We start from the raw sequence: 144,179 nt of genomic DNA on the forward strand, positions 1-144,179 counted from the left end.
GAAGATAACCGTTACAAATATGAAGATAAATGTTGCAGAAGAGGATGAAGAAACTGTTACAATGAAGATAAATGTTCCAAACCAGTTAAGAAACTGTGACAAGCATTTGAAGAAACCGTTACGATGGATGAAGAAACCGTCGTTGTTTCCCTGTTCTTCACGAGCAGCAGCAACAGAGTTCTGAAAACTCTTGATTCACGCTTCCTGAGCTCTCCTCTCGACCCCAAACTATCCCCTCCCCTTCTATGTGATCCTACGAACCTATTTATACATCATTGCGACATTGAATCTCCCAAAATCTCTTTATTTAATCCCATTATTTCTTTTATTCTCGAAAATATATTGTTTCCAAAAATCATTTTCCTACGCGTCTGCAGCTGTATTTCCTTCCTTCTATACCTTCTTCACGCTCCAGAATATCGATCAACTCTTCCAAACACGTGCAGTACACGTTTAAATTCCTCACAACTCGTGCAAGCTCATGTTTTTCCTCCAACTCCCTGTTTGGATTAAACCAAGTTATCCAGCCAAATTTGATCGAAACAAACACCTATACTAGATCTGTTAGGACATATCACAACTACCCATGAAGTTTCAGCGATTGAATCACACAAAAACTCCTCCAAACATTCGATCGAAATTCTTCTAGTGAAGTGAAATGTTTTCCCGCCAAAATTGGTTTTGAATTTGAGAAGATGTCCTCCCCCTAATCCTGTACGGGTTTCCATTTAACACTTTCCTTATGGGGTGCAAATAGTAATTTTGGGCGTAAATAGTAATTTTTCTGGGGTGCCTTTAGTACTTTATCCCGGGGTGTAAAACACCACTTTTCGAGCCAATTTTTGTTGCAAGAGCTTATTTCTCTATAAATACCTACAAAGACATAAAATAACAAAATAAATACAAAATCGAGCACTAACAATACATACAATTGAGACATATTAGACACATAAATGCGTCTATCATGAATCGGTTTACGGATCGTAAAATATAAATCGTCACATGGGTTCCTGAAGCCGGGTCAGAAACATGCAGTATCATGATTTTACGATTTTTACCTTTGTCGAAAATCCACCATCAACATTAAGTCCCCTTCTTAGTGAGGGACAATCATGTTCCGCAATAAGCATTAGATGGTGATTTTCCAGTCGACGAGATAAGCAGTTGAACTCGGTCGTACAAAGGTATTCATAGAATCCCCGATTTGCTCCAACGGTGTCATGTATGAGCAAATGCCCAGGTAAGGACTCTGACATTGTGGTAGAGTGTCATCTCATGAGAATGAAGAGATGAAACACTGCTGATTTGGACGGTCGGACGTCCAGTTTTGGTCGGTTTAGCGTTTGCAGGCCTGAGCCCAAAAAGGAAATCCATGTTTTATTAGGTTTTGGAAATAAAATTGATATAAAATGGAAGAAGCCCTAAAAAAATTTCAATTTTTGATTGGCCGACCACCCTCCCCTCTTCACCACTTTTATGCAAGCAGCAGGAGGAGAAAGAAATTTTCACGCCGGAATTTCCAGTCGCCGGCGCCACCCACCAGGTACGTGATTTTTTTTTTTTTTGAAGTTCAGTTGCTCATGAGTTTTTCAAAATAAAAATTCCATGTGTGCATGTATGTGGAGGTTTTATGACAATTTGTTTTAGAAAACATGCGCTCGTTCGTTCTTTAGTTTAAGAAACGAGTAATAATCCCTAATATGAAAGAGATACATAAATTTTTGAATAGATATGGTCTAGTTGCAGTAGAGAAAATTTTGTTTATGAGGTTTCATGATAGTCACAAATTTATTTTCAAAGTGTGAACTTTCACAAATACTTTTAAGAACGTACGTTCGTTCGTAGTTAAAGTAATAAACAATAATTCCTAGAGTTAGAGAGAATTTTGAAAAGACCTGTACTTCATGATAAAATTTATTTATGAAATTTCAAAACTTTATTTGGAATATGTGGACTTTTATAAAAATAGAAAAGACCATGTGGTTTCGTAGATGAATGCTCGTTTGAGCAAAACAATTTTTTTTTTAATAACTCACGTAAATAAAGTTTTTTTTTTTTTTTTGTACGTGAGTTTAAGTAATAACTTTGTTAAGAAAAATCAAATTTTTATTTTTGAGTAATCATTTAAAGCAAATAATTTCTCATGAATTCATGATTTCATAGTATATGTACACATGGTAGAAAATCAGTGAATATTCACATGGGGGTTATGTGAATTATTCATAATTTCATGAAAGGTCAAGTACTGACTTTAAATAACGGTGTTGCTCGTCTTTGCAGATTTGAAGGAGCGAGCAAGGTTTTCGAAGTTTTATGTTATTATCACTAAGTTCGTGAAACCGTAAATAGCTAAGATTCGAGGATTACCATTTTGTTATGAATTTGAGATTGGCGCATCCATGACTCTGTGTTTTTGGTTCCAGGTAATGGCGATTTCCAGTGGCGACCATTCTTACAGCTCTTCTGAGAAGGATTCCAAGATTCCTAGGCCAGTGATGAGGATTTCTATAGCGGAAGCACGTGCCAAGATGGATCGGTCACTGAGGGATGCTAAGTAGATAATAAATGACATGCCTCTCGATCGTCTGAAGGTTGTTCGTGATGGAATTTTAAAGAGAGAAGTTGAGGATGAGAAAGTATCCTCTTATCAACAAAAAAGGCGTCGACTTCAGCAGAAAAGGCTAGCAGCTGAGGATGAAATTCGGTCTCGTGCTGATGGTGTAGCCCCGGATTCAGATGCGGAGGAAGTTGAGTCTGCTTGGGAGCCTGTCGAACACAAAGTTGAGCTACATACGCCTAGTATAAGGGCTAAGCGATTAGCTAGAGTTTATTTCCAAGATGAATGTGAAGAGGATGACTACTTGGATGCGATGTACGGCGACCCTGAAGATCTCCTAGAATAAGTTCCTGATTCTGAGAATAGCTCTGAAGATGAGTCCGATGAAGATCCTACAGAAGATGGTGATTGCAGAGACAGTGATGAGTCTGACACATCCGAATCAGATGATCAAGGTTGCTTTCGAATTTTCTTGAGACCATTTATTTTCGTTGAAGTAGATATTATTCTGATTATTTGAGTAATTTTGACGTTGCATCAGAGATTATTTTTCGAATAATAATCCTTTATTATATCTTATGCTCAATTTTTTCTCATGCTTTTAATTTAATGGGATGGACCCGCGTCCATGTGTGTGAAAGTTAATCACAATCCTCAGAAGTATGATTGCACGAGGAAGTGTGACTTGCACAGATGATCATTTCTTAGTCAAATTATTGACCGTCGAACCGTCAGTCACCAGTATTGTCGCTCCTCTTCCACATCACCAAGAAAATCTAATTTGAGATTTAGAGTCTCAGTAGGAATCACAACTGATTTGACCATCCGTAGAAGATAAGTATCCACCGACTTGTGTTTTGACTTTCAGAGATTAGGGTTTTCTATTTATATGACATATCTTCTTCTGCTTCGATATATTATTAGGAGAAATTTTGATCACGATCATACATCTCATCATCATGTCTGGTAGCAGTGCTTCTTCTCGAAACGAATCCCTGGCAAAGCATGGAGTTGGGACGTCCATCTCGGTAAGTTGTACGTTTTCCTTATTTTCACGTGATCAAAATGTCCAACCAAAGAAAGTAATTTGTTGAAGGAAAATCAGGGGAATCGAATTTCTTCTTTAAGACCTAAGCAGACTGTTAGGGCTCCCGCTCGTTATAGGTCTGCCCGTGTTGAAGATGAGACATCCATGAGTTCTTGACTGAAGATTTCCTTTGATCAAGCATTTATCCAATCTTACTGAAATTAAATATTTTGTCGTTGCAGGGTGATGTTCATGTTGTTGTTGAAGCTAGGAAGAGAAAGAATGGAAAGTCCGTGGTTGCATCTAATGATGATGGCGAAAAGCATGCCGACAAAAACTCAAACAACTCTTTAGATGCTGATTCCAGGGTTTCTGTTCGTGAGTACCCAATGGCTGGACTCACATTTGATACTCCCATGATCAATGTTTGCCCAAACAATCAACTAGTTGGTGGTTTCATTATCCCAAAGTGTTATGCATCCCTTTATACCAATATCTGGAAGAGGTATGGGCACCTTGCTACTACTGAAGTATGGAGAGGTTTTCTGCCGACTCTATTAACAACAATCGCTGGATTACTGACCTTTATTGATGAAATGAACAAGATAAACCTGTGAGATTTCAAAAAAAAAAAAAAGTTGCACAGATGGGATGATATGATCTCGAACTGTGAGATCTTTCGGTTCAATATAAGCTGGCTCCGTCGTCGATTCGAGATCATCAAGGTTAATAGGGAGGCTGCTGCTGCAAATATGATTTCTGCTACATCTGCCATCATATAAGACGAGAAGAAACTTGCTCTGGAGTCGGCAAGGGTCGAGAAATCTGTTCAGGACTTGAGAGTGAAGAACAAAAACTTTCAAAAAAGGCTTGACATGGTTTTCAGTAAGAATTATTCTTTGTTGGATAGTTTTCTCTGAATGAGCGTTTGAGAGATGTTTTTTTTTTGTAAGCTTGAGACTGGTTTTGAATAAAGTAGGATAATTGAAAGAATTTTTGTGAGATTCATGAAATATATTTCGAATTTTGAACGAATGAGCATAATGCATACTCTTTGGAGGAATATTAGAAATTATATTTGAAATTTAACACATAATTGTTCACTGATCGCTCAAGCATAGTATGCCTTGAGCCACTTTTCATTGATGATATTCCTTTCCACTCCTCCATTAACAACTAAGATTTTGTAATATCCGTTGGATACCACCTTGATTATTACATAAGGCCTTTCCCATTTCGTAGAGAACATATATTGTTGAATATGCTTTGCTGTTTTCAAAACCAAATCTCCTACTTGAAATGTTCGAGGTCTTACCATTTTGTTGTATGCCCTGGAAATCCTTTGTTTGTAAGTTTCTGCATATTTTTGTACTTTGGCTCTTCTTGACTCGAGCATGTCCAATTCATCGATCCTTAAATTAGACACTTCAGCTTCATCCCACTGCACTCCACTGGATGCTGCAATCCTTGCAGAAGGAATCTTGATTTCGGATGGGAGAATAACATCAGCACCATAGACGAGATAATGTGTCCAAGTCCCAATTGAACTTCTTGGTGCGATGCGGTAAGCCCATAAAACCATGGAAGTTCTTCATGCCATGTTCGTAGATTGTCATGAACTGTACGAATGAGAATCCAGATCAAAGTTTTGTTGGTGCTCTCCGATTGTCCGTTTCATTGTGGATAGTATGGTGTGGTGAGAACCTGTTTGATACCATATTCCTCGAGCAAAATTCTCCAACATGTTTATTGACGAAAAGAGTTCCATTATCTGTGATAATATGTTTAGGAACGCTGAATCTACATATGATGTACTCCTTGATGAAAGCTGCAATCGTGACTCCAGTGGTACTTCGAAGAGGAATAGCTTCAACCCACTTAGTGAAATACTCAGTTGTTGTGATGATGTATTCATGCTGATTCGAAGATGCTGGTTTGATTTTTCCGATGATATCCAGTCCCAGCTGTAGAAGGGCCATGGACTTCTCACATAATGTAATGGAAGACAAGGAGTGTGAATGACATTACCGTGTAAAAAAGTGGGGGTCTAACAACCACACCCGATATTTCGATTAGCAATCTGTATGGACTAACTCCAATATACTTTTTAAGAGAATCAACTAGACAGCCAGACTCAATCTTAATAAAAGTATATCAAAGAGTTATATCTCACTTTCTCGATTCAATATTTACTCAAGCAAATAGAAATCCGCGATTCTAATTGAATACAAGAGAAATCACTTGAACGGTACCAAAGACCAATGTTCAAGGATCAATCAATTTCAATCAACAACCAAAGGTTGGGCTTCCCAATTGATTGATTCAACGCACAACCTGTGATATTTCAATTATATAACAAAATATAATGCGGAAAACAAATAACACAGACACCAGAAATTTTGTTAACGAGGAAACCGCAAATGCATAAAAACCCTGGGACCCAGTCCAGATTGAACACACACTGTATTAAGCCGCTACAGACACTATCCCACTACAAAATAACTTCGGTCTGGACTGTAGTTGAACCCCAATCAATCTAACACTGATCCAAGGTACAATTGTTCTCCTTACGTCTCTGATCCCAACATGATGCTACGCACTTGATTCCCTTAGATGATCTTACCCACAACTAAGAGTTGCTACGACCCAAAGTCGAAGACTTTAATAAACAAATCTGTATCATACAGAAAAGTGTACGGTGATAGATAAATCTGTCTCCCACAGAAATACCTACAAGTTTTGTTCCGTCTTTTGATAAATCAAGGTGAACAGGAACCAATTGATAACCCGGACTTATATTCCCGAAGAACAACCTAGAATTATCAATCACCTCACAATAATCTTAATCGACTAGCGAAAGAAGATATTACGGAATCACAAACGATGAGACGAAGATGTTTGTGACTTCTTTTATATCTTTCCTATCGGAGAAATCAATCTCAAGCCAATATTACGATTGTGCTTCGTACGATAGAAACAATAAGATCAGATCACACAACTACAAGATAGTAGTATCGGCCTGGCTTTACAATCCCAATGAAACCTTCAAGTCGTTAACCTACATGGTCTCGGTAGAAACCTAAGGTTAAAGGAGAATTGACTCTAGCTAATAAAACTAGTATCACCACATGAGGTGTGGGGTTTCCCAATTGCTAGAGTTCTCCCTTATATAGTCTTTGCAATCAATGTTAGCTTAGTAACAAAGTATTCAATATTCAATATTCACCGTTAGATGAAAACCTGATTAGATTCAAGCTAATATCTTTCAGCCGTTAGATCAAAAATTAGCTTGTTACACACAAATGAAATGCACGTTTATTTAGGTTTGTGAAACCGTACCCAAAAATGTACATCTAGTTGGTTCAACAGTAGTTAACCAAATGGTTAGCCATATGATCACTTTCATATCAACCATATTCTTCTATACCATAACTAGTTCAAGTGACTCAAATGAACAAGTTAGAGAGTTGTTCAACTGCTTAGATCTTATAGAAGTATGCAAAACACAATCGAAGCAAAAACGATTTGATTCACTCGAAAAGATTCATGAACTTTATAGCCACAGTTTGCAAACTTGCATTCCTTAGTTTATATAAGTTTAAGTTCACGAATAATCGTTTTTAGAAAATAACCAACTTAAGTACGCGAAATTAAATACCCGGAATAATTTTTTTTCAGTTCACAAACTCCAGCAGAAATTCTCGGGATGAGAAACTCCAACAGAACGCGGATTTGGTACGCGGACTCTAGTTCCGCTTTTCCTGAGCAGCAAAGTACACATACTTTGGTTCAAGGAATAAGGACTTATACATGTATGAGTTACCTCACAATGCTTATGTCCAACAATGGTTATATAATCTAGACTTTCATTTCAATCATTGAAACATTCTTAGAAGACATTATATTGTTGTTGTTCACACACTATTTTTCGTCAAAGCAATTTTCAAGTAATTGAAACTTAATATGACTTTCGTCACTAGTAAAGATGAACTTAGCAAAAGCTAAAGATTACCAACACATATTTCGAGAAATAGTCAAGCAAGATAAACTCGGCTCGAAATGACAAATGTGTATAATCAAAGTCTATATAGCAAAACGACTTTTTTCTCAAGATAGGAGATAGAGTAGATAAACTTTTGAGTGATAGATAAGTTCAAGTCTCCACATACCTTTTAGTCGATGAAGTTCCACCAGTTCCTTGAGTAGTTCTCCGTCTTTGTATGATGATCGCCATGGAGTCTTGAGCTCAATTACACTTTCTATCCTAGTCTGAGATTTAGTTATAAGTAGACTAGAAATCACGACTTATAGTTTTGATCACTAATATTGACAAACATGCTTGAGATAGTAACACATGCGAGTTCGACCGAGCAGTTCTCTTACACTGTGAACTTGACATTGATGACATCTCTGAACGTAGGCAGTTGCATCGTCTTCCATGGTCGGCCAATAATATTTCTCATGGATCTGGAGAAATAATTTCTTATTTCCTTCGTGTTCTCCTTCGTGCATCTATTCTCATGCCCGGCCAAGCATCTCAGCAGGTTCCCACCAAAGATTTTGCGATACAAAATCCCTTCCAGGTAGACAAACCGCTTGGCTCTCTGGGTGAGTTTGATTGCTTCTTTCTTCTCTGATGGTAAATCATTGTCACGAAAATATTTGACGTAAGGTTCTCTCCAGTCCCCAGTATGGTGGACTGTTAGAAATTCCAGATGATGAGGTGGTGTCTGGAAATTGGGACATGATCCTTGTAACATTCTTGACTGAGCCTCCATAGAGGTCCATTAGTACCCGAGCCTTTGAAGCATTCTGTAAAGTGTGACCACTAGGGTTTGTCCACATATTTCCTCATGTATGCGTTTGAGTTGCTCGCTCGCTTCCTCATCTCCAAGGCATCGTGGCAAGGATCCATCAGGATTGCGATAATATAATGCTCCATGCAGCAGAAAAAAGTATTTCAACTCCTTGAGGTTGATTTTCCCTTCCGTAAGAGAACTGCTCAGTTCATGAATGATGGGTTCCCGCTAGTCACTCGATTGAGCGTCTTCAACCTAAGTAAGCCAGATAGATGATGCAGAACGTCTTTGCACAGTGACGAATTTTTATGACCCTTCAAACTGCAGTTTGGATGCAAGAGTCGCCAGACAATCAGCATATATATTGTTGGTACGGCCAGTATGAACGATGGTTGCATCAGAAAAATGGGCTAGTAGTCGTTGCGCCTAGGCCATGAGTGGAGAAATGTTACTTCCTTGAGAGAGTATACGCAATTTATTTGATTGACCAGCAGTTTTGAGTATCCTCTTATATCCATGTGCATCGCTCTTGCTTGCTTGGCCAAAGACAACCCTAGAAGGAAAGCTTCGTATTCTGCCGAATTATTGGTGCAGTGGAAATCCATCTTGAATGAATGTGAGAAGACCTCACCGGATGGAGATACTAGCACAACTCCTGCTCTACCAGTATCATTGCTCGGAGTGGTGGATCCATCAAAGTACAATAGTCATGTGTTCTTCATGAATGATTGAGATATCTGAAAACTCACCGGGAACTTCTTCGTGTAGCATTGTGATGTCTTCTCCAGGGAAAGCAACAAGTAAGTACGCAACTACTTGTCCTTTGATTTCTTTTGGCGGGACACACGCTATGTCAAACTCTGACATCTGAAGTAGACATTTTGCCGGTCTTCCAATCAAAGAAGGTTTCGACAGTAAGAATTTTATGGGATCAGCTTTGGCCACCAACAAAACTCTGTTTGATAGTGGATAATGCCTGAATTTTTGAATTGTGTGAACCAATGCTAGACACACTCTTTCAGCCTTTGGGTATCGGAGTTTGGGATCCCTCATTGTACGACTGAAGTAATAGATTGGGCGTTCGATGCCTTATTCATCTTCCTGAGCGAGGAGTGCTCCAATAGAAACATCACTGGAAGCTGTGTAAACTATTAGTAGCCTTCCTCGCACTGGAGATTTCATGACAGCAGGTGATAGAAATATCTGCTGTATTTTCTGGAATGATTCCTGTTGAACGGTTGTCCATGTAAAACTTGCTCATTTCTTCATAAGAGGAGTGAATGAAGCAATAAGTTGAGCTAATCCGGGAATGAAACGCCAAATATAGTTTACCTTTCCCATGAAACTCTGGAGCTCTTTCACATTTCGTGGAGGAGGCATGGTAGTAATGGCTTTTGTCTTGTCTGGATCCACCTTGATTCCTTCTGCAGTGACTAGGATTCCAAAAAACTTTCCGGAAGAAATACCAAAAGAAACTTCAGAGGATTCATCTTAATTTATATTCTCTGCATTTTTCAAATACTTGTCTTAGAATGTCCAGTTGGGATGCTCGAGTCTTCGATTTCACCACCACAGCATCAACGTAGTCTTCTACTTGGTTGTGCATAATGTCATGAAATATTGCGGTCATGGCTCTCTGATAAGTGGCTCCTGCATTCTTCAGAACGAAAGGCATCACAGTGTAGTGAAAGTTTCCAATGGGAGTTCGGAACGCAGTCTAGCATCATGTTCGTACATCTTGATTTGATTGTATCCACTGTAACCATCCATGAACGAGAACATGTCATGACCACTGATTGCATCGACGAGCATATCAATGTTGAGAAAGGGAAAGTCGTCATTCAGGAAACATTTGTTCAGGTTCCTGAAGTCCACACAACATTGGATTTGACCATTTTTCTTTTTGACTGAGACGATGTTCGCCAGCCATGTTGGATGTTGAATGGGCCTGGTGAATCCAACTGTTAGTAGTTTCTAGATCTCGACTTTGATTTGTTCATTAACCTCGTGTCTGAACTTCCTGGGCGTTTGCTTGACAGGTTTGGAGCCAGGAGTAATGTGCAGATGATGAGTGATCAGTTTGTCATCTAGGCCGGGCACCTCTTCGTACGTCCAGGCGAATATATCCTGATACTATTTCAACAGACTTATCAACCCTTCTCGTTCCTCTGATGAGAGAGAAGATCTGATTAGAGTTGTCTCGGGCTTTCATCTGCTCCGATGTTGATGGTCTTAAGATCGTCAGTGGTGGAATCCGTTCCATGTTGCAGCTGTCTTGGTGCGTCTTCAATTTCTTTATCAAGCAACTGCTCACTCTGACATGATTCTTCAGGGCGGGGAGATTTTTCATCGACCTCCCCTTCTAATTTCTAATCTTTGCGTCTGAGATAGATGACTCTTCTTTCCGCATCACAACTAGTTATAAAGTTGGATTTCTTATGAGCCATACCTTGGTCCTGTCAACACTTGAGATGCATGGTAGATGACTTGATCGATTTAGCATCTAAGGAAGATGATTTGTCAACATCTTTCTGGATAGATTTCCAACCTGGGAGCGGAGTGTTGTAGATCTTGCTTGGAGGATCGGGGATGCTTTTTGGTGTTTATAGGAACTCAGCATCACATATTGGAGCATAAGGAGAAACCGAGGCTGGAATGCGGACGATCTTGTTGTTGAGTAAAGCCTTCATGCATTGATGGTAAGTCGATGGAACGACCTTGTTATCATGGAGCCACGGTCTCCCGAGTATTATGTGATAGACAGGATCTTTCTCAATCACATGAAATTGAACTGTGGACTGAATGGGTCCCACTTTCAGATTCACGTAGGCGTATCCATATGTGTGACTCTGGCTTCCTTCAAAACCCGTCATCAGTATGGGATGATGGAGGATTTTGCTTTGTGTAACTTTGGCTGTCTTGAGGGTCTTCATAGTGATGAGATTTGTGGAGGCACCTGTATCGATGAGATCCCTTTTGAACTCAGAATCCTTGATAGAAGCAGTTACGAACATGGCTCGGTTATGTCCTTCTTCCGCCATTCGGTCTTCCTCGGTGAAGGTAATGTTGTTGATCGAATGTTCAGGTGCCATGGTCACTTCCTCAACTACTAGAGACGATGGAATAATTGGCAGGCCTCAAAGATGGGTATATAAAAATGAAGCGAAGTGAAACGCGGGCCTACAGTAATACCGCAAGTGCACGGTCGTCAGTTGTAGCTCGTGCAAGTACGGGTCGATCCACAGAGATCGGGTGTGTTTGGAGTGTTTCTAGCTATTTTGGGTTCTAGTTGCTATTGGGCTATGAAGCCTTTTGGCTTAAATTGGGCTTTGAGTACTAATGGGTTTGATAACAATAAAATGAACTGAGCTTGGGCTCAGTTGGTCTTTGAAGTGTAAATGGGCTTTGGGCCTTTGAATGATGAACTGAGCCTTGGACTCAGTTGGTTTGGTCTTAAACTTAGGCTTGGGCTCAGTGGACTATGGAATTACCAGTGAGTGGGCTTTGAACCTGGTCTTTTAGCCTTTGGTTTCAATGAACTGAACTTGGGGTTTGTAACTTATGAGCTTTGGGGCATCAGCAGACAGGGAAAAGGCAGCAGCAGTGGAGCAGCACAACAACAGCAACAGCAGCAGCACAAGGCAAAGAAAGCAATGCAGCAGTGCAAAAGGCAAGTGCACAGCAGCTGCACAAGCAGTGGAAGGGAGGCAGCAAGCCAAGGGGAAGAAAAGGCAGCAGAACAAGGCAAGGAAGAAAACATTGGGAAAACAAGGCAATAAAGCAAAGGCAATGCAGTAAATAAAACAAGACAATGAAGACAATGAAGAAAACAAGCAGAGAACAATGCAAATGAACCAAGGCCTAAGCCAAGGGCAGGGATGTGGAGAAGAAGTAACAAAGCAAAGCTAAGGCATTCATCTAGAGTGGGAAGAGAACTAGATTGCTCATTGTCACTAGTGAGCACTAGTTTCTCCCCACTACTCAATCAACACAATGCACCTAAGCATACAAAAATGGAATGGCAAGATAATCAGCTTGCTATGAGCACTGATTTCTTCCATTACTCAATCAATTCAGTGCTTCAAAGGTTTCTAGCCTAGCATTCCATTAAACTAACAGTAGTGAACTAAACATTAACATTACACAAACATCAACAGGAACATGCACATTTAACAGGAACATCAACAGAATATGAAAACAAGCACATTAACAGGAACATTAACATTACAACTAATGGAGAAATTGAACAATACACAGAACATGGAAAAACATGGATAGCAAACACATGAATTGAAAACATGATGAACTAAAACTGAATTTGGAATTAAAATTGCAAATTAAAATTAAGTCTACAAATACAGAACAGGGAAGAAAAATCTACCCAAGAGGAACTGGCTAGTCCAGCCCTCATGGGGATACACTGGCTAGTCCAGAAATAATCCATTACACCCACCACAGTCCCCTTTTTATACCCAATTACATGATTAGGGTTTACACCCTTTTCACCCAAAAATCCCCAAAACAGTAGACATTAGGGTTCTACCTAATGTGACAGAAAATCACAGTTAAATTCAATTACCTACCCTATATCACCCACTTTATCTTCTCCATGCTCTATCTCAACCTAATTAGGATTTATGTAAAAACCCCCAAATTGACAGAACTAGGGTTTGGTAATTTCTTACCCAAATTGATGTGATTTGACGAGTTTTTCTTCGACCCATTCTTCTCCTTGGTCCTCTGTTCCATTCCCATGCTTCAATTACGTCTTATAGCCTCACCTAGTTTATTGATTTATCACCTAGGGTTTCAGTGGTGAAAAATCAATAAGTTAGATGGCTATAGAGGTAGGGGAGGTAGCTACGGCGTGTAGGTGGTGTTTGGTGGTGATTTGGTGGAGGTTAGGTGGTAGAGATGGTGGTGACAGAGGTGGAGAAGGTGGTGGTGTACGGTGGCGGACATGGGTTTTCTGCAGAGGAATGGGGAGATGGTGAAGAAGGAGAGCTCGACTGTTTTGGGAGAAGGGTGCGTTTGGTTAGGTCATAGGGTTCGTGTGCTCCAGTGTGTGGCGGCTTCATCGATTTTTGATGTTCAGCGAGACTAAGCCGTGAGATGTGGAGCTGGTAGGTAGATCGGACGGTGATGCGGAGGCAAGCGAGGAGCGACCGTCGGATGAAGTTATACAACGAAACGAACGGTGCTAGATTAGGTTAGGTGCTGTAGTGTAAGGCGGAGATATCAAACTTTGATGAACAGCAAGGGAGCAACCGTTGGATTCAACTACCATCTAATCTGAAGGCTTGGAATTTCAGCGCTGTGGTGCTTGGCAGAAACTTCAGATTTTGATGCTCTATGAAGGAGCGACCGTCGGATGCTTCTGAGAACTGATCTGATGGCTGAGAACGGAGGCGTTTTTGTGTGTAGAAAATGAGGTTGTGCGCACCATTCTTCGCGGCTTCCTTGCGTGATTTCTCCCGGCTTTTCACTACTTTTCTGCTCTTTTTGCTCCGCAAGTCATCCAGACTTTATTTATTACCTAAAAATGCAAAATTAAGTAAGAAAAATATTTATTCTTGAAAACAATGAAAATACAGAATATGGGATAAAATGTAGAATTAATGCACAAAAGATGAGTTAAATGCCAACAAAAAGGGATAGATATATACAATATTTGGCACTCATCAATAATTCGTGCATCATATGATATTTAGTTGAGTGCAGCAAACATGTTCGTTTGTTGATCTCTGGAGAAGTGCAGGAGTTCACATAAATTCTGGATTAAATGCGTGACTTCCTGATCCACAGGCTTCTCATAAGTAGTGAAACTTTTGGTTTGAGGAGCATCAGTAGCAGAGTTTGGACGTTCCACCATTTCTGCTCCCAGAAGTCTTGTCAATTCCACCATACTGGTGAATAGGTTATCGATCGCTTCTTTCAATCGATTGATGTTTCCGACCAAAATTTCTTGCCTCCATGCCAATTCATCCAATGACGGGATTTCTTCGTCGAATGCATCAATAGAGAGAAAATGAGTAGTGAAGTAAGAATGATGAACGTTACCAGAGTCGTTCTAACGAGCATGAGGAGCGGCTCCATTAGGAAGACTCTGGCTAGAATCTGGAGTTTCTGAAGCATACCTAAGACCGACCATCTTTGTGAGAATTGGATTGCAACCGAGAGATTAATCTCCCACTGTGGTCACCAATCTATATATGGGAAAAAAATGATTTGCTGGTTTTTTAGGAAAGTGAAGAGACGACGGTTCGATCGAAACTCCTTAACCGAGCAAACTGCTTAACCTTTTACAGATGCATTGCACAGGAGTGCTTTAAGTTCGAGAGATCAATTTGTAGGACTCCGGCCTAAACCAAGTCAATGGTCGTTCCAGAGTCAATTTCGGTCATAAAAAGGGAGATGGGTTGATCTTTAGGAGGGAAGCTAAGAATTGTGGGACCAATGGTGATCAAGGATTGTGGATGTGTTGAAGATTTCTGCAAATATGTGTAAATAAGTTTGATCGAGAGGACTTGTGTGTAGACGATTGTTGTTTTTTGTCATCGATTTTTTGGACTAATTTATGTTGTCAGAATAGTAAACACATTGATCCTGTAAGTGTGACGGTTTATTGAGTGAAAGAGTGGGAAAGTGAGAGATCATGGTGAAACCGATTCCAGCCGTGTGGATACTTGGTTAATCGTCCACCTACTACTTTTCTAACTCCTTAAACCGCTTGCACGACTTATTCACATTTTTCATCGTGGATGGACACACGTGCTGTAGGCTGCCAGACTAAACCCTAATTGATATCCTCCATGTGACGTGATTGATGTCTCACGAACGTGGAGTTTGCAAAGCATACATGTATTTGATTAGTCAATCGTTGACTTGATTAGACAATGAGTCTTAGTTTTGTTGAATTGAGCATGAGTGACGAATGCTCAGTGATTCATGGATTGAACATACATATAGTTATTATGTTGATATTGCTCGTCCGAGCAAATATTGTAAATTCGAGCAACTGAGCAAGTATTGCTCGATTCGACGAATTACTGAATATTGATAGTTGGATCAATATTCGAGAAACTAAGCAAGTATTTCTCAATTCGACGAATTACTGAATATTGGTAGTTGGATGAATATTCGAGCAACTGAGCAAGTATTGCTCGATTCGACGAATTACTGAATATTGATAGTTGGATCAATATTCGAGCAACTGAGAAAGTATTGCTCAATTAGACGAATTACTAAATATCGATAAATTACTGAATATTGATAGTTGGACCAATATTCGAGCAACTGAGCAAGTATTGCTCAATTCGATGAATTATTTATTGGTAACGTGACCCAATAAAATATTAATTAAAATATTGGTAGTTTACCAAATATTATATGATTAATACAGATGTTGATTGCTGGATCAACATAAATTTATTAGTGCTTGAACTTGCTCAGAATGATGATTTGTGGAGCGTTTGTTCGAAACCCTAATTTTTGATCAATTGTTCGTTAATTGGTGAATTGCTGAAAATAGGTCATAAGTGAAGGAGGGACCGACCACATGGGATGATGGACGTCCATGTGGTTCCAAAGTACTCGAGTGAATGTGCACCAGGATCCTTAGTTGGTGAAAGAATGATCAAATGCTGGTATTGGTCATTTATTAGAATAATGCTCGTGCGAGCGTTAGGTGATAAAACCTAATTGTGGAGAAGTGAGGGACCGACCAAGAGGGCATATAGAACCGTCCCTTGGTGGTGTGGGACCAGCTGATGGTCGATTGAGAAAATTCCAAGTTGGTTGGAAAGAGTTTGGACCCAATATGAGCAATTGAGCAAATTAGGTCAAAATTATAAGAATGTGTGGGACCGGCTCCTTGCAAGCCTTAGGGACGTCCTTGGTCAGTCAAGGAATCATGCCCGTGTCACCATGACGTTTGTGTCTCAATCCTGAAAGTTTTGGTATTTTCTGGTGTGCGTTTGAGCAATATCTTGAATTTTTAGAAAAGTTTGATCTTTGACTGAAATTCTTTATTTTGCTCGAACGATCAAGTATTTGAGAATATTAAAATAATAATATTTTCGTGAATAGCCTAGTCGGTCATGTGATCATTTGAATTTTTGGCTTTTTCATGGTTTGAGCAATATGTGAGAAAATGTGAAGAAACCATGATTTTTGTTCAAACGGAGAAGTTTCATGAAATTAAGAAAATAATAATTATGAAAACAAGGGATTGAAATGTGTGGGACCGGCCACGGCTAGGGAATGGACGTCCGGCTAGGTAGCCCGGTCCTTTCCCAATTTTATTATTTTTCATGAAACCGTGAAAATATGGAGAAACTGTGAGTTTTGCTCAAACAAGGAAAGTTGCTTGAATGAAGGAGTTTTCATGAGTTCATGAAAATAAATAAAATAAGAAAAACAAAGGAAGATGCATGAGGGACCAGCCCCGGTGGCATGGCCGGCCGGCCGGTAGGCCCGATCCCTAGACGCCTCTTTTCTATTTTTTATTATTATTTTCTCTCTCCTGTTTTGTGTACGATTCCTCGTTTGTACATATTTTTGAATGCTCGTTTGTGCATCATTGTTGAGTACACTTGCACCATTTTATTGGAGCTTACTCGGTGATAATCAAGATGTCCGATTGTTGAGTAATTATTACTAATTCATGAAATTCAGCGAAAATGATTCATCAAAATGGAGTAATAATTATAAATTGTGCATCTATTACTAATCCATGGAATCAACCGGGGATCAACCATGGAACGGAGTAATGAGATAAAATAGATTATTTTCTAGGAATTCAGTGGATGAATGTCATGGTAGAATTAATCTATTGCAGAATCGAGATATGAGATAGTTGAAGCATCATACTCGTTCTGAAAGGTGCATAGTCAGGGAACAACGTGTAGCGTTGTTGATGTACTGAAGGAGTTTATCCCCCTCAACAAACAATTATGTAGGAGAGCCGCCTGAATTTATACACAATCTCTCTACATAGTCAGGGAACATCGAGTGTCGCCGACGTCCTGAAGGAGTTAAGCCCTCTCAACAAACAATTATGTAGAGGACCGCCCAATTGTTCTTCTATGTATAGATGGGTCTCTCTATGTAGTCCGGGAACATCGAGCATCGCCGACGTCTTGAAGGCGTTAACCCCTCTCAGTAAACAATTATGTAGGAGGACCACCCAATCATGTTATTATGCATAGAGGGCATGATGAAATGCGTAACATCGAACGCTCATCTAGTGGGAGGCCTTTCAAGAAACATATTCATCATGGCTTTGAGAAGAACTCGATCAGAGATCGTGAAACGATTCACATATCGTAAAATATGAATCTTCACATGCGTTCCTGAAGCCGGGTCAGAAACATGAAGTATCATGATTTTACGATTTTGACTTTTGTCGAAAATCCACCATCAACAGTGTACGACAGAGTCAACTTGTCATTTCTTGAAGATATGCTTCATATGATAGGTATTGTTGGTTTATGTCACTCTCTCATTATGAATGGTATAATGACGACAAATTTTTCCATCAATGTAAATGGAGCTCCACGGGGTTTATTTAAAAGTGAAAGAGGTATTATACAGATTTGTCCCCCTTTCCAACATTGCATAACATATGCTTTCAAGGTCTCCACATCTTGATGCATCAACATGAAGAGCAAGGTATGTATCAAGGATACAAGATTAACGGAATGCCTCCTACAATAAGTCATTTGATGTTTGCAACTGATTTATTTCTCTTTGGAGAAAACTCAAGAACCAATGTCAACAACCTTAAAAGTATCCTGAACATCTATGCACAACTATCAGGTTATATCATCAACTACTCTAAATCTTCTAATTATTTGAGTAGAGGAATTTCTAATTTTAGAAAACAGATAGTAATGCAAGACTTTGGTGTTAGAGAAATGTGTTTACGTCAGAAGGTATTTAGGGATATATCCATTTAAATGAGATTACAGAAATTGCCAGGATGGAGACAACACTTTCTTAACCATGCATGAGGGACATTCCTATCTAAGTCATGTTTGGCTACAATTCCGGTGTACTACATGGATTTCTGTTTATTACCAAAAAAGGTATAACTAAAAAAATTGAACGTATCTAGAGAAGCTTTTAGTGGGTTCATTCTGAAGATGAAAGGAAACAACATTTTATCAACTGGAGGAAAATGGAGCTTCAAAAAAATAATGGAGGTTTGGGTATTTGAAATATTGAAATGATAAATGAATCTTTTATCTGCGAACTTGCTTGGAGATTCATGGAAAATAAATATGCAAAATGGGTTCAATTGTTGTCAACAAAGTACTTAAAAGGTCAATCATTCTAGACTGTGAATTCAAGCATAAAAAATTCAGCAAGAATGTAAGACCAACACTAGAAAATAAAGTGTTATGGGCCTTATCGCAGATATATAATGGTAATAAAGTGAGTATTTTGGATGATCCTTGGGTACCAAATCGGATACACCATCTGCTTCCAAAAACTGAAACTTAGCCTGATTAAGTTCACTTGGTTGCTGATCTTATCAACAGTAACTCTTGTTCTTGGAATGTGCAGTTATTAGAGCAACATTTTCCTTCAAATATTATTCAGGAAGTAACTTCAATTTTAATACTTAGATGATACTGAAGAAGATAAGCTTATCTGGATGTGCACAACTTCATGTTAATTTTCCACTAAATCATGCTATTTTGGTCTTTCAAAAGTGTATTACCAAAGATCCATTCTTTTAGGAGATTAATTAGTAATGGTATTGTTGTTAAAGGAAACATACATACATTCGTTAATTATTATGAGTCCTCATCATGTGATTTCTGTGGTCAAAGTGAAGAAACAGTTCTCCATCTTTTTTTTACTTGCTCATTCTCTAAAATGGTTCCAGATATTCTTTTCTAGATATCCTTCATGAGACTTTTTCTGGGAACTCAATGTACATTATAAGGCAGCGGATGGAGTACAATTCGATCAGCAGTTTCAAATGGAAGCTTGTATCTTATGGAATATCTGGAAGATGAGGAATGATATGATTTTTTTCAAATGAAAATTTCTCTACAAATTTAATTCTGAAAAAAGCTCAATCGGATTTGAACTTTATTAAGTCGCAGGATTTTCCTAGTAGTGCATAAGGATTAGGAAGTCATAGTGTCTTGCAATGGGATGCACCGGATTAACCTTTGAGAAAGTAAATGACGATGTTAGAGCATTGCTCGGTTGAACCTACCAAGCGTTGGTATGTCAAGTTTGATTGTCATATTTTAGTATCAAAACTAAATTAGGATCGCTCGATTAAATGTACTAGAGTCAACTTCATTTAGGTTAGTCTAGATTGTCTAGGAATGTTGAGACATACAAGTATTACCTTGAATACTTGAAGATCGTGAAGACGTATCGACTACAATGAAGACATCATCCTTCCACTTGAGGATAGTGATACTGACTTGACTTGTTTATATTCCTATTTGTTGCTTTCAAGTCATTTAAGATTGAAAACATAACATGTGAGGTTATATGTTAAACTCTAGTATTAGACTTGGTCATTTTATTATGATCAAAGTGTCAAGGAAGAATATTATTTGTTGATTACGAAGTATAACGTTTATCTTTTGAACTTCGTAAATGCTATATCGAGATAATCCATGTAAAATTGTTACTTGATTGTATATTGGATATATGTGTGATTTCATCCTAGGAAACTATGTTTGATTACATATATTTAAATAAAAGTACATATACGAAACTTTTTTTTAATCAAAAATAAATCAATAGGAGTTTTGGTCCGGTTTTCTTGAAGATATATTGGATGACCAATTCGAACCTGGCTAAGAACTTTGGTAGAACCGATATTAACTTACATTGAGAGTTATGGTAGAACCGATCTTTACCTAGTAAGGGATACACGGTAGAACCGATGTTGACTAATTATGTTGAGAGTCTTGGTGAAACCGATCCTTACCTATATTCGGATACATGGTAGAAGTAGAAACCGATCCTAGCTATTGTTAGGGACATCGTAGTTACGCTCCCTACCTATATTTGGAGACTTGGTAGTTACAACCTTAACCTATGTTAGGAGACATGGTAGAACCGGTCCTAAGAGCAAAACCGATCCTTTATATTCATATTACTTTACGGTTTTGTGTTAGCTTGGGTTTGTTAAATAAGAAAGTTTTAGATGTCGACATAACTTGGACATGGATATAATTCTTATTTTTTATTGTTCAAATATATTCCTTGATACTCAAGGTGATCCAAATCCAAAATATTGAGAATCTTTTAATTAACATTTTCGATTATATGTTTTTGATTTTCCAGCAAATCAAAACAAATATTTTAGAAAGTTATATTAGATAAGTGCTAAACTAATATTAGATATTTCTAATGAGGGATTTCATAATTATAGGTTGGATATTAGTTGAAAATATGAAAACCAAAATTAGGTACTTATTGCATATCTTGAGAATATTTTCGGTTTTGGAATTTCTTTGTTGTCCAAACAACCTTAATCTATAAATAGTTGAGTTTGCATTTCTTGCAAACTATCCTAAGATCCAGGCAAACTTCATTCGTGTTGTTCTGGTGGAGTTGTCTATCCGGAGAGGAAAGTATCCTAATTAGGCTAAATCTTTTACGACCACTCGTTTAAAGACTTCTGTGGGATCAAGAATCTCTAAGAGTGCCGTTGGTGGAAAACTAGAAAATTTTATGGTTATTTTAGTTGTTGATTATTGATTTGATTGACTAATGGTTGTTAAAACTTTGATTGCACCTAGTTTGATTATTCTTGAGAGTCTTCTCTTATGACATAAGAGTCACTCAAACTATATCAAAGTATTGACGGGATCTTTAGAACTGTTTTTAGATCTAAAGATAACTTGTGATCATCCATTGTTAACAGATTTCGTTCTGTGTGTGATCGATCATAAGTGGATTCAAGTTTGTGGCGTGCAGGTACACTAGAAGGCAATTGAAGATTTGAAGACAAGAAGATTTTTATTATTGGTTTTTTGTATATCGTGATTTGTGCACACATCTTGATCGATTGGGATCCGACTTAGATCCGGTTTATCTTTGATAGATATAATCATAAAGTCATTTTGATCGGCAACTATCGTTTGGTGGTATTCTTCGTTATCCAAATCTAATAGTTGTGAATCCGAATTTAAGTTACTGATTTGGATTGGTCTTACCCGACAAAGGAGTTTACTAGTTTAAACGGAAGACCCTTTGTCAAAACTCAACGAACCTTTTCATAAAAGATTATTGGAGTAGTTACCAAACAGCTTTGTTCCTTTACTGTTTGAAAGACGATCAAAAGGAGTTGAGTGCTTAAGAATTCATATCGGTAAAACAACTCAAGATAAATATTTTTGTCTTGGGATTCATGTGCACTACCAGACGGTCATAGACGCAGGAATACTGATGGAACTAAGTAACTAGGGGTATATTACTTGGTCTCAACTATACGAAGTTGGCTTTGTTATTTGTATATCAGCCTGATTCTGAGAGTATTCAAAACTGAATTAGGTCACGAGGTTTATACATTTGCGGTTAACAAAATCTTGGTGTGTGATTTACTTTTACTTTCCGCAATTATAATTATTTTATTATAACTAAAAGTAAATACACTAGTACATTTAATCATAATCACTTGATATTGATCCTAAAATAAATCGATTTTGGACCGTAACTATTATCAAGTGAATATCTTGTAGTTGTATTGTATCAACTTTGTCTATGGAAGATCACTTATGATATTAGACTTATAGGTTGAAATGAAAAACGTGGTGTATCTGGGTACCCTCGTAATTTCAGTAGACGCTGCTTTCACTCCGGACAATGGTGCCGGAGGAGCTGTTGCACAAGATCACAATGGTTATTATTTGGGTTGTGGTTCAATTACATTCGATAATACTTACCCTCTTCTTGCTGAAGATCTAGCGTGTAAGTTGGGTATGAAATTGGCTAAGATATTATCTTTAAGCAGGGTGACAATTAAAGGAGATGTTTTGAATGTAACAAAAGAAATATTAGGAGACGTAAGTGATACTCATTGGAGTATAAGACCAGTGATCTTAAAAATACGACAAGAATCTACTTATTTTATTGATATTAAATTAACTAGTGTTCCTTAAAAACTAAAATTCTTGGCTCACTCTTTATGCCAATATGCTTTCCTTGAAAATGTAAACAATTGGTGGAGTAAAGGTTCTCTACGATTCTGTATATCTTCAAACCTCAAGTTTAATGAGGTAGTTCAATAAATTTGTAGGGATGTTGATCCATTCTTTTGTTTTTTTAAAACATGATGTTATTATTTTTTTTGTTATACTTAACTATATCTTGTTACTAAATTTAGGATAAAATATATATTATTTCCATCTTTAGATTATTTTATTTTTTAAAAAAGAAACTTAACAGATACTTGACTGTTGGATTAACCCAACAAATATGATTAATTTATTTTGTGATCACTCTTTCAAGAAGTGTGTATAAAATCAGACTCTATTATGTGAGGGTAAAAGGGTGATGCAGTGTCAATATATGGAAGGGGATTCATACTCAAAGTATGAAATGAGGTTTCATTTTAAAAAAATTACTTATAATATATTGTGCAGTTCTTCTCGTATTGTATGGTTAGGTTGTTTAATGTGGTTATAATTAAGTAATAAACTTAACATAGGTTCTAAATCGGGGGATAACGTGCTAAAATAATACTTTCTCCGTCCTACAAAAACTAGTTTTTTCTTTGAATAAAAAAAGGAGACAGAAAAAAGAGAGAAGAAGAAAGGATAAATCTTATTAATGTGTGTGGATACAAAGGTTTAGGGTTATATTTATAGATTTTAGATACTTGGTCCCCAAGTAATATGGCCCCACTAAAGTGAGCATCTACATAATAAACTTATGTTTATAACACCCCTAGATGATCATTGTATCTAAGCTAATTGCCTCATGAAAACCTTGTCAGCGAAACCCAAAGAGGCAAAATTTGATCCAACGAACAATAGTACAATTGTGTGAAAACTTAGAACTTATCTGGACACGCATTTGTTGCCTCATTAAAATTTTGACAAGGGAAAACCCAGTGAGAAAAAACTTTGACGAAAAAAAAGAATACAACATGATACTCCAATAAAATATCCTATACTATGGTGCTTCCTCTGATAAGTACTTTAGTTAGATCTTGGCTTGTAAATCTTTCAGCCGAGACTTCCAAATTTCTTGATACAGAAGATTGTAGTTATTTATTAAAGAAAATTTCTAGTTGATGAAGTCATTAAGACACAAATGGTGTTGTCTTCGAATAATACTATTGTTATTTAAGTTATTCTTTAACACATTGAGACTCATACAATTGATTGTTAGCTTCTCGAGATAATTCGCATAAGTAATTGATGTAGTTTCTTCAAACAAGTGCTAAGATACGAATACATTGTACTACGTGAACAAAAACCGTATTTGTGATAAACCTTATGCGGATCATAAGGACATCCAAATTCCTACGGGACGGTAATGTTCATTTGGTCTAATCAAATATGGGCATCCACTAGACAACCAAAATTATAAATCTCCCCCTTGGATGACCACATGTTGAATAAATTGCCGCACTAAAACCTAGCCATTAAAATCCCAGTGGGAATAGAAAAATATGGATAAAGGAAAAAGAGTACAATGTCAACATTTTGAATAGAAATTTAACGCCATCAAGATTTTTCCTCGTTATAACCTTGTCAGGAAAACTGGTAGGCTCGAAAACCTACAATAATATTACTGCAAGTGCACAGTGTCTAACTAGCAGAACAATGGAAAGTACAGGTCGTTCCCACGAGGAGTGTGAAATACTCCTACTAATTAATTTCAAAACTAACTAATCGACAAGATGATGTTTGAACGATTTTCAGAAATTTGGAACAATATGAAATAATAATAATTCTAACAGAAAACAAAATGAGAGCGGGTTATTAGGATTTCGGTTTCCACCAATTAATTATGCAAATTCTACTAGTCATTAAAAATATATTCCATGCATTTTCAAATATTGTTTCTCCGCTGTAATTTTCTTCGCTTCATGGGTAGTGATTCTAAAGCATTATCTATCAATCCTAAAGCATATCACATCAAATAACTTAACCAAAGTACGTCATATCAATTGAAAAGCATAAATAATCAAGAAAATCACATGAAAAATAAAATACCAAGCCATATGAAGAAAAACTACTAGTCATTCAAATCATTATTGAGCATATAAATGTAGAGTTTACACAATTAAATTGGTTTCTACCTAAACCCTAACATGACTCTAACTAGACATGGCTTTCTCAAAATCCGTAAACATATTAAAATCAAACTCTAGATAATGAAAAATGAAGAATCGAAAACAAAACTTCAAAACCCTTCTCTACTTAGGGCCCTGTGGCCGGGTTCTCCTCTCAAATAGTCGACACCCCTTCTTATAACCTTCCCTTTCTTTTATTTCATTAATCAAAGAATCAAAATAAATTATTCTATGAAAATATCTTGCATGCAAGTTGATGTCGTCATCAGTATCTTTCACCAAATAGTATTGCCACCTCGTTCTTCCAATGAAATAATAATCTCTCCTTATTTCCAAAATCTCCCAAATGAAGAAAGAGTTACTTTATTTCCAAAATAATCTCACGTGTAAATATTCCTCAATTAATTCTTCACATGGAAAATAAATTATCTTTCCCGGTGGAATATATTTGTAATAAAGTAAGAAAGATAAAATACTCCCATTTTCAGTTTGCATGTGCCAACCCCACTTTGATTCAATTCATTTGCTGCGTTTGTGCCTCGCCTATGAAACAATTTTATGCTGCTGATGTATATGGAGATACCAGGCCAGCTACATTTTGTCATTTTTTTCATTGTGGTTGTTGATATATGGAAATACCAGGCCAACCCCATTTCATAATTGTGGTTGCTGATACATGGAAATACCATGCCAACCCGGCTGCTGATCCATGGAAATACCAGGCCAGCATAATAAGTGTTGTTGATATATAGAAATACCAGCCCAACATAATTGATTATTGTGGTTGCTGATACATGGAAATACCAGGCCAACCACATTTCATCATTGTGGTTGCTGATATATGGAAGTACCAGGCCAACCACATTTTTCCATTTTCGTCGCAAACACCATTAAGTCTCAGATTTTGCTGTTTATTCGCTGGATGATAGAATTCACTTGTACTTTCTACAAAATCACTAAAGTAGTATTAATAACTAAAATATTGCATCATAGCTAATATAAATATGGGTATAAAATGTAGCGTATACATGCTTATCAACACCCCCACACTTATATGTTGCTAGTCCTCGAGCAAAACAGAGATATTATGCAATTGATTTTTTTTTTTAATTCTAAGAAAAGTGAAAACCTGCAAAAATATGGATAATTACTCACTCCCCCACACTTAAACATTACATTGTCCTCAATGTAATTGAGTCATCCAACGTAGAAATTAAGATGGTAAATACAAAAATAAACAATAAAAATAAGAGATAGAGTAGAGGGACCAAATCTGATGGGTTGACTCCCATGAAGCGAAATGTATTTGTTTCCCAACTTGCCAATAGCATGTAGTCTAAAACAAGGTGAGGTTGATACCCCAAAGTAGACATCCAATCATATATATAGAGTCTAAAAAGTTGAGGATCATCCCAACTAATCCGGTCAGCTGAAAATATGCACCTGCAAATACTATAAACCTCCAGAAAGATGTTTAAATTCATTCCCACTACAAAATTGTAAGTGCAAATTACATCACTCCGGTAAGCAACAGGTTCAAATTGTTTGACAATTTCTATTCGCAGAGCACTCTCTAAATCAGGTTCTAAATCAGCTGAAATGATTTCCGCATCTAATATTGGTTCAAATTCATCCGCGGAACAATAAATTAATGGAGAAATAATATCACGACTCATAGACCCATTATCATTTAAAACGGTTTCATTATCAATATCATCAAGACAAAAAAATTCAGAACTTAATGACTTAAGGGTCAAGGTCGGAGCTTTCTCGTCTAATAGAACTAGTCGAGACTGACAAAATTAGAGGTTCTAGTTTGGGTTTCCATTTATAAGTGTCTGATGCGTGTCGTAACCACAAAAAATTAATTAATATTTTTCTCACTAATTAACAAGTAATATAGCGATAGTAAGAATCGTTCCCATGAGGAGCAAGAGGTTCTAGTTGTGTTATAATGTCACAAAAAAGGGGGGTTTTAGATTTTATAAAGTAAAAGAATAAACAAAACAATTAAAAAATAAAGGAAAATCAATAAGAGAGACAAGACTAAGGAATCCTTCTTCGTTTCAAAACAATGATTCAAGTTATGTTCTTTTCCATTTTGTATTAGTCACAGATTATCACCAACCGTAGGTAAAGCATCTAGCTCAGTGCTAAACCCCTAAATCCCTAGTATCACCGGATACAGAAGTTCTCGACTACCGGATTCTATTCACCAAACCACCTAGTAGTATCTCACTCAAGATGTAATTTAGTTAAACGCATTAAGATTTATGAATTTATTAGGTTGATATTAGTAGTTAGACTCTTAGATCAAGGTCTACTTACTAACGTTGTTTCCACACACAATTGTTCCACGGAATCCCTCCGCAAGATCTCGTGTTTTCTACTTGTGTAAAGAGTCAAGAAACGATTACTTATCCCCTAACTTTCACTAGCTTTAGATCAATTAACAAATCAATTTAGTATGCATCCTAAACGACCTATCAATCAACCATGAATGTATAAACATTCCTAATAGTAAAAACAAACGATAATCATGTGAAAACTTCAAAATAGAATAAAAACAAAACTCAAAACATGTCAAGAACTAGGAATTCATCCTCAATCAATAAAATTAGCTACTCATGCTAAGGAGTTCACACAAAGAATTAAGAAAAGAGAAGTGTTGTGTGTGTAGAAGGTGTGTCAAAGTTGTGTAGAGAACTTCTCTATTTATAGGCTTCAATTTCCTAGCAATCCTCTTAGGAATATAATCCTTATTCCATAATAACACCACTTTCCCAATTTGAGCCTAATTCCAATTTTAAGTCCAATTCTCCAAATCTTCCAAGTTTCCATCCAACTTCCAAATCTAAGTATTTACACTCATGAGAAGAATCCACACAAAAAGCTATAATTTTTTGGTCGCCGGAAAAGTCCTCGGGATCACCGAAAATCGGCATGGAAAGTCGTCGTCGGTCACTGGATATACTTCTCCGTCGACGGAATATTCCGTCACGGTACCGTTTAAGTTAACAGTCAAACTAACGGTCATCGTCAGTCAATCGGGTCAAAAGAAGGGATATCAGCCGAGTCAGTTATCGAGTCAGCTTGTAACTCGGCTGACTGGTCTGAGACAAGTGAGCTGGATCGGTCACTGAGTTGACTCATCAGAGGGAAAATTTAGACAGATTTTCCTCTGTTTCAGGTGTATTCCCAAGCCAAGTTTGGGCCATTCTTTCAGCTCCATACCTGCGACATTCCTAGCATACATCTAAAAATTATAGTCTTCATTCCTGCAGCAGAGATTCACTCATAAGCTCAACACCAATCTCCAAATCAAACCCATTTTCTCCTTAGCAGCAAGAACTCAATTTCTCGCTGTTCTTGACAGAGGCAACAAATCCCATCTTAGCAGTTCTCGGATTTACTCAACACAGATCAAACCCATCTTCTATCAGCCCCTGAATTCTCAACTCAGCCGCAACATCAGTTCCAGCTTTGTTCGATTTCTTGTTTGTTCAAAACTCACAGCAACATTAATTTCAGCCAACCCTGAAGCGTCACCAACAGCATCAGCATCTCTCAAATTCAGTTCCACCATAAACCCCATTGCAGCAAGAACCCATTTTCATTCTTCTCAACAATTGTAGCTGCAATTCCACGACATTTATCCATGAAAATCCTTGTTATTCTGTCAAATCCATCTCTTATCATCACCAGCTTCGAATCTTAATTCAAGGAACCCTAATTTCATAAATCTCTTCCTCAATGGCAACTCCATCTTCACATAATTCTTCGACCAACAGAACCCATACTTAATAATGAACCCAGGATCAGCAGCATCTTCAACTCTCGCAGATCGAACCCATTTTCAATTTCATCTCAGATTCAACCTCAATCAATTCTAATCCTTATATATAACCACAAACCCATTTCATTAACAACATCACGCTCATCTTCCATGATTCAATTTCAGTTGCAGACCATCATCAATCTTCAATGTCAGCAACCACAATTTCTTGATTTCATTCTCAGTTAAAAACCCTTAAATCTCCTTCTTGTCATCTCAATTCAGCAGAACTCAACAACCTCTTCTCACATTAACATCATCTCTGTCGATCTCATTAATTCAACAGCAGATCCCCTTTTTCGATCAATCAGATACACATCGGCTACTGTTTCTCTCCTCTCTGTTTCAGGAGTAAATAATGACTGAGAAAATGAGGAACGAGAGAATAAACTCTCGGTTTTAGGGTTAGGTGGTTTGGGGATGGATAACGGTACCCCACTGCAGGCTAGGAGGACACCCCAGTGGATATCCTATAACATGTGGCCACCCCTTAACATCAGCTGGCTGGGTTCCCAATAGTATTCGCCAATGAAATGACAAATTTATCCTTCTTTCTCAATTTTGGATGATTTCTTCTTCTTTTCTTCCGCATGACTCCAAAGTAGCTATAAAACTCAAAACACACGTAAAATACATAATTTACAAGAAAAATGGCAAAGAAAGCATAAACTCTAGATAATAAATACGGTGTATTCTACACCTATCAAATTCCCTCACACTTAGACTTTGCTAGTCCTCGAGCAAAACAAACTAAAACTTATAACTTCAAAGCTTTCCATCGTCCCAAGCATCCAAAGAGATATGAAGACATAGAGTTTCTGCATGCAAGTAATAAGAAGTTAGAAATACCAAAGAACATCTTCTCATTCTTAAATGTTGAGTGAGAAATAACCACACCATAATGAGAGAACACGTGTTTGAGAAGAGATCAATAAGCATTTCGCCTCGACTTCTGCCTCATCAAAAAGAGTTTTATGAAATTGCACTCAAAAGTCGTATTTTTATGGTTCTCACATGTGTGCAGGTAGGAATGAAGAGAGAATTCCTGCAACACGTTGAATGGTGGGAAGGACAACTTCCGAAATATTTTAAGGACCCACATCTTTTAACATTTTGAAAAACCATTTTTCTGACGATCTCTAAGAAAGGAAATCAACCACTATTATCGAGGATGAGATTACTTACTTACCTTCACATCCGATTGCAAATTATGATAACACCACTCTCACGGCATCCAATAGAAACGTCTTCGACTCCTCGTTTTCATCTTCTTGGTCTTCGTCTTCGGCTTCAACTATTGATCATAAACTTTTGAACTTCATAGATCCTTGACAATTTATAAATCTTTACCTTAAATCCTTGTCGCTTGAAACTTCCTTATAGATTTTTCTTCCCCACGACTTATTAAATAAAAGATAAAAACAAAAATTTCCCTTGCCATCATTTTTTTTTCTTTTTTCATTTTTTTTTTACTTTTTTTTAGAGACAAGAGAAATAAAATATAAAACAAACCATGGCCTAGGGAAAAATACTTTACCGCTTGATTCTTCACAACTTGTATCGTCTTGAAATCATAAACTTCAATAATTCTCACCTTTTGCTTTTCTTTGCTCTTGTAAATAAGTCTTCAACTTGGATATAAAATTACGCTCATTGTCTAGTTGCTTTACTTGGATATGAAATTTGCTCTTTTCTTGTTCCGTTGCTTGTAAACCTTGAACTTTTTCAACTTTCCTTGTAAATTTTGATTCGCTCCCTTGTTGATGATGATGGTGTTTCTATGGATCCGTTGTTGTCGAGAGAGAGAATGGTGCTAACTACAAATCGAACTACAAGAAGGAGGCTTTCATCTATAGACGTCACCCTCATGATCGACAAAATTAGCACTCAAGAGATCAAAGAGTAGTGCTTCTATTTGTGGGAGGTTGGGTAGCTCACCATTCTACCCGGAGTTAACGTACAGTGACACACACTCAAAAGAAAGCTCTTTAATTATTTATAAAGAAATATGGTCGGTGCCTCGCATGATATAAATAGGGTAGTCTTCACTAATGATTGATCAACAACTCTAATAATGCACGTCTCCCTGCTCCTAATCTGCATCGCCGGCATGATTAAATCCATTATTTAACATTCTAACAAGCAAGAAATCCGAACGTAGTTCCCTAACACTTCCAAGTTCAGTTATGTCGGTCAGAATTCTCTATGTAAACATACCTAGAAGTATGCTAGTGACTCTAAAATCTCTACAAGTTGGAGGTTTTATGCAAAAATTTTTTTTTTAAATAAATGCTTAATCACTCCCCCACACTTAAACCTTACATTGTCCTCAATGTAGTTGAATCGTCCAAGTAAAGTAAAGGTGGGAAATCCTAACATGATATGGAACAAGAAAAAATAAATAAACAAAAAAAAAAAAAAAGGATAAGAAATACAAAACCTATGGGTTGCCTCCAATTAAGCACTTGTTTTAAAGTCGACGGCCCGACTTGGCTCTTGTAAGATTCACTCCCCATATACTAACAATCGGAAAATTTGGGGATCCACCCATAGTACCTGTTTTGCAAACAATAACTCCATACAAATGTTAGCACAAGAAAATAATAATAATGTTATCTCTCGGTAGAAATTTCCCCTACACTTAGTCTTGTCCACACTCGGAAGTGCATAAAGAACATAGAATTTGGGAACTTCCATGTATTCCTCTTGGCAAACCTGCATAGTGTTAGCATCAAGTGTTTCCAATGGTGGATATCTAGAAACAAAATCATCCAAAAATACTTTCGAAGCACATACATTCAAACCAATAAGAGGTAAACGAGAAGAATCAATATGCAAAGGGTTTGACAAACCTTGCAAAATTTCTTATATTACGGAATCCTCTTCATCCTCAAAAAATTCAAGTGAATTACTTACCTCTTGTATATCGTGGTCCTCTATCAAACCTTGCAACCATTCTTCGTCGTTTTCTACCTTAACCAAAGTCTCGACATCATTAAAATCATTGGAAAGTTCAATTGGGTCTTCCACAAAATCAATGAATTTGGTTTCATCCTCTAGCATCATCTCTTCAACATTCTCATCATCGGAATCAGGCCATTCACTAAAATGATTTTCATCGGTATAAATTGTAAGATCTTGTGAGGGTGTTACACCGTTTATAACAATAGGTAAGTCACAACCAATGTCCTCCTTTTGAATAGGCGAAAGATCGTTACTATGATCCGGAGTTGGAATAACTTCCTCAGTGTTGCAACGCTCATACACTACCGCGGACTCATTTCTTTCCCTAAGGAATTTTTTAAAAGCACTAATTGCATCTTCCTCAAGTTCTACCTTTTGAATAGGTAATTGATCATTATTAAGATCAAGGCTCGAGTAAGCTACACTAGCGTCATCAAAAGTCTCCAAAGGTTGGTCATTTTCAACACAATCATCTTCACTTTCAGACTCACTATAATAAGAATCTTCATCGGTTTCATAACCTTTATCCAGACGTCGTTTAAGTTCCATATGAATGGTCCTACTAATTTATGCGACAAGCTCTTCCGAGGTTCCATCATCTTCCAACTTGTATAATTTCTGTGCAAAATTCTTGACGTTCACACGCTTACCACCGTTGGCTACAATAGGTTCTCTTTCCCATGACTCTTCCCTTTGAATGGGTGAATGATCATAACTACGATCCAGAGTCGGGTAAGAAAAAGTGTTGCAGAAATTGGTTTGTGCGACGTTCTTTTTATCACGGTCAAGTTGGTCTAGTATTTGTCGCATATCTTGCAATTCTTTCATAATCTGCATACAACTCGAATGAAGCCATTTAGAAGTAGACTTATCCAACCTTGGTGCTTGACTTACATACCTACTACAAGGTTGTTGATATGTATGAGAATATCCATAAATTTTTGTAGGAAATTGATCATAGCCAAAAGATTGGTTTTGATTATATCCTAAAGATGGTTGGAAGTTGTCATAATGTTGAGGTTGAAAACCGTATTGATTGTTGTAATATGCTTGCTCTTGTCCACCGTACATGGAAAACTGGTACCTGAAATAAAAAATCTAGAAAACAAAGTTAAAAACAAAAATAAAACGAAAATAAAAACAACTAAAGCTGCTTCGCTGCTCCCCGGCAGCGGCGCCAAAATTTGATGCGTGTCGTAACCACAACAAATTATTTAATATTTTTCTCACTAATTAACAAGTAATATAGTGATAGTGAGGATCATTCCCACGAGGAGCAAGAGGTTTTAGTTGTCTTATAATGTCACAAAAAAGGGGGGTTTTAGATTTTATAAAGTAAAAGAATAAACAAAACAATTAAACAATAAAGGAAAATCAATAAGAGAGATAAGACTAAGGAATCCTTCTTCGTTTCAAAACAATGATTCAAGTTATGTTCTTTTCCATTTTTTATTAGTCACAGATTATCACCAATCGTAGGTAAAGCAGCTAGCTCAGTTCTAAACCCCTAAATCCCTAGTATTACCGGATACGGAAGTTCTCGACTACCGGATTCTATTCACCAAACCACCTAGTAGTAGCTCACTCAAGATGTAATTTAGTTAAACGCATTAAGATTTATGAATTTATTAGGTTGATATTAGTAGTTAGACTCTTAGATCAAGGTCTACTTGCTAACGTTGTTTCCACACACAATTGCTCCACGGAATCCCTCCGCAAGATCTCGTGTTTGCTACTTGTGTAAAGAGTCAAGAAACGATTACTTATCCCCTAACTTTCACTAGCTTTAGATCAATTAACAAATCAATTTAGTATGCATCCTAAACGACCTATCAATCAACCATGAATGTATAAACATTCCTAATAGTAAAAACAAACGATAGTCATGTGAAAACTTCAAAATAGAATAAAAACAAAACTCAAAACATGTCAAGAACTAGGAATTCATCCTCAATCAATAAAATTATCTACTCATGCTAAGGAGTTCACACAAAGAATTAAGAAAAGAGAAGTGTTGTGTGTGTAGAAGGTGTGTCAAAGTTGTGTAGAGAACTTCTCTATTTATAGGATTCAATTTCCTAGCAATCCTCTTAGGAATAGAATCCTTATTCCATAATAACACCACTTTCCCAATTTGATCCTAATTCCAATTTTAAGTCTAATTTTCCAAATCTTCCAAGTTTTCATCCAACTTCCAAATCTAAGTATTTACACCCATGAGAAGAATCCACACAAAAAGCTATAATTTTTGGGTCGTCGGAAAAGTCCTCGGGATCACCGAAAATCGGCCTGGAAAGTCGCCGCCGGTCACTGGATATACTTCTCCGTCGACGGAATATTCCGTCAAGGTACCGTTTAAGTTAACAGTCAAACTAACGGTCATCGTCAGTCAATCGGGTCAAAAGAAGGGATTTCAGCCGAGTCAGTTATCGAGTCAGCTTCTAACTCGGCTGACTGGTCTGAGACAAGTGAGCTGGATCGGTCACTGAGTTGACTCATCAGAGGGAAAATTTAGACAGAGTTTCCTCTGTTTCAGGTGTATTCCCAAGCCAAGTTCGGGCCATTCTTTCAGCTCCATACCTGCGACATTCCTAGCATACATCTAAAAATTATAGTCTTCATTCCTGCAGCAGAGCTTCACTCATCAGCTCAACACTAATCTCCAAATCAAACCCATTTTCTCCTTAGCAGCAACAATTCAATTTATCGTTTTCCTTGACAGAGGAAACAAATCTCATCTTAGCAGTTCTCGGATTTACTCAACACAGATCAAACCCATCTTCTATCAGCCCCTGAATTCTCAACTCAGCCGCAACATCAGTTCCAACTTCGTTCGATTTCTTGTTTGTTCAAAACTCACAGCAACATCAATTTCAGCCAACCCTGAAGCATCACCAACAACATCAGCATCTCTCAAATTCAGTTCCACCCAATGTAGTTAATATCGGATATCGGTTCATCTCGGCCGGGACCGATACACTGGTACAATTTTATATCGGAGATATTATCGTTGTAATATCGGTTCTAAATTTAGAGACTATAATTTTTATTAAACATTTTCTCCACACATTTTCGGATAAGATATAATAGATACCATCAATTTTATCAAAAAAATAAAAGAGTAACTTTAATAAATTTAAAGTTCAATACCTAAAAGGATAATTAAACAAGTTTAAAGTTCAAACAGGAAACAACATAGTAACTTCACCAACTTTAAATTTTTACAAACTAAACAGGGATAATATAATTTTATTTTAAATTATAGATATCATCATCTTCAGTAATTCCATTAGCTCCATCAAGTAGTCCATTATCAGTGTCTAACATCAATTGTTCAGTATCATATCCATCATACTCATAGTCGTTTGGGTAAGTAAACTTGCTTTGAGAGCTACATGCACCTATACTACCACCTGGACGACTTTCTTTGCCAAAATTACCCTTAAACTTTATAGAAAACGACCATTACCGGCTCATATCGGGAAGTATCGAAAAATTCTGATACGGCCGATACGACCGATACGGGCGATATTATCGGGCGAATATCGTATCCCCGATATCCTTCTTATCGTATCGCTCTGGGACGATATCCGAAATATCCCCGATATATCGGCCGATACGGACGATATTGACTACATTGGTTCCACCGTAAACCCCATTGCAGCAAGAACCCATTTTCATTCTTCTCAACAATTGTAGCTGCAATTCCACGACATTTATCCATGAAAATCCTTGTTATTATGTCAAATCCATCTCTTATCATCACCATCTTCGAATCTTAATCCAAGGAACCCTAATTTCATAAATCTCTTCCTCAATGGCAACTCCATCTTCACATAATTCTTCGACCAACAGAACCCATACTTAATAATGAACCCAGGATCAGCAGCATCTTCAACTCTCGCAGATCGAACCCATTTTCAATTTCATCTCAGATTCAACCTCAATCAATTCTAATCCTTATATATAACCATAAACCCATTTCATTAACAGCATCACGCTCATCTTCCATGATTCAATTTCAGTTGCAGACCATCATCAATCTTCAATGTAGCAACCAAAATTTCTTGATTTCATTCTCAGGTAAAAACCCTTAAATCTCCTTCTTGTCATCTCAATTCAGCAGAACTCAACAATCTCTTCTCACATTAACAGCATCTCTGTCGATCTCATTAATTCAACAACAGATCCCCTTTTTCGATCAATCGGATATACAGCGGCTGCTGTTTCTCTCGTCTCTGTTTCAGGAGTAAATAATGACTGAGAAAATGAGGAACGAGAGAATAAACTCTCGGTTTTATGGTTAGGTGGTTTGGGGATGGATAACGGTACCCCACTGCAGGCTAGGAGGACACCCCAATGGATATCCTATAACATGTGGCCACCCCTTAACACCAGCTGGCTGGGCTTCCAATAGTATTCGCTAATGAAATGACAAATTTATCCTTCTTTCTCAATTTTGGATGATTTCTTCTTCTTTTCTTCCGCATGACTCCAAAGTAGCTATAAACTCAAAACACACGTAAAATACATAATTTACAAGAAAAATAGCAAAGAAAGCATAAACTCTAGATAGTAAATACGGTGTATTCTAGACCTATCAGTGTCTAGCAGTGGTGTGGAGTCTAATAAGGCACTGACTTCACATATAACACTATCATCATCAAAATTATACCCAAAATGAGCTAAGAAAACCTCTAGTAGATCCACATATTATAGGATACACAAAATTTTCCAGGTACCTTAGTTTGCAGGTGCATCTTTTTGCTGGTAGCATTTCAAACTAAGGTACCTGGAAAATTCCAAGCAAACTGCGTTAAAAGAACTAAAAGAAAACTAAAAGAAAACTAAAAATAAATTATGTACAGAAAAAAAAAAACTATGTACAAGATATCAATCAGAGTATTATGCAACCACTTCCCGGTAGCGGCGCCAAAAACTTGGTAGGTTGGGAAAATTATGGAGAGGCTGGAGCTAAGATTTCACCATTCATCAATACTTATGTGGTTCTAAATTAATTTATATCATGTAATTTAAACAATTGATTCAATTTAAATAATAATTCTAACAGTAAACAAAGTGAGAGCGGGTTATTAGGATTTTCGGTTTCCATCAATTAATTATGCAAATTCTACTATTCGTTAAAAATATATTCCATGCATTTTCAACTATTGTTTCTCCGCTATAGTTTTCTTCGCTTCATGGATAGCGATTCTAAAGCATTACCTATCAATCCTAAAGCATATCACGTCAAGGGATTTAACCAAAGCACGCCATATCAATTGAAAAGCATAAATAATCAAGAAAATCACATGAACAATAAAATACCAAGCCATATGAAGAAAAACTACTAGTCATTCAAATCATTATTGAGTATATAAATGTAGAGTTTACACAATTAAATTGGTTTCTACCTAAACCCTAACATGACTCTAGCTAGACATGGCTTTCTCAAAAGCCATAAACATATTAAAATCAAACTCTAGCTAATGAAAAATGAAGAATCGAAAACAAAACTTCAAAACCCTTCTCTACTTACGGCCCTGTGGCCGGGTTCTCCTCTCAAATAGTCGACACCCCTTCTTATAACCTTCCCTTTCTTTTATTTCATTAACCAAAGAATCAAAATAAATTACTCTATGAAAATATCTTGCATGCAAGTTGATGTCGTCATCAGTATCTTTCCCCAAATAGTATTGCCCCCTCGTTCTTCCAATGAAATAAGAATCTCTCCTTATTTTCAAAATCTCCCAAATGAAGAAAGAGTTACTTTTTTTCCAAAATAATTTCACGCTTAAATATTCCTCAATTAATTCTTCATATGGAAAATAAATTATCTTTCCCGGTGGAATATATTTGTACTAAAGTAAGAAAGATAAAATACTCCCATTTTCAGTTTGCATGTGCCAACCCCACTTTGATTTAAATTCATTTGCTGCGTTTGTGCCTCGCCTATGAAACAATTTTATGCTGCTGATATATATGGAGATACCAGGCCAGCTACATTTTGTCATTTTTTTCATTGTGGTTGCTGATAAATGGAAATACCAGGCCAACCCCATTTTATAATTATTGTTGCTGATACATGGAAATATCAGTCCAACATAATAAGTGCTGCTGATATATAGAAATACCAGGCCAGCATAATTGATCATTGTGGTTGCTGATACATGGAAATACCAGGCCAACCACATTTCATCATTGTGGTTTCTAATACATGGAAATACCAGGCCAACCACATTTCATCATTGTGGTTGATGATATATGGAAGTACCGGGCCAACCACATTTTTCCATTTTCGTCGCAAACATCATTAAGTCTCGCATTTTGTTATTTATTCGCTGGATGATTGAATTCACTTGTACTTTCTACAAAAGCACTAAAATAGTATTAATAACTAAAATATTGTATCATAGATAATATAAATATGGGTATAAAATGTAGCATATACATGCTTATCATTATACACAATTAAAATGCACGCTTCTAGGTTTGTTAACCGTACCCAAACGTGTACATTGTTGGTTCAACAATAGTTAACCAAAAGGTTAGCCATATGAGCATTTCATACCAACCATATTCTTCTTCATCATAACTAGTTCAAATGACTCAATTGAACTAGTTAGAGAGTTGTTCAGTTGCAAGGAAATCTTATGTACTACACAAGACACAATTGAAGAAAAGATGATTTGATTCACTCGAATCGGTTCATGAAATTTACATCCACGGTTTGCAAATTGCATTCCTTAGTCTTTATAAGTTTAAGTTCAGAAATCATCTTCAGCTATATAACCTTCTTAAGTTCGCACACTAGGTTCGCGTACTTAAGCAACCGGGCAGAGTTTACAAACTCCAGCAGAAAATCTCGGCAAAGACTTTCCGCCGGTTCGCGGACTGGTACTCATGCAACAAGTTTGTCAACTCTAGTATAATTTCTCGGGATAAAAAGTTCGGCAGTTCGCGGACTTGGCAACAAGCCATTCTTCTGGTTTCTCTTGATCAACAAAGTTCGCAAACTTTGGTTCAAGGGATAGGACTTATGCACATATGTGTTTCCACAACAATACTTATGTCCATCATTGGTTATGTAATCTAAACTCTCATTCACCATTAAAACATTCTTAGAGGACGTTATATAGTTTTTACACCATTTCTCGTCAAAGTAATTTTCAAAGTGATTGAAACATATCGTGACTTTCGTCACTAGGTAAAGGTAAACATGGTCGAAGCGAAATGCTTACCAACACATATTTCGAGATATAGATACGCGAGGTATACTCGGATTGAAATACCAAATGTGTATAATCTAAGTCTATATATAGCATATGACTTTTTGTCTCAAGAAGTAGGAGATAGAGTAGATAGACTTTTGAGTGACAGATAAGTTTAAGTCTTCACATACCTTTTTGTCTATAAGTTACACCGGTTCCTTGAGTAGTTCTTATTTTTGTATGATGAATCTCCATGAAGTCCTTGAGCTCAACTACACCTTCTATCCTAGTCTGAGACTTAGCTACAGTAGACTAGAAATCAATACTTATAGTTTTGATCACTAACATTGACAAGCATGCTTGAGATAGCAACGCATGATATTTCGACTGAGCAATGCTCTAACAATATCCCCCTTTGTCAATTTTAATGACAAAACTATCAATACATATGGAACACAAAAAAGATAAAGAAACTTTAGTAGCTCCTATTCCACATGTCTAATCTTTAACATTCCTCGAAATCTTCGTCACTTCCAAGTACTCCAATGATCCCAAAGGTTGTAATTTTAGCATCACCGTTGTTGAAGATCCGTAGCTATAACAATGAGAAAGCATCGATCTCTATCATTGTTATACAGTGTCATAGTATTATTACACAGTGTCGAAGTCCAATTGTATCACAACTTCAACAATAATACTATGGTGATATGTATCACTCCCTCTTAGTCAATACTCCATCTCACATGGAAACCACTCCCCCTTACACAATGATCCGAAAACCATATGTATTTGTAGTGTGAACTACATATTAATTCTCCTCCTTTTTGTCAATAAAATTGGCAAAGGTACAAGAACGGGATCATAATGAAATTTCCGTAAGAGACATTTCATGACTAAAAGAAAATACATACCATCTAATTTAGATGCAATCATATAGCCGAAGCTAATAGCATTCATCAAGGAGTTTAAAGATACAAGATAACCCCTTTAAAATTCCACATCCGCACACCCCTCAAGATATGACCATTAAGCACAAGTTCAAAAGAACTCTCCCCCATTTGATGTCATTCCCTAGGGAACAACAAGAACGACCTTAATTTCAAAAGAAAAGAAGGATTTTGATTGGCACCAAAAACCATGAGAATGATTTTCTATATCCAAAAACTCAATCAGATTAATCACAAGTAAGCCCATGATTAATTTAATCGTAATACGCAATCAAATTAAACACAAAAGTGATCAACTTAATTGATTATGCTCGACATAAGAGAACTTACGGAGCATACGACTAACATAACCATTAGAAAATGAATAGATAGTCGTTCATATACTCAACATAAGAGGAATCTTACGGAGTATGAAAATACTCAACTAGATTAATTACAAGAGAACCCATAATTAATCTAATTGGAATACACAACCAAACTAATTACAAAAGTAATCAATTTAATTGTCATTTGTTTTGCTCGACATAAAAAGAGTTATGGAGCAATAACTGAATAACCAAAAAACATGATTAATTTAGTTCAAGAATGCTCAACATAAAGTACCTTACGGAACAACCAACAAAGCTAATACAAAGTTAATCAACTTGGTTGTATCGTGCTCAACATAAGCACATTACGAAGCCTCAAAGTATTACATAAAATATGGATCACTAAAGATCAATACTGTGGAATACACAAGGATAATTTTATCTTCCATTACTATTTGCATAACGATATTTAATAGACATAATCCTTGAACAAAAAAGATTTTAACCTATATTCCATCAAAGAATTGACAATATAGGCTTAAATTTTGTATATGTCAAAAGTCTATTCATCCTTAAATCAATACATGAATACCGATCATGAACGACTTTACTTTTGACAAAATATGGGACAACATAGTTCACGGACGTAAACACCAATATCCCATAACAAATTGCAATATAACAAATCATAAAGATTAAATACTGCAAACCATCATCCTCCAAATATTTTTAGAATTTAAACCAATAAACCTAAAAAAGAACAAGAAGATGAAAAATAATAGCTATGTGTAGTCACAATCATTGCTATTCAAGCACTAGTTATTCTTCCAACTAAACCAAAAAGAAGACATACTAGGCAACAATATCTTTAAGAAAATCCTTATCATTCCCGAACTCCTTGTCGTCAACAGCCATCGGAATATAAGGTTCGTGGAGGAAGGAGTCAATACCAACAAACCGTCTTGGCTGATGATGTCGAACCAGGGCCTTTTGAATTTCCAAAGATCTTAAACGCAAGCCTTTATTTCACTAATCTCCTTTCTTACTTCCTTCAACTCATCAAGAACATAGGAAAATTTCTGAGAGTTAGAAGGGACAACCCTTGGCTTTCTTGTATTCCTCCTCTTTCTTTTCAAAGAAGGAGTTACTGGAGATTTCTCTTTTTCCTTAATTGATGGTTTAAAAATCATATTGACATCTTTTCCATCCAAAGACATGATTCTTAGAGAACAGTTATAAAAAACTGGTTTTTGTGAGTGGAATTCACAATCTCATCAAGCAGTCTTTAAGATATAAAAGATATCAGAGAGGAAAAAGGAATGTAGGGTTCGCAACCTTTAAACAGGTTCGTGGACGCCCAATTCTAAACCCTATAAAGAGTAGAATTATCGATAATAACCCTTTACTTTATTTGATAGACAGGAAAAACAATCCTAAGAAAAAAACTTTTCCTAAATCCTGAGCGGTACACAATCTTATCTCTTTTTGATCAGGCACATGAGACAAGATTTACCAAACAACACAATTAATTTGTGCTGTGGTGAACAAAAATTTGTCCACTATTTTCCTCTTGAGAGGAATCCTCAGACTCCTGTCTATCAAAGCGATTTGACCATACCTTCTTCTCTAATGGTCTTATTTTGTATTTGGAAACCAACTTCTTAAACGAAGATAAAATCCTACATACCTCAGCAGTCTTCTAAGCAAGTTTGAGATTCATTGACAATCAATTTGATCTTCGTTGAAGTTTGTTCGCATGCCTCACTTGATGTTTGTACTTGTAACATCTTGATAGTCCATGACCCTTCTGATAACAAAACGAGCACGTCAAACTTGGATAGTATTCAACATCTGTGGCGTGAAAGCAGCCAGAAACATAGTAGATCCTGAAACATTACAACCTGAGTTTCCAAAGGATGGGTCAATTGATTCTTCCATCTTGATTGGATTCTCTTCTTCACCGAAACCATCAAGGTTGATATATGTATTGCTACAATTATCAAATCAATGTTTTCATATAGAAGGACAACACTTGATTTCCTATCTTCATCAGAATCATAGATCTCAGACATCTCATCAAGTGTTACAGCAAGCACTTTGTTCCCAGTGTATTTTCTACGATTTGGGCACTCGTTTGAAAAATGACCAAAACCTTTACACTTAAAGCACTGTGGCATATCCTCGTCATCAGCCTCGTCAGCATCCCTGTTTTTAGGAGGAACGCGATTGTGAGGTTTATCTGACGACATAGGTTTGTCTCTTGAAAACCGTTTACTTCTCTTCAATAGAACATCTCTAAACTGTCTTGTGATCAAGGAGACTGATTTTTCAAGATCTTCATCCGAAAATCACCCTCAGACTGATCATCCTCGGAGACATAAACACTTTTACTTTTATCAAGTAACTTAGTGTTCTTCTATGCTTTAAAGGCAACAACCTTTTCGATTTTGGATGTATGATCATGATCAAAGATCTTTAGCTTTCCAACCAATGTATTTTTGGAAAGATTATCAAGGTTATTTCCCTCAATGATGGCATGCTTCTTAGACTCGTATCTAGATGGCAGCGATCTGAGATTTTCATCACAATGTCTTTTTCAGGAATAGTCTTACCCAATGCAAAAGATGCATTAACAATTTCAGGCACTCTGTGATTAAACTCATCAAATGTATCTTCATATTCCATACGAAGGTTCTCCCAATCGGAATTAAGATTTTGAAGCCTAGCTTCCTTTTCGCTGGAGTTTACTTCAAATACGGTTTCTAAGATATCCCAAGCATCTTTATACCTAGTGCAATTTGACACATGGTGATGAAGATTTGGGGTAATGGCATTCAAACCGTCGGAATTTTGCTTTGCGGCAAGTATCTCGCCAGGATTATATTCACCAATATTCTTGGGAACGTTTACATCTCCAACTTCCACAACGGGAGCATCATAGCAATTAACAACATATACCCATGATTGAAAATCATGTGCTTGAAGAAAAGCTCGCATAGAAATTTTCCACCATAAGTAATTAGAGACAATGAAGACTGGTGGTACGTTAATAGAGATAACACCTCTGTCCATAGAGTCAGATCGCTACAAACACAGACTTGTAAGGTCTTGAATGTGTTTTCCTTCTCTGATACCAATTGAAAAAGCGGGGATCTAACAACACCACCCAATATTTCGCTTAGTAATCTGTATGGACAAACTCGAATATAATTTTAAGAGAATCAACAAGACTCAATCAATTAAAAGTACATCAACGAGTTTATATCTCTCTCTCTTGATTTGATTTCCTCAAACAGAAACTGCGAGTACTAATCAAATACAAGGAATAACTTGGATGGTACCAAAGACCAATATCCAAGGATCAATCAATGACAATCAACAACCAAAGGTTGGATTACTCTAATTGATGATCTAACGCACAACCTATATTATTTCAATTATAAAGATAAAACAATATAATGCGGAAACTGAAATAACACAGACTCCAGAAATTTTGTTAACGAGGAAACCGCAAATGCATAAGAACCCCGGGACCTAGTCCAGATTGAACACACACTGTATTAAGCCGCTACAGACACTAGCCTACTCCAAGCTAACTTCAGACTGGACTGTAGTTGAACCCCAATCAGTCTCCCGCTGATCCAAGTTACAGTTGTACTCCCTACGCCTCTGATCCCAGCAGGATACTGCGCACTTGATTCCCTTATCTGATCTCACCCACAACTAAGAGTTGCTACGAACTAAAATCGCAGGCTTTGACAATAAACAAATATGTTTCACACAGACAAGTCTAACAAAGGATCAATCTGTCTCCCACAGAAAAACCCTAAAGTTTTTGTTCCGTCTTTTGATAATAATCAAGGTGAACAGGAACCAATCGATAATCTGGTTTTATATTCCCGAAGAACAGCCTAGATAAATCAATCACCTCACAACAATCTTAATTGTATGGTAGTGAAACAAGATATTGCGGAATCACAAACAATGAGACGAAGATGTTTGTGACTACTTTTTATATCTTGCCTATCGAATATTTCAATCTCAAGCCAATCAATCTGATTGTACTCGTACGACAGAATATGCAAGATCAGATCACACAACTACGATAAAAGTAGTATCGGTATGGCTTCATAATCCCAATGAAGTCTTTAAGTCGTTAACCCGGTTTTAGAAGAAGAAAACCAAAGGTTAAAGGAGAAACGACTCTAGCACGCAAACTAGTATCACACGTGAAGTGTGGAGATTAGTTTTGCACAATACTAGATGTCTCTTTATATAGTCTTTCAAATCAGGATTTCGCCTTGGTCACAAAGCAAACAATATCCACCGTTAGATGAAAACCTGATTTAGATTCAAGCTAATATTTCTCAACCGTTAGATCGAAAACTTAGCTTGTTATACACAATTGAAATGCACGCTTCTAGGTTTGTTAACCGTACCCAAACATGTACATTGTTGGTTCAACAATAGTTAACCAAAAGGTTAGCCATATGAGCATTTCATACCAACCATATTCTTCTTCACCATAACTAGTTCATATGACTCAATTGAACTAGTTAGAGAGTTATTAAATTGCAAGGAAATCTTATGTACTACACAAGACACAATTGAAGCAAAGATGATTTGATTCACTCGAATCGGTTGATGAAATTTATACCCACGGTTTGCAAATTGCATTCCTTAATCTTTATAAGTTTAAGTTCAGAAATCATCTTCAGATATATAACCTTCTTAAGTTCGCACACTAGGTTCGCGGACTTAAGCAACCGGGCAGAGTTTACAAACTCCAGCAGAAAATCTCGGCAAAGACTTTCCGCCGGTTCGCGGACTGGTACTCATGCAACAAGTTTGTCAACTCCAGTATCATTTCTCGGGATAAAAAGTTCGGCAGTTCGCGGACTTGGAAACAAGCCATTCTTCCGGCTTCTCTTGATCAACAAAGTTCGCAAACTTTGGTTCAAGGGATAGGACTTATGCACATATGTTTTTCCACAACAATACTTATGTCCATCATTGGTTATGTAATCTAAACTCTCATTCCAACCATTAAAACATTCTTAGAGGACGTTATACAGTTGTTACACCATTTCAAGTCAAAGTAATTTTCAAAGTGATTGAAACATATCATGGCTTTCGTCACTAGGTAAAGATAAACATGGTCGAAGTGAAACGCTTACCAACACATATTTCGAGATATAGATAGGTGAGGTATGCTCGGCTCGAAATACCAAATGTGTATAATCTAAGTCTATATATAGCATACGACTTTTTATCTCAAGTAGTAGGAGATAGAGTAGATAGACTTTTGAGTGACAGATAAGTTCAAGTCTTCACAAACCTTTTTGTCGAGAAGTTCCACAGGTTCCTTGAGTAGTTCTTCTTCTTGTATGATGAATTGCCATGAAGTCCTTGAGCTCAACTACACTTTCTATCCTAGTCCGAGACTTAGCTATAGTAGACTAGAAATCAAGACTTATAGTTTCGATCACTAACATTGACAACACATGCTTGAGATAGCAACGCATGCGAGTTCAACCGAGTAATGCTCTAACAAAAATAATTTTGAATCTCAAATGCCGATTTTCAAAAATACGATGCAATCTCAGATGGAATTTTTTTTTCAACAAGAAATTTTCACAATGGTGAACATAGTGGAGTACCAGGACCTAATGAAAATGGTGGAAATGGTGAAATCCTTTTCAATCTCACTCAAGAAGCCGCAATTACCAACACCACCATCATCGTCTTCCAAAAATGGATTTCCCACGATTTGATGGTGATAATACAAAAGGTTGTCTTCATAAATGTGAGTATTACTTCCAGATGTACGACATTGTTGAGTTTAACAAAGCTAGGATGGCCGCGATGCACTTCGATGGCAAGGCAGGTAAATGGTTTGAGAATTTTTGTTTGAATAGACCACATATCACCTGACAGGATTTAAGTGACAATGTTTATCTTCAATTTGAGAATCCAGCACATGAAAACATTGTGGGTTTGTTTAATAAACATTCTCAACTTACAACATTGAATGTATATTTTGAAGAATTTGAATATTTGAAGGCCTTACGTTAAGAAAACATAATCACTTCCTGAGGATTATTTTATTAGTAGTTTTATTAGTGGGTTAAAGGAGGAATTAAGAGAACCAGCGCTTATGTTTGGTCCAACAACACTGTTAAATGCCTTCTCTCCAGATAGGATGCAGGAAAAAACACTGGCTCTACAACACAAGTCTGTCAAACCTACTCCAAGACCCTATACAAACTAATTTTCAACCACTAAACATTTTGCTCAACAACCAAATGTTCCACAGTATCCTTCTACCCAACCAACACATTACACTTCAAACCTATTACCTAAACCCAACACATCTTTTACAATTAAAAGACCCACCCCTGAGAAGGTGCAAGCCAGGAATTCAAAAGGATTGTGTTACAATTGTGATGAAGTGTACATAAAGGGGCATGTGTGTAAAAAACAATATCTGTGTTTAATGATTGGTTCTGAAGCTGAACAAATTTCCTTGGAAAAACAGGAAGAAATTCATACTACTGAGGATGATTCACCTGTGGAAAGTGACATGAAAATATCACTTCATGCATTGACAACTAATGATTCTGGTGAAACAATTAGAATTCCTGGTTTCATTAATCAAGAGTAAAGCTATCTCAGTCCTCAAAAATACAGGTAGCACATATAGTCTTATTGATAGTAAAGTGGCCAAAAATCTCAACTGTTCCATTGAGATAACTACTAGCATGTTAGTCACTGTGGAAAATGGTGATATAACTATCAGTACTGGAGTCTGCTCCAACTTAACTTGGACTATGCATGACCACAAATTTTCTAGGAGCTTAAGGTTATTACCACTAGGTGGCTGTGATTTAGTGTTGGGAGCTGACTGGCTCAGGCAATTGGGTGATGTGATTTTCATTTTTTTCCAAGATATGTATCTCCTTCAAACACAATGGGAAGAAGATTACACTTACTGGAGCTCATGACAAAGCTTCCATCAGCATGATGAGTGGCAGTGCAGCTAAGAGGTTTTTCGAGAAACACACTCATGGCCTCATTGGTCAACTATTATCCATCTCCACAACCACACAACCCAATTCCCCACCCTCCCATTTCAGAACTCCTACAACAATATCCTGATGTTTTTTCTAAGCCCAAAACATTCCCTCCAAAAAGAAGCTTGGACCACTCAGTTCCCCTCAAACCAAATTCTGAACCAGTTAACATGAGATCTTATAAGGGTCCTTACATTTAAAAATCTGTGGTGGAACAACTAGTTTAAGGTATGCTCCAGTCTGGCATTCTTCAAACCAGTCACAGTCCTTTTGCAGCTCCTATACTTCTGGTCAAAAAGAAGGACAACACATGGAGGTTCTGTGTATACTATAGAAAGCTTAATAACATCACAGTGAAAGATAAATTTCCAACTCCAATAATAGAAGAATTGCTTGATGAATTACAGGGAAAGAAAATTTTCTCTAAGATTGATTTAAGGGTTGGATATCATCAAATCAGGGTCACTTCTGCTGACACCTATAAGACAACATTTATAACTCATCATGGCCACTTTGAAATTCAAAGTGATGTCATTTGGCCTCACCAGTGCACCCGCTACCTTCCAAGCCCTCATGAATGATGTTTTTAAAGAACATTTAAGGAAGTTCTTACTGGTATTCTTTGATGACATCCTTATTTACAGTTACAACCTAGAGGAACATCTCTTACACTTGCATATTACTTTGGACATCTTGAGACAACACCAACTTTTTGTAAAACTTTCTAAATGTTGCTTTCGGCAAACTGAATTTGAATATATATGATATATAATTACTGCTGAGGGAGTTAAAGCTGATCCTGAGAAGATTTCTGCCATGGTCAATTGGACACTTCTTCACACCCTCAAGGAGCTTAGAGGATTTTTGGGCCTCACGGGCTATTACAGAAAATTTGTGAATAACTATGGCTTAATAAGCAGGCCACTGACTGATTTGCTAAATAAGAATGCATTCCTTTGGTCTCCAGCAGCTACTACAACTCTTCACCACCTCAAGGAATCCATGTCTACAACACCTGTGCTAGCATTTCCAAACTTCAACAAACAATTTGTGCTTGAAATTGATGCTTGTGATGCTGGAATTGGTGTTGTCCTTATGCAGGAGGATAAACCACTTGCCTTATACAACAAACCTCTTGGGCCAAGAGCAGCTTCCTTATCCAATTATGAAAAGGAGCTTCTTTCTATTGTACAAGCTGTCACCAGGTAGAGACATTATTTACAAGGTAACCACTTCATCATCAAAACTGACCACCAAAGCATCAAGTATTTTTTGGAGAAAAAGATTTCTACTGTCTTACAACAAAAATGGTTCATGAAGCTCCTAGGATTTGATTATGAAATAAGATATAAGAAAGGTTCTGGAAACACAGTTGCTGATGCACTTTCAGGAAGACCTCATCCCATTGGTGCTTGTCATGCAATCTCTGTTTCACAACCAGCTTTGACTAAGGAAATTATTGAAAGTTATTCTGGTGATGCAAAGGTGCAAACTCTAATTGCACAACTTACACTTACCCCTGCTACCCTTCCATATTATTCATACAATGATGGTATTCTACGGTACAAATCAAGACTTTATATTGGATCCAATTCAAATATAAGTGCAAAAATTTTGGACTCCATCCACTCATTTGCAGTTGGTGGCCATTCTGGTATTCATTCCACCTATATTAGAGCCAAAGCCTCATTCTTTTGGCCTGCCATGAAGAAAGAGATTCTCATGTATGTGTCTACCTGTGACGTTTACCAAAGGAATAAAAGTGAACACAATTTTCGAGATGGATTGTTACAACCTTCGCCAATTCATGATCATGCCTGGAAGCATATCTCTATGGACTTTGTGGAAGGCCTGCCAATGAGTGAAAGGAAGTCTGTTATCTTATTGGTGGTAGATAGATTAACAAAGTATGTACATTTTATTGGTCTACATCATCCCTATACTTCTTCCTCTGTGGCTAGGAAATTCATCAACCAGATTCACAAGCTTCATGGGCTACCTGCATCCATTGTGTCTGACAGAGATAAAATCTTCACCAGCAACTTTTGGCAAGATCTTTTTAAGGCACTAGGCACACAACTGCATCTCAGCACTGCCTATCATCCACAGACTGATGACCAAACTGAAAGAGTCAATTCCTGCCTAGAGAGCTATCTCAGATGCATGTGTGGACATCAACCAAAAAAGTGGCACCAATGGTTACCTCTTGCTGAATGGTGGTACAACACCAATTACCACTCCAGCCTGAAAGTAAGCCCCTTTACTGCACTTATGGTTATAATCCACCTCACTTAGATTTTCCTTTCACATCCACAACATCTGTTGTTGCTGTTGAAGAGTGCTTCAAACAAAAGGATACTGTATTGGAGTTACTGAAAGATTCTCTCCACAAGTCCCAAGAAAGAATGAAATTCTATGCAGAAAAAACCAGAATATAAAGAAGTTTTGCAGTGAGTGATAAGGTTTACTTAAAGGTACAACCTTACAGACAAGCTTCTGTGGCCTTGAGAAGGAATTTGAAGCTTGCAGCCAAATACTATGGACCATTCAACATTGTACAGGGAATTGGCAATGTGGCCTACAAGTTGCAGTTGCCTGCATAATTCGGAAATCATCCTGTTTTTCATATCTCTTAGCTCAAGAAACAGATTGGTGCCATCCATACACCAACACCCAAACTGCCAATCATCAACGGTGAAGGTCAAGTGTTAGCCATTCTTGTCGCTGCACTGGATTCCAGGACTATTGTCAGATATGGTGTATCTGTCCCTCAACTTCTCATCCATTCGACCAATGTAACGGATGAAGATGCCACTTGGGAGGATGCTGGCAACATACACCGTCATTTTCGAAAGTTTAATCCTTGAGGACAAGGATTTAGTGATGGGAAGGGTATTTGTCATATACCTGCATATGACAAGCCATTAGCTATGGGATACCCTTTTTAATTCAGTGGGTGTAATTAGTATTGTTAAGTGGCTAACAGCTAAGTGACAAGTGTCACGCTAGGATTAGTTAATTCCAATTAGGGTTATCTGTCTCCTTTGCTTTCTTTAATAATGTAAGAACATTACCATTTCTGGGCATGTAATTGGCCGACCGACCGGAGGGCCCGAAGGGAGGGAGTCCCTTTTATGACCACTTTTTTGTAAAATGAAGAGTAACACAAATGTGCAATTTGATAAAAAGATTGGAATTTTCCATATCTATGGTTACTTTTTCACTAGACAAAATTATCCCTCCCTTTTAGTCCAATTACTATAACTCCTTGTGTATCATATTTCTTCAGGGGCATAATTGGAATGTAAACTAGAATATAACATATCTAAAAATCCACACCTCAGAATTTTACAAATTTTATCTCGTTGGAAAGCTTTTAAAAAAATCTATGCAACGAGTACAAACAACAATATCAAATTCAGATTTTTTACGAAAAACTCGGAGGTGTTTATTCTCTTAGGCACAATTTTTGAAAATTGAATGCAGAGCCATTTTACAGACCACCACAAAGGATGCATAAAACATTATGCATCCATATTTGGGTTTATACATCAACTAATTTTTTCGTTTCAAGAAAAGCGATACTTTCACTCTATTTTAGGAAAATTGATACTTTCATCTCGTTTCAGAAAAAGAGATATTTTCATCTCGTTCCAGAAAAAGAGATACTTTCACCCTGTTTCAGAAAAAGAGATACAAAATTGGCCAAATTGAAAAAGTGAATGTATCACTTTTTATGAAATGAAGGTAGTATGTGTCTAAAAATATCATTCCAACAAAAAGAAGATGCATAACTAATTATGGAGCCACCACAAAGGATGCATAACATTTTATACAGTCATATTCTGGTTCATGCATCCGCTATTTTGGTTATGCAATCACTAAAAAAATGTATATGTAATATGTCCCAAAAGTAACATTCCAACAAAAGAAAAATGTATAACGCGTTATGCAATTAACGGTATTTCGTTTTTTTTCGGCCGGCCCTCTCTACCGTGGCAGCGGTGTTCTAGTGTTAATGAAGTAACCTAAGGCTGCTACGGCAGAGTTCCATTAATTCCGTTCATTTTTCGATTCAATTCCGTTATTCGTGTTCGTTAACCGTACTGGTACAGTACATAGTTCCATCAACTATGCCTTGCCTAATTACTACTATGAGTCTGACTTGTCTAATTACTATAATCTACTGGAAATTTTGCTGCCCTAGTGGTTTCCTATTGCTAGACTGTGGGTAATATTGTGAACCTATCAAACCGGGCTTTGCTTATGCATTAGGTTCACAATGGGCCCGTGGTAACTCAACAAAATGTCCAATGACCAATTCAGACGCGGCTCGACATGGCGGAAATCGAAGATGTTGCAGAAAAAGCAAGCATGAACGATGAAGGTCGCTCCTCCTTTACCTCCAAAGAATTCGACCCATGCCCTATCTGTCTAGGATCCTTTCTACAAGAAGCTTACCTTGACCGCTGTTTCCGTAGCTCACTCTCACTCTCTCAATTCAAAGATTTCTTGTTTTCACTCAGAAAAATCAAAATCTGATCAAATTCGAAATTTGTGATTTTTACAGACAAGTTTTGTTACAAGTGTATTTTGAATTGGTCCATATATATTAGCAAACAAAGCTCTAAATCACAATCAACTTTGACATGTCCTCTTTGCAAGGTAATTTTGTTATTTATTTCCCCTAATTCTTGATGTTCTTGAGAGTTGTTGCCCTAATTCCTGATGTTCTTGAGAGTTGTTTCCCTAATTATATGTTTCAATTTACATGTAGGGAATTAATTATTCAATAGTTTATGGGTATGATGGGACCTCATTTCAACAGCATTACATTAATCAAGATCCTCCCAAGCAGAGGTATATCTCAAATTTCAGCCTTCTGTTCTTCATGTTGTTCGTTTTAATTATACATTGTACTACATGAAGTCAGACTGCTAGGCCTGATATTCTAAGAGCACCGCCACCTGCGGCAAGGATTGTCTTGTGGTTTTGTGATGCAATTGTTTTTACTTTAGTTTGGTAGAACAATTGGGGAGTTATATATGTTTTGATGAGTGTCATTGGTGATTGTTTTTTCTGGCAGCATATTCTTTTCGAAAGCTCACAGGTTTAGATTACAAAGCTACTACCGTGAACCAGGTAATTTCAAGCAACATATCTTTCGATTTCCTTCCGAAATTCGTTACTTTTATTATGTTGTTTCGTGCTGATTCACCTAGTAAGTTTGAATAGTCATCGTGGTAGTAAAAGTATGGGATATGTTTTGTTATCGTTCTCCGTTTTGCTTAGGCTGACTGGTTTGCAAACATTTTCATGGGGTTTACATGGCAACGATTCAAAAAACGGAATGTTATGAAATATATTTATCACAAATGTACCAGCTCTTCTTTGGAAATTCTAACCCTTTCTAGAGTACAATTAAGAGTTTAAAACGACTTTTGACATGCTTTTCATGTTCTATTCAACTTTTAATAAGACTGGAACATAAGAGTTGTTGCTTTGTTGGTGTAGAAAGATGTTCTTTTGTCACAGCTATCTTCATGACATCAACTCATCTCCATATGGTTCAATAGATATCAAAATAAGAAATCCCTTCAAATGGTTGCTCGTAATTTCTGGTTTGGAAACTTTGAAGTTGCAGCTTCTGATTGTTTTTCCATTGCTGTTATTTATGCCTGTTGTCTTCTTTTGTATTGCGCTAGGCACAATCTACGATAAAGTCAACATTCCAAAATATTGGAAATACCGTAGGTATCTCCAACTAAACAAGTGGCTCCAAAGTTGGTTGAAAAGGGAAATTCAAGCTCTAACTCAGGTACACCCTGCTCGTACTATGTGAGTGAAGAATAGCTCTTTAAGTTGCAGCGCTATTCAATTTATGCTCTTTTGTTCCTGGAACAGTTTTAACAAACAAATTTTGACTATACAATTCTATATTATCAAATGATTTTCCAGAACAAGTCCTAACCAATTGAACTCTGCTTGTTGCTAATTGTAGGAGGAGGATGTGGACATTATTGTGCACCATCTACTTGGTGTGATCGAGTCTTTTGTTAGATTGTGAGTTTCACTATCCGAATCTGAAATTTTGAAGTCCATAATACTGTATTGGTTTCATTTGTGATTGACAAGAGGACTACGTTTTTCTTTGTTATTGCAGAAGTGAACGTGAATGTTCAAGTGATATAACACCCGACCAAAAAAGACAAGAGTTCAAGGCATTGATATCTGATGCTGCCAAGCCTTTCTTGACTGGAAGAACTGAACACTTTGTAAATGAGGTAGAGTTGTTTCTTTGTTCGGGCTTAAATATGGAAGCATATGATGAGGTTTACTTAGAGAGTCTTAGTTCAGTTACTTCTAGTGTTAGTGAGGTTGGAGAAGAGAGAAATCATGAAAAAACAGAAAATATTCCATACTTGCATTTCTTTGATGTAGACTCCGATACTGAGTAGCTACAATTGTGTTTGTTACTAAGCAAAGGTCACGCTTTCTTGCGTGCTTTTCATTCATTTAAACAAGTTTAATTTTCATGTTCACCTTTTTTCTTAACAACGGAATTACTGAGATTATGACATATAATGTTGTTTCACCGGGTCACTAGTTCCTAGCGAGTAACCGGCAAGCCGAGACACATTCACTAGCCCAGCTGACTCAAATAACAAAATATTTTCCGCTAGCCCAGGAGAAACTTAACTGATTGACCTTTCTTCACTTCCTGGCCTTATTTGTGTCTTTTTATTTAACTCAATAATGCCTCGCCATTGATTTGGTCCAAACAAAATGAAGACCGTGGAACATTTAATCATAAAAAGACGAAAAAATAATAACAAACAATTATTTGATAGTTATTATAGTCTTTAGAGTGTCTCTCTCCCACTAGTCTGCGTACTCTCACTGTGTTCTGTGAGAAAAAACAAAAAATGGAGAGGAAGGAAGAAAAAGGCAGTTTGGGTTCTCCATTAATATTTCAAATTAGAGAAGAAGAAGAAGAAAATAATAAAAAGAGCCATTGTTCAGAGATTATTATTGAAGAAGTTAAGAAACAATTATGGTTATCTGGACCTCTTATTACAGTTAATCTCTTACAATTCTGTATACAGTTAATTTCAATTATGCATGTTGGTCATCTTGGTGAACTCTCACTTTCTGGTGCTTCAATGGCTACTTCTTTTGCAACTGTTACTGGTTTCAACTTATTGGTAAGTTTTATCATTTCTTCTTCTTCTTTTTCTTTCATATTTAATTAAGTTTGATTTTACACTAAACCCTGTTTGGTTCACATGAATTCCATTATGGAGTAATCCAATTCAAGGAATTGAATTTTGGGGTAACCCAATTCAGTGAATCCAAACAAATATAGGGTTAATTAAATATGCCAAAATGATACCGAGATTTTGGAATTCAAAATATCTGACCAGATTATTATCATGTACACTGAAGAATTCAAATTCAGGTCAGATAATGATTGGGTATCAGATTTCTGGAACACTTTATAGTAGACAAAATAGAGAGGGATTTGATTTTCAGGGCCTTGAACTCCCTGAATAAAGTTGTGATGGGTAGCATTTTGTTGACTGTGGATGTTGATGTTTTAAATCGTGCAATACTGCTATCGCGCACACACAAGCATAACAACACAATGAACCTGCACCTCTATGCATCCATTTATGTGCATTTCTATAATAGTATATCCGACAGTTTGAAGGTGCGTGTGCACTCATGCGCGTGATAATCCACTTGGAAGTGGTAGAATTTAATAGCTGGTTTGCTCTATTGGTGTGTGCCTCCATTCACTTGTAGATCGAGATAATCCAGCTTTGAAATTTTCGGTATAGTGGGGGTGTAGAATGAGTGATGAATCTTGCGCTTGTTTGATTCAAGTTTTGGATGGACTAAGTAACAAAAAACTGAATCTGTTTTATGTTAAGGAGTTGGGGACTTAACTACCTTTGCTTTATTGGCTAATGTATAGATGTTGGTAAGTTTTCTACGCTGTAAAAAGCCTAGTTAATGATATGTATTGATGCTGTCTCTTTCTCGAATTTTACCAGACGGGTGTTTTTTAACGCATGAGCCATACTCAGATAGTTGTTTGTTTTATGCCGTATGCCTTTTTGATGGAATATGATATTACATTTCGTTCTTTGCTTAAACAAGGGTAAATTTTTGTTGCATTTGATTTTACTCTATGGGAGAACCTGAATTATGGGTATTTTTCGTTCTCTTTTGGACTAGCTAGATGGGAATGGGAAGTGCACTAGATACTCTATGTGGTCAATCTTACGGAGCAAAACAATATCATATGTTAGGCATACATATGCAAAGGGGCATGTTTGTTCTTTTACTAGTTAGTGTTCCTCTTGCTTTTATTTGGGCTAACACAGGCCGTATTCTCATAGCTGTGGGACAAGATCCTGAAATATCGGCCGAAGCTGGAGTTTATGCTCGTTACATGATCCCTTGCCTATTCGCTTATGGACTTCTTCAATGCCATATCAGGTTTTTACAAACCCAAAACATAGTCTTCCCAATGATGATAAGTTCTGCAATCACGGCCTTACTGCACTTTCTTGTGTGTTGGGTTCTGGTTTTCAAAGCTGGCCTAGGAATTAGAGGTGCTGCAATGGCGAGTTCCGTCTCTTATTGGATCAATCTGATACTTTTGATACTTTATGTTAAGTACTCTGGTAAATGTGAAAGGACTTGGACTGGTTTCTCAAAGGAAGCACTCCATGACATTCTTAACTTTATAAGACTCGCAATTCCCTCGGCTATTATGGTCTGGTAAGTCCTACTTCCTGAATAACTTATTATTGATCATTTCATGTTACAGTTAAACATTTTCAAAGAACTGTTTATCTTGGTAGACTCAAAAATGAGGTATCACTACATACTGCAAATAGAGCATGCCCGACACTAGAGTTGAGCAATCCCCAAGAACTTGAGGATATTTTAGACGAGGGTCATTGAGATGGAGATTTCACTGAGGCTTCTGTTGTTACTCTAGATTGTATACAGACATGGTTGTTTATATCTTGCCTTTATTGTAGCTTTAGAAAATGACACCCTGGTTTCTCTCTTCATGAGTGTCAGTAGATAGCAATACCAAAATTTATCTGCTCAAGTTTTTGTTTGGTTTCTTAGTGTAATTTACTCATTTAATTAAGCTGGATCCTGAACATCTATCTATACTTCACTGTTTTACCAATTGTCTAACTTCATCAATTGGAACAGCTTAGAATTGTGGTCTTTCGAGCTGACGGTTCTGCTATCGGGTTTGCTTCCCAACCCTAAGCTAGAAACTTCGGTGCTATCAATCTGGTGAACTCCCTGCGAATACTTGCTCTATTTTTCTTTTGAGTTTCATAACTGTCTTGATAATTTTTTTCGAAATGCAGACAACAGTGATTTTCTCTACTGTATGTATGACGGAAAACTAAAGGGAGAAAAAGAAACTTGAATCATTTTTTTAGTTTTGTAAATCCTTTGTTTTTACTCAGCCTTAACACATGTGCATTACTCTGGATGATCCCAACTGGATTTGGTGGAGCTGTAAGGTCAGTTACGCTAAATGAATTAGTTTTTGTACATCCTTTCAATTGTGCTAAATTGCCTTTTTGACTTTTTCGCTTTGTATTAGGTAGTTTTGTACCCTGTATGTGGGTTCTCTATTGTCATTGTAAAACAGACAATCAAAAGAAGATATTAAAAGTTATTATGCTAGACGATTGTATAAAGACCTTACAAGTAAAAGTTTTCCTGAAAATCCACAGCACAAGAGTTTCGAATGAGCTAGGAGCAGGTCATCCTCAAGCTGCACGTTTAGCAGTACAAGTTGTGTTTGTTTTGGCAGTCACAGAGGGAATTTTAATTGGCACAATCATGATATTAGTACGCCACATTTGGGGCAATGCTTTTAGCAATGAGAAAGAGGTGGTGATTTATGTAGCGTTCATGCTGCCAATACTTGCTGTCTCCAACTTTTTTGATGGACTTCAATCCGCTCTTTCAGGTTCATTTTGAGATTAACAGTGTTAAACAGTAAATTATGTGTCAGTTATCGACTTGATACATTTACTGAATCTTTCTTTCAGGTGCGGCTAGAGGATGTGGTTGGCAAGATATTGGGGCTTTTGTCAATCTGGGATCTTATTACCTTGTTGGAATTCCTTCTGCGGTTCTATTAGCTTTTGTTCTACATGTGGGAGGAAAGGTTAGATCGTTTTCTCTATTTTACTTAGTCAAATTTGGAAGATTAATAATAAATACTGATGGTGGTGGTGCTTTCTTGATGCGAAATTGGCAAATAGGGACTTTGGATTGGGATAATATGCGCACTTCTTGTCCAAAACTTTTCGCTTCTTATCATCATTTTACGCACCAATTGGGAGCAAGAAGTAAAACAATTTTTACCGTCTTTGTTTCACATTCTTAAACAATTTCTAGGTTTTTGTTGGTTACGATGAATGTAACTGATCGCTTGTCTCATTTTCTGTAACTTGGCATATTCAGGCAAAACGGGCGTCAGAAAGAGTTTATGATGCTGCAATTCCTGTAACCATGGTGTCATGATCATAAAGCACTTAAGTTTTCCGCAGTTCGTTGGGTTGCAATTTCCTCGATGAATTACATATTTAATACAGTAGTAGATGACATTAATCCTCATGTTACGATCACAAGCAAAAAATATTGTAATTTTGAAAAAAGGACGCCTGCAAGTTTGAGAAAATAATCTATATCTAAATTTATTTACAGTGTGTCCGGTTCATGGAATTGGAGTCCTTTTGATCCTTAAAAATCCTGCAATCCATCTCACCGAGTGTCACACCTCCATCATTTTTTTCTCCACTGCGTGAGCATCATTAGTTTAACCATCCAGTTTTCGAACCTCAACATAGTTGACAGGCATGGCTTTGTTCATCAGTAACTTTTTTCTTTTATAGAAAATCACTTAGACAGAAGTCTAAGGACCATACATATTAGCAGCAGTGCTTGTTTGAAGCCTGCTTTTCATTGTTTTTACACAAAATAGCAAAATTAAGCGTATCCAAGTTTTGAAGTCGATGGATAATATGGATAATTTTACAGCTAGTAAGCACAAAAGATATTGGATTAATTCTTGAGTAATTGTTTGCATCATTGCTTCTTGAATTTTCATAATATCTGAGATTGAATCTCCCTTTCATTGCTTGATAGTAAAGAAACTGGAACCTTAGCAGAATTTCCCTGGATTCAGCCTGCAGTTCTATGTGCATGCGTTGTTGTTCCTTGACCCAGCTGAAAGCTAGATCTGCACCTCTTGTTGCTCCCCAATCTCCAGACTGGCCCGAGTGTCCTTTGCTATCAATATTGTTTCCTGCAGCATCCAAGATAGTTAGTGCAGAGAAATATTTGAGGTTTTCAGGAATCTGTATAGTACATATTTTGATAATGAACCCAAAATCCTGAAGATTATGTTAGTTCTGTTTAGAGGGGACTGTAATGTTTTCCTCTGTTTCAGCCTCTTCACCATTTAGTAAGAGATCATTTAAAGCATGATCTGGTAAGTTGTGAACTCTGTTATAATCACATAGTGTTGTTTAATGCATAGAGATGTGTGTTTGGCATTTGGCTTAGGGTGACTGAAAACTACATCACACCTTGCCTTCCAAATAAACCAACGAGTGGTAGCATAGATATTGATGTTCCCAGAGGGATCTCCAGATAGAAACCAAGAGTTAAACCAGTCCATGAAGTTTGTGGTGTTATCAAACTTGTTATGAGATGTTCCAATAATTTCATGCCATACTTCAGTTGCTGCAGGACAATTTAGGAAAAGATGTGTCATGGTTTCCTCCCCACTTTTGCATACTTGGCAGATAGGATCAATATAATGCAGTATGTTTGCCTTTTTTGCATTTGTGGGTAGGATTTCATGAGCACATTTCCATATAAATATCTTGACAACTGGGGGAATGCTCATACTCCAGATAGACCCCCAATTTCTAGTAACTATATCATTCCTGTATAAGTTGTCTATCTTTGCCTTGTAAATGGCTTTGACAGAAAACTTTCCAGTGTCATTTAAATTCCAGTGAATTGTATCTTCTTCCCCTGGGTGAGTATTCTAGAGCCAAAATGGCTTGAGCAATATTAGGATTGAAGATGTGATGCACCATTTTTGAATTTCAGTTCCCATTGGGGTTCATAAGGTGTGTCAGGGTTTCAATGTGTTGTGGGAAATGGTTGGGTTTTATGATCTTATTGGTAGAGTTTGGAATCTAGAGACCTTCCCAAATTTTGTTTCTCTTCCCATTGCCAATTCTCCAATCACAGTGGTGTTGTATATTCTATATGCCTTCAAGAATACCTTTCCAAATCCAAGAGTCTCCATCTTTATCTTTTGTATCCATGTTCAGGACATTTCTCCCTAGAAGATACTTGGCATCCATTAGTTGAAACCATAGAGATTCTTTATCTTGTTCCAGTCTCCAGCCAATTTTTGTGATCATAGAGTTGTTGAAGAGTTCCATGTTCACGAATCCTAATCCACCCAGCTCTTTTGGTTTGCAAATAGCTGTCCAAGCCTTAGGGTAGTAGCCTTTGGGATTCTCCAGATTTTCCCCCCAAAATAAATCTCTTTGAATCTTGTTTAAATCCTGACAGGTTTGTTTTGGAATTCTGAAGCAGTTCATTTGGTATATACTAGCTGTTGAAGTAACAGTTTTAATTAGGATTTCCCTTCCAGCAGGATTTAGTGGAACATTTTTCCAGCTGGATAATCTTAACTTTAGTTTATCAACTCCTGACTTGAAGGACTTGATTTTACTTCTGTGAGTAAAGAGAGGAGAACCTAAGTATTTATCATCTAGTTGAAGAACTTGAACTCCCATAATTTTGCTTATAATAGGTATAAGAGTTGGGTCAGTATTCTTGCTGAAAAATACTCCAGATTTGTTGAAGTTGATAAGTTGGCCAGAAGTATCACCAAAAATGTTGAGGATGTCCATAATATTCTGAGCTTCCACTTTGTTAGCTTTGCAGAACACCATGCAGTCATCAGCAAAGAGTAAGTGATTAATATCGGGAGCACCTCTGCAGATTTTTACTCCAGTGATGATGCCTAAATCCTCAGCATGAATGGGATTCCTGGATAGAGCTTACATGAGAAAAGAAAGAGGTAAGGGGATAGGGGGTCACCCTGTCTTATCCCTCTAGAAGGTCTGAAGAAGTAGTCAGGGGAGCCATTTATAAGAGCATCAGAGGTGGTGGTAGTGATGCATTACATGATTTTTGTGTACCATTGATCATTGAACCCCATCTTTGTCATATTAGTATTAAGAAAAATCCAATCAACTCTATCAAAAGATTTTTCCATATCAATTTTTATTCCCATGCTTCCATTTTCACTTTTAATACCTCTTTTGGATCTCATAGAGTGAATGAGTCCATGAGCAATGGAAATGTTGTCAGATATTTTCCTCCCAGGAACGAAAGCATATTGGTAGGGGGATATTATTTTATTGAGGTAAGGTTTCATTCTCTGAGCAAGAAGTTTGGATATGATTTTATAGGTAGTGTTGCAGAGGCTTATGGGTCTAAAATGGCCTGGAGAAGTTGGGTTATCCACCTTAGGTATGAGAGAGATGAAAGTAGATTTCATCTCTTTTAGCATATGTCCAGAGATGAAGAAGTGTTGCACCATATTGACAATGTATTCTCCAATCAGGTCCTAGTTGGCTTGGAAGAAGTTAGGTGGGAAGCCATCAGGTCCTAGAGCTTTGTCTTTTACCATGCTGAAGAGGATGGATTTTACTTCATTGTGATCTGAGGTTCTGTTAAGCATGGTGTTATCAGTTGTGGTGATGGTGGTAGGGATTGAGTTGATTATTTCTGGGTTGATGATGTTGGTTTCAACAGTATCCGTACTAGAGAAATGTTGTGTGAAGCAATTCTTCAACTCTTGATAATCAGTAATCCAGTTTCCTTTATTGTCTTATATAGTATCAATCTTGTTTCTTCTAGTTCTGCTTTTGGTTGCTCTATGGAAGTAGCTTGTATTTTGATCTCCCAGCTTTATGAATTGATCTCTACTCTTAGTCTTCCAAAAAAAATTCTTCAATATCTTCCCAATCTCTGAGATTTTTTCTGGCTAAAGAAACATCTTGACTTCTATCAGTTCTGAAGTAGTTGTTATGTAACCAAGTGAGATGTTGCTTACATTCATCAATGTTAGTCTTAATATTACTATAGACTTCCTTGTTCCAAATTCTCAGTTGAAATTTGACATCTTTAAGTTTTCTGGATATAGTGAAAGCACTAGAACCAGTGAGATTCTTTCTCCAACACTCAGCAATGATCTTCTTACAATCCTTATGGTCCAACCAAGGACCAAAGAATTTGAAAGGAATTTTACCAAGGGCTACCATAATAACCAGTGTCTAACCAAGGAGAGCAGGCTTTACTATAGCATTGACTAGGCCTTAACCTGTGCTGTAACGGCACGGGCCTTGATGTTGGTTACTTTCTAAAATCGTACCAATTCAATCATGTTTTTGTTAAGTAATCGGTTTATAAGACCATATACTTACCTTGCAAAGTCGATCATACAATCACATGCAACACATACATATACCATATCATCCAACCTCATTGTGTCAGCGCAGCTAAACTGTACCGTTGCTAAAAATATGATTGCATACCGTGAAACGTTCTGTTTAAATTGCAGGGAGCAATTACAACGGATCGAACCACATTATGGCAGCACAACACAGCTAAACCTAAACCCTTTTGCCACGCAGATTTTCTCTAATTCTCGATAAAAAACTAAGGTTTTCATTCTCTCTAACAAATTCCAAAAAATATATATTACAGATATATATAATTTTGTATTTTTTTTTGTTTACGAATATTACAAATATAGTTTGTTTTACAAATATAATTTGTTTCGCAAATGTTGTTTGTTGTGTTTTCAAAATCATATTGTCGTTGTTATTCTTTTACTGATCTTAAATCCCCGTGAAGATATTTCTAACCCATACTTCTGTATATGAATCCTTACGTTTATCATCGATAGTATCAAGTCAGAATATATTTGAAGAGACAATTTGCACTTGATCCTAATTGATGATAATCAAAGATATCATAGTGATGCACGACCACACAAAATTGGTTTGATGTTTGTCACAACGTATGCCATCATCTGTTAGTGAAATATGAACATCATCCGCTACTGAAATACGAACCTATTAATCCAAAAAACAAAGGAAAAAAAACCATGTATCATCAAAAATCCCAAGAAATATTTAAAGAACGACCTTAGCGATATTGATTCAAAAAAAAAAATTCCTTGTAAGTTGTCTGCAAAAAAAATAAATACATATAGCACTTTTTCCTCCCATGTCTGTGTTCTGTATATGAACGAACACTTATGTTTATCATCGATAGTATCAAGTCTAAACCTGGTTGAAGAAAAAGTTTGGACTTGATCCTAGTCACCAGTTAAATATGAACCTAATAACCAAAAAAAAATCAAAAAAAAAAAAAAAGAGAAAATAAATCCTGCTTGTGTCATCAGAATTTCCCCAAAAAAGAAAGACATCAGCCACATTGATTCAATAATATTGCTTAGAGAATTCACAATACCTCAAGCTTTGAGAACACTATTTGTTATTCCCAGATTGGGTTCGAGATATTTGATGGTCAACGTGGCACACTCTTTCTTTTTAACATTCAACATTTATACTGTAAAGCAGTTCTAACTGTGATTACGCTAGAATATCAGTTACACCTCCGTAATTATTGCCCCATATCCCTGTATATATTTTTATAATTAATACTGTAAAGGTATTTATAGGTTTATGGGTCTCCCAATATATTCCCGCCAAATGCAATGAATACCAACACATTCAAGGAATATTTATTTCCATCAAATTACGGGAAATATAATCTTGGTATTTTTCTAAACATGCCAATATATTTTATGAAATTTTCAGGTAATGAAAATATTTTTAGTTATGAAAATATATTTCCTGATTCGCAAAAATTCGTAAGACCATTCTCTACCTTTCCAAGTCGGTCATACAATCTGTTCATCTTTGAAATATTATGTCCTCAAAACTTATGGCCACACCTGACAATAAGTGCCCTCGCATGTCTTTTTATGGTCGAGTAGTATGGGGTTCAACTACAATATGTATTTTTTTGAGAGAAAGAAATTGTAGACTCTTCGCGTACCAATCCGAAAATTTAACGTTATCATCAGTTGTTGTGTTTATGATACTATATCAATTTTATTGGTCAAAATCAGTACACAAAAGTTTCTTATTATTGTGTCGTGCCGGTTGTATCTTAGCTAGGTATTCGTTTCTCCCTATTTCGCTATTAGAAAACGAATGTTTACTAAGTTAGGAGAGATAAAAAGCGGTCTTGATTTGTGCTCCCAGTTGTAAAATACATATTTATTAGATTAATTAAGAGGAAACTTAATGATGAAAATTTAATAAATTATTCATTATGAGAGATTAGTGAGACACTATTAATAGAACACTCATAATGATTAATTTTAATTAGAGCAAACCACAACCATGGATTTAGCTTTTCCCAGCATGCATCATGACCACTCTTTATCTAGGCTAAGTTATTCATGCTTTGTTTAATTGGAGCAAACCACAACTATGGATTTAGCTTTTCCCAGAATGCATCATGACCACTCTTTATCTAGGCTAAGTTATCATGCTTTGTTTTATACTCTTGATATGGTTCAGAGATAAATCAATAATCTCAATATCAAGATTATTCTTCCATATCATAACTAGGCCTCCAGCTGTGCCACTAACACCTCCTGAGTTTACAAACCAGTCGTTATGAACATTAACATCATTCGTAGTCTTCTTGAGCTTATCTTGTTTTTGTTTGGTTTCAGAAATAAAGATGATATCAGGGTTTAGTTTATTTAACATATCATTTAGGTATTTTTTTAGCATCCTTTGTTCCCAGGCCTTGGAAATTCCATGCCAAAGTGGTAAAGAATTTCCAGAAATAGGAAACATTGGGATACTTTGAGGATGGTCTTCTAGCAATGGTATCATAGTAAGGAAAGAAATTCAGATGAAAAATTAGTCTATCAAACAATAATAGCATAAGAATGAGTTGTTAGGGAGTATAGAAGTGTACCATGGAGTTTGATGAAGAGCTTCCCAAGTCACCATTAGCCATCAAGAGGTTGTTGGAGTCCAAAGGTTCAGCAGATAAGTCATCATGGTTTTTGAATCTTTTGAGTTGGTCAGAATCAGTTGAAATGATGTCAGTTTCATCCTCAGTCTGTAGAGGTTTCTTCTTTTTGGATTCCATCATGGTAATCCTGAGAACAGGTGGAGTATCTTGTTCAAATACATGTGCTTTCTTTTTTACCTTCCAGGCTTTCTTCTTCTTCTTAGCCATATCAGCCTCCATTCTCTCCTTAATTTGAGCTAGAGTTAGGAGGGTGTTGAAGGGAAAGGGCTTTGGAGGAGGGAAAGTTGGGAAAATTCCACCTGGGTTCACAGCTAGAAGTTGCTCATTGTTAGTTGTACTTGCATTTTTGGTTCTTGCAGCAGTATTCATTCTTGGGAGGTTTTTATTGTAGTTGCCAACAATTTTCTTGGAAAGTTCCAACTTCTTGTTTCTGATCTGGCAGGCTAAGACATCTGGGTGTGAGGTATCAACTTCCACATCAAGTGAAGGTTGATCTCCAAAGGTGATTGGGTCTTTTTAGGAGGAATAAATATTTGCAATTGCTTTTTCTAGTTCCATCTTTTTAGCAAGTTTCATATTGTTCTGAAATTCAGCTGCAGCATCAACATTTGAATATGGCCTGTGTAAATGACATCCTTCCCAGCTTGAACAATTTTTTGTTGTTGTGTTCTTGGTGGGGGAGATGGTTGAGGGGTTGGGAGGTTGTTGTAATGGGACTGGGAGTGATTTGGTGGTATGGTACAAGAGGGGCATGGGTGGTCAAGAACTCTACAGACTTTGCAGAATTTTATTCCATTGAGAGCATAAGCAAATTCAAGTCAGTGTGAAATAGTTGTGGTTTCAAAAGCTTCAATACCAAATTTAAGAGGCCTAGTAACATCAATGGTAAGCTTTACCTCCATTTTTTTTTCAAATCTGTCCCTCCCATAAGCCTTTTTAGCAGTTTGGTATACTCCAACTGGCCTGAGGATGCCTTGAATGTCAGGGATGATGTGTGTAAGTATTCTTTTGATGAGCAACCAAATCATCACCTTTTTGAATTGTTCTTCATCAATCAAGTCAGGACCTCCTGCAGGAACACCTACCAAAACCATGAGTTTGTTAAAAACTCCCCTTGTTCCTCCATTTCTCAAGGTGGGGTAATCTTCTTCATGAGTGAGTCTGAGGATATAGTAGTTTCTTCTCCTATTCCAGATTTCCTCTTCAATTCTACTTTGAAGTTCCCAGTGAGCATTGATGAAACTGCTTATTCTAGAAGTCTGGAAGCAAATGTTGCTGCAGAGTTTTCCAATAAAACACCATTTCCAGTCTAAGAGTTGTTTAGTTTTGATGTTTTCAGAATTGATGAAAACTTTAAGAAAAAGGTACCCAGGGATATTAAGAGTAGTGTTCATCTTTTTTACTAGGTTCTCAATAATTGGTGAGGGTGTGGTTGAAGATGAATCCATATAGAAGTAGAAATCAGAACTGCAGGGGAGGATGAATGTAGGGTGATGGTCACTAGCAAGTAAAGGGTGAGTAATATAGATAGATAAAAGGAGGGAAGAGTAGAAGGCTTTAGTTTGAAATGAGTCACGGGTTCATAGCTTGATGTGTCGTTGTTATTCTCTTTTGTGTGACTGAGAAAGTATTTTGTCCCGGTGCAGTTTAGTTGCTATTGTAGGATAGCGACATTAGAGTGGCAAAAGTACCCTCTTTTATTTGATTGGGACCGGACATCATGCACATGCGGAGGTGTAGACTTTTTCGTGGCGAGAGTCTTGATGGATAATTGTACTTGGTAGCTAAACCCAAGACAACAGAAAGAGTTAGTATCAAGAAACAAGGTTAGCTTTTTATCTTTTTCCGATTTGATGCCTTTGGTTTGTGCCGTGACTTTCCTTTGACTAACAAAATAATAGAAGAAACTAGAGTCATATTAATATCCACTTAGAGAGTATGGCTTGTAATTTTGATCTCTGTGGGCCAGCATAGTCTAATTCCAGTATGAATCCTCCCATGGGTCTGATAGCGAAACCAGTGGGGATTGATTCGTACCCGAGTCCAAATCTAAGATAGTGAAAATTTTGCAAATGCCAAGTGTTTGAAACCGCTCCGCATGAGCCAATGAAGGTATATTATAGGTACAATTCCAATTCATAGGGCCAATAGACTTGACATTGCACAATTGCGTGTGAAAAAACTGACTAGTGTAGAGTTCCTTGATAATTAAATAGAGGGAAGAAACGATCAACAGTTGCGATGAAGAGTCAGTTGGTCTTCCAAACCATATTATAATCAGGGCGGAGAGAAAACTTTTCATTTTCTCATTCAGTTTCTTCAAATCAGAAGAACAAAGAATTGCAGTTTCCAATTTCAGAAGAAATATCAAGCCATGCCTCGAGTATTGTATTGTGAGGGAGACATCGTAGAAGAAACGCCAGAGATATTGATGGAGCATACTATGGATTGGTACAATCCTCATATCCCCATCTCTAGTCTGCCATATGGTATTGCTTTTCCAAATGGTAGGGAGGAAGTGAACTACACCCGCAACTTCAATTGGTATTTGGCTAATTTGCGCCACAATCGAAGATTAAAATTGGAGCAAATATATGATCGAATCCCTCCAGTAAATGGGCAAATCATGAAGAGGCCAAGGTTTAATCTTCCATCTTCTAACTAGGTAAGCATCTTTGACATGCAAGATTATGAAAATTCTTATTCTTTTTTGATTAAAATCATTGCAATAAGAAATGGATTCAATCATGACTAGGTGGGTGTTTATGGAACCCCTATTCCACCAATTTTACATAGTGTTGCTGGGGTCCAAGATAGGGTTTATCCTGAACGAGATGAGGGGAGGTATGTATTTCAAAACAACGTTAATTAAGTTTGTAGTGGTAGTGGAAGTGGGACTAGAGACGAAAATGAGGCAACAACTACTGGTGGGGGTCGAGAAGAGCAAGAAACTCCTCCACAACCAATTGGTGATAGAGTATGGGTTGTCAATGATGGTTGGGTGGTGTTTGCAACTCATCTCAGGAGAGGGCGATTTGTGGTGAATGAAGGGGTGGTACTGGTGGGTGATCGGTTCGTGGTATGTGATGGGGTGCGTCGGGGTTTTTATGCAGTTACAATGCCTGAACCTGTCAGAGCAGCAATCCGAGAGAATGCCTCCCATTCCTCCTCATTCTGTGATATTCCTACAGTTGGACATGTTGAGCCCTATGGTTGGAAAAATTTCCGCTGAGGTGGCGAGCTATTGCTAATTCAGAATATGGGGAGGTTAATCCTTCTCATGGTGGACCAGCACCAGGACCTGAGCCTACCCATCCCAATACAATTGAGGAGAATGTCGAAGATCCAGCTGCGCATGTCCCTGCAAGAGAAACTACAAAAGCATCTGGAGAGGCTAGTACTATCTAATTTGGTAATTATCACAACATAATTCATAGAGGTGTGAGGATTAGCCAAATAGCATATGAAAATATTAACTCTTTGAAATTTCTTGGTAGACAGAAGACTTTTTTCCCTTTCGGATTTAATGATTACATGCTTATGCTTTTGGTAATGTAATTCAGGTATATACAAGCAGACTATATCCAAGGTTAAGGATATTGGATGTTATTTTGGTCATCGTATTGCAATTTAGCCAACAGATTATTTTAAATTGGATGTGTAGACTAAGATTTTCTTGATTGCATATGCAGGAGTTACTAATGATAGCTAGTGATTTATGTTTAGTGAAAATAGAATTAGAATGAGGAATGTTAAATTTAGTACTATTATAGAGAAATTGAATGATACATAGATTGGTGTGCAGGAAATTCTCAGAGAGGCAAATTGTAGAGGAATATTGAAACTTATAGGGAGGACTTACCAGCTCAAACCTGTTTAGTTGCTTCCAGAGGTAGTGTATAAAATAAAAGAGATTGTAGAAATTCCAACTCCCGTATATTGAGTAAGAGGTGGAGGTGCTAGCCAAAGAGAAAAACCAGATTTGCTTATGATGTTTGGGATTTCTGCTTAGGTACTGCTTCAGGATGAAAGATTTATTTAGCTTGCATTCTTCAGAATGTAATACATCATGTAAAGCAGTGTCATTTATGTTGAGACCATTGCATAGATGTATGAGAAAGTAATAGGAATTAATTCTCTTATAGTTCAGATGTTGATTATACTTCATGGAAGGGGGAGTTCCAGCTTCCAGACTTGTGTCTTCTGTGATTTGATCTATGTTTGTGACATTAGTGATTGTAATCTTGTTTGAAACTTTCAGATTGCGGGTGAACTGGTCGATTCTGGAGTAATTTGAATTTGCCGGAATAGTAGTGATTTTAGTTGGATTGGTCATTTGATAGCAAGATAGATACTAGATTGGTACTAAAATCTGTTAGGATTCATTCACAAATTACCAGGAAAACAAACAGAAGAGAGTTTTGACATGAATTTAGAGTTTTGACATGAATTACGGCCGGAATTTCCGGCCGAAACTAGCTGTTGGACACAACCATACAACCCAATGGCCAGTAGAATTAGCCGCCGGGGAGAGGAAAAAAGGGTCTTAGGAGAGAGAGGGAGTCGTACTAGGAGAGAGAGGGAGGGAGTCGTACTATCTGGATTCCACTTTAAAAGGCTGTAATGAGGCAAACCAAAAGTTGTACTAGGAGAGAGAGGGAGTCATATTAGGCTGGTAACTTCTTTTTTGAGTTGGGGGACCGGTTGAGAACCCTGTTCATAGAACAGTGGATCCTCATACACCTCCCCTATGGGGGAGCCGTATTCGATCCTCCGTATGGGGACTAAAAATGTGTTGTAGTAACAGGTGTGAGGTTGGCGGGCTGGGCTGACAGTGAGGTCGGCCTAGTTTGCTGGGCTTACCAAAAAAAAGTAATTTATTCTTATGACCCTAGAAATTATGGGTTTTACTGTTTTGGCCCAGGGTTATTTAATAAAATTTTCAAATTATTCCAGTGGTCCTGGAATATTATAGGAAGTAGGATTAACAAAATAATCGGTGTGCATATTGCTTGCACATAAAATAAGTGTGCATATTGCCTGCACAATATAAAATATGAACAAAATTAAAAAAATTATTTACAAAAATCAGTGTGCATATTGCTTGCACACTATTAAATATGAAGAAAATTAAAAAAATTATGTACAAAAATCAGTGTGCATATTTCCTGCACATAAAATCAGTGTGTATATTGTCTGCACACTATAAAATATGAAGAAAATTTAAAAAATTATTATTTAAAGAATAAAAATTATGTAAAATGAAAATTTGATAGTTGTATTTACGCTCGTTGTGTAGGTTTTTCAAAAAGCTTTCCAAGTATATAAAATTTGTCGAATTTTTACGTATGATTCGTGAGACATGTTATGTTCAAGTTGGCATGACAATCATACCCTTAATAAAGGATATATTTATTTGATAACATCATCAAACATTTTTATCCAAATAGCCCTCCTTTTGAAGTGATAGTGAGAAAGAGAGAACAACAATGGAAGAGAGAAGAACTTTTCTATTAACCATAGGAGAGGACCCCATTACATAGGTTTAGTGTTCTATGTATACAAGTAGAAGGGAAAACCCTAGTAGTCTACTGGACCGAACATCCATGGTCCATATGCCCTATAACACTCCCCCTTGTGCGGTTCAAAAACGGAACTTAAAATGTGTTGCCTCGTTAAAAACCTTGACAAGGAAAACCCAATGGAACAAAACCTTGACGAAGGTAAAAGAGTACAACGTGTTGATAAAGCTGGCCACTTCTCTTCGGAAAAACCTAAAATATAAAAACCCTGTGGGAAAAAGATAATTTCAATCGGAGAATCATAAACCTAGCGTTGTTGTTGTCTCATTAAAAACCTTGTCGAGTAACAAAAACCCATTGGGACAAAATAAAACTCGGTGAAGGGAAAAGGAGTTCAACAGACACTCGCTCCCCCTGATGTTGACATCATATCATTAGATACTCCCCCTGATTGCAGTCAAGGGAGTTCGGACAATTTCCTTAGTCCAATACTCTTTACGTTCTTTTCAAATAAGGACTTAGGAAGTGACTTAGTAAATAAGTCTACCACATTCTCATCAGACGGTACTTTGTTGACTTGAATGTTTAAGAGACACTGTTGTTGCTGATTGTAAAAGAACATTGGTGAAATATGTTTTATATTATCACCCTTGATATATCCTTGATTCATCTGTTCGATACAAGCTGCATTATCTTCATAAATGCATGTTGGCTCTTCAGTGGTGGAATTCAAACCACTCGTCCCTCGAATATGTGTAATTATAGACCTTAACCATATGTACTCACGAACCGCTTCATGTAGGGCAATGATCTCTGAGTGGTTTGTGGAGGTACCTACAAGAGTTTGCTTGGTCGATCTCCAGGATATCGCTGTGTTCCCTATGGTGAATACATAATCAGTTTGGGATCGAGCTTTATGTGGGTCAAAGAGGTACCCAACATCAGCAAAACCAACCAAAACATTATTTGGGGTTTCAGTGTAGAGGGTTGATTTAGAAATCTTCCTTTCGTCCTCATAGGGATAAAATAGACCCATGTCAATGGTTTCTTTAAGGTATCTGAATATAGTCTTTATACCATTCCAATGACGCTGCGTTGGCGCTAAGCTATATCTATCTAACAAGTTCACTGAGAATGATATATCAGGTCGAGTACATTGTGCTAAGTACAATAATGCGCCTATTGCACTTAGGTAGGGAATTTCATCTCCCAATACCTCTTCGCCATCTTCCTTTGGACGAAATGGATCCTTTTGTACATCTAAACTTCGACCAATCATGGGAGTGTTAGCAGGATGCACCTTGTCTATATTGAATTGCCTGAGTATCTTATGGACATATGTAGACTGGTGGATTAGTATTCCACATGCTCGGTGTTCTAGCTCGAGTCGTAGACAAATTCGAGTTTTCCCAAGTTCTTTCATCTCAAATTCAGATTTCAAGTAGCTTGCGGTTTCTCTTATTTCATCAAGAGTACCTATTATGTTCATATCATCAACATAAACAGCTATAATTGCAAATCTGGAATTCGTTTTCTTTATAAATACGCAGGGGCATAACTCATTATTTGTGTATCCCTTCCCAATCAAATAATCACTTAGACGGGTATACCACATCCGCCCGGATTTCTTTAATCCGTAAAGTGAGCGTTTCAACTTAATCAAAAACGCACTCCGTTGTTTAGAGTTACTTGATTCGGGCAATGGAAGGCCATCAGGCACTTTCATGTATATCTCTTAATCTAGATCCCCATAGAGATATGCTGTAACCACATCCATAAGCTGCATTTCAAGTCCTTATGAAACTACCAAGCTAACTAAGTAGCGGAACGTTATGACGTCCATTACGGGAGAGTATGTTTCCTCATAATCAATTCCAGGGCGTTGTGAGAAACCTTGCGCCACAAGGCGAGCCTTATACCTCAAGACTTCATTCTTCTCATTACGCTTTCTGACAAATACCCATTTATGTCCTACGGGCTTTACACCTAGTGGGGTTAGCACTACCGCACCAAATACCCGTCTCTTTGCCGGTGAATTTAATTCTTCCTGGATTGCAACTTCCCATTTAGGCCAGTCTGCTCTTTTTTGACATTCTGCGATAGAGCGTGGTTCGATGTCATCGTGCTCAATGATCTCTTGAGCAACAGTGTATGCAAATGCATCATCAATCTGCGTGGAGGATCTTTCCATCAACACGTATGCACTCTCATAATCCATAGAGATTTCTTTGTTCTCTGGAATCATTTCAAACATCGGAGCGTCCTCCAGTATTGATTCATGGACATAACTGTAATCAGAGATAATTTCATGAGAGGGATTATCTGTATTGATGATTAATGGATCAGATTGTTCCTTACTCACTCTTTTGTTCCTTGGGTGAGTATCCATCGAACCAGGTGGTCTTCCTCTATTTCTTTGGGGTCCACTGCCTCAGCTACACTTCCGCCAAGTGTAGGTTTGACACCTCTATATAAGGTTCCTTTTCCCGTATTAGGGATTTCTAACCTTGCAGGCACGTTTGCAGTTGGTATGTGTGATCTCGTCACTTTAGCAATATCAGTGAATGCATCAGGCATTGAGTTTGCCACATTCTGAAGATCAATAATTATTTTCACTTCACTTTCACATTGTGAGGTGCGGGGATCAAGATGAGACAATGTGGGGACACACCACGACAATTCCTGTCGTTCCCTTATGAAATCCTTTTCCATACCTCCCCCTAACGACGGGAAGGTTGTCTCATCAAAGTGACAGTCCGCAAATCTAGCGGTAAAGAGATCGCCTGTCAAAGGTTCCAAATAGCGGATAATTGTTGGGGATTCGTATCCAACATAAATACTTAATCGTCTTTGGGTACCCATCTTAGTACGTTGTGGGGGCGTATTAGGCACGTATACAGCACAACCAAAGATACGTAAATGTGAAATATCAAGCTCATATCCAGTTACCAACTGGTACGCAGAAAATGGTGGGATAATAGTGGGTCTAAAGAGAATAAGTAATGCTGCATGCAATATGGCGTGCAGTAATGGGCATGTTGGAACGCATAACCAATGCCCTAGCTATCATCTGTAACCTTTTGATGGTAGCTTCTGCGAGACCATTTTGAGTGTGTACATGGGGTACGGGGTTCTCTACATCAATTCCGATTGACATACAGAAATCATCAAATCCTTTAGATGTAAATTCTCCAGCATTATCAAGTCTGATAGACTTGATTGGATAATCGGGGTGGTGAGCCCTCAAACGTATAATTTTTGCTAGGAGCTTTGCAAAGACAGCATTTTTTGTGGATAGTAAGGGTCGAAGCATCTATCAAAACCATAAAATACCTAAATGGTCCACACTCTGGATGTATAGGTACAAAAATATCACCTTGTATTCTTTGTAAAAATGGAATGTTTTGTTTTGCATATTTAGCATAGGATGGTCTCGCTCCTGTCTTTGCTAAAGAACAAGCTTTGCAAAATGAGTGGTGTGATTTTGACAAAGTCCACGAAGTAGAATGAGAGAGAGTTTGCACATCAGTTGCTTTATATGGCAGTGGCTCGCAGACGTTGTTACTTTGCATTGTAACTGTCTTTTGTCTCATTTTACTTTTCACTCGAAATAAAGGATGTCTGTGTGAGTTCTTTAAAACACGGATCAACATATCACGACCCGGGTGCCCCAAGCGGTCGTGCCAAAGCTTGTATAAGTCACTGTTCAACAGTACATCGTTGGTAACAACATGTGATTCGATAATCCGAATAGTAGTAGTGTACAAACCACTGGAGTGACTCATTAATTTCTCTAGAATACGTTTTCTTCCACATGTATTAGAGATAATATTTATATATTCAATTCCATTTTCACAGTGAGTTTCCAAGTGATAACCATTTGCACGGATATCTTTGAAGCTCAACAAGGTACGGTTAGCTCTTGGTGCATATAGAGCTTCTGTGACTTTAATCATTGTGCCATTTGGCAACAAAAATTGAGCATTACCTCGCCCAATGATCACTTGTGATGATCCAATCACGTAGTTATAGAGGATTTATAAGGAATTAAGTCAACAAATAATTGCCTATTTCTTAAAATAGTGTATGTGGAGCCACTATCAGCTAGGCACTCAATCTCTTCTGAGGATGACATTCCTACAAGTAAATGGTACTTCAGAGAATTCGGTCACAAAATTCAATCACGCAATAGATTATCACAGTAAAACAAATTAAATCCAAAGCATAATTAGTACCCATAAAAATTAAAAACCACTGATCCATCAACAAAAAAAAACAACTATAGTTTAAGACTACCTAACATAGTTTAAGTCATCAAAAGAAACATTTAAACCAAAGTCTTCTAAACCACAAAGAAAAAAAATAAACAAGTTTTTAGGATCAAAGGATAAATAAAAATAAAATAACAATCAATCAAAGTCAGGTGTTTCCATAAGGGCATGGTTCTTTTTTCCCTGGAAGTGTGAAATGGTGAAGTTGACTTCTGGGGCATGATCATGTTCTTCCACACAGTGAGATTCTTGATCTATGGATTCCCGGTACTTTTTGTAGCTGGCTGCTACCTTGGCACTAGCCTTGCATTGCTGGTACCAATGTCCGGAGATTCCACACCTGTAACAAGGTGCATTGCCATTCTCTACCTTCTTAGGTGTGGGATTCTTATGTGTTTTTTCAACAGTGTTTCCCCTACCACTAGCTCCAGAAGTAGCATCTCTAGACCAGGTATTGAATGGCCTCCACGCCAATGCCCCCTACCACGATGACCCTTTTTTCCTCTTCCACGTGGGTTATTATCCCCACGTGAGTATGGAGCATGAGAATATGAATCATTTTTAACCCTCCTTTCTTTGTGGTGTTTTCCTTTGTTATCCTTGCCATAGTTAGCCTCGGGAATTTTCTTCTTCCCGGGGGCTCTAGCATTGTTGTTTGCTAGAACTTCATTGTGCCTTTCGGCTACCCGCAATAAGTTGATCAACTTACTAAAATTTGTTATTCTCTTGTTATCAACTTCTATGCGGTATTGGTTGGCTAGAATAACCGATGACAAAGGGAAAGTAGACAATGTCTTTTGAATCATATCTTTATCTGGAAGTTTTATCCTACAGAAATTGAGGTGTGCTTGTAGCTTAAGCATATCTCTTTGGAAATCACCTACCTTCACATAATCAAGAAACCGGATGTCATTCCATTGTTCGTTCAACTGTGGGATAAGGCAATCCTCAATGCTCCCAAAACGGCTTGCTAGTGCATCCCACAGTTCTTTAGGACACATTGTGTGTTGGTATCCCCAAAGGAGATTAGGGTCAATATGTTCCTTCAAATATAGAAGGGCTTCAGCCTTTTCTTTTTCAGTTGCTGGGGAAGCATCTTTTTCAGTAGAGGGTGTGATGGTGTGGGTGCATTCTGTTGCTACAAAAGCGATCTTCACATCATCCATCCAACGATGATATTCAAGTCCATATATATCCAACAGTCCAAACTCTTGTCAGATATATTCCGTCTTTCTCATCTACATAAGACAAGGCTAAAGGACATTAGTATGACCAAGTTTCTTAATGGCTTATGGAGTGAGAAACCAAAATTCTTTATGGTTCTTAAAATATCTCGGTTGAGTCAAAATCCATAGGACGACAGTGCCCCATTAACGGTTTAGATAAAGGCATTTTTTAAGTTAAAATATAGGTGATATTATAATAGACACGATCAAATACACACAAAAAAAGTAAAAAAAATATAATTCATATGAGATACAAGAGCATTTGGCACAATTACACCTCCAGAAAAATCATAGGTTGAACAATAATAAATTTATACATTATTAGAGGCCCTTTGTTAAGTAAGTATAATGCTGTAAAAATAAAATTAAAATAAACGATAGTAATATATGCATACACAAGTTCCAATCATCATTAGTAGTACAGATTAAAAATAAATAAACAACAGTTGCGGCATTGGATACAAAAAAAGTTACAAACAAAAGATAGTAACGGTTGCATGATACGACTATATTAATTGAATCACAATAAAAAACTCTAATACATATGATAGACCACATGATAATGGTAATAATATATATATTAATAATTATTATCATTAAAGAAATGTATTCCAATCATCCATTGAAGAGCATACGTTATAGGGAAATGCCCAACGTCATACGTTAAAATAAGAAGGAACGGTACATACATGTTAATTTGAAAGAAATTAATTATAGTCAGGGCATTGAGATGGGGATTCGTAATAAAGAAAGACAACACACATACACAATCACAAACGGACAAAAAAACTCTTGGCATTTCACAAAAAAGAAAAATAATCATAAAGCATACGTTATAGGTGCCACATCACATTAAATCGGATATAATAAACAAACAATAATAAAAATGTAAACAGATTCATACGATGATAAAAGAGGCAAATCAGTGGAAACAAAAATTAATGAATAGTCTTCTCTGACTTACAAAAGAAAACGTACAGACATGGGTAAACCCTTTTTTTTTCTTTATTAATACAAACTAGTATATAGGTGGTACAATCACAGTGCAGTAAATATATGTTATATTTAATCATGAATAAGAAATATATATAATATATACAGAGAGAAAATATTTATCCATTAATAGACCCATGTGACTGATAAGACATAGCAAGAGTAAGCATATATTTATCCTATGTGAGACCATTTCTTAGAAGTGAGCAGGCAATCATAGACTAGAATATGACAAAGCATTTGCAATCACAATCAAATAAAATAGTAAAATAAAAATCAGTAGACAAGTACATGGATAGGTCACAATCGGGTAGGGTAGTAAGTCAAAATAAACAGATTTACAGAATAGCATGTGAACAAACAAAGTATGGACAGATAAACCAAGTTTGACCAAACTGACGCAACAACATCAAAAATCATATATTAATGTTATATACATATCAATAGAGGAGACCAAGACAAAATGATTTCTTACACAAGCAAAATCAGGGCATCTTTATAATATTATAATAATTAATCATGGATTAAAACTATACCTAGGACATAGTAACAAATCAAAAGAAGAATAGGTCTCATATCAGGACAAATCATTCATAGCAGGACATAGTTATGACCAAAACTTAGCATATAGGACGAAAATATATTTTTGATTCTTAAAAAAACAATGAAACTGATCCGACAAATTCATACCTTTTACGCAAACCAATGATTTGAACAAACACAGGATAAATAAAGGTACCAAGATTAAACGCCGAAAGTGCTTTTCTTAAATTGATTCACTGATTTGATGTCAAAGATTCGCCGCACGGTTAGAGTTCGTGCGAGATAACGTTTTGAAGTGATAGTGAGAAAGAGAGAACAACAATGGAAGAGAGAAGAACTTTTCTATTAACCATAGGAGAAGACCCCATTACATAGGTTTAGTGTTCTATTTATACAAGTAGAAGGGAAAACCCTAGTAGTCTAATGGACCGCACATCCATGGGCTATAACACCTCCTTCTTTTCTAAGGGTCATTTCAACAAAATGAGTTAATTTTCTTAAAAATGACTCTTAAGTCAAGGGTTTTGTTATTTTGTGCACAAGATAAGGCCAATCATTGGTATCGAAAAGCGTAAAAAACTATAAAATATAAGAGAGAATGCTTCTTTGTATTTGGGAATGCAAATATTCATGAATTTTTGAAGTTCTCTCTCCACAAATGCATTCTCCAATGCAAATAAGCATTCTCTCTTATATTGATCAGTGTCGCCCTGAGATCTTGATGCCCCAAAGATAGTATACATAATGATGCCCCTATGCATGGTCATTATGAAAATTTTTGAACAGTTTCCAAAAACTAGATAACAAATTAAGATCTCGCCGCAAATACCTCCAGGATTATTTTTTTTCTCTCTTGTAATAAATCTCCAATCGTGGACTTTTGTATTAAAAGAACTGACACAAAAAAATCTTGCTGCCCCAAAATATTTGCTGCTCAAAGCAGTACTTTGGATGCTTTGCCTCGGGGCCGGCACTGCCAATGATTGTCAAGATAACAAACTCTTAAGTCAAAGACCATTCGAGTAAGAAAGAGTGTAGAGAGGGCTAAACACTTAATTTCCACCAAAAAAATAAAAAAAAAGTCGGGGGACCAGTAAAATTCTGCATACACATGGCTAATTTGTTTCGACCATATCTTTGACTACGGGTCACCTATCTAGTACGTGTCTAGTGGTTTTCCTAAAAACCGTTCTCTTCTCTTTCCTCTCTTCTCTCTAAAACACACAGCCACTTATTTTCTTTGTTTAGAATCCTTGATCTTTCCGGGTTAGAGTTGATTTTTCAGATCTGCCGGGAAAATCAAGGTAAGTACTATTAGTTTTTATAATTTTATTCAATAAAACAAATTCTTGGATTGGTTTCTCTTGATCTTTCTACCAATCAGCTCCAGGTTAGTATTTCTTTAGAATTCAGAGTTTTTGAATTTCACTGTTTACTTTGAATGATTTTAGATGAGACCAAAGATGAACTTGCAGTAGGATTGCGCTTTATTAAGGAAAGCGATATATTAGGAAAGTGTCGTAATATATTTCCAAGACCGTAGTGGTCAGTCTATGGAAAGTATTGTCCATATAAGTCACGAATTTGAGACCCATAAGGAAAGGCTCAAGTTCGTGCTTTAGGAAGGATTGTTCACCAAGTTTGAGTCATGTATAAATAGCTACGGCATTACAATGAATAAGATAAGAACGTGATTTACCTAAGTTTTAACATGGCATCACGAGCCAGTTGAAAACCCTAAAAAAAAAAGAGAAGAAAAGAAAATCGTTGAGAATGGGTGGTGACGTAGAATCATCAAACAAAGACAAGAATATAGAATATGATACGCAGAGGAAGAATCCAGTATATCACCTAGGATCGAGTGATGGTCCAGGTATTATCATCACACCGGTTGTTCTAAAAGGACACTCGAATGAAGATTGTTTTCAGCTTATTGGATATCCTGAATGGTGGAGAGATAAACCTAGAAGTGGAAGAGGATATGGTCGAGGAGGAAGAACCGATGGTAGAGGTCGTGGTGGATTTGCGAATGGCAGAGGAGGTAGAGGACAAAGAACTGGCAACCAGGTTCGAGCACATAATCTAAATATATCAGAGACAAAGCAGTCAAGTGGTACATATTCCTCAGACGGCTCAGATTTGATGGGAGTAACCGCAACACAACTCAAACAGGTGCTTGACTTTTTGAATGCAAAGAAAAATACGTCCCAGCTTCAAGGTAAGCAAATTAAACCGACTTGGATCATAGACACGGGAGCTACAAATCATGTCACATGTAGCAGAGATGACATGATTGATGTGAAAGATATTGTGATGTGTACTGTTGGACTCCCAGATGGAAAATATGCACAATCTGAGAAAATAGGGACTATTATTCTGCAAGGCGGTTTTATACTTGATAATGTGCTTTATGTGCCTCAAATAACTTGTAACCTAATTTCAGTCACACAACTTATTGATGAGTTAGTATGTACGGTACAATGTACTAACAGTTTATGTCTTATACAGGACCGGTTGACGAGGAAGGTGATTGGAGTGGGTGAACGACAAGGTGGACTATATATTTTCAGTGGTGTGCCTCAAGTTGAAGTTATGGCAGTCAGTGGAGATCATACGAGCTGTGGCATCGACGAATGGGACATCCATCAGAAAAAGTATTGCAAAGGTTGCCGGGTGTGAGTAGATTGAAGAAGCATAATGAAGTTTGTGACATTTGTCCAAGAGCGAAACAACATAGGAGTAGTTTTGCTAGTAGTCTAAGTAAATCCAGTTGTATTTTTGAGTTGTTCATATAGATTTATGGGGTCCTTATAGGGCTACATCGTCTTGTGGAGCACAATATTTTTTAACAATAGTAGATGATTTTTCAAGAGGTGTGTGGATTCATTTGCTTCAAAATAAAACGGCAGTTGAACGAACGTTTCTTGATTTATTGCTCTTGTGAAACGACAATTTGATAAAGATATCAAAATTGTTAGAAGTGATAATGGTACCGAGTTTAATTCATTGCGTGGATATTTTAAGACTAATGGGATAGTTTTTGAAACATCGTGTGTGGTACTCCGCAACAAAATGGAAGAGTGGAGAGAAAGCATCAACATATATTGAATGTGGCAAGGGCTTTGAGATTTCAAGCCAACTTGCCAATACGGTTTTGGGGAGAATGCGCATTGACAGCTGCGTATTTGATTAATCGTACTCCTACACCTATTCTGAAAATAAAACGCCGTATGAAATATTGTTTGGAAAAAACCTATTGAAGTGTTTGGATGCCTGTGTTATGTGCATGATCAAAGTAATAAAGGGGATAAATTTGCAAGTAGAGGAAGGAGGTGTGTTTTTCTTGGATATCCGTTTGGTAAAAAGGCATGGCAAGTATATGACTTGGATGCAAGAAAATTTCTAGTGTCAAGAGACGTCCAGTTTTGTGAGAATAGTTTCCCATATAAGAATGAAGCATTGTGCAGCAGACAACAGTTTCGACTGATCAGCCTGGTCATTCTATTGAGACCGAGGTGACTGGTGTATCAGCTGAGACTGATCAGTTGATCCAGCGTTTGACTGGAGTGATGATGAAGATGTAACAGCGACAGAAGGAGAAAGTGCAGCAGTACCAGGCGTAACAGCGACAGTAGGAGAGTTGTAGGTATACCAGGCGTAACTGCGACAGGAGAAGCTGTAGTATACAGTGTGACTGCGACAATAGGAGAAGGTGTAGCAGTTCAAGATGTAACTCGATAGAAGGAGAAAGTGTAGCAGTTCAAGAGCGATCTGCTGAGCTTGTGAGTCCGGGCAATGATGTTGCAGTAGAAGGTGATATGGGTAAAGGAAAGCGTACGAAATTCCATCGAGTAGGCTTAAGGGATTTGTGACGCACACCATTCGAGAAAATAGTCCATCTCATCTTCATTCATCACAATCATCCTCCTCAGGTACGCCGTATCCTTTGACATATTATGTTAGTTGTGATAATTTTCTACACGTATAAGAAATTTCTTGCAGCTATAACGGCTGGTTCTGCACCTCGCAACTTTAAAGAAGCAATGAAACATCCAGGATGGCGGAAAGCCATGGAAGAAGAAATACGAGCACTAGAAGAACAAGTACCTGGGTTTGCAAGAATTGCCGGAGGGCAAGAGGCACTAGGAAGTAAATGGATATATACAGAGAAGTATGATGAAAATGGGAATTTGGTTCGTTTAAAAGCAAGATTGGTGATCTTTGGAAATCATCAGTGGAAGGCTTAGATTACAAAGAGACTTTGCACCTGTAGCAAAAATGACAACAGTGCGCACTTTTCTAGCTGTTGCAGCTGTTAAAAATTGGGAAGTACATCAGATGGATGTACACAATGCGTTTCTACATGGAGATTTGGAGGAAGAGGTGTATATGAAAATACCACCTGGATTTGCGAAAGGTAATCCTAATATGGTATGTAAAATGAAGAAATCGTTGTATGGTTTGAAACAGGCTCCACGTTGTTGGTTTGCAAAACTATAAACAGCTTTGAAGAATTATGGTTTTCGGCAATCTTATTCAGACTATTCTCTTTTCACTATGATCAAAGGAAAGATGCAACTTAATGTATTGGTGTATGTGGATGATTTGATTGTTGCAGGAAATAATATAGTGGAGCTTAATAAATTTAAAACATATTTGGGACAGTGTTTCAAGATGAAAGACTTGGGAAAATTGAAATATTTTCTGGGCTTGGAGATAGCTCGCAGTAAGCAAGGTATTTATGTTTGTCAACGGAAATATGCATTGGACATTATTATGGAGACGGGGTTATTAGGAGCAAAACCAGCAGAGTTTCCGATGGAAACTAATCATCGTCTAGCTTTGGCAACGGGGCCGTTGCTGAGTGATGCAAAAAAGTATCGTCGACTGATAGGAAGATTGATTTATCTGGCTGTGACTAGACCGGATCTAGCTTATTCTGTGCATACTTTGTCACAGTTTATGCAACATCCAAGACAAGAACATTGGGAAGCTGCACTTCGTGTGGTTAGATATTTGAAAAAGAATCCTGGGAAAGGAATTCTGTTGCACTCTGATAGTAGTCTAAGTTTAAAAGGCTGGTGTGATTCAGATTGGGCAAGCTGTCCTTTGACTAGACGATCATTGACAGGGTGGTTTGTACTTCTTGGAGATTCACCAGTGTCTTGGAAGACCAAAAAGCAGCACACAGTTTCTCGTAGTTCAGCTGAAGCAGAATACAGATCTATGGCTGCAGCTACTTGTGAATTGAAGTGGTTGAAGCAATTACTAGGTGATTTGGGAGTTCGTCATACACAGGGAATGAGTCTCCTTTGTGATAGTCAGTCGGCATTGTATATTGCTCAGAATCCCGTTTTTCACGAAAGAACCAAACATATAGAGGTGGATTGTCATCTCATCAGGGATGCGATAGTACAGAAAATTATTTCACCCTCTTATACGCCTACGGAGTTGCAGTTGGCAGATATCTTCACAAAATCATTAGGCCGAGTTCAGTTTCAAGGTCTTTTGTCCAAGATGGGCATTTGTGACCTACATGCTCCGTCTTGAGGGGGTATTAAGGAAAGCGATATATTAGGAAAGCGATATATTAGGAAAGTGTCGTAATATCTTTCCAAGACCGTAGTGGTCAGTCTATGGAAAGTATTGTCCATGTAAGTCACGAATTTGAGACCCATAAGGAAAGGCTCAAGTTGGTGCTTTAGGAAGGATTGTTCACCAAGTTTGAGTCATGTATAAATAGCTACGGCATTACAATGAATAAGATAAGAACGTGATTTACCTAAGTTTTAACACGCTTTGATCATGATTTTCATGTGTAAGTACAATTGAACTTTGTAGAAAATTTAGAATCATGGAGTCGTGTCATCAGCATAAAGTGATCTTTGTAGAAAACTTAGAACCACAAAGTTATGTTGTGACTTGTGAGTACAAAGCAAACTATGTAGAAGATTTTTAAAATCTTGGGGGGGTTTGACCTTGTGTTTTGATTCAGAAAGTGACTTTGTACTGCTTGAACCTGTTGATGTCTGAATGTTTATTTCGGAAATTGGGGTTGGGCTACTACTTATCTTGGTTTTGATTGAGGTCATCCTTGACATAGAGTCTGCTCTGTTGTGTTAAAGTTTGCAGATGTCCAAGCTTTAGTTTACTTCTTTCGAGCATTTACTGTTCTCGTAAGGTTTCAAATCCGGTTTTACTTCCGGTTTTTGTAAGCTTGGAAGTGAAATAGTTTAGACACTATCATTTGTATACATTTTCAAATTGATGAGCTCCAAATTAAACAAGAATTATTAACTTACAATTAAGTAATTAACCAGTTATGTAAGTCTAAAAACAGTTGCATGAAGGAGCTTCTGTAGTTCTGAAATGTGTTTAGTTTTTCTCATCATTGTTGCAGTTATTACTTATGTAGTTATGTTACATCTATCAAGTTTTCTGATTTTCTGACTATGTGGTACAGGTCATCCCTGATTCAATCGCAGGACTAGAAAAGCTAGAAGAGCTTAATCTTTCATCGAACATTCTGGAGTCATTGCCAGATTCTATTGGGTTGCTGGTGAATCTGAAATATTTAAATGTGTCCACCAACGAGCTCAAGGCTTTCCCCGGCAGTATTATCAGATGCAGGTAATCTAATGATTTTTTGTTTCCTTTGGAAACCCATTTTATCTTTCAGATTATCAATTAAGAAACACATTTTTCAATGCTCATCATAACTTCGTCATTTACAAAGTAGGGTAGTGCTTCATAATGCAGATCATTAGTGGAGCTGGACGCAAGCTATAACCAGCTGACTTATTTGCCAACGAAAATTGGTGAATCTGCAGAAGCTCTTGGTCGGCTTCAACAAAATTCGTTCCCTTCCCAGTTCTATTTGTGAAATGAAGTCATTGCGCCATTTGGATGCACACTTCAATGAGCTACGTGGTCTTCCAGACGCTATTGGGCTCTTAACTAATCTCGAGATTCTTAATTTAAGCAGTAACTTCAGTGATTTTAGGGAGCTTCCTGTCACGTTTGGAGAGTTGATCAACCTGAAAGAAGTAGATATTAGTGACAACCAGATCAGTGCTCTTCCTGATACATTTGGCCGCCTAGACAGTCTTACCAAACTTAACTTGGATCAGAATCCACTTTTCATTCCTCCTGCGGAGATTGTGAAGCAAGGAGTTGAAGCTGTCAAAGAATTCATGGCAAAGAGGTGGGTTGACATCTTACTTGAGGAGGAGCGTAAGAGTATGGAAGCACACACCCAGGCACAGAAAGGGTGGTTGACACGCAGTACTTCGTGGTTGACAGGATATTTGGCTGGCGGAGAGAAATCTCCAAAGGCACAAGTACAAGTACATTATCTCGACCAGGATTTATATTTCTTTGATCGTCCTCTTGACTATTCCAAATGTATATATGCTTGTACAGCAAATGATAAATAAGACACCCACACTTGGTAAGAAAACTGGTGTAGCCAGTGAATCCACTCTACTCTATTGCCATTTTATACTTTTCTTTTTGGTGAATTTGTTTCTTTTATCATAGTTTTGTAGATGCTGAGTGGCTTATTTCCATATTTTTCCTTTCCCCCCTAAACTACACTTCTTGCTATAAGCAGTGTAAGAAATTTGATTTTCCTCTTTCATTGTCACCCAGATTTCTCTCAGCAATTGATTTACATGTTCCGACTCAGGATGTGAACTGTCACCAGCAGTCAATAAAGGTATATAGACCTTGCCTTGAATACTGTCCCATTTCAAGTCCACACCATGTATGTTGGATAGCAAAACTTAATACCCAGCATGGTTTTGGTCTTGTTGTAATAGCTTCTTAGCCACTTTCTACCATCTCACCATTTGGGTGAATCCTACAAGCACCAAGTAAAGCAACTCAAACATGGGGTTCACATTTCACTTTCATCTTTTCTTTTCTAGTAGTTTTATTCCGATGCAAGCTAGAAAGGTGTATGAAATCTAAGACATTTTAAGAGTCAAATCCCATTTACAAGATTCTAATGCTTCATTTTTTTTAAAAACAACAGATTCTGTATCTTGTAACAAAGCTTCCCAGGCTAACGACATGTTCAGACCCAGGGTTTTGTTTTACGAAACGGTACGTAGCTTGGGATTTTCAGGTGAAATGTGGAATGAGAGGCGATCTAGGACCAGCGCGTAATGCAGTAGGTTATGTGGACAGACAAGTTTGGGGTGTTAACCATCTGTATAATCAACCTGTATGGATCCGATTAAAGGTCTGTACACAAATCATTTGCAATCCAAATTCTGTTGATTATTTCCTGTCCTAATGCATCTAAATTCGTTCAGGCTTGTACACTGAGTTATCCTGAATCCGGTCCACTTCGCGATAATGCTCCTAGTTTCTGTCTTGGTCCTTTTGAACCAGAAGGCTTATTGAGGTCTGTCAGTTTCACAACACTAGTCGCAGGACATAAGACAACAATCTTGGTTAAGATTTCATTTGTTTTACGTCTTTACAGTTCGATTTCAGCAATCGTCTCCGCTACAATTGGGGTGCATTTCGGCCATTTTCTTATTCACTTCAAGGTTAATAATCCTGCTAACTTCTTCACACAATCTATAATCAATCAAAAATTGAGCTGAATTAAGCTAATTGCAGGGCCACGTGGAGAGGCTTAAGCAATGGGTATCAGCGGCGCTTGTCTTGATTGTCGTAGCCAAAATTCTACATTTTACAGATGGTGAGCTACATTCTGAATGAATCAATGAGGCATGACCATTAGAAAATCTTAACCTTCTTTTGAAAATTTGCAGCCATTCCATTGAATAAGCAACTGTACAGCTTCAGCTATGTATGTTTTACAGCAGGCATAGCGGGTATCGTATTCTCCGGTTTCTACATCCTGGTAAATATATAAACAACAACTCTATTCGCAGAGTGTTTTTGCTTCTTATTTATATTAGAAAACCCGACTAACTAGTTTTGGTAGTACTGAAATTGAACGGATAGACGTTTGGGGATTTCGAGCACCATTTCTATTCCTAGAATGGATAGGAATGAATGCAATGCTAGTTTTTGTGCTGGGAGCTCAGGGTATCTTAGCTGCATCCGTAAATGGATGGTATTACGGAACCCCTGCAAAATCACTCGTAAGTATAACTCTGAACAACTGCTCTCTTTTATCGCGCTCCTGTCGATTTAAATTTTTACAATCAACATGTTTAGTTAACGTTAAAAGATTGTGTTTTTTTTTCAACAGGTACATTGGATAGAACAACATGTCTTCATTAATGTCTGGAAATCACAGAAAGTGGGAACGCTGTTATACGTGATTTTCGCCGAGATCACATTCTGGGGTGTAGTCTCAGGCATGTTGCACAAATTGGGCATTTACTGGAAGCTATGAGGACGTCAAAATTTGTGTACTGTTTGGATGAAAATACTTTGTTATCTACCAAAATGTGATTTGGATTGAAGAAGTTTGAAAACATAAATACTAGTCAAATTTTCTTAGTTCTAGTTTCTGGTTAGTTTCAGTTTGTAGTACTTTGGTCGTAGCTACACTTAATTGATGCAAGAAAATGTGATCCCAGTTAAACTTAAGCCGTTTTCTACATGGGTTTGGTCGGGCTCAAACATGATTAGGCGCGCACAAACTCTTCTGGCCAAGTCTGACATGATCGTGCTGTATGATTTTCTGGCTTAATCTTTCGTGAGCACTTACCATATACTGTAGTTTTCAGGGACGGAGACCCCAAATGTGGGCACATGAATTGATTTCCTCTGGATTTAAAGTTGAAGAAGATATGTATATATAGGCTGTCATGGGGTCAGTAATAAAATGGCTACGTTTCGCCATCCAGATCCAATTTTTAAAATCCCCTCCCTTGGTGGAAAGGACCGGCCTATACGCACTTTTCTACATCATATGCACCTTTTATGTGCTGGCCTTAATTTAGGACCCCATTATCCATTGATGAATTTTTTACAATTTTGTTGCCAACTCTCAACGAATATTTTCTTCTTTTCTTTCTGAATATGGCATGTTCTTCTCCACATTCAGTTCCCCTGAGGAATCAAAACGTCTGTATCATAGAGGTGTTGTGTGGGTTTGTCTTTTGAAATGTCAACGGGGCATAGCGAATTTGTTGAGGTGGAGTTGGATGGCATGGAATATAATGTCTGGGCACAAAACGGGATATGTTTTCAGGATTTCAGTGTCTAAAGTTTTAAGGGATTAGAACCCTAAAAGGGCCATATCCCACTTCGTTTGGTTTATGAAGATTTAGAATAGTTAGTTAATGAATAACTGAAATCTAATACAAGCCATGGCCAGCCAGCAGCCTAACAGTATGGTAACGTGTAGTTGTACATTATCTACGTCATGTGGATTAGTATTTTTAGGATATTTTAATAGCCTGACAGTAACCGCTCTATAACGGCTACTTAACCAAATTTTGCACCCTGGCTTTAATTTACGTAACAAGAAGGATATTTGATTCACGCTATAGTGCTGAGATATTATTGCAGACCTTATCTCGTTGCCTTGCCTGCTTATTAGTTCGCTATTTGTTTGCATAATTGAACCAGTGCCGACTTCACCAATTATTTTGCATGGTTAAGAGCAAGGCCTCATTCACTGCTAAATTGAGTGAAAGAGTGTGTTTTTAATCATGGGATAGGCTAAAAAAAATCACCTAAACGGCTGATCATGTGTCTCCCCAACATGATTTCAGTTACTTTAATATTATATTTTTTTTTGATTTTTTGTCTCCATAAGACAGAAGATCAGACTCCTAACACAAGTTTTTCTAAGGAGGCAGAAGATCAGCCGTCTAGTGAAGACTGTCGATCACTCATTCTTTTCAATGAGAGTGATTTTGATGAATGAGTGAGTGTTCTCACTCCACAGCAACACCTAATTTGATCAAATTTAGTGAGATTCGGTTATAAATTAGGATCATTTATTTTATACGGATTTTGGTGCCCTTCGCAATAATCTGACACCACTCATTAGCAATACTCATTATTTTGCACCTGACTAATATAGTGATCAATCGAGGAACAACAGTGCCTTCAGCTCAAGCGGCTAAACAGTGCTTGACTAAACAGTGCCTTCAGCTCAAGCGACTTCTAAACCGTTGGATCACTATGTTTCAATCTAAAATTTAAATCTGGAAATTTTGAATGTTTTAAGAGAAATGGTGGGTACTAAACTGAATGCGAATCCGACTGTTTATCAGATCATATTTAACATCTTAGAAAACGCTTGAGCAGAAATTCATCCCACAAAATCATGCGGGGTACCATTTGTCTGCCTGACATGTTTAAGATTAAGATGTTTCAAAGGTGGCAATGGTGTAGAGGTAATGCTAGATTATTGGTTAAAAGGTTGGAGAAGGCTATATAGGTGAGTGTAAGTGCTGCGTAGGACCCAAAATACTGGATTGGAAGCCAAGTTAGAAGTGTCCATTTGAATGAAGGTGCTTGCCGTGCAAGAGAACTAAACATAAAAAGGCAAATCAATCAAAAAGCTCAATCGCCCACTACTACTACTACGTCTAACAACTAAATAAATTAAGCAAACTTCTTAATAAAAAGTTGGGTTATAAAATAAATTACGCTGCATGCCACCTAGCTAACTTTAGAAAATACATGGGATCAGATTAGATTTGTTTCTGCTTTCTAGGTTTCTTTTTCATCCTAATCTTTTTTCTTAGTAAGAAAGTGTTCGAAGAAGTAGAGTCATACACCGTTAGATTAGTTTGGGATACACAATTTCAGAATGATTTTTAAAAACAGAAACGCTTTTACATGTTATCTAGATCATCAAGGCTGGCATCTTAATCTATGACTGTTAGGAGTTGCACGAGGCGGGACAAAACAGCATTTTGACTATGTAGCTATAAAAGAGTAGTCAGAAACTCAAATAAATATGGTAATGGATGAATTATTTGACCAGCATATATGTTGTTGGTTGTATATAGCTATTTTGCTGGATGCTTTTACACATAACAGCGTTTATCATAAAAAACCAACTAAGTCAACTACCCAAATAATGATACACTAGTGATAAACATGGACAAGATCTTAATTGGTGACCAAGCGTACAGTGTTATTGTTGATTAATAGTTGTGCACATTCAAATCCTAAACAAAAACTGAAGTTACAAAATTATAGTGATCTGAATTCAAAACTCGTCGGCACCCTAATATTTTATAGTACAAAATGAAATTACTTATTAATCTCTAAATTTTCAACCAACTAACGATTGAACAGTAATTAGATGTTATCTTTCATTTCAACCGGAAAACCTTTTGTTTGCTTTCGGAAGGGGGTTCTTTATGGTCGGGCCATGTTGGGACCTCCATTATTCCCTCTGCAAATCAAAACATACACCACTTTCACCGAGCTTTCCGCCTACATTATATTTTAACTCCCAACAGCATTATCCAACCATTAAACTAAAAAAAAAAAAAAAAAAACCGATAAGTTATGCCATGAAAATTCAAGTTCATTTAATCAAGGCCGTAAAATGCAACACTGATCGAAATTAATATCATTCTCCTCCACTGATTAATAATAGAATCCAATGATCATTTTGAGACATTAAAAGACGGTATTATATTATCAACTTACTGTCATCTGTACTGAATCACCATTTTTGTATTCTTATTTCTCATTTCCCAAGAAGCTTCAAAAAGTCTTCGAAAAAGATAAAGAAACCTAAAGTCGGTTTATTGCACGAGAGGGTCGCTATTATTTTATTTCTTACAAAAAGCTCCCACTCATTTTTAAAAAGCAATATTTTTAATCTATCAGGGGCATTTTAGTCTCTAACCCTGTTCAAGCCTCGTTTTCGAGAGGCTAAATCCATTTAGGCGCTCAAATTCTGAGAATCTGATTAGCTAACAACGTATGACTTTTGTTGAATAATACAGAATATACCCATATTACCCTTTCCATAAAACAAACCTTAAAACAGTGAAATCTCTGTTTTACCCTTCTGTATATATATAACAAAGAATCCCCACACACTAGAAAATGAAAGGGAAACATCAAATTCCAACCTACTAATATATTGAATCAATCAAACAAAAGTTTGCTAGAGAAGAGAGGAAACAAGAAAACAAACAAACACCCAAACAACAACTAATTGCTGATAGACACTGTTTCATCATCTTCATTACCTCCACAACATCATAATCATCAGCAAAAATGATAGCTCCATTTTACCCACTTCTATCTAGATAAACACATTTTCTTTTGTTGTTTTTGGTTTCCATATAAACATTTTGATGAAGAAATGTCGGAATTTAATAAATTAAGAATCTCTAAAAATAGAGGATTCTATAATGTCAAGATGATGAACAGAGATCCTCATCATCATCAAAATAGTAATAATAATCATAAGAGGAGTTATTATTTCTATAGATATTTCAAATGGGTTCTTTGGATTTCATTCTCTCTTTATTTCTTCACATCTTTTCTCATCACAATCAATAACAACATGAAACCCATTTCTTCTCTTTCAAAAACCACCATTATTTCAACCTCAACAAACCCATCTTCCTCTGTTATTTCTAGAGCTCTGTTTGAAGATTCTTCTGTTCAAAAACCAAAATCAATCCCATCTGCAACAGAGTCTGAGATATTGCCATTGAAAGTATACATCTATGATCTCCCATCAAAATACAACACTGATTGGTTAACAAACAGAAGATGTAGTAATCATCTGTTTGCATCAGAAGTAGCTATACATAAAGCTTTATTGAACAGTGATGTGCGTACATTGAATCCATTTGAAGCTGATTTTTTCTTCGTTCCGGTATATGTATCTTGTAATTTCAATACTTCAAATGGGTTCCCATCATTGGGTCATGCTAGACCTTTAATAAAATCAGCTATTCAATTTGTTTCTGAATCCGCACCATTTTGGAATCGAAGTCAGGGTGAAGATCATGTTTTTGTTGCTTCTCATGATTATGGGGCTTGTTTTCATCCCATGGTAAGTCTCTAATTAATTCTCATTTTCTGTTCAATTTTGTGTTTTTTTTGAAATGATGGGGTTCTTGAGAAATTGATTGAGCTGCTGTTTGTTGATTGTAGGAGGACATTGCAATTGAAGATGGAATTCCAAGTTTTCTGAAGAAGTCAATAATTCTGCAAACATTTGGGGTCAGATTCCGGCATCCATGTCAAGAAGTTGAGAATATTGTGATTCCACCATACGTCTCACCACATAAAATTCATTCAACTCTGAAACATGCGACTAATGGCAAAAGAGACATTTTCGCCTTTTTTAGGGGCAAAATGGAGTTACACCCAAAGAACATAAATGGTCGAATTTACAGCAAGTAATAAATTCTCAACTTTCCAACCTCCTTTAAGCTTTTACTCTTCATTTGTGACCTTGTTGAAGTTACCATGTTACCCTTGTCTGATGCTAGCTTTCTTGTGTATTTTCAGGGGCATTCGGACGAAGATATGGAAAAAGTTCAGTAGGAATCGGAAATTTTATCTAAAACGTCGTAGATACGATGGATATCAATCAGAGATCGTACGGTCAGTATTTTGTCTGTGTCCATTAGGATGGGCTCCATGGAGTCCAAGGCTAGTCGAATCAGTAGCCCTAGGTTGCATACCCGTGATCATAGCTGATAACATTCGATTACCCTACTCAGATAAAATCCAATGGTCAAAAATCTCTCTAACCGTACCGGAAAAAGACGTAAACAAACTCGCCACCATCCTCGAACACGTGGCAGCCACCAACCTCACCACCATACAGAAAAACCTGTGGGACCCGTCTAATCAACGGGCACTGCTCTTCAACGAGTTCATCCAGCCAGGAGACGCCACATGGCAATTGTTAGATAGTTTATCAAAAATGCTGCATCTATCACACAGAGAACCGAGACTTCAACCTAATCACGTGGCGACACGTGAGATTGAAGGTGTAAGAGTGGAAGACAGCTAAGCTTTGTAGTGACGGTGGGGTTAGTGGGGCCAGGTTTTTCAGTTGTTTTTATGATGTGGTACTACTTGGTGTAAGAATAGGTTTAGGTAGTACCTGCAATTTTACAGCCTGTGATTGAGATGTACATAAAATATACAAGAAAAAAAAATGAAAATTCTTTGATTTTTTTTATATATCCAACTTGATTAATAACTGCTGGGTAATGGAATGTGGTGATGGGTATTGAATGCTGGTACTTAACATTTGGAATTGGGTGTATAAAAAAAAAGAAATAAAGGAGCGGTGTTTACATGGATGGTATAAAAAGTCACGAGAGTGTCAGAATCTTTCGTAAATGCTGCAGAATTTTTCTTTGCGTTTATTGGAAAAAATGAACTCTCTTTTAATGTCTTAATCTTTGAATGCATCCAATGCTGCTGTCATTCATGTCCTTTTTTTTTTATACCAAGAAGAAGAGTTTGAATTCCCACATATCACGTGGTGCAGAGAGTCTCGTGAGAGGAAGAGGCCGAGAGGTTCAAAAATGATGCAGTTGGGGAATTGGATCAGATGGCGTTTTTGTTCATAAGTGTTTATCTGGTAGTAGTGGTAGGATTTTGGTCATTTCAGATGCAATACAGATGGTTAGGCTCAATAATGCAACTCACAGCACTGATTGCAATTGACATCTTTTCATGTTGTTCACGATTGTGTAGCTGATTTTGACAATTTTTTCAATGGTGGAAGACCGTTTGGTATTGTGCGAATAGTCTTTAGCGGTGTCAGCATCATAAAATTATCAATTCAGATTTTTATCCATGGCGTCTGAATGTGAAAGTCCATCCCTTTCTCAACTGAACTTGTGTGAACATTCAAGTTATTGTGGTCGGCATCACACGTTCAAATTTCAAATAGGCACGCAACTGTGACTGAATTATGTTTGGTTGACCGTGGCTTGATAGATCACGACAGATTAAGCCTTCTTCTGGAGAGAAGGTTTTTTGAAATGTTGAAGTTCTCGCTAGGCCCAAATACAAGAACACCTGAAGAGTTGAAGAAACTATAGCACAAATTCGAGACCTCTGTGTTTGTAGTCTGTTATTCAAGAATTAAGATTCAAAACCGCTAGGCAATGGAGCTGGTAGATTCCATCCCACAACCTGTGAAACAGATTGGTTTCTCCAGAGACCATGAATGACATGAAGACAACTCAAATGAACGTTGTTCAAATATCAACTTCTTTTTTATTTTGGAAATATTAACAAAGAAGAAAATGAAGAAAACACAAAGCCTATTTAGTAGTATATACAAAAATAGAATGCATGATCCACACCACCCCCAACAGAAAGCAGAAAGCTCAACTCATCTTTCTCTCCGTAACTACTTCACCTTTCAGTTACCATTTTCGCTCACGTATGTAGTAGCAACAACAAACTCAAGACACGGTGAGGTGTTTCGTGCATTGCAGTAACGATAACTCACCCTGTTATTTTAAGCTATTTACATGCACTTTCATAATTTACATTTTAGTTTTAAGAAATGACAAGAAATTCCTTAAAGAAACTGTACAGTGCGAGCTTTGTCTGAGAAGGGTTTCTTACCACTTAATGTTCGCGTGGAAGCATTCTTTGAGTAGTGTAGTATAGTAGTTACGCCTCCCAGCCCATCAACATGTTCCTCACTTCACGTTCAATCTTTTTGGTCGATAGTGAGAAACCATTCCCTTCGTCAAGACGGATTTTGTAAACTTCCCATTCTCGATCTTTAATTATATGTCTCCCAATCTTAGCCTGAACAACAAAGGCATTAGTCATGTATATTTCAGTAAAAGAATATGTAAATGCTTGAGGCTTTAACTAAGTATAACGGGAAAGATACGCTACCGAGAAAATGCAAGTGCCAAGCTTCTTGAGGGCGAAGGTAATGTCATAGAAAACAAGAGGACGTCCTTTGCCAGATAACTCCACAGGATTAGCAACTAAAAGTTCTGTGTCGGGACCCTGGCTGACCATTGTCACTCTGAGTGGATGGGTCAGTTCCATGCGCAGGCGTGAGCATAATGAAGTCTGCTTGTTTGGGTCTACAACCTTCTTACCATCTGCTTGTACTATAAACAAATCAACCTCACACTTCCTTCCTTGTTTCGTATTAAATCGTCCATAAGAAATCTGACACATAGCAAGGAAAGCTTCTCCAATAAAACACAAGTAATAAAAGATCAATGTACTGCAAATGGTCCACTATGGAAATTTTCAACTAAGGTTTTTTATGAAGATCTTCTTCCCAAAGGCTTGCCAAATAAGCTTTTATTTGGGTAGTCTTTGTTAATCAACATAATCAAGGCAAAGCAAAAACTAAGTTCAATTTGCACTTGTTGAAAGTAAGTCAAAAGCACATACTTGTGCACATATGCTGGATTTGTAAGAGAAGTTGTAATCCTAGGAAAATCATTAAGGGAGAACAATCAAAAACTAAGTTTCAGCAGTAAAGGAAACACCGCGTATAAGAATACTAGGGAGAGCGTCAGGAAGAATGTTCAGAACAAGTAAGTTTCAGCAGCTACTGTAATTCAAAAGGGAGAAAAGCTCTTAAGTTAATGCATTTTACTTGTGGGGTTACCCAATTTTACCAACCTGAATGTTATAATCCTTCAGAGTTCTCATGATGTCATAGAGCAGCCCTTTGTGGTCCTCACACTGAATTTGGATGAGAGTATGAGCTGGGCTGAGATGGTTATCCATAATGACAGATACGGTTTTCTGATCGGAGTGCCCACTTGTGGGTTCTTTTGGCATCTCTAAGCTAAACATCTCTTCTGCAAGATCAGGCGGAAGAAAAGTGTTCCCTTGCGAAGAAGTTGCCATCTCCTTGACAACTAATTCTATATCACAGCTTATCATTACATCCCCTAAAACAGTTTTGAGATGGCTGTGTGCTTCCTCTTGTCTGCTCTTTGTGTGCAGAAGTTCCCTAATTAATTACAAACCCACAAACAAAAATCAAAATGCAGTACAGAAAAGAAGAAAAATCCCAACTCAACTAATGTAAGCATGGTACAGCACAATGTGCAAAATGGCAGAACCTATATAGTGCATCGAACATTTCCATTTTTCCTTTGTTTTCATCTGTCATATGAAATTCTGAATCGTTTACGAAGATGAGTATTCTTGATTAGGTAAAAGCAATTTCAACATTCTAACTAGACTTGTAATTTGCTTTCTATCAAATCCAACTAGTACAATGGAGACTCAACAAGATGAATGAAAGTTATTAAAACACACAACTACTTTAAGATGCAAAATGTCGAACCTTGTGTCTGTTATAAAGAACAAATCCATGACGCTCCCATCTGGAGTCGTAGATATCTTCACTCTCTTTATAACAAGCTCAAGCTCACATAGAACCTTTGTCACATCTGCCAAAATTCCAAAATTAACCAAAATCAACACCCTAGTTCCATTTTTTTAACTTCAACAATAAACCCTTGATTCAACTGCATTACCAGGAAGCGAAAACAAGTGAAATGCCCCAAACCCCTAAACTAATTCATACTTTGAAACCCCAATTTCTCAAATACAAGTAAAATACTAAAATTACAGATCCAATTTGAATTCTGAAGCAAGTAAAAAAGGAGATCTTACCATGCAAAAGACCACTTCTATTATTACAACACAACTTCAATAGAAAAACCTCAGAAGGTTTAGGTTTTTTAAAGGATTCAGCCTTGTAATAGTAAATCTCAGAAGCTGATGAACAAGTTGGACATGCATTTACCAATCTGTTCTTCAATGAACTCCATCTAGTTGTTGATTTCCCAACAACCCAGAACACTAAATAACACCATTTCCCATCTGTTGAAACATCTAGACACAAAACAAACCAACCAACAGACTATACTCAGAGATAGCTTCGTTAAAAACAAGAATATAAAAAAGGATGATCTTTGCTAGTTCTTAGTTCTTACCTCCTTTGACAATGCTCAACTGAAACAAAAGTATTATTCGACAAAGATCACAACCCAAACCAGTTTTGTCTGGACAGTTTACTGTAATTATGTGTAAATTTTCTTGGTTTTCAGATTGACTGATAAGAACAACATCATCTGAAGGTATACCCATTTTTCAATTAGAAAAATGGGATCCTTCTACTGTCTTCTTCTCTCTAGTGATGGGTTTTGGCTTAAATGGGAGGGAGGATATGTATGAGAAAAATTAAACAGAAAAGGAAAGTAGAATCAAAGAAAGTATAAGTGAATTGAAAGCAATAAAAGATTTGGCTTTTTGGCTTTGAGATTTTGGAGTCTCTTTCAGTATCCAAACTCCAACAACATCTTCTTACATTAAGGCTTATTATAAGCATTGAGATTTTGTCTGGGTTCTTCTCGCACGAGATACTAAAATTTTTTTAAGGGAGACTCTTAGTTGTCACAGTAGTGCAGACAAATGAAAGATCTTTTTTCTTCCCATGTCTTTGGGGGTCCAAATGTCCAATAGTACACTAGAAGTATCTTCTCCATAAAAGGAATATCTCATTATTTTGTGCATTCATTTGCTATTGTTTTGACTGTGCCGCTCGGCCCGCTACTGGTGATGCTATATCCTGGCAGCTGATTTGACTCTGCCATGTATCCGGCAGCTAATTTGTTTTGGCTTAATGGGATAGCACAACTAAGAATCCGAGGGAATCAAGTGAAAAATTAGAACGGTTTTTTGGGACCAGCCTTTTTTTTTGGACCATTGTTTTATAAAACCATCTACCATACAATGCCAAGGGGTGTCTTGAAGTAGCGATTTTACTAATTTTCCCTTTACCCTAATTAACATTAATCCTAATTAACACTAACCCTATCTTAAATCGTGAAACCTAATCTAAAAATAAAAAAGTTCTGCCGCAAGGAGAACTGTTTTCTCCTCTTCTTCTCCTCCTCTTCTTCTTCGTTTCAAACTCGTCTTCATCGATTAATCGTGGATTCATAAAATTTTCATCGTCGATTAATCAATCAACTATATAAATGGTTCGTTGAAAGTAAACCAAAAGACTCTCAGGAAAAGGTCAACCAATAGGACATCTAGCTAATCAAGCAAATGAAATTCAGGAAGAACTTGAACCGGAAGGTGAACAATTGATTCGGCGTAACAGTCGCAAGAACAACCCTGAGTCTGCCATGGGACCGATTCGAAGGTATTTCCCGACAAACCCATTACTTTTAATTTGATTTTCATCGGTTCAATTGAGTAGAAATTATCAAAATAGTGTTCATATGGAATTTACAGTGTTGAGTTCGGTTAGAACGTGTTTTATTGTTACCCTAGTTTCTTCACCGAACTACCTGGTATGAAGAACACGAAGAACAGTTCAGTTCTGTAGGAATTAAAACTAGGTTGTCGAACTGTGAGTTCGGTTATTTCGCAAAAAATGGGGAAACTACCATGTAACCGAACTCTACGCATATTACCAAAAAAAATAATCCATGAAACCGAACTGTTTTATTTTTCCCAAAAATTTTAGTACCCATATAACCGAACTCTAACAACTATGTTCGGTTGTTTCGCATAAATGTTTAAAACTTACAAAAGAAATTTTTTTGCCATGTAACCGAACTGTTCTTTTTTTCTCTATATGTTTAGTACCCATAGAGCCGAACGTTTTCCAATCTGTTCGGTTGGTTCGCAAATATTTAGAAACTGTCATGTAACCGAACTCTACCCATATTTCAAAAGATAAACAAAATTTTCCACGTAACTGAACTTTACTTTTTTTCCCATTATGTTGAGTTCTTTTATAACCGAACTCTGTCAAATATGTTCGGTTTGTTCGCAAAAAACCTTGATGAACCGAACTCTTGGCTAATTACATATATATGTGGAGTTCGGTCAGCTTGCAAAAATACTTGAGTAACCGAACTCTACCCTGGAACGCGATTTTTTTTCTCGAGTTGGTTTTTCTTTTCCGTGAATTATTCCTTATTTCTTTTGTTTTTTTGTTTAGTGGCAAAGGTAAGAAATCCAACCAACCATTACCGGAAGATTTGAGAACTCCCACGCCTCGAGGGAAAGTACATTGTGATGCCGGTAAGCGTGGAACCAAAAATGCCAAGTATGGAGGTGGGTCATTACCGGGTGTTGTCATCCAAGACGATGTCAATAGAGATAATATTGACAATGTGATACAACAAGTTAATCAAGAAATATTGGAAGACATGGGTAATCAAGAACATAATCAAAGAGGAGAAGAGGAACCAGCTGAAGTCATGGGTGGAAATGAGGATGATGGGGATGACAATGAAGAATATGAGGAAGATGGAGATAAGGATGGAGACAGTAAAGAACAAGAAGCAGAGGACGACTCGGATGAAGAGGAAGTTGAACAGGAAGAAGTCAAGAAAAAACCTAGAAAGGCGACTAAAAAACCTTGTGCTAGATATGCATACATTCCTGATGACGATTTGTGTTTGCCACCAAAGAACCCAACTTATGGTACTCCAAGAGATGGAGGGGAGGTCTTGTTTGTCTACAAAAACTCGTGGGCTGCTAAGATCTATTCGAAAAAGGTATTGAATCTTAACCATGAAGATTTCTCAATGATTTTATTATATTTTGACATATATTTTCTATATATATTAGTATATAAGATAGGATGTTGTTATGTAGGACCATAATAATGTTGTCCGTGTTTTAAAACGTCAAAAGAACAAGATATGGAATATAGAAACTGAGTGCGATGAGGTACGATTGGAGGTATATTATTGTGTACTTTGGAACGCGATACAACACGCACACCAAAAAATTGATGCTATCACTGTTACTGCATTTGCTGAGAGGGTGGTTATGACGACCTACCACCTTATCCATAGCTAGAAACCATTTCTTCGTTAATTTTCTCTTGCTAAATACTAGCTTGAACGGGCATTTAATTTTCTGTGAGCATGTTGTGTTCTTCCTCGTCGTCTTTCCTTTATACTCATAACCTTTCCTCTTGTGACTAACATCGGGATCTCCACTTCTCTCACAAACCATTCCAAAATGAGTTTGGCTTTCTTTTCCATTCAAAACCAAGACGCGCTTGACTCTCTTAGCATGTTCTCTATCCCAATTCTTCGCATCAATAGGTAAGTCAAATACCAACTCATTTGCATAGTGATGAGTTGTATCTTCGAACAACATATTAACCGGAGAAGGTTGATCATCCATTGATATAGGTTGGCATTCCATCTACAAGAAATGTAACAACATCAATTGGAATTACATTAGAGTTCGGTTACTTGTAAATTTTATCGCAATAACCGAACTAGAGGTTCGGTTCCTAAAGCAAAGTTGACATGTAACCGAACATATAAAAAATAAAAAGTTCGGTTACTTCCTATTTTATCTAGGTAACCAAATAGAATCTTGGAACTTCAGATTTTTTTTGTTTGTTTGTTAAGTTCGGTTGTTTATGCTGTTGTTTCGAGTTTGCGAAACAACTGAACTTAATACACTTAGTATACTCTTATATTATGTAAAGTTCGGTTAGCTAGGTCGTCAACATGCAGTTTGCGAAACAACTGAACTTTATACACTAAGTTAATCCTTATTTGTACGTAAGTTCGGTTAGTTATTGGTTAATTGGTTGCGAACCAACCGAACTTTGTACACTAAGTTATATCTAATTTTTACGTAAAGTTCGGTTTGCTAATCTGTTATGAACCAACCGAACACTAGAATCCTAGAAACTTTCATTAATGGAGAGTTCAGTAACCTGCGTGTTTGGATAAAGTAACCGAACAATACTTTCAGATGAGTTTGGTTACTTGCGTGCTTAGCTAAAGTAACCGAACTACACTTCCAGATGAGTTCGGTTACCTGTTCTTCACATAAGGTAACCGAACAAACCCAAATCCACTTGAAAATTTTACATTTTTACGAAATTTTTGACCAATTCAACATACATTATCTAAGTTTGAGCATACCTGGACACCGAAATACTCTTCCTCTGGTTGTGGTTGATAAAATCCATCATATTCATCTTGAGATTGAGTTTGGGGAAGAATAGAATCCCCATCTAAGAAATAACTCATATCCGGATCATTGTGAAGATTAACAAATACTCTAGGAGAGGATGGAGATGAAGAATCAAATGAGTTTTCATCACTTGAATATCCAAACTTAGTGAATTGGAAATATTTTTATTTTCCATGTTTTTCTCCTTCATCTTCTCTAACTTTACTCTCTCAATAATTCTACTCATCTAATAAAAAATCCATCTTTTAATTTAATCTCACTAATTATTTTTAACTAAATCATTTCACTAATCATAACCTAAAATTAATTATGAGGGTAGTTTAGAATTTAATATAAATATAAGATATGGGGTGACCTAGATTTACTTCTAATGTCTTTGCCCAAAATAAAATCATGGTCCTCCAAAAAAACAGTGGTGCCCAAAAAATCGTTCAAAAATAATGAGTCCACCTAATTAAAAATTCATGTCAAATGCCTTCTTGACTTTGCCGATTCTTTGTTATTCGACTTGTGAAACCTTGTTTGTTACGTGATGTACATGTTATCCACCTCTAACGTCTTTGGAAGGTGATAATTGTCGGATAACTAATGATTATAAATTCATAATGCTACTCCACAATTGTAACTTGGCCTCAGAAAATGGCAAATGCATTCCAAAGAAAAAAAGAAAATTGATTATGAAAATTATCTGATTTGGTCCAAGAGAATCTTGGGTATCATATTGGCACGAACAAAGCCTTCTTCCAAAATGAGTATCTGACTTGAACTTGGAATCTTTGAGCATCTAGATTCCAATTCTGCATCAAGTCCCTTTATGGGGGAATCAAATTCCAAGTTGCTTCCTGATGAGCTAATTATCTCAGTTTGCCGAGAAGTTGGAGGAATCAAATTTCTCATGTGCTGATAAATAAATTAGAGAAAGACAAAAACATTCTTAAATTATCTGGTACCAGTTGGTGATTTTTCTAGGTCGGAAGAGTGACTATGACCAGCTTGACTTCAAAGACAGAAAAACATGTGGTGGAGTTTGTTTAAATTTGAAGATTAGGATTCCTTGTTGGCACTACTAATCTTGAACCTAATCCTACACATACACCATCAACTTCAATAGCCATTGGTCGGTTAGTCGGTCTCAGTACTAGAAAACAACTCTTTATTCAATGGAGAAAAATGAATCATTTGTGGCCGTCAAGTCAATAAAAAAAATGGTGCATTTTGCACTCAGTTTGGCTTCCCAATCTCTTCGGAAGACGATGAGGAAGTAGTCTTGGAGCACATAGCAAACTAGTATTCTTTTGCATTTACAAATGAATATACGCGTGCTTGCTGTTTTTGTTTGCCTATTTTGTTCAGCAATGATACAGTACAACAGCTATGTACCATGATCTGCACAGCAAAATGATCCAACGGCTCTTAGGAAATTCCCGGAGAGATTTGCAGGGGTGGAGTTAATGGTGGGGCCCACCACCTTTTTTCTCTCTTACACCAAGACTTCGGTGCACACCACGGTGATGAGCTGCGGTACACCAAACATTTTCGATTTTTTTTTTAATGCCAATTCGACTTCTAGAGTTGAATTGGAAATGAAATAATAACTTGCTGGCGAACATCTCCAGGTATTTTGTATTTTCCCAAAAAAAAAAAAAAAAAGGAAAAAATAAACTAGCCGTTGGGGTTATGCTTAGTTTATGGCCGGCTTAGTATTTGAATTTTCACTCTCTGCTTCTTCTTCTTCTAGTAACTGGTTTTTGGAAGGGTTTTGAGAAAAAATATGTGTGGTAGGAGGGAGCAGTATCGAATCTCTATTACAGGTCTTCCATCGGATATCACTCACTCTCAGCTCATAGATGCATTCAAACGTTACGGAACAATCCTTCACTATAAGGTACTAATAAAATGATTTTCGATTTAGGTTTCTCTTTTTATCGTCCCCGCTGTTTAAATGTTTTCATTAGGGTTTAGTGATTTTTACAAGATACAATAGATAGACTAGGATTTTCATTGGGAGTTTTTGAATTTAACATTTGGGGGTATTCAATTCATTTTTATCATTTTGATTGTGTTTATTTCATATAAGTCTATAACTCGCATTGAGCAGAAAATTGTTGCTTCTCTAGGCTGCAGCATTTTACATTGTCTTATGAACAGTTGGGATTCAAAAGCAGATAATTCCTTTTAGGAGAATCTGGCCATTGGGCCAGAGATTGTTATCAACGTGGTGCTGATAGTGATGCTGGTGGGAATGGTGGCATATGTGGAGATGGTGATACTGAAATTCAGCTTGAACCACGAAAGAAGATGGTGATACTGAATGGTGGCATATGTGGAGATGGTGATACTCAATGGTGGCATATGTGGAGATGGTGGCAACGTGGTGCTGATAGTCATCTTAAAGACGAGGAAGTCCTCAAGGAGGCCAGGAAAAAATTTATGATGGCTTCTCAAGTATTAGAGTTCACGAGAGTTGTATTGTTGGGAGCTGAGAAACAAGTGGATGAAGCTGAGAAAAGGTTGAAGGCATGCAAAGCTAAAGTTCAAGTCAATGCAGCTGAGAAGAAACGAAAAGAATCTCAGTCAGTCCTAAATGAAATGCTGTGAACACTTTGTTTTGTTATTTCTTGTTTTAAAGTTGATGTAGATTTTTCTAAGAAACAAGAAAAACAAAACAATGACACTTACATTTTCATGATCCTGTTGCAGAGAAGCTTCGCCACGCCAACAAAGCCTATGTTTAATATGAATCATTTTTCCTTTTGTGCCTCAATTGTTAAAAATGGCAATTGCTTGTTCTCAATATATAAACACATCGAGAAATCAGCGGTTTCAAATTCGATATAACATTGGAAAAGGGAACAAACAAAAAGAAGGAAATTTAGAGGCCAACCCCAATCAAGCCAAGTGGTCAGCTGAGAATTCTTATGAATTGAGCCTGCATTCTAGTTGGAACCAACCCTCACTCTAAGAGCAAACGCCCATTTTCTCATCCCACTCTGCCTTTCCTTTTCTTCTGCCACCACAAAACAAGATATGCAGATACATAATTCTTAACCGAAGTATACTTTACAGCAACATGTCCTATCTTTAACACAAATCAACGGGGACCAGATGGCACTGACCCATCGGGGGTTGACGATGATCCAGCGAAAGTACTGCCTATACAATATGGGTATAAGTCTCCCGTGTTTACTCCTTGCGAGAATGTTTGACTAGTCTCGGGAGCCCATACATCAGTTTGAAGCAGAGCAGCATCTCCATTCAGATACTGGACGACTTGTCTCATGGTTGGTCTTAAGTCGGAATTAGTATGACAACATAGCAATCCAAGTTTCAAAACCAATTCTATCTCTTCTGCTACATATTCACTTCCAAAACTTGGAACAATATGACAGAATTTGTAATGGTATATTAGATTAAGGTAAAAGATACAAACGAAATATACATGTGCCTGGTCTTATATACAAGAACCAGAAATAAAACAGGAATGAAATAACTTAGTGTACAAGCCAAGTAATGTACAAATATAACAACAAATATGGTACATCTGCATAACAGATTATGCATCTGCATAACATCTCGTAATACCCCCCCTCAAACTCAACATGGGATAGAGCACATGTTGAGTTTGGAAATTAAGAGCTTAAGGCGTGCAAAAGACAGCGCCTTAGTGAAAAGATCAGCAGGTTGCAGCTCAGAAGAAACAAAGGATAAGTTGATGATCCGTTTCTTGTACTGATGACGTACAAAATGACAGTCAATTTCAATGTGCTTTGTACGTTCATGGAAAACATCATTATGAGCAATGTGAATAGCAGCCTTGTTGTCACAGTACAATGGGGTTGGTTCTGACAGAGTAACTCCCATATCTTCTAGAAGCCATCGCAGCCAAACAATTTCTGAGGTTGAGTGTGCAAGAGCTCTATACTCTGCTTCAGCACTAGAGCGGGAAACTACGTTTTGCTTCTTGCTGCGCCAAGATATTAATGAACTGCCTAAAAATATGCAATAGCCTGTAGTTGAGCGTCTTCTGTAATATCTCCTGCCCAATCTGAATCTGAATATGCACGAAGGCAGAGATCAGAAGTGGATGAAAACGTAACTCCTTGATACAATGTCCCTTTGATATAACGTAAGATTCTGAGTACAGCTGCATAGTGAGTGGATCGCGGAGCTGCCATGAACTGACTAACTATATGCACCGCATGACTGATGTCTGGTCGAGTAATAGTTATGTAGTTTAGACTTCCCACAAGCTGACGGTACAAGGTAGGATTAGAAAGAAGTTTTCCATCAGAAGGACTAAGCTTGATGTTCAATTCAAGAGGTGTGGCTGCAGTTTTATTATCCGTCAATCCTGCACGTTGAAGAATGTCTGATGCATATTTTACTTGAGAGATGAAACAATCATCAGATGAGTGATCAACTTCTAAACCAAGAAAGTAACGTAAGGAGCCTAGATCCTTCATTTCAAAACATGAACTAAGATGTGTTTTAAGAGCATCAATGCCTTTCACGTCATCACCTGTAATAACCATATCATCTACGTAGAAAAGTAGAATAACCATACCCCTTGTTGTTGAACGCGTAAACATGGCTGAATCATATGCACTTTGAGTGAACCCAAATCGTAGAACAGCATTGGAAAACTTTTCAAACCAAGCACGAGGTGCTTGTTTGAGTCCATAGAGAGGTTTACGGAGCCTACATACTTGATTAGGTGAGTAAGACATTCCAGGTGGAGGTCGCATATACACTTCTTCTTGAAGATCTCCATGAAGAAAGGCATTTTTCACATCCATTTGATGTAGTTTCCATTTTCGAGCAACAACAACAGCAAGAAGAGTACGAACTGTAGTCATACGGGCAACAGGGGCAAATGTTTCTTCATAGTCTATACCATACTCCTGAGTGTATCCTTGAGCAACTAAACGGGATTTGTATCTAACTATCTTGCCGTCTGAGTCAGTTTTAACTTTATATACCCATTTACTTCCAATTACAGACTTTCCTGGAGGTAGTACAACCATATCCCAAGTATGAGCTTCTTTGTGGGCAAGTAATTCTTCATCCATAGAGTGTTGCCAGACTGGTAGTACAGATGCTTCCCTGTAAGAAGTTGGTGCATGCGCAGATAAAATCGATGATAATTAGGCCTGTCAATGAATGCTAACGTAATGGAAATAGGCTCTGCCGCTGCCGTTTCCGTTAAAATTTGGCGGATATCCGTTACCGTTCATTTCCGGCGGAAATAATAAATTCAAAAACGTTACCGTTACGTTGGACTTACCGGATAACGGATATTTTTCCGCTGCCATCCGGTAAGTCACAGGACAGCCACAAAACAGGCTAAAACACAGAACAAGTACACATAACAGCTTTAAAATCCAACAAAACAGGTTCTAAATCCATGCCACACCAAAAAAAGACATACAAATGTTCATGCCATTGCCACACAAGAAAACAAGTTCATAATCTTCATGTTTTTTTTGCAAAAAAAAGACATCTCCATCTCCATTTGAGTCAACAACTGCAAATGCATTCCTCCTCCATCTCCAGATTCTCCTCTGCCAAGTCCCAAGTGCCAACTGCATCTGCAAATGCATTTACCTTACTCCTTAGTCCTGAACTTCTGTATTTTGAAAGAAAAATCAAAAGTGTTAGACATTTTAAGCTGGCAATGTCATTGTCAGTGCAATAAGCCAATAAATTGCAAAAAGAAAAGAAAGATTAAGATGTACCTGTAACACAACTATCACTGTCACTGAGAGTGAGATCTGGCAGCCAATCACCCAAACAAAGCAAAGATTCAACAAGATCTGGAGCTAATGAACTCCTGTGAGATGTGAGAACTCTGCCACCAATACTAAACATAGATTCTGATGCTACACTTATCACTGGAACTGCCAATACATAACGTATAAAAAGGGGAACTTAGGCGCAGGCCCAAAAAAAATGTGCATAACTAGTTATGCAGTACAAAGAAAATGTGCATAACCAGTTATGCAGATGCATAACTTGTTATGTGGCACAAAAAAAAGTGCATAACCAGTTATGCAGATGCATAAGACATTATGCAGTACAGAACAATGTGCATAAATAGTTATGCAGATGCATCAAAGGTTATGCTTATCATAAATCACTGCAGATGCAAAGAAAATGTGCATAACTAGTGTACAAATAAAATGTGCATAACCAGTTATGCAGTACGCACGTTAGAGGATAACGGAACTAAACCTAACGGAAATACACGGTTCCACTACCGTTACGTTAAGAAGGGATTATCCGTTAGCTTATCGGTACCGGATATCCGTTTACCGCTATGTCGGATGGTAGCAGTAACGGCTAACGGATTATCGGTATCGGCTAATAAAAAATCGGTGTCCATTGACAAGCCTAATGATAATGAGCAATGATAGTCTGCAAACCTGACTGGTGGTCGACGATTTCTTGTTGGTAAAGTAACATTGTCAGATATAGGATCCCCTTCTGGAGAAGCTGCGTCAGGACTAACCATAGAGTGCTCTTGTATTGCTTCACTAGATTCAAGACGAGTAACATCTGTGGAGGGAAGCTGAATGGATGTTGATGGAGAATTGGACTGAGGCATATCCTCAAAAGGATCTAGATAAGAGAATTGTTCTAGGTTGGGAGATTTACTAGTTGGAAGAGACCAAAAGGGTATATTCTCCCAGAACGTAACATGTCTGGAAACACGTAATCTTTGACTCTCTGGATCATAGCACCGATAACCTTTTTGTTCTATATCATAGCCTAGGAATACACATATAGCAGTCTTTTTGCCAAGTTTGGTTCTTTCTCTCTCAGTAAGAAGAACGAAGCAGGTTGACCCAAAAACACGAAGCTCAGAGTAATCTGGTTTCTTGTTGTATAACCGTTCATATGGAGACATTCCTTTTGTAACTATGGACGGAATACGGTTTATGTTGTAGACTGCAGTCAGGACTGATTCACCCCAAAAGTTAGAAGGGACTGACGGTGACAAGAGTTGTGTTCTAGCTGTCTCTATGATATGGCGGTGTTTTCTCTCTGCAACACCATTTTGCTATGGAGTTTCAGTGCAAGATAATTGGAGAAGGGTACCTTCTGTTGCAATGAATTCTCTGAAAGGAGTTGATATATACTCTCCCCCTTGATCAGCTCTGAATGTTTTGATGGTTTTTTCCGAATTGGGTCTTGATCATTCTAGATAAGGTTGTGTAAATTTTTAAAAAATCTGATCTAGAACTGAAAAGATATATCCAGGTAAAACGGGAGAAATCATCAATGAAAGTAACATAATATAGTGCTCCTCCCTTAGAGATAATAGGAGATTTTCCCCATACATCTGAGTGGATGAGATCAAAAGGTTTGACAGAATGAGTTATACTATTACTGAAAAGAAGAGCAGTTTGTTTTCCTAATTTGCATGAGATGCAATAAGGTTCTTTATCAACCTGAATAGTTCCTAACAATCCACTATTTATCATATGAGTGAGACGAGAGAAGGACACATGTCCTAACTTAGAATGCCATGACATAAAAAGAGACACAGACTGAGAAAAGGAATTTGCAGTTGCGGCAAGCTCACTCTTTGACAGCCTAGGAGAAATAAGTCTTTCGAGAAGATACAATCTTCCCACTCTACGGCCTATCCCAACAAGCTTCTCTGTCTTGGGATCCTGTATCACACAGCCAGAATAGAAGAAGTGAATGTTAAATCCCTGATTACATAATTGTCCAATTGATATAAGGTTCATTCTTATTTTTGGAACAAGCAACACATCAGATATATGTATCTTGTCAGAGATTTTAATCTGACCAATATGACTGGCAGCCAGTTCAGATCCATCTGCAGTTTGGATTGTAGGTATAGTAATAGGACTTTTCTGCTCAAATATACTAGAATCAAAAGTCATATGGTTAGATGCACCTGAGTCAAGAAACCAACCATTTGAAAAGCTACTTGTGGAAGTAGATAGTGCAGATGCTGCTGTAGAGTTATTGTTACCCATTGAGAGTGCTTGCTTGAGCATCTCTTGTATGTCAGCTAGATTGTTTGGTGTGGATGCAGCTGCATAACTGGATGGTGATGCAGCTGCATAACTGGATGGTGATGCAACTGCATAACTGGATGGTGCAGATGTGTATCCAGTTCCATTAAACTTTCTTCGTTCTCTCATATTTCTGGAAGTAGGGGATGTACAGTTTCCTACTGTATGCCTTGGTTCCTTGCAGTAGTTGCACTGGATTGGGAAGCTTGATCCTTGATGGATTTTTTGTGTGTTTTAGCTTTGTGATCCACTTTGCACTGATGGCACGGTGCAGTTTTTGGCTAGGTGGCCTGGTTTCTTACAGTTGTAGCACTGGATTTGTGAAAAATCACGATGAGTTTTCTGAGAGTTGAGATGAGTGTTAAAGTTTGCACGTGAATTGACTACAAACACTGCTGGTATGTCTGATTTGATTCTTTTCCGAGTTTCTTCAGTGATGAGTTCTGACAATGCGGCTTCGACAGACGGAAGAGGTGATCGATGGAGGATTGAGGCTCTCACAGTCTCAAAGTCATCTCTTAATGCCATTAAGAGATGAACTAATCGAGACTCTTCTCTGTAATTTTTCCATAACTCTATATCAGTTGTCCAGTTCGGTTCCATTAGTGATAACTGGTTCCATATGATTGACATCTCAGAGTGAAAATCTGAGACAGATTATTCCATCTGTTGTTTCATAGATCGAATATCTTGTTCTAACTTATAACGTTGAGCAAAGTTTATCTGGGTATACCTTTTTGAGAGAAACTCCCATGCATCTTTGGCAGTCTCAAAGCTTGTAAGTTGCATGCTTATAGATGTTACTACTGTGTTGCTTATCCAGGTTAATATTTTGTGATTATTGATCTCCCAGCTCTCTGCAGTTTCTTCTCATGTATCTTTTCCTTTGTCAGTGATAACGACTCCGTTTGAAGGCTTCTTAGCTTTGCCGTCAATATATTTCCACATGGCTTTTCCCTTGAGGAAACTTCTCATTAAGAAAAACCAATGATTGTAGTTTGTTCCATCAAACTTCACAGTAATGGGTTGATAATCTTCACGTGACATGTTGGGATGTGATGAGGAAGATATGACACTAGGGTTTTGAGTTTTATGATTTTGATACTGGTTACTGGTTATCGTTTGTTTGTTGCAGCGGAAACACGGTTTGATTTAGATCTTGACTCGCTCTGATACCATGACAGAATTTGTCATGGTATATTAGATTAAGGTAAAAGATACAAACGAAATATACATGTGCCTGGTCTTATATACAAGAACCACAGATAAAACAGGAAGGAAATAACTTGGTGTACAAGCCAAGTAATGTACAAATATAACAACAAATATGGTACATCTGCATAACAGATTATGCATCTGCATAACAGATATGGTGCATCTGCATAACAGATTATGCATCTGCATAACATCTCGTAATACAATAGTCGCACTAATCGTGCCATTCCTCCAACAAGACAGAACCAAATCGACCAGATAAATCGAACAAACACCTGTTAAGTCTGTTCTTATCTGTACTGGTCTCTTGCCAGAAGCAACTTCGAGCAAGAAAACCCCGAATGCATACACATCAGTACTCATTGATGCTATCCCGCTTCTATTCATTTCTGGTGCGATATAACCCAGTGTGCCACAAATTTTAGAAATAGGCGCATCAATGGTTCCATGATCAAACAACATTGCAAGACCAAAGTCACCCAATTTTGGGTTCATTTCAGCATCTAATAAAACGTTGCTTGCTTTCACATCCCTGTGAATCACAACTTTTTCCCATTCTTCATGTAGATAAACTAGTCCCGAGGCTACTCCCTTGACGATTTTAAATCTTTGACACCAATTAAGTGTTGCTCTTGATGAAAATGATGATGATGCACTCCAACTAGATGAAAAGATGAATTTCTCTAAGCTTCCAAAGGGCAAGAACTCGTACACTAAAAGGAGCTCTCCCTTTCGTCTGCAATAGCCATAGAGTTGCACTAAGTTTCAGTGGCGAAGTTTGCCTATGCTTACAATTTCGGCAATAAATTGCTGCATGCCATGTCTTGAATCATGAGTAACTTTCTTGATAGCGACTTCCTTCCGAGAAGTAGGTAATACACCTCGGTATACTTCACCAAAGGCACCCCTTCCTATAATCTCTGCCTCTCCAAATCCATTTGTGGCCTTGTATAACTCTTTGTATGAGAATCTATGTGTCCCATAAATTTGCTCCCAATCCTCTACCAACTTCGCAAACTCTCTTCCTCGGAAATAAAATGATACCCAGACCCATCGTTATCAAAACGACAATTGGGATAGTTGTTGACAACACAATCTTCAACCTGATTGCTTTCTTCTCCGGTTTAAGAAGTTCAGAAGGGCTAGAGAGATCGAGATCTCGAGCTTTGCCATTAATCTTAAAACTCCATCCTAATATGTAATGACTTGTTTTAACCGTTTGAGTAGACGAAGAGAATCCCACTTACATAGAGTTCAAGAATACAGTTGAAAGATCTTGGGACAGAGATAACAAAGGAACATCTGGTTTGCGTACCTTAATTGGAGCTATGGTCACATTAAGTTGCTTCTGTGACCCATCATATTCTACCCAAACTTGCATGGCTTTTCCACTTGTAAGACTTAAGTTCTTATACCCACCGTTCTTATCAGTGTAGTATTTAGCAGGCTCGGCCTGAACAGACGTTAAGTCATTGATATCACACCATCATGGTTAGTATCGGTATCAAACTCGATGTTTTTTATAGTATCCAACTCCACAGCAAAAATATGGTTTGCGGGGTCTCCATTGTTGGAATCATTGAATAGACCAAGATATTGGTTTGCAAGAGATGCATGTAGCCCTGTTGTTGGTGCAATAACGAAGGCTAGTCCTTGACCACTTATTTCGTTCTCGGAGACTATGGAAAAGACGAAAGTAGTAGAGAAAGAGACTATAGTAGGAGTTGTGTTACCCATATTGGCCGATGATGGAGAGTCACTGTAGAATTGAACTGGATCGGAGAAGAAGCAACGACCAACTGCATACCTGGTATCATTGTCGGTCAACCTTAAGCGGCCGTCAGGTGTGATATCCGCAATGCCGTTAAGACTCAACTTTCGAAAATTTCTGAAGCCATTATATGGCGAAGTCAATACCCTCTGATGTTTCTGCAAAACTTAAGATGAAAAACAGAAACAGAAACAAAGAACCAACCCAGAGCTTGAAAAAGAACATGGTCCAATTTAGGGCTGCACAAGTACCGGTCTGTACCATGGAACCGTACCGGAACCTCAGGATCCGTACCGGTACCGTCCCGGAACCGCGGTCAGATGTGACAGGTACAGGTACCAAAAACTGGTATCGTGCCTAGAGTAGGTACGAGTAACGGTTCTATGTTATTTCCGTCCCGTAGTACCGGAATGTACATAAATATTTCTGTGATCTTCAACAACTCGGACACCAGTGGTGTCACACCATCATCTCTGAACTTTCACTGCTCAAAATCAACATCAACAACTGTCGTTCTTCTCTATATCCGATCGTAAACCATAACTCGGAAACCCCATCAATACAGTAACATCATCATCTTCACTTGCTCCGTCTCCGGAATCCATAAGAACCCATGAACATCACATCAAAACCCTAGTTTCCATTTCCATCACAGATTCATGATTTCTTCATCTTCCTGCTCTTTGAACTAAATTCATCAAAACCCCAATCACTGCTATCTTGTACAAACCCTAAATTGCCATTAATCCTCACCAATTCTTCAATTAATCCTTCATCAATTCACCCACAGAAACCCATCGAACTTCAAACTCGAATTTCAGCTACAACCCCATCTCTGATTATCAACAACATCAGATCTCCTTTCTGCAACTGGAAATTGCTCAAAATCTCCCTATTTCATTCTCGAATTGGTTCATGAGAGATACTGCTTCTTCTCTTTTCTCTCTAAAATCGCATGAAGAAATCTAGAAATTTAATTTTCTCTACAAGGACTTCTCTGCTACAGGTAAATAACCGGTCCCATCCCGTACCGAGTTAAACAGATACAGGTCTCGTCCCGTACTTCACAAATACAGGTACAGATACACCGGTCATAGGGAAGTATAGGTACTGAGCTAGGAAAAAACCCGTACCATCCCGTACCATGTGCAGCGCTAGTCCAATTGCTTGGTAGACCCTTGCCGGCTTTGATGCCCTCTCTGAACAGCGATTGAGACTTGACATGGATATAGTCTTGACCGAGTTTAATTCCAGATTAAGTCAAAGTATACGTGGAGGATTACATTACTTGGATTATATACTGATAAATAACAACAGTAGGCAAGTTCAGAGAGCAGACTATTTATTGACTTAGCTTTCAGATTGGTGTAACTTAAACAAGTTTATATCTTTAACATTATTGCCGGCAGGCACATGCCATATGGGTATATATAATTTGAAGAATATTTTGATTCTTGTTGATGTGACCATTTTCAAAATATCAACTTGTTCTATTACTTACAAGCATTATTGCATGGGGTTGTTAATTATCACTGGTAAAACTCAACACTTTCAAATTCGATAACAACCATTTTCTCAAAATGCAAGACGGCACCAAAGACGTACAGAAGTTTTGATGTTCAGATAACACAAAATGAACATGTTTTTGTTTTCCCTGACCTTTCACAAAGTATGGTCTCATATTGAGTTGGGTTGGACCAATTATTTGGAACCAAACTAAACAGAAACAAATCGGTGGGAAGACTTACATATCAGCTTGTCAAGGATTTTTTTTTTAATTGCTATTATATGCTAACGATGTCAATCTTGGGATAGACCACTGAAGATTCGTTTCAGTTTGTTAATAGTGTAGTCGCAGAAAATCCTACAACCATATTCATACAAGGATCTAACAATACATTAAGAAATCACGGTGAAAGTTATTCATTTACTCATTAGAATTTTAAGTTGGATACAAGATAATCAAAGATTTTACTTGCTCTCCCAATAAACTTTCTCTCTCCTAATTTCTTGTCTAACACACTCTACGAGATCTCTCTCATTACATGATAACCCTTCCCTTTATATAGGATTTTACATAGTGGATGACAGCTAATAGATCACTTATTTTCGGAATCACTGTGCGTTACAATCGCTCATATACATTCACTCAGCTTCGTACACTTTACACTTAGCACAGATCATCACACTTTACTCGTGACTGTGCTGACATCACCAAATACGTCATCTCAATTTTTCTATGTGCGATGATCTTCGCTTGTGTTAGATGATCTTTGTTTCGCATACATAATGAATGTGCGATATTTCACTCCTACATATTGCCTCTTCTCATGTCGTTCTCTTTTCAAAGCGAGCCATATGAGAAACTTGAGATCCAAATTATCGTGCATGTTCATTTTGTCTTGCCGACATTTTTCCGCAATTCCAGCCTATTTATCTGCACGTGTCAATTCTTCTAGTTTTTACCGATATAACATGTTTCTAACCGGTCATCTCTTTTACCTATTTATCAATTTATTTTAGAGAAATAACTTCTTCTTCTTCTCTTCTGATTTCATTTTTTTTTCCAACTTCTTCGAGACTATTTCATCTTTCTGCTACTGCTTCTCTGATTTATTGTTGTTGATGTTGTTGTTGTTCTTTCACTATTATCTTCTGGATCTTCACCCAAAATTTGCATGCTCTATCAAAATCAACCTCTCGTTCTTCTGATAATCATATTATTGATTATAATTGCTAATCTCAATCATGATTGTTGATCTTATAATTAACTTAATTCCCATACTATTTGTAGGAAAAATTCATCCTCAGGCAGCCTCAAAATAACCGTTTCAAACCCAAAATCTTCTTCAGACACCAAAGACAAAGAATCTCTCAAGAGGAAAACTTCGCACAACAAAGGAGTAAGAAATATCTTACTTTTTATCAAACAATATTGTTGCCTCTATTTCTTATCTGCGTTGTTTTCGCAGGATTCCGATTGTGAGATGGGTGGTGAAAAAGGATCGAAGCTTAAGAGAATTCGCAAACCTACAGCTCTTAAATCAAATATTGTTATTCCTGAATTTGGTGTTGTGAATGTCACCCCTCCAATTGCTAACGAAAATATAGCTCAAACTAATACTCACCCCACTCATGCAAATCTTTTCGTCACTCTCGAAGAAATCTTTCCTCCCGAAGAGAAAATTGTTGATAAAGGAATAAAGGATACCCCTGTTTCTGCCTCTGCGGTTTCTTCGGATGCTGTTCAAACTATTTCAACCTTTGCGAACACTCCTTTGCTCGCAAACACTGATACCACACAGAATAATACGAATGTTCCTCACTCTGCGAATTTCACCATTCCTTCTCCTTCTATTTCTGTTTCCCCTTCTCCATCTTCCTCTTTCTTATTGGAACCCCTTTCTCTGGATAAGAAAGATTTAGATAGTGTAAGATTTGCTTCTCAAACTTTGCTTGGCATCATCAATTCTACCCAATCGTCTACTAATGATCCTCACCAACTCCGCATTTTCTCCGCTTTGAGTAAACTGCTATGCGTATTTCCTTCTGATAAAGCTACTAGGGATGAGATCCATTCTCAAATTGATCCAGTCTTTCATACTGCTTTATATGTCTCGGTAAGTGCCTCTTGTAATTGTTTTCTTGATCATAATATCCTAATTACTTATCCTTACCTCTTTCTTTTTCAGGAATCTCATCGTCGAATGATTTTATCTGAAGGTCGTTTTGAATATAGCAGTTCCCAGTTAGAACTTTCGCACAAGAATACTCTACAAAAGGAAGTCAGTAGGTTGAAAGAAGAGCTCTGTGTCTCAATTCTTGACTCCGAAGGTCTTCGCAACGAAAACCAAAAACTTAGATGTATTCTTTCTCTTTATTTATTGTATCATATAATGCATGTCTTCGCTTATTCACTTCTTTTAAACTTGTTCATGCATTTATTAAGATTTAAACCAGAAGCGAATTGCGGAGAGATTCACTTTTCAATTTCTTGCTGAAGACACCCGTGCGAATAACGAGAAGTTGCAAATTCAATTAAATCAATTAAATAAATAACATTCATACTCGCTTGACCAGATTAACAATCTAACTCATGAAAATAGTCATCTTACGAGAGCGATTGAAATTTCAAATGCTAGATTTCCCCCTTATCTAAATTGTTGTATGGTGCTGATTTAAGATATCAAACCTTGTCAGAAGAAACCCATAGTCTTTCTATGGAGAAACACTCCTTTCTAAAGAAGAAAATAATGTTTTCGCATCAATACTCAATTCTTCAGAAAATAAATGATGATCGACAACAAGCTCTTCGTTCACTAAAAGTTCAGCACGAAGCATCATTTAAAAAATTAAATACCCAGAATGAAAAAATCATCCAAAGTAAAATAAACTTAACTGTGAAGATGAACCATCTTCAAGAACAATATGCTCAATTAAAGAATTCTCATGAGGTCCTTAAGAAAAAGAATAGTTACCTCTCTGCTGATGAAAAGAAGATTTGATCCCGTCTCAATGGTTCAGTCGGTGATGATTTTGATAAGGCTATGGAAAGTATGAAGAATAAAACTCTTGCCTTTTCTAAAATCTGCGAAGGTAGTCAGCTAAAGTTGACTGCCTTATTTTTCTTGTCTTCTTTATTTATTTTGACTTTATTGATGCGAATTTTGTTTCCAAATCATGATCCTATATTACTCTTTGCAGGCTCCGAAAGGTCGAATCAATCCACTATTTCCCAGTTGAGGTCTGACTTAGCTAAAGTTCACAAAGATCTTGCGAACCTGGAGATATCTTATACAAATTGTTAGAGCATTGCTCGGTCGAACTCGCGTGCGTTGCTATCTCAATCATGTTTGTGAATGTTAGTGATCAAAACTATAAGTCTTGATTTCTAGTCTACTATAGCTAAGTTTGGACTATGATAGAAAGTGTAGTTGAGCTCAAGGACTTCATGGAGATTCATCATACAAGAAGAAGAACTACTCAAGGAACCGGTGGAACTTCTCGACAAAAAGGTATGTGAAGTCTTGAACTTATCTGTCACTCAAAAGTCTATCTACTCTATCTCCTACTTCTTGAGACAAAAATTCGTATGCTATATATAGACTTAGATTATACACATTTGGTATTCCGATCCAAGTATACCTCGCCTATCTATATATCGAAATATGTGTTGGTAAGCGTTTCGTTTCGACCATGTTTATCTTTACCTGGTGACGAAAGTCATGATATGTTTCAATCACTTTGAAAATTGCTTTGACGAGAAATGGTGTAACAACTGTATAACATCCTCTAAGAATGTTTCAATGGTTGGAATGAGAGTTTAGATTACATAACCAATGATGGACATAAGTATTGTTGTGGAAACACATATGTGCATAAGTCTTATTCCTTGAACCAAAGTTTGCGAAATTTTTTGATCAAGAGAAACCAGAAGAATGGCTTGTTTCCAAGTCCGCGAACTTCCGAACTTCTCATCCCTAGAATTCTGCTGGAGTTGACAAAATTGTTACGTGAGTACCAGTCCGCGAACCGGCGGAAAGTATTTGCCGAGATTTTCTGCTGGAGTTTGTAAACTCTGCTCGGTTGCGTAAGTCCGCGAACCTAGTGTGCGAACTTAAGAAAGTTATATATCTGAAGATGATTTCTGAACTTAAACTTATAAATACTAAGGAATGCAAATTGCAAACCGTGGCTATAAAGTTCATGAACTGATTCAAGTGAATCAAATCATCTTTGCTTCAATTGTGTCTTGTGTAGTACATAAGATTTCCTTGCAATTGAACAACTCTCTAACTAGTTCATTTGAGTCACTTGAACTAGTTATGGTGAATAAGAATATGGTTGGTATGAAATGCTCATATGGCTAACCTTTTTGTTAACTATTGTTGAACCAATAATGTACACGTTTGGGTAAGGTTAACAAACCTAGAAGCGTACATTTAATTTGTGTATAACAAGCTAAGTTTTCGATCTAATGGTTGATATTTTAGCTTGAATCTAAATCAGGTTTTCATCTAACGGTGAATATTGTTTGCTTTGTGACCAAGGCGAATCTTTGATTTGAAAGACTATATAAAGGGACATCTAGAAACTCTGCAAAACTAATCCATACACCTCACGTGTGATACTAGTTTGCGTGCTAGAGTCATTTCTCCTTTAACCTTTGGTTTTTCTTCTCCTAAAACCAGGTTAACGACTTAAAGACTTCATTGGGATTGTGAAGCCATAGAGATACTACTTTTATCGTAGTTGTGTGATCTGATCTTGCTTCTTCTATCGTACGAGTACAATCAGATTGATTGGCTTGAGATTAATATCTCCGATAGGAAAGATATAAAAAGTATTCACAAACATCTTCGTCTCATTGTTTGTGATTCCGTAACATCTTGTTTCGCTACCATACGATTAAGATTGTTGTGAGGTGATTGATTTATCTAGGATGTTCTTCGGGAATATAAGACGGATTATCAATTGGTTCTTGTTCACCTTGATTATTATCAAAAGACGGAACAAAAACTTTGGGGTTTTTCTATGGGATACAGATTGATCCTTTGATAGACTTGTCTGTGTGAGACAAATATGTTTATTATTAAATCCTGCGATTTTGGGTCGTAGCAACTCTTAGTTGTGGGTGAGATCAGCTAAGGGAATCAAGTGCGCAGTATCTTGCTGGGATCAGAGGCGTAGGGAGTACAACTGTACCTTGGATCAGTGGGAGACTAATTGGGGTTCAACTACAGTCCAGTCCGAAGTTAGCTTGAAGTAGGCTAGTGTCTGTAGCGGCTTAATACAGTGTGTGTACAATCTGGACTAGGTCACGGGGTTTTTCTGTATTTGCAGTTTCCTCGTTAACAAAATTTCTGGTGTTTTTTTTATTTCAGTTTCCGCATTATATTGTTTTATCTTTATAATTAAAATAATACAGGTTGTGCCTTAGATCATCAATTAGAGTAATCCAACCTTTGGTTGTTGATTGTCATTGATTGATCCTTGGATATTAATCTTTGGTACCATCCAAGTTATTCATTGTGTTTGATTAAAGACTCGTTGATTTCTATTATCTCGAGTAAATCAAAACAAGAGAGAGATATTTACTCCTTGAGATACTTTTACCTAGATTGAGTCTGATTGTCTAGTTGATTCTCTAGAAAGTATTTCGGAGTTAGTCCATACATATTTCTAAGAGAAATATTTGGTGGTGTTGTTAGACCCCCGCTTTTTCAATTGGTATTAGAGCAGGAAAACACGTTCAAGACCTTACAAGTATGTTTTTGTAGAAATCTGAGTCTGAGGACAGAATCTCTTACGCATACCAAGATGTCTCCTAAAGCTTTCAACTATGTCAGTTGTCTCGGGAATACCTCAAAGGATTGTTCTTTAATTGATTCTTCCGAATTTCGAGGCAGGAAGATTGTCTCATCTTGTGTTGATCACTCTTCCTCCAATGAGACATTGGACACAATGGCGAAATCTGAAATGGAGCTCACCAGAATTGCATAAAATTCTACTGAGTTTGTTGATCTTCAGAATCATGATCAACTCATCGATGAATTTGAAAAGTCTATGATCGAGAACGTGTACTCTATAACATTATTGAGTCCTTCTCTAAGGATATTGAGAAACTTTTTCAAGAGAATAATCTATAGCGTGAAAAGATTTGTGATCTTGAAAAGGTTATCAAAGAAGGATCAATTAGAGAAAAACGTTTGATCAAGACGCATTCATCTGATCTTGACGGACTTCGTGTTGAAAAAGAGAAGCTAGAAGCATCACTTTCACTATCCCATGAACAGTGTATGACCTTGGAAAAGAAAAACTCAGTCTTAAGGAAAAATTCTTCTGTTCCAACTGTTCCTCTTGACATACAGTACATGAAGAAATATCCTCCAAAAGAAGATTGTGTCGATAAAAGTGTATATAACTTACGATCTTCTCACAGGGCTGTAAAGTTAAAACAAATGTCGTTTGTTGTGTCTTCTCCACGAACCTGTACTTTCTGTGGAAAAGGGAATCACTATGTTATCCATTGTTTTGCCAGGAAGAAACAAATTTCTATACTTCGTAATTTGCTTCTTTCCACTGTCAATGGGGTAAATAGTCAGTCGACTACTGCAGTGAATCTCATGCTCACAAGAAACCAGACATCTTATAAAAATGACCGCTTTCCTAGGAATCATTACAGGACTTATGTGCATTCTAGTGGTATAAAGTCTTATGATGTTGATGAAAGCATGACCTGTGCTTATAAGAACAGATCTTGTGAATCTAAGTCTAGAGTTTGGAAACCCATCTCGGAAAATCCTCTTGAACCAATTCCCAAAGGTCCTAGACTCGGTAATCAGAAAGCTCCTTCTCTTGAGCTTTCAGGAAGAGCTATGATAAATTTCCCTAAAAATGGAAACTACCATAGGAAGACAAGAAATGCTGAGATCATATATCCTGGAGAAATCACAACTACTCTCTCAAAACCTATGGTGAGACTATGTCTCCCTCTGCTACCTAGTAGCAGAAAGTTCCGTTCTTGTATCTAACTTGAGAGATACAGGGATGATGTTTGAGAGATGCTCAAGTAATTAGCTGATTTTCATTAGTTTATATGTTTGATATCTTATGATGTGAATTTTTAGTATTTCTTTCTTTCTTCACTGTGACCTTTCTTTTTAGGGATGGAAAAATTGAAAGCGACACAGTATGCAGTTTTCCTGATTGGGTCCTTTTTCGTTTTGGTGTATGGCTTAGTCCACGAACGTCCATGTCTCCTCAAGGAACTCTAGGGTTTCCAACCAAGATGTACACTTGAACATATATATATTTCATATATGCGTTCATTAAAATTCAAAAAAGGAACTCAATGGAAACTGTTCCCAAAGAAGAAGTTAACCCTACTGTAGAGGATGATCTCAAAGGAAGTGATCCTGCTCAAGAGTTTATTCTGAAAAATATGCTTGAAAGGAAAAAGTATCACTCTTGGATTGGAGAATCTGTCAAGGATTTAATTCTGGTTCAGAATGAAGTAAAGAACGAACTTGCTAACCTTCAACTGCAGATCAACCAGCTTATTGATGGACATGCAAAAATCCTTGGTACTCATAATATCTTGATCAGGAATCAGAAAAAAGTTATTCTTGACTGCGCTAAGGCCCAACACTTTGTTCGAATTGTTGATCGAAAAACTAACATTCTGACTCATGAACATGGTGTCTCTAGGTCAACAAAATCAAGAATATCAGTGACTCCTATTTCGATGGACCATTCCAGAGGTATGAAATCATTAAGGAAAACTGAGTTTTGTTGTTACCTAGTATGTCTTCTTTTTGGTTTAGTTGAAAGAATAACTAGTGCTTGAATAGCAATGATTGTGACTACACAAAGCTATTATTTTTCATCTTCTTGTTCTTTTTTAGGTTTATTGGTATTAAATTCTAAAAATATTTGGAGGATGATGGTTTGCAGTATTTAATCTTTATGATTTGTTATGTTTCAAGTTGTTATGAGATATTGGTGTTTACGTCCGTGAACTATGTTGTCCCATATTTTGTCAAAAGTAAAGTCGTTCATGATTGGTATTCATGTATTGATTTAAGGATGAATATACTTTTGACATATACAAAAGTTAAGCCTATATTGTCAACTCTTTGATGGAAGATAGGTTAAAATATTTTGTGTCAAGGATTATGTTTATTAAAAATCGTTATGCAAATAGTGATGGAAGATAGAATGAATCCTTGTGTATTCCACAGTATTGATCTTCGTTGATCCATATTTTATGTAATACTGTGAGGCTCTGTAATGTGTCTTATGTTGAGCACGATACAACCAAGTTTATTATTTTTTATTAGCTTTGTTGGTTGTTCCGAAAGGTACTTTATGTTGAGCATTCTTGAACTAAACTAATCATCTTGTTTGGTTATTTAGTTATTGCTCCATAAGTCTTTTTATGTCGAGCAAAACAAATGACAATTAAATTGATTACTTTTCTAATTAGTTTGATTGTGTATTCCAATTATATTAATTATGGGTTCTCTTGTAATTAATCTAGTTGAGTATTTTCATACTCCGTAAGATACCTCTTATGTTGAGTATATGAACGACTATATTATTCATTTTCTGATGGGTATGTTAGTCGTATGCTCCGTAAGTTCTCTTATGTCGAGCATAATCAATTAAGTTGATCACTTTTGTGTTTAATTTGATTGTGTATTCCTATCAAATTAACCATGGGTTTACTTGTGATTAATTTGATTGAGATTTTGGATATAGAAAATCATTCTCATGGTTTTTAGTGTCCAATAAAAATCCTTCTTTTCTTTTGAAATTAAAATCTATCTTGTTGTTCCCTTGGGAATGACATCAAATGGGGGAGAGTTCTTTTGAGCTTGTGCTTAATGGTCATATCTTGAGGGGTGTGCGGCTGTGGAATTTTAAAGAGGTTATCTTGTATCTTTTAAACTCCTTGATGAATGTTATTAGCTTCGGCTATATGATTGCATCTAAATTAGATGGTATGTATTTTTTTTTAGTCATGAAATGTCTCTTACGGAAATTTTATTATGATCCCATTCTTGAACCTTTGCCAATTTTATTGACAAAAAGGGGGAGAACTAATATGTAGTTCACACTATAAATACATATGGTTTTCGGATCATTGTGTAAGGGGGAGTGGTTTCCATGTGAGATGGAGTATTGACTAAAGGGGAGTGATACATATCACCATAGTATTATTGTTGAAGTTGTGATACAATTGGACTTTGACATTGTGTAATAATACTATGACACCGTATAACGATGATCGAGACCGATGCTTTCTCATTGTTATAGCTACGGATCTTCAACAACGGTGATGCTAAACTTACAACCTTTAGGATCATTGGAGTACTTGGAAGTGACGAAGATTTCGAGGAATGTTGAATTAGACATGTGGAATAGGAGCTACTAAAGTTTCTTTATCTTTTTTGTATTCCATATGTATTGATAGTTTTGTCACTAAAGATGACAAAGGGGGAGATTGTTAGAGCATTTCTCGGTCGAACTCGCATGCGTTACTATCTCAAGCATGTTTTTCAACGTTAGTGATCAAAACTATAAGTCTTGATTTCTAGTCTACTATAGCTAAGTCTCGGACTAGGATAGAAAGTGTAGTTGAGCTCAAGAACTTCATGGCGATTCATCATACAAGAAGAAGAACTACTCAAGGAACCGGTGGAAGTTCTCGACAAAAAGGTATGTGAAGACTTGAACTTATCTGTCACTCAAAAGTCTATCTACACTATCTCCTACTTCTGGAGACAAAAAGTCGTATGCTATATATAGACTTAGATTATACACATTTGGTATTTTGAGCCGAGTATACCTCGCCTATCTATATCTCGAAATATGTGTTGGTAAGCGTTTCACTTCGACCATGTTTATCTTTACCTAGTGATGAAAGTCATGATATGTTTCAATCACTTTGAAAATTTCTTTGACGATAAATGGTGTAACAACTATATAACGTCCTCTAAGAATGTTTCAATGGTTGGAATGAGAGTTTAGATTACATAACCAATGATGGACATAAGTATTTTTGTGGAAACACTTATGTGCATAAGTCTTATCCAAAGTTTGTGAACTTTGTTGATCAACAAAAACCGGAAGAATGACTTGTTGCCAAGTCCGCGAACTCAGTCCGCGAATTGCCGAAATTTTCGTCACGAGAAATTCTGCTGGAGTTGACCAACTTGTTACGTGAGTACCAGTCCGCGAACCGACGGAAAGTCTTTGCCGAGATTTTCCGCTGGAGTTTGTAAACTCTGCCCGGTTGCTTAAGTCCGCGAACCTTGTGTGCGAACTTAAGAAGGTTATATATCTGAAGATGATTTTTGAACTTAAACTTATAAAGACTGGGGAATGAAAATTGCAAACCGTGGCTATAAAGTTCATGAACTGATTCAAGTGAATCAAATCATCTTTGTTTCAATTGTGTCTTGTGTAGTACATAAGATTTCCTTGCAATTGAACAACTCTCTAGCTAGTTCATTTGAGTCACTTGAATTAGTTATGGCGAAGAAGAATATGGTTGGTATGAAATGCTCATATGGATAACCTTTTTGTTAACTATTGTTGAACCAACAATGTACACGTTTGGGTACAGTTAACAAACCTAGAAGCGTACATTTCATTTGTGTATGACAAGCTAAGTTTTCGATCTAACGGTTGAGAAATATTAGCTTGAATCTAAATCAGGTTTTCATCTAACGGTGAATATTGTTTGATTTGTGACCAAGGAGAAACCCTGATTTGAAAGACTATATAAGGGGACATCTAGAAACTCTGCAAAACTAATCCCCACACCTCACGTGTGATACTAGTTTGCGTGCTAGAGTCGTTTCTCCTTTAACCTTTGGTTTTCTTCTTCTAAAACCAGGTTAACGACATAAAGACTTCATTGGGATTGCGAAGCCAGACCAATAGTACTTTTATCGTAGTTGTGTGATCTGATCTTGCATCTTATATCGTACGAGTACAATCAGATTGATTGGCTTGAGATTAATATCTCCGATAGGAAAGATATAAAAAGTAGTCACAAACATCTTCGTCTCATTGTTTGTGATTCCGCAACATCTTGTCTTGCTACCATATGATTAAGATTGTTGTGAGGTGATTGATTTATTTAGGCTGTTCTTCGGGAATATAAGACCGGATTATCAATTGGTTCCTGTTCACCTTGATTATTATCAAAATACGGAAAAAAAATTAGGTTTTTTCTGTGGGAGACTGATTGATCCTTTGATAAACTTGTCTGTGTGAGACAGATTTGTTTATTGTTAAAGCATGCGATTTTGGGTCGTAGTAACTCTTAGTTGTGGGTGAGATCAGATAAGGGAATCAAGTGAACAGTATCCTGCTGGGATCAGAGGCGTAGGGAGTACAACTAGACCTTGGATCAGTGGGAGACTGATTGGGGTTCAACTACAGTCCAGTCTGAAGTTAGATTGGAGTAGGCTAGTGTCTGTAGCGGCTTAATATAGTATGTGTTCAATCTGGACTAGGTCCCGGGGTTTTTCTGCATTTGCGGTTTCCTCGTTAACAAAATTTCTGGTGTCTGTGTTATTTCAGTTTCCGCATTATATTGTTTTATCTTTATAATTGAAATAATACAGGTTGTGTATTAGATCATCAATTAGAGTAATCCAACGTTTGGTTGTTGATTGTCATTGATTGATCCTTGGATATAGGTATTTGGTACCATCCAAGTTATTCCTTGTATTTTATTAAAGACTTGTTGATTTCTATTAGCTCGAGTAAATGAAAACAAGAGAGAGATATTAACTCCTTGAGATACTTTTACCTAGATTGAGTCTGACTGTCTAGTTGATTCTCTAGAAAGTATTTCGGAGTTAGTCCATACATATTGCTAAGCGAAATATTGGGTGGTGTGGTTAGACCCCCGTTTTTCACAAATCTTGAGGTTTCTCTCACTGCTTCTCGAGACCGGGTGCGAAGAAGATTCGCATATCTTCAAAATTTCATGGAAATTAATGCCAGAAACATTGAGAAAGAAGTTCTTTGAAATGCTCATGATAAAGCTCAGGCTCTAGTTAACCAGATCCTTTTGAGAAACTCACTTTCTCCAGTAAATGTCCCTCAACTTAATGTAAGCGAGGATGAGGTGTATCCTGAGGCATATAGTGACTATGAGTTTGTAAGAGATGATGAAAAAGACCATGAAAATGATATTGATAAAGAAGATCAACTCGAGAAGAACAGTTCTAGTAATATGGACTCTGTTGGTAGAGCTGATGCTGAAGTTAAAGACCCAAATCCAAGTCTCAAGATTGATGCTGAAAAGTCTTTAATTGAACAAGATGTACCTTTTGACAATGTTTAATCCTCGTATTTTTTAACTATCTGTATTCCCCTCTTATATTTTAATACACTTTGAACTTGTTTCTTGATCAAGAAGGATAATAACTTTTTATTTTAATTCCCATACTTGCCTCTTATTATATTTATTGGTAGAAACAAGTGTGTGAATTTGATCGTCCTGGGAAACATAGTTGTAGAGAGAAAAGAAAGAGTCCAATTTGGTGTACACTCCTTTAAGGAGTGTCCACAAAACAACATTAATTCATTATCGTGAGGTCTTATTTTGCCTTCCTAAGTAAAGGTCTTATTTTTCCTGAATGTATTTTTTATTTTTGTGCGACGAGATCGCAGGACATCTTTACACTGTAGTGTATCGACCCATTGATCTCGCCTTATCTTTTTCTTGTATTATTACCTATTCAAGTCTCTTATGTGCGTAAATATGACAAACCTTAATACCCCCGTGAGTAAAAAGCCTCATGACATTTACGTCTTTTGACACAATTCAGCTCCCTGATGGAGGGTGACGTCCGTATCTTCCTCCTGGTTGCCCCTTCAAGGAGGATTACCTATACCGGGTTAAGGTTGGATCCTCCCATCTGGTAATACAACAACCAGTTAATTTCACAGTCTTTTATCCCTCTACCGATTAGGTTTATGGTTACGAGAGTGCACCCTAAGTGGGGTATCTTCGGACCAAGTGCATCATAGTCATGACTTGTCAAGAGTGGCAAGGTACTCCCCGGGCACTCTTGACTCAACTGTGTACCTCGGCGCCTTAATTGAGTTTCTGCACTCCTCAGGAAAGATCTTATTACCCCAATATTTTGATTTAGGTGTCTTTCCTGGATGAGCATTTTCGTTTTTCTCACCCCAAATCTCCATGACTCAAGTTCCAGGGTCGATGTAGCTTTCTCTTGAGTCATGCTTACCAGGTTTTCACCGAATATGACGTACGGTAGGTCTTACTTTTTGCCTCTTGCATTTATGCGAACTAGGTTGCACGCCACATTCGGATGCCTAGCCTCCCTAATTAGAGTTTTTATTTCTATTTTCTTCTATTAAGGTCTTACTTCAAGGTCTTACATTTGCCTTTTTCTTATGAAATAATTTCTTGAATACTGAGAGAAATCTTCAAACTTGTTCATTGAATTGAATTTTACATCCATCCTCAAAATATTAATTCGCATGTGTAACTTCGCATCATTGTCACCTGTGCGATTCATATCGCAAGTATTTATGGATAATACTTCTTCAAATATAACCTATTCCAAGGACGATCTAACTAGCGTCCTACATCTCTTCCTCCAGGATTCCTTAATTCATAAGCTCCACTACCAACTATTATTTTGATTATATATGGTATGTCCCACTTCTTCTCTAACTTCCCATCTACTCCTCTCTGATAGACTGGTATTTCTCGCAACACCAATTCTCCTGGTTGAAAATATCTTGTCTTAACTCATTTGTTGTATTCTCGATCTAATCTTCTTTGATAATTTTCCATATGTCGCAGAGCGACCTCCCTAGTTTCTTCCAGATTATCCAGTTTTGTTAAAATTAAATCCGCACTTAGATTCTTCTCCCACGCTTCTTTCTTTGTTGTAGGAATAATGACTTCTTTTGGTAACACTGCTTCTACCCCATATGTTAAACAGAAAGGTGACATTCATGTTGCTTCTCTCCTTGTTGTTCCGTATGCCCATGCTACATTAGGTACTTGCTCAGACCACCCTTTATTGTACCCTTCCAACTTCTTCTTCAATGTGTCTGCGATTGTTTTACTAGTGACTTCTACCTGTCCATTACTCTATGGATATAGAGGGGTAGACTTTCCACTTTGAATTTTGAACGCATTGAGTTACATCTCTATATTTTCACCCTCAAATTGCTTTCCATTATCAGATACTAACTGTGATGGGATGCCAAATCTGCATATGATATTCTCAAAAATAAACGTGAATATGTATTTATCACGAATATGTTGAACTGCTTTTACTTCTGCCCATTTCGTGAAATAGTCTGTTGCGACTATTAAATATCTTCTTTGTCCTGTACCTGGGATAAATGGACCAACAATATCAATACCCCATTTTCCAAAGGGCCATGCATTTGCTGACGTATTTAGCATTGCTCCGGGCGCGTGTATTTTCTTCCCATGACGTTGACATTCTTCACATCTCCTTGATAGTTGTTTTGCATCTTCATGCATGTACGGCCAATAATATCCTTGTATCTTCGCTCTGTATGAGAGTGACCTTCCTCCACTATGATTACCAGCATCCCCATATTGTAATGCTTTTAAAATTTACATGCCTTCTTTTCGCGTAAGACATCTAAGTGAAGGTCCAAGAAATGATCTTCTATACAGAATACCATCTCTTAATTCATAATTCGTCGCACGATTTTTTAACTTATGTGCTTCTAACCTTTTTCTTGGTACCTCTCCCTTTTCCAGATATAAATGAAGCTCAGTTCTCTAATCTTTGTCTTCGTTCATTTGTTCTTCTTCCTTGTCTTCTATTATCATCACATCTGCTTCTGTTTCTTCTTCTTTCTTTATAGATGGTAAGAAGAGTGTTCGTATCTTTATGTCTCGCGCAACTGGATCTACTAACATGGAAGGTATGAATTCCAATGCATTTGCGGATCTATTGTCCTTTCTGCCTATGTGTCTCCAACTTATTTTTGGAATTCGCTCTGCTAACTCCATGACCAACTTTTTGTATTTCTGCAAAGATGGTTCATTTGTACTATATTTTCCTTCTATTTGACGAATTACCAACTGCGAGTCACTAGTTACTCGCGCATATTTTATCTCCATTTCGATATCTAACTTTAATGCATGTACAACTGCCTCATACTCAATTTCATTATTTGTGGACGCGAACTCCAACCTAAATGAGTAAGCCATTCGCGCTCCTGTTGGTGAAATAAAGACAATACCAATTCCATTTCCTTCTCCATTAGACGATCCGTCTACCAGTATCTCCCATCTATTTGAATTATGATATGTCAATAAATCTTTAAGATTCCCATGTTCTTCATCTACATCCATCATATCTTCTATATATTCATCTTCTTCCAATGGAAATTCTGCTAGGAACTCTGCAATAACCTATGACTTTGGAGAAGATAAAACCTCATAACCTAATCTCAGAATTCCCCACTCGAGCATTCCATCTTTCAATTCTACCTGATCTTTTTGAATTCTTCATTGCAGGCTCAATTGGCACCTTTGTGAACACCTCAATCTTATGAGCCTGAAAGTATATGCGAAGTTTGAAGGATGCATAAACAAGCGCGAGAATTAGTTTTTCAATCTTGGAATCATTTTTCTCTGCGGAGTTGAACGTTTTACATATGTAATATATAGTCTTTTCTACTCCTTGATCCGAACGTAACAAAACAACACTTAACGCATACGGTGTTGATACCAAATATAGTAACAGATCCTCTCCTGGCTTTGCCTTCTGCATAATGGATAGATTCATCAAGTAATTTTTTATATGTTGCGGAGCTTTGTCGCATTCCTCAGTCCATTCAAATTTTGTTCCTTTCTTTAATATATTGAAAAAGTGTTTGCACTTATCAGAAGAATGGGAAATAAATCTCCCCAGCGAAGCTATCAAACCATTTAATTTCTGAACATCTTTAACCGTTGCAGGGGGCGGCATGTCTCGCACTGCTTTTACTTTTTCAGGATCAACTTCAATTGTTTCCTTTGATACTATGTATCCCAAAAAATTTCCCGACGACACTCCGAAAACACATTTTTCTGGGTTTACTTTTATATTGAACTTTCGCATTTGTTCGAATATTTCCTGCAAGTTATCTACATGATCCTCTGCTTCTTTACTCTTTACTAGCATATCGTCCACATAGACTTCCAATGTTGTATGTATCCACTTCGCAAACACTTTCTCTACCATTCTCTGATATGTCGCACCCGAATTTTTCAATCCAAATGGCATTTTCGTATAACAGTATAATCCTCTTGGTGCGAAAAAGGAAGTATGTTCTTGGTCTTCTTCAGCTAAAGGAATTTGCTTATAACCTTTATATCCATCCAACAACGAGAGTCTGTCATTTCCTGATGCTGATTCCACCATCTGCGGAATGTCCGGCAAAGGAAAAGTATCTTTCGGGCACGCTTTGTTTATGTCAATGAAGTCTATACAAATCCTGATCCCTTTATTCTTCTTTGGCACCACGACCATGTTTGTTATCCATTCTGGATATTTTTCCGGTCTTATAATCCCTGCCTCTAACATTTTTTGTAACTCTGCTTCTATTTGAGGATGTATGGTTGTTGCGATCTTCCTTATTCTTTGCTTAAATGGCTTTGCATTCTTTTTAATATCCAATTTGTGGCATGCGACAGTCGGATATATTCCTGGCATCTATTCCATACTCCACGCGAATATGTCATTATACTCTCGCAAAAAATTTATTGTTCTTTCTTCTTCTTCCTTATCCATTGTGGTTCCTATTTTTAATATTTTTGGTTCTTCTTCCATTCCAACATTTATTTCTTTTATTGGTTCTGCAGTAGTGAAATTCACTCTTGGTTCTCCCATTGGTGTTGATTCTTTAATCTCTTGAATTGGCTCACCTCCCTTCTCTGGTATCTCGCTTGGTATTCATTTTCCTTCCTTCGCTCTAATCATATCTGAAATTCCTCTTCCTTCTTCATTTCCTTTACTTTTCTCCAACGATACTTTCGTTTCTTTGCACGTCGTTCATAATTTCGTACATCTACTTGATGAAAGGTCTTCGCACTCGTAACATCTCCTTTAATTTCTCCGATTCCACTTGGAATTGGGAATCTAATGCATTGATGTAGTGTTGAAGCCACGGCCTTTATCGCGTGCACTCATGGTCTCCCCAGTAACATGTTATATGGTGATTCTATATCAACCATACATAGCATCAACTTCGTTTCTATTTCTCCCAACAGTATTCGCATCGTTATCTCTCCTTTTGGTTTTGTCATTGTTTTATTAAATCCATGTATATTATAAGTTGTACATGTCATATCTGTATCTTTGTACCCCATGGATTTGAATGCACAATAAAATAAGATATCAACAGCACTTCATGTATATCCACCAACGTTCTATTAATCTCCCATTCTTCTGATTCCTCCGTCTTTTCATCATTCTTGCTTCGCTCAGCCGTTACTGTAATTACTAACGAATCTATTCGTTTTAAATTTTCTTCCGGAATTTCATCTGTTACAAACGTTATCTCCGCTTTCTCCCATTCGTTTAGAGGAGATTCCTTTTCTACTGTTGTCACCTTCTTTCCGTTGTGATCTCGCTTGTGTATTCTTCTTGTTATTCCTTCTTGAAATTCCACATCGTAGATTGACGTTTTAGTTATGGAATTACACTATATACTCCTTCCTCTTCCTCGTATCGTCCTAATTCTCGCTTTCTCTATAAATTCTTCACTTTTCATCTCTATCTTCTCCAGTATTTCCATATCTAATTTTCCAAGATTCTATAAACTAACCAACAGGATTTATCACCACAAGCTGTTTGTAGCGCCAAAATGTAGTTGTAGAAAATCCTACAACCACATCCATACAAGGATCTAACAGTACACTAAGAAATCACGGTGAAAATTATTCATTTACTCATTAGAATTTTAAGTTGGATACAAGATAATCAAAGATTTTACTTGCTCCCCCAATAAACTTTCTCTCTCCTAATTTCTTATCTAACACACTCTCCGAGATCTCTCTCATTACATGATAACCCTTCCCTTTATATAGGATTTTACATAGTGGGTGACAGCTAATAGATCCCTTATTTTCGGAATCACAATGCGTTACAATCGCTCATATACATTCACTCAACTTCGCACACTTTACACTTAGCACAGATCATCACACTTTACTCGTGACTGTGCTGACATCACCAAATACGTCATCTCAATTTTGTTATGTGCGATGATCTTCGCTTGTATAAGATGATCTTTGTTTCGCATACATAATGAATGTGTGATATTTCACTCTTACAAATAGCATATCAATCTTGGGATGCCATCAAGTCTGCAAGTTGCTCCGCCAGTGGCCCCCTAAGAACTTACTATATCTATTTAGCTAGTATTTACTATTGCAAGTTCGTTTGGAGTAGTCCATCTGATCAGGCTCCAAAGTGGTTCCCCCACGGTCCCCTAGAAACTGCTATTTAATCACACTACTACTGTATTAGCTATTTACTTCAAGTTGATTCGCTTCTTAGAATCTTATCAATTTACAATTTACAGTACAGAAACTAGCTAGGATAGAGTTGGAAATCAAAAAATGGCTTTGTCTAAGGTACTCGTTTCATTGATGCTTTTAGTTTTTCTTAGTAATACTTTTAGTTGTGAGGCCGATACACAATGTCCTGTACCAAATGGAGTTTCTGCTGATTCCGCTCCCGTTCTTGTACCAGTTCCACCAACTCCCGTTAAGTCTTCACCTAATTATCTTCCGCTCAGAAAGCTTATTGCAGTTTAAGGTTATGTTTCCTGCAAATCATGTGCAGATGCTGGTCACAATGCGATTATGCGTGGTCTACCATTCCCAGGTTAGTTTATCAGTCGAATCGAAACTAATATAGTAACATACTCCACGTGCGGTTCAAGTCCTTATTTTGTTGTTGTAGGTGCTACGGTGAAGATGATATGCCACTGCAAGCCCAGAGATAACGCGCTAGTACTATTTGCTGTGACAGACAAGAAAGGTTATTTCTTCATCCCACCAACAAAGAAGGTGAGTGACCACGGAGCTCGGCAGAAGTGCAAAGTCTACATACATTCAGCACCATCCCACTCCAAATGCCAACACTCAACACACATACATGGGGGTCTAAATGGTGCTTACTTGAGGCTTACTGTTCCACCTAAACCTCTTCCTTTTACTATGTTCACCGTAGGTCCTTTCGCTTATGAACCACTTCCATCAGCATGCCACAAAGTTTAGAGTTATTCTGGAGCCATTAATGGAGAGTTACATTATGTGTGACATCTTTGTGCTTTTTAGTATAGGATTTAATGTAGTGGCCAACCAATATGTGCTTGTTTAATTTCTTTTGTTTGTAAGCTGGATAGCGTCATGTTGTTTTTGCCATTTGGCTTGGTATTTACCTTCTTTGATTATGTCTTCAATAATAATAATATATGTTGTTTTGTGTTGTTTTTCTTCCAAAATAGACATGTTTACACACAAACCTGCCTATTATTCGAGGTAATATAAAACCGGTGAACCTCCAATCATCATTAATCAACCGGTAATGCTACACTGCGTTCGGATCGGCGCCCTACTCAGCGCCCAAACCGATGTGTCGTGGTGACGTGTAAAAAATCACGTGAAACGACCATTCTCTCTCATCACGGATCCTCTTTTTCTCTTTTTTTTCTTCTGCAAAATCCCTCTCTAGATTGAAGGTACTACCGAGAAAAGATGAACTCGAAAATCAATCAAAAACTATCTTGAGTGCTATCATATAGAGTAGTTAATACTCCAATCAGCAATCACTTATGATACCATAGAAAAATTATATAGTGGGGTATGTTGATCGTTATCCTCTTTCTAAACTGATTTTAACTTTTAAGCGTACATTAACCAATCCTAATCAGTTAAATGTTGTTCAATTTTGAACTGATCCGATGTTTTCATATCAAGCTTCAATTGAAAAAAATCGTTTCAAATGCAATTATGATTGATTTATGGTTAAAAAAAAAGGATTGATTTATGGTTTTGCTGGATTAAGTATACATCTAAGAATAAAACAGAATCGACTATCACTATTCATTTATGGGTTATTAACAAGAATGAAAGATGAAGTTGGAGAAGAACAGGAACCGGTAACTAAGAGGATTTCAGAACTGTGATAAAAGGATTAAGTTTCATCTTTTTGCTGTGAGATTTTCACAAACCCGCCTTAAATTTCATCGTTTACCTAATCAAACCGCACTTTGAATCTCTATTGGGTTTTCTAAAATTTTAATATGATATGCGTTTTCGTGTATGGCTAATCAATTTCATATTTTTGATGGGGATGAACTTGGAGAGAATCAGAGATGATTCTCATGAGATGTGGTTCATAAACAGAGAGAGAAGGTTAAAATAAAAAAAAAGGTTCACGTGAACTAGTGACAGCTAGACCTTCCACGTCATCTTGGGCACTGAGTAGGGCGTAGGTCCGGACGCAGAGTAGCGTTACCGTTAATTAACTACTCATCCATTTTGTGTTTAAATGATCAAGTTTAAACACGTGGATGACCCACCAAGTATAGATGTAAAGTAGCACTTTCTTTCCGATAATATTATGAATAAAAATGATTAAAACATTGAAGCTAAAGAAGAAATACAAAAAGTGTCCTCCGCTTAATTTTCAAGGGATACTCTGCAGAAAATCATAAAACTGGTAATAATTTAACTTCCCTGAATATTCTTTTTAGTATTTGAAATTGATTAATCAGATAAAAATTGGGGGAAAACTGTTATATGAGTGTGTTTTACTTGAACTTACTCAATGCATTGACCTGTCTGATCAGCAATTTTTTTTATCCTTTGATTGAGTTCTCGAACTAGGAATAACAATAATACCCTTAACATTGTGTGTTTGTGCTTCTTTGAAATGTTTAGTTTGTATTGAACCTATTGCTTATGTTATGGTCAACTGGCTCACATGGTGACATTCAAGTCTTAATTTCATCTTTGAACCAGATCTGTTTGGAGATCTCAATATAGGAATAGTTTTATTCTTTTTTTACTATATTGGTGGGTTGATCCTGCTTCAATGAAATGTATCGGTTGTTAATTCCACTTCTTCTGTACAGCTTAGCACACTGGTATTGAATGTTTAGATAACATTGGGAAAATTTTGCTTTTTAACTGACTTTATATATTATTTGATGATGCCTGGTCACGATTGCGTTAGAAGTGGTTTGATGAGGCAGCATATAACTGTTAATTAGATGGGATTAAACGGCAATGCAGACCTAGCATAGGCCATTGGGTGGTTGGCTGAACTTGCTGTGCTCAAGTTGACCTCTAATTTTGATGTTAATTAAACCATCCCCAGTTAACTTCACTGGTCTCAACTCATAAACAATGTAATCACTCAACTTTGTAAAAGAATTTTGATAGAAAACAAGGCCGAAACTGTTATATAAGTGTTTTTCGATGCATTGAGCTGTCTATTTGAAATTCGTATATATTAAGGCTACTACAGTAGGTGCAAGTTCATATGCTGGCATTTCTAAAAGAATTTTGATAGAAAACAAGGCCTAAATTGTTATGTAAGTGTTCTTCAATGCATTGAGCTGTCTATTTGAAATTCTTATATACTAAGGCTATTACAGTAGGTGCACGTTCATATGCCGGCGTTGAAACATTCGGTTACTTTTTGGAAAGAAATCTGTTTCTAATCTCAATATAGGATCCATAATACTCCTAATAGTTGTTTAGATCTGTAAAGCTTATTATACCTATCACTTATGCTACACTCAGCTAGTTCACATGGTGGCATTGATTTCTTGATTCTATGTGGAGTGAAACCTATATGATTAGTAATGATCTATAGTGTCTTAAACCTATATGATTAGTAATGGTGACATCTTAGTTTGTACTAGCCTAATCCAACTCTTGAAAAAAACTAGTTACTTTGGTATATTGTTAAAAATATTCATATGTTATTGTCTTTGGATGTTCAAAAGAAATCAGTTTGGGTGGATGTTCAAAAGAAATCAGTTTGGGTGAAATTAGTTAAGAGTAGCAGGTCGAATATGCTTGTGACCTAGTCTTCCGATTAATGAAGTGCCTTGTGGTTATAGGTTCCTCAAAATCTTGGTTGTTAGTCGTAGGTTAGCCAGGAGTATGAAGAGTGTGTTTTCTAGACAGACAAAAATTGATCATAAGTTGGCGTCTAATAAATCAATTACAGTGGGTCTGATCCGGATGACCTCTAATTCTAATGATAGTTAATTAGTTGTGCTTTCTTAACCAATTGGGCATTTGGTCTAGTGGTAGAGGTCCCGAGCTCGATTCTCGGAATGCCCCCTAGCCTGTCTTGGAGAAGGTCTGGGTCTTGTTTTTGATTCATGACATTTCCCATAGAATAGACAGCAGGAAAGTCAAGTGGGGAGGTTCGCGACTTGAATTTACAAAAGAGAATAGCTTTTCTTGGTTCCAAGTTTGTGGTTGGTGTATGCCAGGGTCTTACTGTTTTCTGTTTGGAATCCTTATATTACTTGGATTTTAAAATTCCTAGACAAAAACAAATTTTAATTTTTCAATTCCCTCTCTATTTAAACATCAGCCCTTGTATCTAAGTCTATAATAAGTTCTTCGTGTAGGAAGAAACCCAAAAGTAGCTTCGAAGATGAAAAGTGCATATAATCCACCAGCAGTTCCCATGGCAGCTCCGTGGCTTGTGTTTACTCATGGAAAAGGTATAACAGAAGAGCAGCTTTTCTATAATTTATGAAACAATAAAATCCACAAGAGAAACATACCAGAGATGAGTCCATCATGGTTTAACTATTTCCAGTCTCCATCTAATCAAGGATGGTTGATTGTATATTGCCATCTTAACAAACAGTAGCCAGAATCATGGAGGTTGAAGTACGGGGATTGTTTTTTGTGGAATCCTGTGTCATTGAAGAAAATATGGTTACCTTCTCTGCACAGCTTGATTACTTATGCTGAGGGCTCTGTGAAAGGGGGTGTGCTATCCGCACCTCCAACCATTGACAATGATTCCATGGTTTTCTTTCTCCTTACTACAATTGGTTTTCTTTCTCCTTACTACAATTATAGATCGTGTTAAGTTCACCGTTGAGCACACAATCGTGTTTTGCCGCCCTGGAGACGAGCAATGGAGAAGTCAGACGCTACCCGAACAAGTAATTCTTGAATCCATAACTTGTTTTCAAGGAAAATTGCATGTTTTGTACAAAGATTACAGGGACATGAACCTTGTCATTGCAAAACATCTTGGATCTAATAAAGAAATGTCTCTCTCTGAAACCATAACGGCATTTCTAGTAGCACAAGACACATTAACATTTAACATTAACATTTAGTTCTAACCGTGACATAAATCTTTTGGAATCACGTGATGAACTATTTGTCGTTGTTGTAGACTATCATCATTATCTGATAATTGGACCTCGTCGTTACGAGGATATCACTAGTTTTCAAGTGTTTAGAGTGAATTTTTCTTTGATGGTTCTGGAAAAGGTTAAAAGTTTGGGAGATCAAGTTTTATTTCTGGGAGGAAGGACTAAGGCTTCATGTTCGGCAGCTGATTTGGGTCTTACTCAAGGACATGTGTATTTCACAATGCCCAAAGATAAAACAGTGTATGTGTTTGATCTACAAGATGGTACTATATCCTATGATATACTAGCATTCTCAGATTCTAAGGAACGCTGCTTCCAGCAAGCAGAATGGTTGGCAATGCCTTATATCGAAGGAAATTGTAGAGTTAACGCGGATGAAGATTTTAGTGTGCAAGCAGAACCAAACATAAGAACTAATGTACAAGGTAATAATGATGAAAAGGAGTGCAGCAAGAAGAAGAATGAAGGAGAAACTGTAAACTCAGGAACCAACTGGGGTAGTCTTGACATGGACATCATTGAGTTAATTGCAAGTTATCTACACAGTGGATTACACACATTTCCGAGCAGTCTGTAAAACACATCGATCAGTAGCTTCTGCAGTCCGCAAGAAAGCCACGCCAAAGATCTCACACTCTACATCTTTATCTCCATGGCTGATTTTGCATCAAAACGACAAAGATTGTGCATATCCTTTGTTCCAAAGGTGGTCGGCTACTAATGTCTAAATCATGCAAAAGAAACTTGTTATTTTTTTTCAATCCGTTCACAAGAGATGTGATCAGACTTCCCGAGTTACCAGATCATAGTTGCGACTTCGAGGGAATATCATTCTCGTCCATACCCACTTCTTCAGACTGTACAGTGTTTTCCATCAGCGGAGATTATTCAGAGTTTGTTTACACCTCCTCCGTCTCAAGGGGAGATGATTTTTGGAGACATGGTCATTTTGAGAATACAAAGTCATCCATGGAAGAGTGCTTGAGATTTAATTTGTGTCGAACTAATCCGGTTTTCCACAATGGGCGTTTCTACTGCTTAGATACTCGCGGAAGATTAGGAGTTTTTGATTTGCACAGTGAACTTGGTTGGGAAGTTCTTGACGAGCTGGTACCTGCTTGTACTTCATACCATCAGAATTTCTTGGTGGAATGTGAAGGAAACCTTCTCTCTATATTTGTACTACCTCTTAGGACGAGGCCGGTTCAAATCTTTAAACTACTTTCCTCGGAGGAGACTAAAAGGTTGGCGTGGGTTGAAGTTAGAGATCTAGGGAAATATATGGTGTTCGTCAGTCATACTTGCTGTATCGCAGCAATCGCTCCGGTTAGTCGCATGAAGAACAAAATATACTTCCCAAGATTACACAACGAACGGATTGTTTTCTTCTCTCTTGATACATGTAGGTATCAGACTCTTTTCCTAACTGGAAGTGATCAATACTCTTCTTCTACTTCAAGTTTCTACAGCACCAAAAAACATTTATATTGTACTTGGATCGAACCCAACTGGTCAGCTACTACTACAGCTACAGAGCTGGTTTGGTCATAAACCTGATCAGTCTACAGAAGCTTGTTTCACTATACTGCTGGCAAAAGAGCTTGGTGTTCCTAGCTAGCTGTTTCTTCCCAATCAAACCTGACTGAAAAGAAGGCCTTTCTCAATATACAATCACACTCTCTCTGCTCAGATTATTACACTGGTCATGCTCAAAAAAGTGCTTAAAATTTCACAAAACTTTTAAAAGAACATCAATACACTGGTCATGCATCTGAAGCCTCCATTGGTTCAGCTTTCTCCTTACACAGCAGGCTCAACTTCTTTTCTTCAGTCCTTTCAAAGAATAGCAGTAACAACTTTCTATGAAACATTTTTCATCTTTCTACGAAGATCAATGAGGTTATCAACCGCATCTTCTCTTGTTTCTTCTAACAAAGATGTATCCTTTAGGATACCATGGACCTGATCAAAACCAAAAGATGTACTAGTTTTGCTGTCAACCATATCTGGGGGATTTGTAGATAGTACGACAGGTGCATCTGCAACAATAGTGACCAGGCGTTAAGCCATGAACAAAGTACTCTATAAACTAATAGAAAGTTAAGTGGCATTATTCTAACTAATTCTAGGAACAGCTATCGCCGTAAGCAGAAAAGTGGGCTAAATACTCATCTGAAAATCCAGGTTTCAAAAGTCATTTTATGTTGTTGTTCTGAGTTTATTGTGTAGTATCATTATCATACATAAAAAGTATTGAATTGAACCCCTTCGTCAAATCTGGACTCTCACATTGTACCTAAGGTGGTTTCTGGCCTAATGGCAAGCAGTTTCCACCTTGATAATAACATTACACTCATCACATGCATTTGAAAATGTATCAGTCATTTACCACAGTCACTCGTATATGATTATCACTTATATCTTCAAGAATTGGGTCAAAACTAGTATCAAACTCCACAGCAATATAAAATCCCTTTTCTTGAGTAGTTTGATTCCAGATACCCATATAACCAAAATCATTACCTACTATTTCAGGGTTTGAGGTAATGATAAATGTTAAACCATCCCCAAACAATGGTGGAGAATATGAAGAATCAGGGGAGATGGTAAAACTAAACTTTGAAATAAAAGAAGCAGTGAAATTGGTGGAATGATTTCTAAACCTAATTGGATGACCATAAAGAGCTCTACCGGAAGATGAAGGTGAAGAAGTAGAAGTAAGGCTAATTAGGCCATTTTCTTGAAAACGAGAATCACCAACAAGAATGATGTCGTCAATGGACACATTATCGAATACAGAATCAAATGATATTAAAATGAAGATGATGATGATGATCAATGACGAGAATAACGATTTCGATGAAACCATTCTGTATAAAGAAGTAGCAGAAACTTACAAGAAATCTTGATTTTTCAAAGGAATACCTTCTTGTGATGCTGATGATTAATGGAGCTTCCCTTCTTCTTGAAATTCGGATGTTTAAGTTTCGTGTATTTCTTGAATTGGTTGTGATCAGAGAGACGAATTTGAGAGAAAAGGTGAAGCGATGAAGAAGGTGAAAAAAGACAAGATTTTTATTTCTAGAGTAAGAACTTGTTTGTTTGCAGCTGACTCGGCGTCTGAATCTGAGTCAACCCCTGACTCGGACCGAGTCAGCAGTCAGACCGTTTGTTTTCCATTTTGAGTCAGATCTGACTCGACCTATGACTCAGACATAACCCCTGATTCGGACTCATTTGAGTCAGGTAACAAAATACCCCTGACTCATGGGACCAAACCACTGACTCACTTATTTCCGAGTCAGATGAGTCAGATCTGACTCAAAACAAACATATCGACTCAGATCCAGATGAGTCAGGTGATTTCACTCAGATCCAGACGACTCAGATGAGTCAGGAGTAAACAAACATGGTGTAAGTTGAGAGAGAAATTGATACAAGGAAGAGAGGAGGGGGGAAAGTATAAGGAAAAGAAGTAGAAAACCATAGAGTACTTATAGAACTGGCTTTTGCGCGCCCTCGTATAGTAAAATTGATATTATTAGCTCCAATACAGATAGTGATACTAATACCAGCCCTAGCACTAGCAGTATTTACTTCAATTTCCAATTTCATCTTTGCATTCTTCTCAATTGTTGCTGCATCATTTCTCACAAACACCATTTTTATACTCTTTTGTATGAGATGAAAATTTAACAAACAGTTGTTGTGCTTGAAGTAATCATACTATCCCCATTAATCCACCTCTGTATCTTCTATCCTTCTCAACACTATCGCTGCTGTGTCTAGTGACTGAACCAAACAGTCTCATCATAATACTCTTCAAGGATGAAATCTGCAGTGGAGATTGGTTTTCCCTAACTTTTGGCTTCATAACCTAAAACTCTGAAGAGCAAACCAGGTCGGCTATCACTGGGATCCTTTTCTACTCGAAATTTTGTCAAGGGATAACCAAATTTGGAATCTCAATTATCCTAGGCTTATCTGCTGGGCTCATTGTGCAAGCAAACCTAATAATCTCATTTATAGGCTTCTTACTAATTTCTTACACCTTGTTTGTTTTTTCCCGGCTCATCTCGATCTAACATTCTAACTCAATATGTTTATTTTTTGAGTCAGATCTGACTCATCTGACTCAAAAATATGTGAGTCGGGGATATTTTATTCCCAGACTCAAATGGTTTGAGTTAGGGGTTAGGTCTGGATCTGATCTGACTCAAAATAAAAAACAAATGGTATAACATCTGACTCGAGCCGAGTCAACGGTTGAGTCAGATTCAGACACCGAGTCAGCAAAATACAAACACACTCTTGGAATAGAAGATAATTGGTTTGCGCTACATGAAAACATGGTTTGCGCTAAAACCTACTAACTACAACAAAAAATTATGCTAAAGGATATGTAATCTGAAAAACCAAATGCAGATGTTACCCTTGAACCGTTCATATTACATTTATACCCTTTACCCTAAGTATATTAGCTTTCGATAACATTCAAAATCTTCAACAACTCAAAGTTTTCCACTGTCAGAAACTTTTTTGAGCTTTTCTTCAAATTCGAAGAAGTTTGTCGATCAAAGTTAACCCAAACCATCCTTGTATTTCTTAATAAAACCATGGAAAAAAACAAACCAGATTTATAATCGTGGAACTTATTCATTCAGGTTTTGTAGCCGGTTCAAAATTGGTTGGGAAGAACACCATTTTTGGCGAGTAGATAAAGGGAAAGGGAATAAGTGCACCAATACGAAATCTCATGTGAGTTTTCATCATCATTTTAAATTTTGTTCTGGCTTGAGTAGTTTTGTAAAGTTTCTTTAGAATTTGTTTAATGGCGTCCATGGTTAGTCGCAGGATGTTCGTTCATATAGTTAACAACACTATCGAACATGAAACTCGTTTATTTTTTACAAGTTATTCCAATGCTTAGTTAGGTCACTTAGGTTGACATGATGACCGACCCCTTTAATTTGACTGGTCAATAAAGGTAAAACAAGCATCAGGAAAATTAAGAAGTTGTGCATCCCAACTTCCAAGCCCTTGGTTCACTCTAAATGTTTGACATAAATTATCTTCATTGATTCAGGTTATTGGCCGCGACTATGTTTCGTCCATGATTTGTTCCATAACGAACAAATATATCGGTGTCCTAGAAAAGGGATATGGGGTTTCTATTATGTGCTTCAAACTTGAAAGTACAGGAATCTGAAGAGACCAAATCGTTTCAATTCTCTAACTTCCCCACTCGCGTGGTGCTAACCAATTAATTTTCACTCCCTAAATTGAATTTATTGTCATTTTATTCCAGTTATGTTAAGTTGTAACGTTGCTAATTATCGTTTAGTACTAAATTAACAAAATCTAAACATTTGATTCCAGTTATAGAATGAAGGAGCATGGGTTTATAACTGACGAATTTGGTGCAAAAACTACAAATACGATGAAAAAAGTTATTTCACATGAGAAAACAAATTGGTGTGGTGGAATCAATCGCACAATATTCTGATTTACCCCATGATCGGAATATACAATAACCTTTGTTCCCATCAAGTATGATCGAAACTTTTCCAATGCAAAAACTATAGCCAATAACTCCTTTTCCGTGGTAGAATAGTTGATTGTGCATCATTAAGGGTCCTCGATGCATAATAGATAACATGGAACAATTTCTCCACTCTTTGACCCAAAACGGCTCTAACCGCATAATCACTATCATCACACATTAACTCAAATGGAAAATTCCAATCCGGTGATTTGATAATTGGCGCACTCGTCAACATTGCCTTCAATTTGTCAAAGGCATCTTTGCATTCCTTGTTGAAGTCAAAAGGTACCTCCTTTTGTAATAACTTGCACATCGGCATGGAGATTTTGGAGAAATCCTTGATAAACCTCCTATAGAAACCTGCATGACCAAGAAATGAACGGATTTCCCTCACCGAAGTGGGATATTATAAATTCCTTATTAAATCTATCTTTGACTTGTCCACTTCGAGCCCTCGAGAGGACACGATGTGACCAAGTATTATGCCATGGCTTACCATAAAGTGACATTTCTTCCAATTAAGGACAAGGTTTGTGTCTATGCATAGTTTAAGAACTAGTTCAAGGTTGTCTAAACAACTACCAAAAGAATTGTCATAAACACTAAAATCATCCATAAATACCTCGATGATGCGCTCCACATAGTCCGAGAATATACCTACCATGCATCTTTGGAAAGTAGCCGGTGCATTGCAAAGACCAAACGGCATTCGTCTATATGCAAATGTTCCAAACGGACAAGTGAAAGTGGTCTTCTCTTGGTCCTCCGGTGCAATAACAATTTGGTTGTATCCCGAATAACCGTCCAAGAAACAATAATGAGAATGCCCCGCTAACCGCTCCAACATTTGATCAATGAAAGGTAAAGGAAAGTGATCCTTTCGAGTTTCGGAATTAAGCTTTCTATAATCAGTGCACACTCTCCAACCGGTTTGAACTCTTGTAGGAACAAGTTCATCGTCTTGATTTCTAACAACCGTAACACCGGACTTCTTTGGTACCACTTGTAACGGACTAACCCATTTGATATCGGATATTGGGTAGATCACCCCCACACTTAGCAATTTGAGTATCTCTTTCTTCACAACCTCCATCATGGGAGGCTTAAGCTTACGTTGAGCATCACGCACCGACTTCAAGTTCTCTTCCATTAGAATTCTATGCATGCACACGGATGGACTAATGCCTTTGATGTCCGTAATTGTCCACCCAATAGCCGTTTTGTTCTCTTTCAAAATTCTAAGCAAACGGTCTTCTTGTACTGGTGTGAGGTTCTTTACAATTATCACCGGAAGCTCATCTTCATCTCCCAAGAAAGCATACTTCAAATGTTCCGGAAGTGGCTTGAATTCTAGCTTAGGCGCCTTCACAATAGATGGTACAAGTAATTCATCATCCATGGGTAAAATTAACAATTTAGAAATCTCTTTTAATTACCTAGGTAATGAGTACAAATAAGAATATTAAATTTTATTTTATGAAAAAGATATCATTGTTATCAATTTTGGTTTTGTTAAAAGAATCAAATTCAAGCGTGTGTATCGCACATGTGTGTCTTCACTAGTAAGAATAAAGAGAAGAGATTGAAATTCTTCAGGCTAACAGAATTGAGGGACCGTTTTAAGGCGAGCGCGAAAAGAACAATTTCTCTATCCACGGGCGAAATCAAGTGGACTACTACGGCGTTCTTAATGTTTGTACTTGGTACGACGATATTTCTGGACATGACAGAGAACTTGGTGGATGCCCAAATACCTTCAATTTTTAAAAAATATCAATGATTTTTCTCGGTATTCATGGGGAACTACCTCGCAGAAGAATTTGAGTAAATCCTTTTTAGTTAAGAATTCATGGGGAACTGCTTGCATTACTATTTGATCTTAAAGTTAGGCTTTTGTCTTTGTAGTGCTTTTTTGGATTGTTTTTAATGCCTTTCTTTGAGCCAATGTAGCCAGTTTCCGTTGACAGCCCTAGTTGTCACACATTTTCCATGAAATGGAGAGGTTTGATCAAAAATTTGGAACCAGATGAAACAAAAACGAACTCGTTTGACAAAGACTTGTGAGATTGTTAAGGAATTGCTTTTACAGTATCATATGCTAATGATTTAAATCTTGGGATAGACCATTAATCTTAAGATCCCCTTCCGGTTTGTTAATAGTATCAATCTTGGGAAAGGCCTTCATATCTGCAAGTGGATCCGCTTAGATATTTACTATTGCAAGTTGATTTGGTATAATCCATCAGTCTCCAAGTAGTTCCCCCACTGGCCCTAAAAGCTACTATATGTCACACTACTGTATTAGATATTTACTTCAAGTTTATTCTCTTCTTATCAGTTCACAATTTACAGTAAGAAAATAAGGAAAAGTTGAGAAGACAAATATGGCCTTTTCTAAGGTTCTAGTTCCATTGATACTTTTAGTTCTACTCAGTAATACTTATAGTAGTGAGGCTGATGAACTCAAATGTCCTGTGCCGAAATCACCAAAAGCTTTTGTTGCCAGAGTTTTTGTTGATTCCGCACCCATTCTTGTAAAAGGACAAAATACTCCGGTTGTGTCTCCACCTATTTATGTTCCACACAAAAAGCTTATTGCAGTTTAAGGTTATGTTTCTTGCAAGTCATGATGCTGGTCATAATGCCATTATGCGTGGTCTACCAATCCCATGTTAGTTTATCGGTCGAATCGAAACTAGTCTAGAAACATACTCCACATGAGGTTCAAGTCTAATCGCTTATTTTGTTGTTGTAGGTGCTACAGTGAAAATAATATTGTTAGAGCACTGCTCGGTCGAACTCGCAAGCGTAGCTATCTCAAGCTTGTTTGTCAAGTTTTGTTGCCAACACTATAAGTCTTGATTTCTAGTCTACTTAAAGCCAAGTATCGTACTAGGATAGTAAGTGTAGTT

The 144,179-nt window shown here is 37.2% G+C and overlaps 6 protein-coding genes and 2 pseudogenes across 7 annotated transcripts; 4 read left to right on the top strand and 4 right to left on the bottom strand.

Moving 5' to 3' along the window:
- The first annotated feature begins 51,354 nt into the window (after positions 1 to 51,354).
- LOC113339049 (protein DETOXIFICATION 16-like) lies at positions 51,355 to 57,818 on the top strand. Its single transcript, XM_026584451.1, has 15 exons — positions 51,355 to 51,486; positions 51,580 to 51,674; positions 51,787 to 51,869; positions 52,096 to 52,151; positions 52,715 to 52,827; positions 53,011 to 53,072; positions 53,173 to 53,293; positions 54,116 to 54,214; positions 55,255 to 55,799; positions 56,250 to 56,336; positions 56,516 to 56,572; positions 56,789 to 57,027; positions 57,110 to 57,228; positions 57,326 to 57,412; positions 57,528 to 57,818. The coding sequence occupies exons 1-15, from the start codon at positions 51,384 to 51,386 to the stop codon at positions 57,585 to 57,587; spliced, it is 1,926 nt and encodes a 641-aa protein (XP_026440236.1). The 5' UTR covers positions 51,355 to 51,383; the 3' UTR covers positions 57,588 to 57,818.
- Positions 57,819 to 74,387: 16,569 nt separating this feature from the next.
- On the bottom strand, positions 74,388 to 75,188 carry LOC113338580. Its single transcript, XM_026583968.1, has one exon. It carries the CDS (start codon positions 75,186 to 75,188, stop codon positions 74,388 to 74,390), a length of 801 nt encoding a protein of 266 aa, XP_026439753.1.
- Positions 75,189 to 78,123: 2,935 nt separating this feature from the next.
- Positions 78,124 to 84,220, top strand: LOC113338582 (annotated as a pseudogene).
- Positions 84,221 to 84,674: 454 nt separating this feature from the next.
- LOC113338583 (heparan-alpha-glucosaminide N-acetyltransferase-like) lies at positions 84,675 to 86,163 on the top strand. Its single transcript, XM_026583969.1, has 8 exons — positions 84,675 to 84,740; positions 84,820 to 85,029; positions 85,103 to 85,194; positions 85,276 to 85,342; positions 85,416 to 85,497; positions 85,571 to 85,668; positions 85,769 to 85,906; positions 86,017 to 86,163. Exons 1-8 carry the CDS (start codon positions 84,675 to 84,677, stop codon positions 86,161 to 86,163), a joined length of 900 nt encoding a protein of 299 aa, XP_026439754.1.
- Positions 86,164 to 89,799: 3,636 nt separating this feature from the next.
- LOC113339050 (probable glucuronoxylan glucuronosyltransferase IRX7) lies at positions 89,800 to 91,926 on the top strand. Of its 2 annotated transcripts, XM_026584453.1 has the most exons (4): positions 89,800 to 90,765; positions 90,867 to 91,114; positions 91,227 to 91,322; positions 91,442 to 91,926. In XM_026584453.1, the coding sequence occupies exons 1-4, from the start codon at positions 90,064 to 90,066 to the stop codon at positions 91,443 to 91,445; spliced, it is 1,050 nt and encodes a 349-aa protein (XP_026440238.1). In that variant the 5' UTR covers positions 89,800 to 90,063; the 3' UTR covers positions 91,446 to 91,926. The 2 variants fall into 2 exon arrangements, with proteins under 2 accessions (XP_026440238.1, XP_026440237.1); XM_026584452.1 differs by having other exon boundaries at positions 89,801 to 90,765; positions 91,227 to 91,922.
- A 1,000-nt stretch (positions 91,927 to 92,926) lies between these two features.
- Positions 92,927 to 96,046, bottom strand: LOC113338223 (ACT domain-containing protein ACR10-like). The gene is made up of 6 exons (XM_026583678.1): positions 95,681 to 96,046; positions 95,358 to 95,579; positions 95,026 to 95,131; positions 94,350 to 94,686; positions 93,600 to 93,884; positions 92,927 to 93,506 (listed from the first exon to the last, which is right to left on the bottom strand). The coding sequence occupies exons 1-6, from the start codon at positions 95,832 to 95,834 to the stop codon at positions 93,366 to 93,368; spliced, it is 1,245 nt and encodes a 414-aa protein (XP_026439463.1). The 5' UTR covers positions 95,835 to 96,046; the 3' UTR covers positions 92,927 to 93,365.
- A 6,628-nt stretch (positions 96,047 to 102,674) lies between these two features.
- Positions 102,675 to 111,974, bottom strand: LOC113338584 (annotated as a pseudogene).
- A 25,608-nt stretch (positions 111,975 to 137,582) lies between these two features.
- LOC113338586 (L-type lectin-domain containing receptor kinase S.6-like) lies at positions 137,583 to 138,591 on the bottom strand. Its single transcript, XM_026583970.1, has 2 exons — positions 138,138 to 138,591; positions 137,583 to 137,761 (listed from the first exon to the last, which is right to left on the bottom strand). The coding sequence occupies exons 1-2, from the start codon at positions 138,589 to 138,591 to the stop codon at positions 137,583 to 137,585; spliced, it is 633 nt and encodes a 210-aa protein (XP_026439755.1).
- Positions 138,592 to 144,179: the final 5,588 nt, after the last annotated feature.

The sequence above is a fragment of the Papaver somniferum genome, unplaced genomic scaffold, assembly GCF_003573695.1.
Source record: "Papaver somniferum cultivar HN1 unplaced genomic scaffold, ASM357369v1 unplaced-scaffold_19, whole genome shotgun sequence".
In the NCBI taxonomy this organism is placed as follows: Eukaryota; Viridiplantae; Streptophyta; class Magnoliopsida; order Ranunculales; family Papaveraceae; genus Papaver; species Papaver somniferum.

Excerpts from the sequence above, each read along its gene's own strand:
- LOC113339049 (XM_026584451.1), top strand. The coding sequence starts at position 51,384 with ATGAACGATGAAGGTCGCTCCTCCTTTACCTCCAAAGAATTCGACCCA. Across the intron at positions 56,337-56,515 it reads ACTTCGGTGCTATCAATCTG|CCTTAACACATGTGCATTAC; the intron begins GTGAACTCCCTG and ends GTTTTTACTCAG. Across the intron at positions 57,413-57,527 it reads GCACCAATTGGGAGCAAGAA|GCAAAACGGGCGTCAGAAAG; the intron begins GTAAAACAATTT and ends TGGCATATTCAG.
- LOC113338580 (XM_026583968.1), bottom strand. The coding sequence starts at position 75,188 with ATGGATGATGTGAAGATCGCTTTTGTAGCAACAGAATGCACCCACACC.
- LOC113338583 (XM_026583969.1), top strand. The coding sequence starts at position 84,675 with ATGGGGTTCACATTTCACTTTCATCTTTTCTTTTCTAGTAGTTTTATT. Across the intron at positions 85,498-85,570 it reads AATTCTACATTTTACAGATG|CCATTCCATTGAATAAGCAA; the intron begins GTGAGCTACATT and ends GAAAATTTGCAG. Across the intron at positions 85,907-86,016 it reads GAACCCCTGCAAAATCACTC|GTACATTGGATAGAACAACA; the intron begins GTAAGTATAACT and ends TTTTTTCAACAG.
- LOC113339050 (XM_026584452.1), top strand. The coding sequence starts at position 90,064 with ATGTCGGAATTTAATAAATTAAGAATCTCTAAAAATAGAGGATTCTAT. Across the intron at positions 90,766-90,866 it reads GGGCTTGTTTTCATCCCATG|GAGGACATTGCAATTGAAGA; the intron begins GTAAGTCTCTAA and ends TGTTGATTGTAG. Across the intron at positions 91,115-91,226 it reads AATGGTCGAATTTACAGCAA|GGGCATTCGGACGAAGATAT; the intron begins GTAATAAATTCT and ends GTGTATTTTCAG.
- LOC113338223 (XM_026583678.1), bottom strand. The coding sequence starts at position 95,834 with ATGGGTATACCTTCAGATGATGTTGTTCTTATCAGTCAATCTGAAAAC. Across the intron at positions 95,580-95,680 it reads GTTGAGCATTGTCAAAGGAG|ATGTTTCAACAGATGGGAAA; the intron begins GTAAGAACTAAG and ends TTTTGTGTCTAG. Across the intron at positions 93,507-93,599 it reads TTGGCACTTGCATTTTCTCG|GCTAAGATTGGGAGACATAT; the intron begins GTAGCGTATCTT and ends TTTGTTGTTCAG.
- LOC113338586 (XM_026583970.1), bottom strand. The coding sequence starts at position 138,591 with ATGGTTTCATCGAAATCGTTATTCTCGTCATTGATCATCATCATCATC. Across the intron at positions 137,762-138,137 it reads CCCAATTCTTGAAGATATAA|ATGCACCTGTCGTACTATCT; the intron begins GTGATAATCATA and ends CTATTGTTGCAG.